Raw genomic sequence first — 140,890 nt, 5'->3', positions numbered from 1 at the left:
GTTTCCTTATGTTGAGTTTGGATACGGGATTTGTCAAGGGTATCAAGGGAAAGGAAAGGAAAAGTGAAAGAAAGGAAAACGAAAATCAAATGATTAAAGCTAATTTCTTGATTTTGTTTGGTTGGCTGAGAATAGGATGATAAAATGAATGGGCATCTATATAGATTATTGAATCATTTTTGTCCAATGAAAATAACACCTATTTAAGTAATTCCATTTCCCTGTTCTCTTTCTTGACATACCCAAGATCAAAATGTGACTTCCAAAACTTATGCCATTTTTTACATGTCATCCATTTTACTTTGTACTGGTAGAAATAGAAGTAGAGAGTTTGGAGACTTGGACGATTATTGTCTACATACTGCTGCTCATTGAATTTAATAAATTTGCATTTTTGCCTTTGGGCCACAATCTTGAAATTTATCCTGTTAACGGTTCAATTATGAGGATTTCTAGCCAAGTTACCATGATGTCGGATGCTTAATTTTTGAAATCACAGTTTTAATTGGGAAAATACTTAGTTCCACATTATACATTTGTCCTTAGGTCAACTTCCAGTCCGCCACCATTTGATTCGGAGGCGATGTACCTATTATCTTCTAGGAGTCTATAAACATGCCCTAATCCAAATTTTCTTCCGCGATTGCAGAAGCTGACTGATTGTCTTCTATTGGACATTCCTAAGTAATTCTCACCCTTGTTGGCCATTTCTTGGCGTCCTCCAAGAAATCTAGGGTAAGATAATTGCAAAACTGGAACGGTGGAGGGATTATTTGAGTAGGTCTAAATGCATGAAAGCTTGATGTGACCTAGATTTAGTATAGTCTGTGATATCTATTTTTTAGAGCTTGGAAAGGTCTCAATTTCTCTTTTCAGTTCTTTTCTTCAGAAATATATGTTATTGCTCTCCTTATCATCCGCTGGCATTACTTTTTGGTATTTTGTGTTATCAGTTGATAATCAGGTCTATGTAGACAGCACATCAAGGTCTGATAAAATTGAGGTATGTGATAAGGTGGGCAGAAATGCTGGTAGTTTTAAAATAGGTGTCCGCACATATGACCGCCTCTTTGACAGATTGACGTGTTAATTGGGGGGTTTCAGGAATGGGTATTTGATTAGTTCTTGACTTTTTTGAGTCACTTTAGTTGCGAATTTAGTGTTTGTTCTTGATAAGTTTGTGAATTTGCAGCTCTTTTCATTTCTGAGTACGCATTGTGTGTGTGTGTTTTGTCAGGCTTTATGATCCTTATGTGTGTGGGTGGTTTCTATGGGAGGAAAGAAATCATAGGCATTTTGAAGGCCTAGATAGTCATTCGTATAGGCTCAGAAGTTCTCGTGCTAGTAGAGCTGGGATTTCTTACTCTGATTATCTTTTTGACACTCATGGAAGTGTATGGGGCCTTTTTGTTTGTGGCTTTCTTTTATATTTGGGCTGCGTGCCTTAATGCCTTCTTTTATAAAATTGTTTGCTTATTTTTTTCATTACAAGCGGTAGAGGAATACAAGTATCAGAATTACATTTAACTAGAAACAAGACCACAATCACTATACGCTCAATCCAACTAATAGCCCCATTAAGGAGAGAAATAGTCCCAAAAAATACGAAGGGAATAACACCCACATGCAAGTGGGGAGATTCGAACTCTAGACCTCTTAGTGAGATGCAGGAGTCGTGGCCAACTGAGCTTGCCTTAGTTGGTTAATCACTTAATTGTTTGCTGATTAAAGTAGAAGAAATTAGAGTAATTTCAGATTTTGCATTTGAAATTGTGAAGAGTTGTAGTTTGGGAGGCTTTCCTTATGCTATATTTAGATCTTAGTTTTGTTGAGGCAAAGAAAGACTAAAGGGGAAGAAAGGAAATGTAAAATGAAATCATAGAAGCTAATTTTTTACTTGTAGTTGGTTGGTTGGACAATGACTATAAAATGAATACATTTATCCTGAAATCTATTTTATTGGTAACCTGCGAAAATTTTAGTAGTATAATAAGCAATTCCATTCCTCAACGAATGCAAGATCCAAATTGCAAACCTGGGTCATGGACTTTTGGTCATATCATCCATTCATCCTATGGTGATTTGAATGAAGTGTTGTGCTGTCGTAGACCATAATCGTTGACATACTGCTGATCATAAACTGTATATTTACTAGAAGCACGTCTTCAAATTTTTCTTGGGCCAGAAAACTATCCTGTTTAATGGTGCAATTAGTGGACATTTGCCAAGTTACATTGATATCGGAAGCTTAATTGGAAAGCTACTTGGTTCTACACTGTCCACCATTGTTCCCATGTCAACTGGCAACATTTGGGTGGGTGAGGTTATGGGGCTTTCATTTGCTCGAAGTCTACAAAAATGTTGTGTTAAGCTTGATTTTTGCAGACAAATGACTAACTTTTTTCTTTTAGACAGTTCTTAGTAGTCAGCCCTTGTTGGAGTTTTTTTGGCGTCCTCTGATAATACTGCGTAAGAAAATTGCCAAACTGAAATTGTTGAGGGATTATTTGACACAAAGGTGCTAAATGCTAGAAACATAGCTGTGATGCAGCTTTAGTTAAAACCATAATAGTGGTCAGCCTGAACTAATTTTTATAGCTTGGAGTCTCGATGTGTCTTTTCAGTTTCTCAGAGATTGGTGGCCAGCGCATTGGATAAAAATAGCAGCGGGAACTGGTATATTATGACAATACTTCAACCACTTTGGTTTAGGCAACAGAAATGTAGGTATGAAGAGTGGAAATGTCCATGGACATGACCTGTTTATGTTCATATTCGCATTGGAAGGTAACTGAATCATGTGCAGAAATTAGCTGTGGAAGGCTTAGAGTAGGAATGGAAAGCTTGGAAAATTGGAAGTGTTTATCAGAAATTAGAGAATTGGTGTAAGAAGATTTGTGCTTTCATAGTCCTGAACCAGTGAAAGACGAACATGAGCAATTTATTTCTTAATTCTTGTTGGGCAGCAATTCTAGAGTTGTTTTATTTGTTGTAAACTGTGAGAATTTCGTTTCCCCCTTGCATTTTCTTGAGGACGGGAATCGTTCTGCTTTGAATCTGTATTATGTGTTCTTATCCTCCAGTAATTAAGTGGTATAAATTAGAACCTCTGAAAGAAAGGCATCATCTTTCTCGAGTTTGATTCTCTTTGCCTTTATTCCAACTACAAAGAAAGGATATCCATAGTGAAATGGCACACGAAATGTGTGATCATACTTCTGTGGTTTTAATTCTTCCGCTACTTTTCTTTTTCCAGGTTCTGAAAGCACTAGAGTTACTACGGAGGAAAAAAAATGCAAAACCCAAAGAAGTACTTTCAATTGAGCAGTTGATTGCAGAGGCTTATTCTGCTATTGATAAGGCTGTGAGAAAAGGAGTCTTGCACAGGAACACCGGAAAAAGGAGGAAGTCTAGACTTGCTAGGAAAAAGACGGCGGTCGAAATTCACCACGGTTGGTATACTCCTGCGCCGCCTGCCACTGTCTAATTCGGCTTTTTTCCATGTTATGTGTAGAATCAAGGTACTTGTTTCGTTTTTCCTTTTCTTGATAGAGTACGCTTGCTATCATATTTTTGTCATAGCTGTTGTATATTTTCCTGCAGATGCAATGCAAATCCCATATTTTCGTTTAGATTCGTTATTAGATTGAAGTATCTCAGTGAGTCCTGAGAGCATGACAAGCTCAAAAGAAAACCCTTAATACACTTTACCTTTCTTTTTGATTATCAATATAGGAAATTATTCTTGCACTCTAAAATTTACTACCTGCACTCCAAAAGTGGAGTCCGAAAATCAATCCTTATATGCAGTTGATTTCCGCACTCTACCTTTGGAGTGCGAACTGTAAATCTTGGAGTGCGAAAAGCCGAAAAGCAATTTCCTTGTCAATATGCAATTTGTTAGATACCACGGAACACCCACTTGTTAGACTCATAGGAGTATAAGGTAAGAAAGTTGTACTAAACCATTAGGATACAGTCCAAATAGCCTACCGAAACGATTGAGGAAAACTAGCCTCATTATCTTTCGGGTTTTGCGGTCATCCAGTGTATGCATGATCTCATTCCTCCCCCTCAATACTCGGGTTAGTTCTTTCAGCTGATGAGGAAGGCAGCTTCTCTTCTTAAGTTTCATTCCGTTCTGTCGAGGCCAGTTCTTCTGGTGCCGTCCAACCCATCCTGCCTTGTATATCCCTGCAGTGTATATGCTAAAACGTTCCAAAGACCGCCAATCATAGAGTACTAATCTCAACGGTAGTTTTTTGTGGCGATTCTAGTTGGAGAGTGATCTTTACACTTCCTCTTCTTTCTTTCTTTTTTGGAAAATCACGTTCCCATTTTTGGTTCTCTTTATTTTACAGAATTACCAACTTACCCTTATCTTCCTTTAGCTCTTGATGCATCTTTACACAACTGAAGGGTACTATCAATCAGCATACACAGGCAAAAAAAACCTTAGGGGTTGACCTGGTGGTCAAGACTTGAGACCCAAGGATTTGTTTTTTTTAAGATCCTCGTAAGAGTTTGTTCCTTCTTAAGATCCTAGGTTGGAACCTCCCAGGTGCTGCTAACTCTTATGGGGCCAGTACGTACGGAGCAAAATTGGGCTCTCCGCAAGTGGACAGTGGAATCGGCCTCATGATTAGTCGAGGTGCGTATAAGCTGATCTGGATAGCTGAGTTATAAAAAAAAACATACACAGACTAAAAAACAGAGTGCAGTTTTTAACCAACAAAATAAAATAGAAAATAGGGGTATTAGATTCTGAAAATGAGCAGCAGATCAATTCTAATGTAAGAGACACAACAAATCAAAATGCATTCGAAGCAACCGCGAAACTAGCACAGAGTAGGGGTCCCAAATGTCATTTCTTGGCAAGCTTCTGTCATGATCACAAAATGTTGACAGTTAACGCACAATGCTTGCTGTTACTGATGCTGCTTCCAGAACTTAGAAAGTCAAAACTCTCAATTTCACATGCATTTTAAGTTCAAACACACCCGCACCAACTTATCTCATCTCATCTGTTTTCCCTATTGTTTCCTTTCATTTTCATTTCCATTTGATATCCTATAAAATAAATTCGGGATCCAGACATAGCTCTGGATTAGCATCGCATATCGGGTAACCGTTGCACATCGCAGTTGTTGGCAAATCTCACAACGCTGATAGGCTCATAGAATGCCAAATTTTAGTAGTAGTTAAAGATTTTCTTTTTCATAAGAAAACTAAAAGGGCCCCTTTTTTTAATCTAAATTTGAATCGTAGCGAGTTTCATTTCACGTTTTGATTTTGTTTTGTTTTGTTTTTGTCAAATTGTGCTTCACTTAGTGAATGACTCCGCATACAGCCGTATGCCCATTTCAGCGATTCCAATCATCCGAGACATTTATTTTCAAGAGCTTGTCAAAAACACCAAATTGCGTATAAAAAAAATAAAAATCTAAGTAGATCGAATATCCATCAACACATGATCGGAATAGATCGTCTCAAAATTAAAGAGATTTTGATTCTATGGGCGGTGTGCCAATTAATTTTTTTCCAAAATGAATGTCTTGCTATTTAATAATTTGATTTAAGTAGATCAGAATAAAGTTCGAATGTAATGGATTTTCTAGGCATTTTTGCATTTTTGTGGCACCGAGTGGTGTTGTGTTAGGGTTTCACATTAAATAGGTTGACTGATTGACGGACGCGGTAGTCTTGAAAATCCGTCTTATTTAGTTATTGCAGTCATCAATTAGTCACCTACCCATGTCTTATTCATGTCATAGAGATGTAACGAGGCTTTTATGTGTTAGTTGTCAGTTAGCTAACACATAATCCTCCTTTTTTACGGGACCTTTTTTTTCCGATTCCAATTAATTGGGACACAAGGCTCGATTTGGTCTCTATTCTTTTACGGGTTAATTATTCGATGAGAAAAATTTAAAAAGTAAACAATCGTTATCGAAATCTTTAAAAAGTTCGCTAGTAATTTTTTTTTAAACATAAACTTTTAAAAAAAAATTTAGGAAAAATTAATTTTAATCATCTTGGTCCAGTGTGATCATTTTTCGTATGGCATATGAGATCAACCAACACCTGAGGAAGGGTGGTATTAGCTAGTCCCTCTTTTATCAGATTATTTTCTTCCACATTTAATGGTGAAAAATTACTTCATCACATTTATCTCATTTTCACCAAACACAATACAAGTAATTCAAGTATTCATTCATATAATCCCTACTACTATCCCGGAGGCTAGCTTGTCTTCTCTATTTTAATTCTTAATCCCGACTATTATCTTGTTAATTTCACTTGTCCCCTCTCTCTCTATTCTTAATATTTCCTTCGTCCTTTTTTTAACCGTCCAGTTTTGTAATTCTAATTTATAAAGGAGACATCATCATTACATATTTTACATCAATTTTTACCTCTATTTTTCGTACTTACACTCTATAGAGACATTGTCATTATATTTTTACTCACTAATTTTTAAAAATAAAATATACTTTTATGGGTAAAATGACAAAAAAACACCGAATTTTACTCACTAATTTTACAAAATAGACGCTTATTAAGGGATAGTCCAAAATAAAATACGGAACTCTAAAAAAAGAATAGAGGGAATATTGAATGCAACAGAATTTACAAAAGACTAGTCAGCATACTAGTCCAAACGAGACAAAAATTTGAGTCCATGAGCAAACCTTGCGCACAAGGGAAAGAGAGAAACTCTGAATATTATTGATATAAAAGATGAATAACTCAATAACTTACGCCCTTGTTTCATTGCTAAGGGGATGTTTGGACAAATAAGCCAAAGTGGCTTATTTTTGTCCTTATTCAAATTTTTTTCATATCACTTGGCTTATCCTCATTTTTTTGAAGATTATTACATCCTCATGACAAGAGGAATCTAAAAAGTATAAAATTTTGATCGAAATCCAATATTTTTTAAATAAAGATGAAAAAAGTGGCTTATTGACTTATTTTTGTTTTTATGTAGGTTCATTTGGCTCATTTTTGGCGGGAAAGCCAATGGCTTTTTTAAAAGAACAACCCCTAATAGGAGTCCTAATAATAAGGTATCTACTTAGACCAGAGACCAAGCAAAACAATACTTGGAAACCAAATCTAACAAAATTAAAAGACCGATAGAAATATGCTAAGCAAGCGGCATTAAAAGAGGAATTCCTAAAACCATTAATTTCTAAAATAAAGTTTCCATATAATTGAAATGCCCTAAATTCTTGTCCTACATCAATGTATCATCTCATGCAATCTTTGTTAACAATAATACTCCATCCGTTTCAAATTGATCGTCCATTATTCTATTTTAAATTGTTCCAAAATGAAGTTCTTTTTCCAAAAAATGGAAAGAAAAATTTGATGATTTTCCAAAACTGTTCATCACAAGTGAATATAAGTATTATAAAGTAGGTAGAATATATAAGTAATGGTGGAAATGATAGACATTATATGTATAATCATTGAATATCTCCTTAAATAGTTGGGCTCACAATTTGGAACGGAACGAGTAATTCGACATTCAAACGTGCCCCAAAGATCACACGAAAAAAATAATAATAAAAATAAAAATCATGAATCTGCTGCACTCGTGAGCACTGGAATAACTTCTGGTAGTAGTAAACTCATCAGAGACACGAGACTTTTGTCCGTACGCAGACTCAAAACGACCAGTCTTATCCTGCCACCTCATCGGCGACGCGCCCGGGGTTAGATTTTCGCGTCGCGCCCACAGTTGTCGATTGGGGGGGCACGTGTCGAGATCCGGAGGGCGCTGTCGGTGCTAAAGCTAGCCGACACACGCGGCGAGGAGGCGGAGAAAAAAATGCCAAGTGTGCCGCCGTCAGCATCCTTCTTTCCTTCTTTTTTTTTTGCTGTTTATGGGAAAAATCGTGGGATGCTCTTGGAGGGATTTTCCACTGCTTTGGATGCCTTCCTGCTTTTTTAGGAAGAGCTACGGGTACACATAAGCATGTACATATCAAGCGCTGATGCACGTACGGATTATGTGAGGCCCGCCTCGGGTCTTACAAAAATGATTCGAACCATCCATCATTTTTTTAAATTTTTTTTATGGAACCCTGTGAAAAATCAGCTCAATCTGATATTGATAAGATTTTTTTTCCCCTGAATTTGTAGCCAAAATATCTTTATGGGTATCGGATTGAGCAGATTTTTTATAGAGCTCCATAATTTTTTTAAAATAGTAGATGATTCAAATCATCTTTATGAAATCAACGCAAGGTGAACACTACAAAATCTATATATACATGATATGTACATCTCATATGTATCCACAGCGGTGCTCCTACTTTTTCCCCACAATATAACATCATGTGGGCCGGTGGAGTCCATGAAAAGAAACCGGCTCCTCTCATGGTAACCTCTCTCCAATTACTATCAAGATGGAACTTTTGTGCCACAATAATAATCAAAACCGTTCATGTTGAAGATCTCTTTGAGAATCTCAATCTCGCCCAAAAATCATGTTGATCGGATACTGTTTGATACTCGATCGACATGCAATTACATATAAAAAATTGTATTGTTATCATGATTTCGAAGATATCAAATAATAACTTTAGCGAAATGGGGCCTTGGTTAAAAGCTAAGTTGCATAATTTGTGTGCAGAAATCTCACATAATTTTTTTTTTAAATAGCCTTCGTTCTCGCTCTCAATCTACTCAAGTACGAGTGTTAATTGTTACGTGAAATTTTGAAATACGCTTTCACGCTCCCGCACGACGTGACTCGACGTTGGAGCACCATCTCATCTGCATATAATGTGCTGCGCACATGTAATATTCCATTATGAAATGGTTAATTTTAGTGCGGTGACGGTGGGGGCGTAAAGAACAATTAACCCAGTCGATATTTATATTTATTTATACTCCTAGAGAGTAATAACTGCGGTCGTAGACGCCGCCGCCGTTGTCGTCCGCATGTGCTGACAGCCACCGCTTCGCCACGTGACCACCAGCCAGAGCAGAGTCCACTTCGGCGGTAAGTAGTTGTAATAATTACTGCTATTGCTGGTTTCGCCACCACTTCAGTCGTCCAGTGATGCTTTTCTTCCTTCCGAGAGATCCACGCAAGGACGGCGGCCCTAGTGGTGTACTCTAGTACAAGTCAAACTTCGTTGACCGTGCCGAATATTAATAACTATAAATATTTAATAACTCAACTCCCCGCACGATATGTGTTGTCTGTACGTAGCTCTTTCGATTGCCACGACACTTGTAACACTGCTCTCACGCTCCCTCCTCTATTTGTACTTCCTCTTTTTCCCGAATTGGGGATGGTGTTATCCAGTGGTGCGCGCAGCACGCAGCACCTTCGAGCCGTCGGATTGTACATTCGACAACTCAAACTTTGTCTCGACGATAAATGGTTCTCGATCGATGGTTGTCAATAAGAGATCCGAGCCGTCCGATGCACGATCCAAAGACTGCACCAACCCGAAGTCACTTTTTTCCTCTTATTAATGTGAATTTATGCATCGTCTTGTTAAGATTTTTATTTTTTACTCTCTCCATCAGTGTTTTGTTAGTCTATTTTTGAATTTTCAACTTTTTTAGGGAGCTTCGCGATTGCTTTGCATAATTCAATATTTGAATACAAGGGGTAAAAGAGTACAATTGACACAATTTACTCATTGGCTTTCAAAAATGAACATTGAACGACGAAAAATAGAGTGTTTGTGGATTAACAAACATAAATAAAGTGAGTAAGTACTTATTATGTTGTTATACGAGACAGATTATTCGCTCACAATATATCACTTTTTTAATTTTAAAAATAAGTATTTATTTTAATTAATGGAACACACTCTCAAAAGTTCAATGAGTATTACTCCCTCCATCCCATAATGTTTAGCACTTTCACTATTCTAGTCTTATGAAAAAATTAACTATATCTTTTAATCCATAATTTTTTTATAAGCAATATGGATCTTATTTGATAGAGTTTAATTTGTTCTATTAAACAAAGTTAAAAAAATCGCTTAAAACATTATGGATTGAAAGATATATGCAATTTAAAAATGGCACGCATTCCTGAAAATGCCAAACATTATGGGACGGAGAAAGTAACACATATCGTATATCTCCTCTAGCCAGAGAGAACCAAAATTTGGTTATGCTAGCAATTTGTGTTTTGTTGAATCCCGGGATCATTTTTTAAAGATCTTTCAAATAACCAACATTTTTAATGGAGAGATTGCAAAGATTAAGAGCGAGAAGTGCATAAAAGCATTAAATCTCTCCTAAATAAAAGAGAACGATTTATATAATTACTCGGACTAAAAATTAAGTACACCATTCCACGCGGGCCATTAATTGATACAAAGTTTCCAATTTGTAAAAGCAAAATATGTCCATAATCAAACTATGTAACAATCGCTTTAAATTACTACTACTAGCTTGGAAACATAATACTAGAAAATAGGGTCTGTTACGCAGCCCTTGTTTTATTTGCTTTTTCTTCTCTTTTTCACTTATTCCTTATCTTGAGGAGAAGTAAATAGACTAACATAACTAACCTCCAATCTTCCACTATTTTCATATCGAGGACCACAAGCCTTTAGATAATGAAGGTTTTTTTTTTTCCTTACAAACTTTCTTGTTTGTACAAAAATTAACCGCACTTCCAATCACATACTTCAACAAACTGAGGGGCCTTTCCGCTTAATTAAGTAGACTAAGATTTTTTTTTCCACAAATTTATATGCATTTCAAGTTAATGATAATAGTCAAGAAATTTTTTGCTACGTTTTATTTTAGTTGATATATGTAAGAAAATTGATTTCAATAATATAGCAGAAACTCACCTTGAACATATGAGATTTTTGAAAGTTGTCATCTCCAAAACCTTTTTATGGTTATTTTGGCCTTGAAAAATAGCTCAACATTAAAACGATTATAAACAAGCATAAACTATGTACAACGCTTAAGAAGCAACAAAATCTTTCGTAATTCCTCATAAAAATTCGAGTAACTTGATTCGTTTATACACCAATCCTTTTACGGTGGCTACGTGGTGAGTTATGAGTGGCCAATAAAACCTAATCCAATAGTACTAAATCCACCCCCCGCCCACGGGAGAGGGAGCCAACTTAACCATCTCATTAAAACCTCCCAGCGCTGCACGCTCCCTTAAATGGAGCGTGAACTTAGCGAAAATCTCCACCGTCCACCCTCTATATAATCCCTTGTTCCCCCACCCCTCTCCTCGCAACACCTAAAAGGATTGTTCCTTTTTTTTTATAAAATAATACCTTTCGAACGCATAAAGAACGTATGGCACCGAGAGACAAAACCGCCGCCGCCGCCGCCTCCAACGGCGGCGTTGCCGGTAACAAGGAGATCCGTTACAGGGGCGTGAGGAAGCGGCCGTGGGGCCGGTATGCCGCCGAGATCCGCGATCCCGGCAAGAAGAGCCGCGTCTGGCTCGGCACCTTCGACACCGCCGAGGAGGCGGCGCGCGCGTACGACGCGGCGGCGAGGGAGTTCCGCGGCAACAAGGCGAAGACCAACTTCCCCACCCCTTCCGAACTCGTCTCCGCCGTCGATCACAGCCACGCCGCTAATAACCACAACGTCGTTAACCAAAATTACCTCAAGGCGGCGAACCGGAGCCCTAGCCAGAGCAGCACCGTCGAGTCCTCCAGCTACGCGCCGCCGCCGCTGTACACGGCCGTCCCCCTCCCTCCGCCGTCGCTCGATCTCAACCTCGCCTATCTCGGCGGCGGCGGCGGTTGCGGTGGAGGTGTCGGATTCACCGGATTTATCCCGATGGCGCGTCCGCTGTTCCTCTTTGACAAGCTCTCGCGCTCCGAGGCCTTGCACAACCACCTCAACATGTACAGATTCGATCGGAAGGTGTCCGATTTGCGCTTCCCCGTTGCCGGTGGTGTCCACAGCGACTCCGATTCCTCATCCGTCGTAGATAACAACAATAACAACACTCACGACTCTTGCTCTCCGTTGAGCAAACTCGTCGATCTCGACCTTAACTATCCTCCCCCGCCCGAGACGGCCTGATGATCCGTCGATTTCCGCCTTTTTGTTCTTCGCCAATAACTTGATCCATTATCCGTTTTTGTTTTGTTTATTTTCCGAATTGTAACAAAAAAAAAAAAACGAAAAATAGTTTTAGAGAGAGAGAGAGAGAGAAGGCAGCCTGACAGTTGAATCGATGTGCTGATATAAATTTAGTGTATATATATGTAAAACCAGCATCTCGTGAATTTTCATCAGGTGCTGGCTATTTCTATCGGCGTAGCTTAGATCTACGTTTCTGTTTTGATAAAAAGACCGTGAAACAAAATCGGTTAATAGTTTCTGCTCGTATTATCAGTTCGATTCGACTTCTTTTGCAATCCTACGGTTCTGTTCTTGATAAAACTATTCCGTAAAACAGATTCGTTAATCTGTCCTGCTCGACTCCGTTTAATTTGCTACATCGGAATCGAGTTAGTGGCAGATCAGGCAAATTTGACATGATCGAGCTCGTCTCCATTTTGTTTTGTTTGCCTCTCGTGATCCATTTTGTTTTGTTTGCCTCTCGTGATCTAAACTCTGTCTCTGGAGTTCGTAGCAAACACAAACAGAGACGAGCTCGATCATGCAAGATTTGCCTATTCCGCTACGATCTGTATATAACGCCGGGGCAATTTTGTGGTTGTTGCAATTGTGGTTTAGGTTTTTAGTAAATTTCAATCGACTATGGGGAAAGGTGGGGGGGGACTGTATGAGGACGACAATGTTGAAGTCTGTCTGCTTTTTTGGGGGCTTGGTGTGCGCAGTGCGCGCATGGGTGGGTAGGCAGGGGGGCGTACGATAGCAGTGGTCCCTAGCACGTACGGACAGCGCAGAGTAAGGCCCGTAGTTGATGATGAGATGAGGGAAGCATGGGGGGCTCATGCATCGGTTAGCCATTACTGTCGGATCAAAGGACAGCCCTCGAGATTCGGGTAAAGCTTTGCTTGTGTTTGCTCTTAGTGACCCACGGATCTCGATGGCCGTCAGTCCTAATCTGACGGCTTCAATGCGTGTGGGTTTTAGAGTAACTTTTAAGACAGTCGTCGGTTTTGGTTAGATCATTTTTTCTAACTCCTTCCAGATAACCAAATACAACAACTAAATTAGCCAAATACAACAACTAAATTAGTAGTACGAGAAATAAATTCATTATAGAGTAGAAACAAAAAACGAAAGGAAAAGTCTTTTGAGAGAATAATGCCTATGCGTAAGTGAGGAGACTCGAACTCCTAACTTTCTAGTGAAATGCAAAAATCTTGACTAACCGAGTTAGTCAGAATTGATTCATCAGTTTTGGTTAGCGGAATGATTTTTTGTTGTTTATTGATGGAGACGGCACCGACGGCGAGCAGCTTTGGCTTTTAGTTTGTGTCAATTTTGCCCAGAAAATTGATTTACACGCTATTTTAGTTTGAGTTCAGTTTTGCCTAGAAAATTGATTTACGCACTATAAAGGGATATGCTCAGCAGTACTCCTATAAAATGTTGTCAAGCGGTCAATCTTGTCATTCATATAGGCACGGACGATCTGAATTTAATCTGAACGCATGTAAATTTAAATTGTCTATTGCTCAATTAAAACCTGAGTCGTTGATTGCTGAAATGAATGATTTGATCGGCCGTTTCGTAGAGTCCTGCGTGACAACATTCCCCATTATTTTCTCTCTTTTTTTATGCACATGCTTTTTTTTTGTTCTTTAGCACGTGAATTTACCATTTAGTCTCTGCAATCTAGGAATAGTGTATTATTTCACGAACTAATTGACAAATTCACATATTATTAAAGGACAAAAAAGAAAGTGTTTACATTTAAAAAGGCCTGCAAATCGGTCACTTTTGTTTATCCCTCTTAAAAAGTGGTGGTATTACCCACCATATTTCTGGTTCTATTTTGAAAAGGTAATTTTTTTAGAATTTGATATTTTAACTCTACCTACAAAAAATCATTTTCATTTGTTTGATAATTCGGACTAAACCTTCAGAGAAAATTTTCAGTTTGGTAAGTTTAGGAAGTTTGACAGGAATGTGAACCAAAACATTGTGTGTGATTTAGGCTCTGTTCCGGAAAGAAAAATAAGTACTTATTTTTTAAGAAGACAATTTCAAACTTAAAAATTATGTGTTTACGCAAATAATTTTCCTATCAATATAGATCTCATTTGATAGATCTCATTGAGATCTTTAATACGGTGAAAAAAAAATTAAAAATATATTTTTCATTTACATTATTTTTTAGTTTGACAATATGAAATAAGTATTTATTTTTTAAGAAGATGTTCTGGAACGGGGCCTTAGTAAAAAAGTAGGAGTAAATACCGGTGTTTGATTGCGAGTTTTAGCGTGATCAAAAGAGGAATGATTTTTTCATCCCTCTAAAATTATTAACGACACTTCTAAGGGTAGCGTCAAAATCAACTCATAGACCTTGTTCGTTTTGGCTTTTCGATTTTGAGGGGAGAGAGATATAAAAAGAAATGAAAGTAATAATTAAAATAAAATTTATTGGAGAGAGAATCCAAAAATCAAAATGAAAGTCATTGATTCTGCCACTTTTCAAGAGTTTATAATTTGAAGAGTGGCAAAATCACTCCTCCAATAAAATTTGTATATTCGGTTGTGGATGACGGCTAGGGGCCGGCATTTGTTTGGAAAAGTGGACCCAAGGAGTAATTTCGTGTTGACGTTGACGAGATACGCATCAGATTCTCTGCCTGGCCACGTGTACTATCTACCGTTGTCGTGCTATCGTGCCAATTACTGTACAATACACGCAACAAAAAGTTAGGAGAAGAATTGGGGATGGTGGTGTGTGCAGTATTGTGCTGCGCATCTCTGAGCTGTTAACATTCGACGGTTCAAATCTGGTCTCAGCAAAAAACGACTCTCGATTGTTGATTATCGAGATGAGATCCGAGTCGTTGAATATACGATCCAACGGTTCGAAAACACCAACTCGAAGTCCCTTGCTATGGGTACACCACTTTATGGTTTCGCACAAATAATTGGAATCGCTTAATTTTTTAAAACATTTTATCGAGGATACTTGTAAAAAATTAGCTTGGTCGAATATCGATAAAAGTTTGATCAATTTTTCTGTCAACAAATTCGGCATATAATTAATCACGCCTTTACTGATATTTAACTGAGCTGATTTTTTTTGGTTCAGTGGGCTTTAAAAAATTTGTTTAAACAAATGTAGCTGTTCTGATTATTTGTGAGAGACTCTGAAATTGGTCTCACAAAACGCGGTGTAAATTTGGTGTACACAAAATGGTGTACCATCTTTACTCCATCTGTTGCATAATTTCACTTATGAAAATATATTTGGACACAAATTCGAGCATCGATGGTTCACCTACAACAAGGTCTGGCAATGGACTGGATTCAATCTAATCCGAAAAAAATACAAATCCGATAACTCCAATCCACTAATTTGATAATAATACAAATATTAATAGAATCGAATTCGGATAAGATATCTGATGTTGAGCGATTTCGAATTTGGATTGGATTGGAATCCTATCGATCCGATCCATTAACATGCCTATCTAAAACTATTTGATGCTATGTTCCTCCCACGTGTCGGGGTTTCGTATGCCTCCAGGTTTTGAACTCTTGCGTTGGAAATATATTTATAGCATCTTTTAGTCCCTTTTTGGCATTGTGAAAATGTGTATGGAGCAGAACCCTTTAAAAAGAAAAAAAGAAGTTATTTAAAAAATAATAATTTTGGGTTCGAAAATAGAACAGAATCTATAAGACGGGGTGAGTAAAAAATAGTGGTAAATATTTTAACTGGAGGGAGGAAAAAAATAGCAAGGGAGGGATGGAGAAAGAGCCAGCCATTCGTATTTCAAAATGCTTCGAATATTCGGTAAATCTGTTAATTAATTATTGTAATCGTATTAAGAGTGTTAACTTAAATGTTAACTATTGTCTCAGGCCCTCTCTTTAGATTTTGAGTTCGAAACTTTCTATATGCGATATTGCGAAATCAATCCAACGATTAATCGAAATGTGAAGGTTAATCAGGGCACGTCTCGTCCTCAATTATTAGAAAAGAAAACTTGCAAAAGTTTGGGGGCACATCTCGTCCTCGTGCAAAACATTTTTGTTAGTTCTTTTTTTTTTTTTTCAAAAAGAGAAACTTCTTTACAGAGTAACCTGTAAACTTTGTTTGAGGCTCTCAATCCCGCGCGTCTAAACACTTTTTGGAGATTAAGGTTTTAATAAAATTATTCTCTAGAATATTTAAACTCTTCTGGCGAATAATTTTTTCTAAAATCCGAACATTCATTAATTGCAGAAACAGATGACTAAAATTGCGCTCTGCCGTGAGCAACTTGATCAGCTGTGATTCTGGCCGTGAATAAGTTTTTCTCTTAAATAATATTGGTCAATGTAAAAAAGGGGTCCCATTGTGTGAAAAGGGTTCTTTGTGGGTGGGAGAGCGGCGGCCGATTAGGGTGGGGCCACGGGAGGGAATCTAATGGACAAGATTTCACACCCTTTTCTCTCTCCCCTCTCCCTGCGGGCAGACGCCACTTCATGCAGCGACATCGACATGCAACGAATGGCGCGTTGCCACGCGTCAGGTTCACGTGGGAATCGTACGGAACAATTTTTCCCTGCGAGAAAATGACTTCCCCCCGGCAATTGATTTGACGCGATCGAAGTCGACACCACACACCGAAGCCGGCGCGTTTCAGCGTCGTATTTGGATAACGGGACCCACGGGGTATGAATGGTGGGGAAAAATTATTGAAGTTGATTTTGACACTTCACTTAGCTATTGACACTTTATTTTTTATTTTTTTATTTAAAAGAATTATAACAATATTCTTTTAAAGTAGATGAACACTAACAAAATAATAAATAGTTTGGCACTTTTACATATGATAAAGACAAAAAGTGGAGTGCTAATGTTTAAATATAAAGTGTCAAAATCACTTTCCAAAATTATTAATAGTACTAAATAGATCATTACGGAGACAAAGCTAAATCTCGGATATTCAAAAGTGTTTTGGATGATCTGAATTAAACAAGTCTGTTATCGGTAATAGATATCTATTACCGATACTGATCAAAGTTAGAAATAGATCTCAACCATAAATTATTAAAACAGATGAATATAATCGCGCAGCTCCGTAAATGACCTATTCACGGAACCTATGTGAATAAGTCATACTCCTTTCTATTTCATAGGGTCTCCATGCCATACGTTTTCATTGGGTTCTCTAATAAATACTCCTTGTAAATTATGGGTTTCAACACGCGCAAATAGATCCATTTCGGACCCATTTTTTACCTCACAAAATAATTTAAGTCACAATTTTTTTTTGGGCCATTGCAAAAAAAAAGAAGGGAAAATGACAGCCCATGACATGTTTTAATAATTAATATCTACCAAGGACAAGCTAAGAACATTTGTTAATACTGAAAATGTCCTTAGCTGGTATTAATTATCAAAATACGTCATTGGGCGTCATTTTCCCAAAAAAAATTGCTCAATCGGATAACAGTTAGCAGGTTTCCAAAATATCCAATTTTTGTCCCAGAATTCTTGCCTGAGATTGGAAGCAAAGTTATATCTCTCGAGAATGCCCCTACCGATGTTTCATTGAGATGGTTTTATAACAAGACTTTCAACAAAGCAGTTTTAAACAAAATGAACGGAGCTGATTATTTTGGTAAGATCTGAAATGGTACATAAATAGTAGATTTGTACCCATAGCAACACTCACCCCACGCGAATGAGCTGTGGTATATAGTCTCTTAGAGCATCACCCGGCGGTGCTCCATATAGGATGAGATTAATTTTTTGAGTATGTGAGATGTGGGACGAGTGTATATAGTCTCCTAAAACATTACGCAGCGGTGTCCAATAAAAGATTAGATTAATTTTAGAGTCTGGGGGACGTGGGACGCGTGTAGATTCTTGGAAAAGGAATTAGGAAAGAAAGCAACCGCCGAAAAAAGGATCAGATTAATTTTAGTTTGGTGGTGGGGCAGCGGGGGGGCTGCTGTGGTTGGAGGGGCGGCTGCCCTCTTGACCGCTTTTTAAAACACAAAAGGAAGTTTGTTGCTTTGTCTGGTGACCGACCCACCCTCTTTATTACTCCTATACTACCAAGTGCCGCTGGAGGTGTGTAACCGAGATGGACGTTTCTGCCCTTTTCAGGTCATGTGTGAACGTAAAGCCGGCCGTGAATCAACGGTCCTAATTTCTCGTGGGAATTCAATCGGGGCAGTTGACCACCGGCCGCGTAGCTGGGGTTGATAAACTAGCCAGGCACCGCGTAGAGATTCGCCACGGAGCTCCACACACAAATGATTCTAGCCGTTTGATTTATTTAAAATTTAATTTTAAGAATTTTTATAAATTATCTCATTCATTCAGATATCGGTAAAGGCTTAATCGGTTTTCTTCATTGAATTCGCAGGGACTAGGATTGAGAGAATCGATCACCCAATGAGTTTTTTTTTTTTTTTGCAGGATTTTGAAGAAATTAAATGGCTCTGATCATTAATATGGGATCACGAGATACGTCCTACGCAATCCTGGTGTATGTGCAATGTACACCAAATTAATACTGTACCCATAGTTGACCGAAATGATATTCGATGAAATTGATTGGGTTGGCGGTAGGGCAGGTTGATCTCCTGCTGCTGGTAAATGGATCCGATTGCGCAATTCAAATCTCAGGGGAAGCTAGTGTGGTCACACCAATCACGGCTCCCCACTTACTGCAATGTACTCACTCTACAGAAAATCGAACCTCAAACCTTAAGGAGTACTCCCGAAGCTTGGAAATCCGCCCGAACCACTGAGGCAACCCCTTATTTTGGCTCCATTTGAACTGTTTGACTCTTAGGTGCCGCATTCAAGAACATGTGTATGAAAACTTAACTTGATCGAATGTCGATCGTTGTGAGCTTAAAACTGTGTTCATCGTCTAGTTTCAACAATTATTTCATTACATATCAATGTTCGATCATGTTAATTTTTTACACGCGTATTCTTGAGGGCAAGACAATACGAAAATGTACGATTTGGATCTTTTTTATGGGCTCAAAATGGAGTAAAAAAATCCAGTTTGGTGAGGTATGGAGGGAAGCTTAACCCCGTGCGCCGTTGCCATTAATTGAAGTCCAATCGTAAGGATTTTTCCAAAAGGATTTTGGTTAGCTTGGATACAACATTTAAGTTCGTAAAATAACTTCTTTTAGAGAACTTTAAATTTTATGTCCAAAATCTTTCAAGCGTTAGCAACTCGTATGGATGTAATTGGGCCCAACCAGAGAATGGTAAGATTAGTCTCTCAAAATTACTCCATATGTGCGCAAGGTGACTTGGATATGTGAGTTATTAAAAAAAAAAAAAACGTAAATTGCAAAATGGCGAACCCATTTCTTTTTCTTGTCCTTGTCCCATTTGTTGATTTTCGTTTTCTTTCTCCTAATTTGCATAGAATTCTGTTTGAATTCCGAGAACGAATATTCCAATTCCCAGTCTTGAGTCAAGAAAGTTGGAGAAATTTTTCAGTGCGTACCACGTCACCCGGCTGGCTGACGTGGTGTCCCAGAGGGCACATCTGAGTCGAGCTGTCCAAAAGTGTATTGGACGACCCAGATTAAAACACTTTTTCTCCTCTCACCCCCACAATCTTTCTCTTATTTCTCTCTCCAAATCCAAACCATCCAAAACCGAAATGGACGGCCCGGATGCACCGAGTGGGCACCACGTGGTACCCGCTTGGCACTGGAAAATTTCTCAGAAAGTTGGGTTGAGTTAATTAGAATATTTTTTTTATGAAGAACCCATTTCTTTTCTATCTATAATATAATATAATAAAAGCAAAAGGGCATGGAACCAAGAGGGCTTTAGGAAGGCTGCAAGATCTGCTATGCATTTGGGTCATGAATTTGTCAAGGGAAAGAAAGATAGTTGAATCCATGACCCAAACACAACTTGATATTCTAGAGATACCCCCCAAAATTGGATAAGAATTTCTAACAATATTAACACTGACTAGGATTAGCAAAAGAAGAAAGAATGTCTTTTTTAGTATTTGTTTCTCTTGAGTTTTCACGTTATTTAGGTCACGATCGGCTAACCAGATACGTAATCGATAGAACAGATTGAAGAAGAAAGAACGTCTTTTGTAGCGATTGTTTCTCTTGAGTTTTCACGTTATTTAGGTCACGACCGGCTAACCAGATATGTGACCGGTAGAACAGATCAAAGAAGGAAGAATGTCTTTACTGATGTTACTCTTGAGTTTTGACATTGATCATTTGTTGCGGTATGCTATTTAGGTTAGTACCGGCTAACTGGATATGTGAACCGGGTTTTCATTTCACTATAACTTTTTCTCAAACATTTCTATTCAATTCCATGAAATTTCATATCTACTGTTTTCTTTCATTCCTCCAATATCATTAACAAAAGGGCAAAAAAGTACTACTCCAACAACCTGTTCACTGGGCCTGGGCCTGGACCCGGTGTTGGAGAGATCATACTGTATTTAACATGAACATTTTGGGTTGCTAATACCATTGTCAACTCCATATTAGCCCATTCTAGGTGGGCCTACTTGCTTCCCAATTTTTGATTGGCAGGCCCCATCTCCTAGTCTCATTGCACGAGATTCATTTATCAACCTGAGATTTTGTCCCCAAGCCCCCTCTCTCTGTAATCTCCTATAACCCCTTGAACACGATACCAGATTTAAAACCGGATGTGTGGGCCAACTTACATGCATCTCAAGTACTTCTCGGATCCTTAAGTTAACAACTGGGCAAAGCTCCAGTCAGTGGTGGAGCCAGGATTTTGATGCCGGAAGCGGGGGGGGGTGGGTGGGGTGCGGCCTAACAAACATATATTTTTTATCAGAACGTATACGTATTATATCATAAGATTTTTGTGTTTTAGTTCAGTACATTTGTTCATTGAAATGATTCTTTAGGCTATTTTAAGTGTCACGTGCTTATTTTTTATTTATGAAAACAATTGAGAAATGAGAACCTAAAATAACCAATTTTTTTAATCAAATCAAAGCAAAATTATTAAGATTATTAGTAACTATACACGAATAATTATCAATAATATTCAAAATTAGTTATATATAAAATAAAAAATTTAAAACTTGGACGCTCGGGGAGCCGGAGCCGGGCCCCTACATACCTCTGCCCTCGGCTCCAGTGACCCCAAGATTTGAAATTCAATACTAAAAATCTACTCCCTCCGTCCCTTATTTAGAGTCCAGTATTTCATTTTGGGCTGTCACTTAAAAAGTATCCATTTTGTAAATTAAGTGGGTAAAAATTGGTGTATTGTTTATTTTGTCCCTAAAAGTAGATTCCATTTTGAAAAGTTAGTGAGTAAAAGTGTAATGATGATGGATAAGTAAAGAAAGCTGAGGAAAAAGTTGATGTGAAATGTATAATAATGATGTTTTTTTAATAAGTTGGAATTACAAAGCAGGATACTTAAAAGGAGACGGAGGGAGTACTATTTAGACACAAAAATCTCATGGTTGTAATTTAGTCTATGGTGGTGGAAAATTATTTATTTTTGCTATCTGTAAGTTGGACATAGTTGGAGCAATAATCTATACGGGGGTGGACGAAGACCAAAGCCAATTGAGCAAGCCAATCGCACAATAGACGAAAGTGGCTATGCATGCCTAGCTACGATTTATTAGATGAGTAACACTCAGGCTCCGTTCCAGAACATTTTCTTAAAAAATAATTATTTATTTCACATTTTCAAACTCAAAAATAATATAAATGAAAATTGTTTTTTCAATTTTTTTTTCACCGTATAAATGATCTCAACGAGATCTATCAATCAAGATCCATATTGATAGAAAAATTATTTACGTAAATACTTAATTTTTGAGCTTGAAATTACCTTCTTAAAAAATAAGTAATTATTTCCATTTCCGGAACGGAATCTCAATTTTATTTTCGTCAAAGGATGTGCTGTGATCAGATATTGATCAGTATCGGCCGATTGACATAATTTTTGAAATTATTCTCTCGACGAGCAGCACGGCATGAACGACAAACGTGTCCGTTCAAGTGGACATAATTAAATGAAGTCATCTGCGATTCCTGAGAACTTGATTCAATGCAAACCTGGTAGTATTAATTACGGTGCTGCATGTACACCTCCGCGCTATCGAATTGATTGTCGAGATGAGATCCGAGCTGTCGGATGTACGATCCGATGGCTCGAAATTGCGCAGCACGGTAATTGGGCACACCACTGCACAGTATGTGAGATATTTGACCGAGAATTTTGTTTCCAAGCACTGGTAATTAAATTCATTGCTGGTCTATAATGGCAAAAATACTATTTTTGGTCAGCCAAAAATGAATAAAATTCTGGAGGGAAATCAATCTGCCTTAACTGCCGGATGCAAAGGCCACAAAATACCTGGGAATGTGTAGGGTAGCCGTGTCCCAAATTTAGCAATAACAGCAGAATAATTTGTTGACTATAAACTAGGAAATTGATTTTAACAATTCTGTTTTAGCCACTGACACTCCACTTTGTGTTTTGACAGTGTGAGATTACAGAACACAATGTGGAGTGCCACTGGCTAAAACTGAAATGCCGAAATCACATCCCGTAAACTATTGTGACTTTTGTAAACTTTGGAGTTCAAGATATTACACGCTCATAAAAATTTAAAATTAAGGTTCAAATTATCCCTGTTTTTTAGTATTCTGCAAGAACAATTTTAGAAAGAGAGGTAAATTAATTCATGTAATCTCTCTCTTCTTTAATGTATATATGGACATTATTATTATTATTTTTCAAAGTGAAAAGATATTATTATTCTGAGAGGTGAACACCTTAAACATCAGAAAACACGTACTTCTATCGTGAGGGGCAGAGTAGTAGTTCGCAAGTCGGACATCCCATTTATTACTTATTCAGGAAGGCAATGTTTTGATCCTGATGACTCTCTATACTAGAAAATTACCATGGGATTCTGTCATGGTGATTATGTATCATTGGTCAAGTGTTTTGAGGTTTTAAGGTTGATATGATGGAGAAGCATCAAGCATCGGCAAATCTTTATTTTAATTTAACAACTCTCTCGGTTTTATTAATCCTACCCATGATAAAGTAAGAAAGAATCAATGACCCTAAAATGGTTGGAGTTGGATTTAAGTTATGGGTTCCTTTTTTACTAAACCTAAGAATAATTGTGGGGGTTTAGTTTCAACCCTGTTATTTGGTACAGACCACCCCATACTGATGCCGTACTGAAGGACACGCGGGGCTCGCTATGGGTTCTGTATGAATGATTCGAGCCATTCAACAATCGTTTAAAAAATTGAGTAGGTCCGTAAACAAATCAGCTCATTTCGATATGTCTAGGTACTCGATTCAATCTGAATGAAAAAAAAATGGACGATTGAATCAAGCACCTACACATATCGGATTGAGCTGATTTTTTACGGACACAATCGATGTTTTTTTAAAAGATTATTAAACAGCTCGGATCATTCTTACGGGGCCCAGACTGGGTCTTGCGTGCCATTCGGTATCCCATCGGTATGCTTCTCATCGGTCCCTTTAGCTTTTTTCGGTGTGGACGTCAAACATTTCACCTGATCAGAGAAGAATTAGCCAATGTGCACGCGAACTAATCCGAACACTTCCACCAGAGTAAAAAAAAGAAAAAAAAAGGCAAGCGATTAGGAAATGGGGCCCAAAAAGATACGGTCGTGGGGTTTATACCCGATGCCTGAGCCGGTCAATGCGGAAGGATTAAAAGAGGGATAATAATTTTTCCCATTTTTCCCCACCGGACGGTAAATAGATTTCCCTTACGTAAATGCTAATCCTACGCGCCGTTTGTTCCACGCTCCGATCTAATTCCCGTTTTCCCGCACAGAGAGTGGAGCGTGAGAGATAAGGCCCGTGGTTTACTTCCAGAGGGGTGTCTGAACGAGAGGACGCAAGTGCCCCGCAATTCGTGCGTTTTTTTTTTTTATCCTTTTTTTATATTTATTCTTTCTTTCGTCAGAAACGATGCACCGACTCCCACTGCCCCTGGCACGTGCGCACGTGACTGAACACTAGAACCTCCGCGAGTGATTGTTCGGTGGTGCTCCGGGAGCACTGTCCCCGAGATGCTCCTGGATCCTCCATCGTCGTACGTTCGAGCGATGGTCGTGCGCTCAGTACTTCGTCTCGCGTGAAACCATTTGGCAGTGCTTCGAGAGTAACTAGTACGGAGTAATAATTTTTCCAAAACCTCAGTTGATAGATTCTTCCTTCCACCCCCTCCCGTCGGAGTAATTTTTAATCTACCCTTTCTTGGGCGTGAGCCACCCGGATCCAAAGACTCTGTAGTGCCCAATTGCACTGCATGGTATAGTGCATAGTTTGAGCAGTCCATTTTTACGGTTAATAGTATAGATTTCAAAAAGTGTCCTACAAGTAAAATGCTTAATTTTATTAAATCGGGACTTTTAAGAAGAGTTTCTTGCTAAATTGTACTCTATCCGTTCCTAATTGAGAGTCCCTTATTTCATTTTCAAATGTTCCAAAATAATTGTCCCTTTTCAAAAATAGAAGTAGAAATTCGATAAAATTTCAAAAGTGTCCCTCATATGTGAATACAAATGGTGCAAAAATAGGTAGAATATAAGGGTAATGGTGGAAAATAGGTGTAATGATTACATGTTGTCTAAAAAAGTTGGAATTCCTAAGAGGGACTCTCATTTAGAAACGGAGGGAGTAGTTACTTACAATATTTGCAATATTGTTAATGTTGGTAGGCCAAAGGTAATCTTATGAACTTTAACTTAAAACTTAACTTAAATTTATAAATTGTCTTTATTTGCATTTGTTAGTTTTGTGCAAAATTTTAGTGGATTATTATTCGTCAAAGGCGAGAGGAATTGGGATTTTTTTTTAAAACTTTTTTACCCACAAAAATTTGGTGCAAAACTAACAAATGCGAAAAAAATTTAAATAAAAACAAAAATTTCAAATTTAAATTAAGTTTATAAGAACGCAGCCTTAGTGGATGGTATAAAATTTAGAGCATCTCCAATGCCGAATGTCAACTCCAATGATAAGGCTCTCCAACAAACAAATTTGACATTAAGCCCATTTCCAACCTCGTTTGTCTTCTAATGTGAAATCAAATTTGCGCAGATTTTGGCAGTATCAACGCATGCCAAAAAAATCTCAACCTCTTGTCGACATACAGGAGTTGACACCATATCTCCATATGAGATGAGATCTCCTAATTCTTTGCATGTTTAGCGTGCGGTGGATCGCGCGGAGCTCACTCCGTGTGTTCCATTTTCTTCATCTTGATCAATAACGGTGAGGGCGGCGACAACAACGGTGTGTTCAAGCCGGGTTTTTTCAACATTACTTCTAGGAGGGAGGATGCATGGTTTCCCACGCTGGAAATTCTTTTTCGCCCTTTTATTTTTACTTGTTTCTTTGTTTAGATCTAGATCTTGTTTAAGTTTTTTTCTTTGGCTGAATAATTAATTTGTAGTATTAAAGTATTGCAACCTTTGTAAACTAGTCTTGTTTGGAGTTCAAAAATATAAAAAAACGTTCAAAATAGTACACGCTGATATAAATTTTACAGTACTCTGGTTGAAGAGAGAGTTTTGCGGAAGCCTTCAAAAAATTTGGCATCGTTAAATTTAAATGCAAGGTTGGAGATGATCTAAGCATATGGCATATTCTGTAAATTTAAAACAATCACATTAAGGTGCAAACTATTCATATTTTTAGTATTATGCAAGAATAGTTTTTGAATTCCTCTCATATTCAAGGATATGATGTTTTGATCGAGTAAAATTTTATCCAAAATTTCATATTCAAAGTTTATGATGCATTCATCAATGTTTCTTATACTATCACAAAGTCTACCTACACCGTGGAAATTTTATATCCATCTCAAAATCAATTAGTAATGAGTGGAGAGGTCCCAAATGTTATTAAGTGATCACCCATTCCATCCGCAAATAGTGTGGAACTCTATTTTCTTAACATCCCCCTTCACGTGCAGCCGCATTTGAGATCTGTCACGTGTAGCCACTTTTTAGGTCTTTTATCGTGCAGCCTTTTTCTTTGGTCTGTCATCACGGAATGTGAATGATTAGAATTGTATTTTAAAGTCGTGTACTAGCATTGCTCTTCTTTTTTGAGGAAACACAAACTTATATTCATGACAAAATAGTACTACAAAGAACATAAAAAGTCCGAACAATTACATCAACTTGAGTCTTGATCTAAATTCTCTATGCATGGTTATTTTTTGACCTTGTTCTCCATATAAATTATGCAGACTCAATCTTTTATCGTAGATCATGTTTGTAAGTGCAAGCAGTAAAAAATGCATTTGATGTCTCATTTATTTATACTCCTATGCCAACTAACAACTAACACTACTAGCGTAACTAGCCCGCTAACCATGAGCATGAGTCACATAAAAAAAATGATTGCAAGTGCCTACATGGTTTTGCTTTGGCGGTCGAGGAAAAATAGTGGCAAAAAATTTAAAAATTTTATTTTATACATATAAATAAATTTTTGTGTTGCGTAGACTGTGGTTTAGCCTTGTTATTTTTATCTTTGTTAGGGCAGTTTAAGGCCTTTCAATCTACCTTTGTGAAGGGAGGTTAGGCCATTGACAAAAGGAGTGCCCAAATCATTATTTATTTTCTTTTTTTAAATTTCTTTAACCATATAAACTGTACGATTATTATCATTAGCCCCTAGGTTAAGCTCTTACAACTGACATTAACAATGATTTAAATAATGCTTTTAATACTTGTACAAATCTGACACTCAGAATGGCTCCTATCTCTTTTGACCAGTAAAGATTCTGTGCGACCCAAAATGTCAATGTTACCCTTCAGCTCACTCAATGAGTTATTGCACTATTCGGTGTCTGGCAGAATTGGATAAGAATTCTATGAAACTTGACAATGTATTGAGCTGAAGTCAAGTGCCAGTTAACGTAACGTCGACGGTGTAATAGACCTCCAAGAATTCTATCAAAAAACGTAATATATGTTCTTCAAACAGTTGACGAAAGAAAGAGTTAGGCTCCGTTTTAGAAACCTTTTTAAAAAATAAGCAGTTTATTTCACATTTTTAAACTCAAAAATAAAGTAAATGAAAAATAAAATTTTAATTTTTTTTGCATCGTATAAAAGATCTCATCGAGATCTTTCAAAATAAATCCATATTGCATATTTTTAGATTTCAATAAACCCATAATATTTGAGCTTGAAATTGCCTTTTTAAAAAATAAAGGTTTTTTTGTGGTTCGGAAACGGAGCCTTAATACGTCCATTCAAGATCGACATTAGTTGGTAATTAATTTACTAAACCCAATCAAATGGAAAAAAAAAAAACATACTATGAAGAAGCAATACAATGTGATTCACAATATTACTTGTCATTATCCAAGGATATGTGAAAACATTAATTAGAGAGTAATGAAGTACTATAGCAAATAAACAAGCACCAAAATCCTATGAAAGGCTCATGCTTCGTTTTCAATCAAAAGAAAATATAGTTGTTAGCTACTTGTAGCTTTTCATTTAATTGCCAAAATTTGCTACCGCTTTTGGACAGGGCCCTGAGGATGCTGCCAAACAAATGCAGAGCGGTTGATTCGGCCGTTCATCTCGTCATAGACGACTTCAATCGAATATGAGCGCATACAAATGACATACAAATCTGAACCGTTTATTACTCGGTTAAGATTCGAGCCGTCGATTGCCGAGATAAGTGATTGAATCGCTACTCTGCACCGCTCTATAGGGATCTCCCATTCCCTTTGGACATGCATCGTCGTACACCTCAAAGTTGTTTAGGTAATATACCACGTCTTGTGTGTCCCCAAACAGGGTTAATCCAAATTGGTACAGAGAAGTTAGGTTGGAGCAAGCAAACCTAACCCTGCAACCAAACGGAAATTCCCAACAGAATACAAAAGGGTAAGAAAGTAATTAACCTTTCTGAGTCTCCCAAGGCCACCAGATCATCCTTTTTGCCTTACTCCCATCCCCTCACTGTGTGTGCTTTGTCCCCACTATTTTCATGGTAAAATTACTATACAATTCAATTACAGACATCTGTCTCTATACTTTTTACCATCCCTACTTTCGGATTGCGCACTCTGACCAGATTACTTGGGAGAAACAAAAGAGGTACAGTAAAGAAATCAAGAAAATATTGAGAGAGAGAGAGAGAGAGAGAGATTAACAGGGGGGGATGAAGAAAGGGTCTGCCTTCTGGTTGTTAAGCATTGTTGAGCTGCTAAAGAAGATAAAAAAAGCTCAGTTAGAGAAATAGAGAGAGAGAAAGGGGTTTAATTTGTGCAAGTGAAAGAGGGGAAAAAAAAGGAGGAGAGAGAGAGAAGAGAGAGAGATGGTGGGCTCAGGAGTGGGATCAGATAGGAGCAAAGAAGCAGTTGGGATGATGGCCCTTCATGAGGCCCTCAGAAGCGTCTGTCTCACCACTGACTGGACTTACTCAGTCTTCTGGACAATTCGTCCTCGCCCGTATGTCCTCTCTCTCTCTCTCTCTCTCTACAGTCTTGATATCACTTCAATAAATGATGTTTCCTTAAATGGGTATATATGCCATTATTGCAGGAGACTCAGAGGGGGTAATGGTTGCAAAGTTGGAGACGACAATGGTAGCTTGTGAGTATTCTTTACTCCATTTTCGTACTGAAATTGAGGGAAATATTGGTACATAATGCGGAAATGGGATAGATGGGGGATGGGTTCTACTAATTTTATTGATTTGTTACTCATACTTTGCTAAAACAAGGGGAAATGAAGGCAAAATAGGCATAAAATGGGGATGTCCTCCTACTGATTTTATCATTCTTTTGATTTGTTACTTAATATTCTTGCTAAAATAAAGGGAAATAGCGGTAAATAGGGGACAAATTTGAAAATTGAGAGATGGGTTTTACTAGATTTTGGTTTATTGACTTGTTACTCAAGATGGGTATCTTTTGTTTTTTGATTAGTCCTGTTTGGATGACCATTTTCTTGAAGTGGTTTTTTTTAATTTTTTTAAATTTTTTTTTTTGTGCAGGATGTTGATGTGGGAAGATGGGTTTTGCAGAGGAAGAGTTACAGATTGTTTGGAAGAGATTGATAGAGAGGATCCTGTCCGGAAAGCCTTCAGCAAAATGTCCATCCAGTTATATAATTATGGAGAAGGGTGGGTACTGGGTAGGTGTTTTTTTGGTATATCAATTTAGGAGAGCAAAAATAAGAAATAAAATGGAATTTCATTTCTTTGTTTTACTAATTGGGGGTTAATTGGTCTGATTCAGGTTAATGGGAAAGGTAGCTTCTGATAAGTGTCACAAATGGGTATTCAAAGAACCCACTGAATGTGAACCAAATATATCCAACTACTGGCAGAGCTCCTTTGATGCTGTATGTACAAGAAATTCACACATCTCTTTATTCCTTCTATAATTCTATAATTATAATTTTCAATTGAAATTCATTATATGAGGTGTACAAAATCATCTCAACCATATGAACACTGCATGAATAATGAGTCACATCCCTTTTGGTGGTATTCATTGCAGCTCCCTACTGAATGGACTGATCAGTTTGATTCAGGGATTCAGGTCAGTGTCAACAGTTGAATTTGGATTGCTACTGCTGTCTGTTTTCTTTTATCAGCAGTTTATTCCTGTTTTCTTTATTTTTTTGTTGAGTTTGTGTTTCCTTTTGTTTCCCTTACTTCAGACCATAGCTGTGATTCAAGCTGGCCATGGCCTTCTACAATTGGGCTCCTGCAAGATTGTGAGTTTCCATTTTTAACCCATTTGTGTTTTTTTTTTGGTCTTGTGGTCACTATGGTGGTTTCCTATTACGTAATCTTTACTCATTTAGACCCGTTGCATTAGTTTCTCTAGTGCATAAAAGGGCAGCGCAAGAAATGAAAGAAAAGTTGGCCTTTTGGGCTTGTTTTGAGATTTTTGAGCCAAAGTTTGGCGAAAAACCTTACATTCTTCATGACAAATGCTCAAGTGTGTGAATTCAAAATCCGAGAAATCTCAAGACAAGAATCACCGGACGGGGTCTGAGTTGCTTTGAAAAAATTAAAATCCTACTTGGTTTCACTTTCTTGCTTCTCAGGAGAACTTTTTTCACCGCTTTTTTTACAGCTAAATATTCTCAAATGAGCTGGAAATGTGATTGATTGAGATTTTTTAGCTGCCAAATACTTCGAAGTTTGATCAAACACCATACCTTCTCAAATAATGCTGCTGCTTATGCATGATTTCAAAAGCTCAAAACAAGTTTACCAAGCTCGTCTAGTAATCAGCTGTCTAATCTTTAAGCACTCTGAGATGTCATGACGAAAATATATTCATCATCCACAGATACCTGAAGACCTCCATTTTGTGCTGAGAATGAGACACACTTTTGAGTCCCTTGGCTACCAATCTGGCTTCTACTTATCCCAGCTGTTCTCGTCCAACCGAAACACCAACTCTTCTTCCCCTATTCCAGCAAAGCAACCCCCCATTTTAACCCGACCTCCACAGCCCATCTTCAACTGGGCCTCAAGGCCTCTTGCCTCGTCAACTTCACTCCTTTCCTCTCCCAGTTTCCAAAATACCGCCAGAATGGGATTTCCACAAACCAGAGACGAAACCCACATGTTTCTACTTCCCCATTCGTCCGAAAACCGCATTGAAGAAATGATGGGGGATCAGGAAACCGACATCAAATGGCCCAACGGGCTGAGTTTCTTCAATGCACTCACCGGAAGAGCTGATGATGCCAAGCTTTTGTTCAATCCAGAGGGGATGGGAAACAACCCGGATCATCATCATCATCATCCAAGTCACCACCACCCGAGTTCAAATATCTCGGATGGGTCGAATCCGAATGAGTTCTTAAGCTTGGATAGCCATCAAGATAGTGTAAGGAAGATGGAAAACAAGTTCAAGAGGAGCTTCACTTTACCTGCTAGAATGTCCTCATCGTCCTCTTCGACTTCACTCGATCACCATTCAGTGCACAATGCCATGGAGTACAAGAATTCCGAGGGGGGTATGTACTCTGATGTCATGGAGACATTCTTAGAGTGATTCCCCATGGTGCGAATGGTTGAGAAGTTGTAACTAGGAAAAACTTTTCTGATCTTTTGCTGCTTAGCCTTGTGTTCGTGTTGATGCTAGCTGGAGTATTAATCTCGTGCTTTTCTGTTTCATGTAGCTCACATTTTCCATCCTTTGTTGTAGACTTGACAGTTCTAGAAAATATGAAAAAATTTCCCCTCAATTCTCTCTGAATTCTTGGATTCCTTTCCTAGGTTCACGTCATATTATTGCACAGCTGATTTTCCTTAGAATTCTTGATCAGTTAATTTTTCTGGTGGAGCAAAGAGGGACTCCCGGACTAGCCTTTTTGCTTGGACCATGGAAAAGGTTTTTCTTAGAGGCATTTTCTTTTCTGGGCGACTCCGTTGTTCTATGCTTTTCTCTCATTGATATCATCATTTTCCTCGTTTTATTGCTATTATCATTTTGGATGGCTGTCGTGTTTCGCGATGGTCTCTGTTATTTGTTCATTTAGGATAAATGAAGATCGATTATAGAATTCCTCCTCTGTAGTGAGTCCGTGATAATTAAATCGAGCTCAACACACAATTGTCAGCAAACCTTCAGTAATATTTACACCCAATTTGGAACTCGAAAAAAAGAGAGAAAATAATTAAGAAGGAAAGTTTGAGAATTACGACAACTCCATACTTCCTTACAACTACGCATCCTCTATTCTGGCTGGTTCTATCGCGTGACACGCAAACCACGACACGGCTGACCGGAAAAATCTCTGGCTGCAGCCAGACGTTTCACCACTCTGCTCCCCATTGCCTTTCTTTTCTCTCAACACTTCGTTCAAGTCTTTTCGCTCATCTTTCTTCCGTCTTGAAACCTGGCGGATCAATTCTGGCACAACCGTAATCAACCGCCACCTCCCGGAATTCCCATACTGTTGAATCAAAACAGATTGGTACTTGTCTCTCTTAACAGACTCTTTCACTCCACTTTTGGAAGAATGACTCGATGGGCTTTTGTCAGGGCTCATTGTTGCAATCCAACTGATTGTGTTACTGCCCACAGATGCAAGTAACGAATCCGTGCTGCTACTGTCGCTCGAGCGAGCAGCTGTGGTGTTTTTGAGTTGAGATTGATGAAATGGGTTAGCCAAGATTTCGCGATTGAACAACAAATGATCAGGTGAGTCGGAGTTTTGTGCAAGGCACTCGAACTCGACTCTGAATCTCGATTTCGTGGGCACGTAGTTGCCGAGGGAAGCTTGTTTCCGGAGCTGTTTTTGCTTCTGCCGCGGGACTCCATGGTATTTTGTGGTGGAGAATTGCTAACTCAGGAATGAGAATATAACCTAGGAAATGGAGGACAGAGGTTTATGCTATGGTTTTCTGCTATCCTTTATATATGATCTTACGACTGGAATTCTGTGGGAGAAACATTTGGATAGCCTTCGTTTGTAACGCTCCTCTTATATGGGTGGGACCTAGCACATAAAAAAAATGATAAAAACCGTCCCAATACATACATAAAAACCGCCCAATGTAAGAAGGCGTTACATATATAGCTGTTGTACTCCTTTATTTGGTTAGTTTTCATTCTGCGGATTATGGCCGGGTCAAGTCTTCGTCTACTTTGTCAATTGTTTCTTTTGGTGGATTCGGCTAAAAATCACTTTTCAAGTAGCTAAGAGGATATCCTTATAGCAGTACGTAGCTTTCATCCAACTCTTTAAAAGATTTTACTATCAAGGATGTGCTAGCTATATGACCAAAAAATAAAAGAAGATTAAAAGTGTACGTAATTCGAAGCTACGCGTTAAGAGCTTACTAGCAATAACCCGCGTTACACACGCAATGAATATTCAAAGTAAACTAAGTGAATGCAGATCAAATAAATCCAAAAAACACCATATTTCAAAATTTTGATGATTATCTAGGAATTAATGTCAGAGTTTGTAGGTGCGGTCAAAATTATTAATCCTCGATCAAGAGAGACTGTTTGACCTGCCAACTAGTAATGGACACGTGGTAGCGGGTGCCGCGCGGAAAGGAGACCTTGGTCAAACCTTGATCTGAAGAAAGAAGTTTGACAATCAAATTGGGAAGGAACACGCGTATAAAGGTGGAAGGAAGCACCCGCGGAAGGTGTCTGCGGAAGGGATAGTCCCTGCGGAAGTCCGCTTGCTCCATGGAAAGGGGAAAGTGGGCCCCAAGACAACGTCAGCAGCGCAGGACCGTGGGCGAAGTCCCGCGAGTCACTGGAATTTAACAATTATGAGAAGAAATCTAATTAAAGAGTCTCTAGAGTTTCATCCGGGCCGCAAGGCAGGATCCGGGAGGAGCTCCGCGATGAGAACGCGATCGCCGCAGGTCGCGACCTTGCTCCGGCGGGAATAGGGGAGTTCCTTTTGGCTTGGTGGCTTGGGACGGAGGTTGCGTCGTGGGGATTAGAGCTCTCCCGCGGAAAAGAGTCCGCGGGAGGACGAGTTTCCCCAAGACGCAGAGGTACAGGAGGGACTTGGGGTTTCATAGGAGCGTTGTCCTGGGCCTGATCTAGGCTCATGTGCCCTGTAAATACTCCTGACATTCCCCTTGATTTGATAGAGTTGACCTTTTCTAGAGAGAGTGTGTGAGCACTGAATTTGAGGAAGAAGAACATTCTTCTCCAGAGAAAAGGTGACCTCACCCGCTCAATCTAGGAAAAGCCGGACGTCACCCCCACGGAAAGAAACAAGGGACGTGCCGCCTTTGTCTCTTTTGTACCTCTTGCTCCTTCCCTCATCCCACAAAGTTTTTCCTCCTTACCCTTCCCTAATCATCGACCAATCGCACATCTCCAACTCACACGTAATAGAAAATCGATAACTTCTATGCACTTGCCATTTGGTGGGTTGACAATCAGATCGACTGTTCAATCACTTCTTGAGCTATGGCATGCAACTGGCTCTATTTCATTTTCTTCTAGACTCTTTTTCTTTGAATCATAGTCCAGACATAATCCAAACTAAAGTAGTTTAAGCAATTGTGGGTTCTGGGAAGTTATCCAGATGGAAGGAGAAGAATAAAAAGCAAAGTTAAAGCGAATAAAAGCTGGGCTTGTGAAGGCCTGATTCGATTTGGATCGCATTTCACTTTAGGGCTTTCAGGGTTCAAATAATTCGGATGGGTCGAATCGGAATGAGTTCTTAAGCTTTGGATAGCCATCAAAGATTAACTTCTGTCCTCTGCAACTTCACTCGATCACCATTCCGTGCACGATGCAATGGAGTATAAGAATTCCGAACCGGGTATTTTCACGGATCTCATGGGGACATTCTTAGAGTGAACTCACAAGTTGAAAATTGTTGAGATCAAGTTGTATCTGGAAGAACTTCTGATCTTTTGCTGCTTAGCCCTGTGTTTGTGTTGATGCTAACTATCTGGACAGATTTGTTGGAAATTGTTGACAAGTTGTACTAGGAAAAATCATAAATAGAGCCCCTGGTCTAGTAAGAGTCCGTAATAACTAAATCGAGCCCAACGCAAAATTATTAGCGAACAACACGTAATGCAAGAAAACTAGATTCACTGCGACAAATTATATACATATGTGAAGAAATTACTATGTTATTGCCATTAGCAAATCGCCGCTAAACTAAAACTTTGGAGTCGTCGCTCAATATTTACACCCAATTTTTAAAACATAAAAGGAGAGAAAATGCTTATGAAGAAACCTGCGAGAACTACTACACCATATTTTCTCGCAACAACTCATCCTCCCTCGTCGACGGTTCCATCGCGTGGCACGCCTTGCACGCCGACACGGCCGCCCGGAAAAGCCCGCATCCGAACCGCCCCGACGTTCCACCGCTCTGGCCTTCCCTCTTCCCTCTCAACCCTTCGTTCAAGTCCTTCCTGGCCTCGTCCTTCTTCCGCCGCGAAGAAACCTGGTGGTTCAGCTCCGGCACGGCCGTGATCAACCGCCACCTCCCGGAATTCCCGTACTGCGCAATCAAAACAGACTGGTTCCTGTCTCTCTTAACCGACTCTTTGACTCCGCCACCGCCCTTGGAAACAGCATGGTGCAGCGGGCTGTCGCAGTTGAAGACCAGATGATCGCGCGGGACGTCGGGGTCTTGTGCGAAGCAGTCCTCCTTCGGGTCTTCCAGTAAGGGCGGCATGACCTCGACCCTGACTCTCGATTTCGTGCGCACCAGAGTGTTGAGGACGACTTGTCGCCGGAGCTGTTTTTGCTTCCGCCGGCGGGAGTCCATGGAGTTTTGTGGTGAAGAAGAGTTGTTTACACTGGAGTGTGTGTGTGTGTGTGAGAGAGAGAGTGAGAGAGAGAGAGAGAGACTGATGCTATGCTATGCAGCTATGGTCTTATACTAATGCGATTTTTGTATGGAATTATGTGGACTATAGGCTCAAGTTTAGGTCTTGCCTAAGTTTTTTTTTAAAACTTTTTGTCAACTGTTTGCGACAATTTACACGTGTCTCTAATATTCACTCCGCTTGGTTTCCAACTTTGAGAGTAACTTTCAACTCTCGGCACAGTTTTCAATAAATTCTCTCTCAATCTCTCTCCACTCATTACAATTCAACTCTCAAAAATAACTTTTTAAAACTTAAACCAAACAAAGCCTATCATCTTGTTTACTTTGTTTATTGTTTTTTCTACGATTTGGCGTGAAAATCAATGAAGATCCTTGTGGCATCTTTCATTCAACTCTCTAAAAGAGTTTATCAAGTGTGCATTATCCGACAAAAAAAACTGTATTTAGAAGTGTTTGTTTAGATCTTTTTCAATAGAGAATGGGAAAATGCTTGGTTATTTCAGTACATTGGGTAATAATATAAATGGATAAAAGAACACTTCGTTGGATGTAGTTGTCGCTCCCTCTTTCTCTTTCTCTTTTTCTTATAATGCCGTTTTCGTAAAATAAGGAGTTGTCTAAGTCGTATAACGTGTGTCGAGTCGATGACCAAGAGTGTTACATGAGTATATGAACAAGTCTTTTTGAAAACATTCAAGATTATTAAAATTCACGAGAACGAGGACTTAAAGTGATACAGTAAAGCGAGTATTGCGAGCGGAAACAAATAAGGAGTAATTTTTTTCACTATGTCTTGAAAAATGAAAAGAAAAAGCAAATGGTTTTACGGTAGGATTATGTGGCCTAGGTCACCGCTGCACTTCTTCCTCACTATGTCTCTTCTTCTTCCCTTTATTATAACACACTTATGAAGGGTTCTAAAATGGAGATTAGTTTATTCTATCTTAATTTGAGATGAAAGGCACCAGTGAAGCAAAGAAATCCTTTAGTGCAGCCACTATATATACGAGCTATAGGGCAGCCGATTCGACCGTAGCAAAAAAGGGAGCATCATATCTGATCCTAAAATTTCCAAACAATATTGTGAACGAAGATGCTAGCAGGTGAGGAAAATATTATTTAGTGTTCCCAAGGAGGCCTCTTGAGTCTTGCCCTAGGACGACTGAATAATCTGTGACCTTCAAAATAAAAAAAAAGTGCACTAATAATTCGTATTTCCTGATTTTTAACTATACTTAATAATTAATCACAAAAACTTTGACAAAAAATTTTAAAAAGTTCAATAAACACCAAAAGTACCAGCTGTCTTTAAGAAAAGTTTATTTAGGGCAAATACTTCTTACCAAGTCTAAATGTGCACTAAACCTTGATGGATTGTGTAGAAAGTCGTGGGTTCAACTCTTACCAATAGAAAGTTGATATTGATGAGTTATATTAAGTTAAAGCATAAATAATTTGACACGTGGCAAAAAAAATTTGCCCTAAAAATGAAAAACCTTTATGTGGTAAGTATTGATATCCTTATCGATGTGTTATATTAAGTGTAACTATAAATTATTTGACACCTGGCAAAAAAAATGTGCACTAAAAATGAAAAACATTTCTCATGTGGTAATTGTTGATGAGAATGAAAATAAAAATAAAAATAAAAATAGTTCTTGGGTCAAGCCTTTAAAACAGGTGGATCAGATTAGTGAGTCGAGCGAATGATTGGTGCTCACGGATAAAGTAAACTTACGATATCTCAACAACTTGTTACAAAATCTTTCCACATCTCAATCGGTCATGTAAAATGAGATCTATTACGATTTGGTTTGTCGATTTGAACTGTTTTAGTTTATAATTTGTCTTGATGTGTTTATCATCATGTATAAAGTCAACTTGATCGATTATCGGTATCCACGTAAACGAAATATATGAGTCACAAGAGATAAGAACGGTTAGAGTTTGACTATTCATTTCTGACTTGTCGAGGCTTAAAGTGTGAATGACTCCATACATCAAATTAGACCATAGAAGGACTCAATTTTTTTTTTTTGGGTACTTTAGAAATATATGGAAGGACTCATTTTCCTTCACAAGAACATCTTAATTAAGCTTGGAAATCAAACAAAATATAAATTGGACCAAATAAGAGACTGTTACGTTGGGCTGAAACAATGAAGTCTTGGGCCAACCTTTTATCTCTGATTTGGTCTGGCTGAATCGTGTTGGAGACTTGTGAGTTGTGATTGCCAACATCAGGATGGGCCGCGCAGCAGCAGTTGCGGCCCTAATGTCCTTTTATTAGTATTATTTATAACTCAAGTGTTCGGGCCAGCTTACACATATTTCGACTAATTCTGGAGATCAAGAAACTAATGTCATTTTGATCATAACTTACATGGGTTTTTTGTTAAAACAGATTCCGTCACGCTTGTGCAGCTTCTCAAGGATAGAGAGCTCGGAAATCAAGAACCGAGCAACATTCTACTCTCAGATTGCAAGTCTCTCTTTCTTGGATCACCTCGAGTCGGAAGTGCACCACGTCCTCCGTGAAGCCAATCGTTTTACCCGTGCTGGTGCTCTAACTGGTTTAGCTTGTTCTAGTAATCGGGAAGTTGTTCTTCATAACTTACCTTACTGCCTAGAGCAAATGTTGTTGGATGATGCTAGGAGAGGTAAATTGTCCAGGACTTCATATTTTTCTTTATGTTCCAGTTAAATCAAATGAAAAATGCCTAAGAGCCCATTAAAAAAAATTCCATTTTTGTATTTTTCCCTCCATTTCTCGCATAATAAGCACTCAATCCAAATAAGTGATTTGACTAGAAGCCATGAGTCTTCCATTTCTTTTTTGAAATCCGGCTGTTAGCTCACAGAGTTTTCACATTATCTAAAGGGCAAAGTCCACTTTGACCCCCTGTAGTTATCGCCATGTGCGGATACCCCATCATGTTTCAAAACTGACCACATAACCTACCTGTGGTTTTGAAAATGTGCGGATAGACCCCCTACCGTCATGTTTTCCATCCATATTAACGGACACAACATTAAAAGACCGATATACCCTCATCATGTCTCTTAATTCTTCTTTTTTTTAAATATAACCACATCATTACCTATACAAAAAATTGAATCCAAACCGTTGATATTGTAAATTTTGACGAGTACTACATCTATGCCAAAATTCAAGTCAATCAAAAAAAGAAAAACTCATGGTCGAATCAATTTTGTTATGAAATTAAAATTTCAAATATGAATTTATTAAAAATTAGATCACTAGGTTATTGATGCCTGATCGAGATGATTTTCTTACAGAGATACTCTATTCTTTATTTAATACATTATGAATGACTCAGATTACATTTTAGAGGTGTGTGAGATACACCTCTGTTAATATGGATGAAAAACATGACGGTAGGAGATTTATCCGCACGTTTTCAAAACCACAGATAGGTTATGAGGTCAATTTTAAATCATGAGAGGGATATCCGCACATGACGATAACTATAGGAGATAAAAGTGGACTTTGCCCTTATCTAAACCCATAGTAATGTAGAATTCTTTCCCCTTCAATTGCATGACAGCCTAGAAACCTCTCATGTGAGACAGGAAAAACAAAAGCAGCACCCCTCTTTTTCAATAAAAGTGGCCAAACAGGACCCACAGGGCACATGGTCTTTAGAGAGAACAGTTATTTGTGATCATGTCCAACCCCACCACACATCAAACTCGCTGGTTCGACTCCTACCGTGGGCAAAAAGCCCTTGGAATTAACTGGAGGTTTGGCTGGTTCTTAACTTCAAGGTCCCGACATTACTTAAGGTGAGGCATAAGCTGGCATGGACATTCGGTTATAATGTCCACTCCGTCACTTGATCCCCGCAAAAAAAATCACCCCACCACCAATCCCCACACCCTTGTGTTGCCAATATAGCCAAGCCTCTTTAAAAAGTGAGTTTGATTGAAATGGAATCCAATGACAGGAAAAGTTGAAAAGGAGACAGAAAGAGGGATTTAAGGTGAACTTTTGCCATAGCCATTACAGTGGTTAGAGCAGGTGCGGGGGGGAGGGAGAAGCAATAGGAAAGTAGCAATGAAGTTCTTGTTCCAGTGCCCATGCTGCTCCTGTTTCTGCTTCCTGAAGCCCAAAAAGGGGAAACCAAAGGAGAAGGAAGCTAAGGGAGAGGAGAAAGCAGAGAAGAAAGAGTGAAATTGATGCTATCTGAATGAATAGCTTCCTATTTGTATGTGCTAATTAAGCCAATGTATGTACTTTTCTCCCTCTAAATTCAACTGAAATAATATGGTGAAATGCCATCTTGAGCTAGTTTTAGAGTTGTCTATTGCCTTTTACTTTGAGATTCTTCTCATGGAACTAAATGGACTTCCAATCGGGTCACATCCCGTTTGTCTTCCCGTACCTCTGTTCTAATGCACTTTTAGTCACCCGATCATTTGCAACAATCGGGTCACATTCCGTTTGTCTCCCTGTACCTCTGTTCTAATGCAGTTTTAGTCGCGGAATCATATGAAAGTTCAGTTAGACGGAAGGAATATAATTGAAAACTTGATTCAATGACTTTGAGTACGTACATACAGAGGTGCAGGAGATACAAGTGATCTTATGCGCATGTCCTTGTGGCAGTAAACATGACAATTATAGGACTTGAAATCCACCAACTGGTCCGGTTGGTCTACGGAAGCAACGATCATAAAAACACTCGTAACTGCCGGATTTATGCTCCGAATCCCTCACCGCTGAGAGTTTTATTTGAAGGGGACTTGAGTTCCTCGATAGAACATTGTGAGCTAGCTATCTTATATTTTAACGGCACCGTCAGAATTATGGCGTAAGCGTGTTATAAAAACCGGGAGGTAACAAATAATGCCAGAAATTGGCAAAATGTTGCAAGCTATAACCAGCTGGATAAAAATGAATCAAAAGAAAATATTGGATTCCTGTGGGATATAGCCGGCTGGAGTCGCGCACTAACCGGAACGACTTTTGTTATATCTATGAATTGGGAGACCTGTAAGCCGTTGCTGTACTTGTTTTGCGGAGGAAGGTTTATGAGTTCATAACTATGACACTAGACCGGTAACAATTGTTGAAGAATGTGAGCAAGGTTTTTTTTTTTGGGTAGAATATAGTGAGTTTGGCCAAAGCCGACTTACAGGGGAAGCGGAAGAAGCGACCGCTTCTGGCCCCCAAATTTTGGCCCAAAATTGAGGCCGCACTGTAATGTAACTTACATATAAATATTAGAAAGTTTCCAAATAAAAATGCAAACTAGACACTTGGTTCAGTGATCACGTAAATGCTGTCATGTTATTGGGAGTGCGTGGTTTGACTTCCATGCACCTTCATGTTCATTTTTTCACTTCTCAGGCCCTTCCTCTCTCATTTATTGCTTTATTTTTAGTTATTTTTGTAATATTATGAAAATCACATTACTCAATTACTTTGTTGAAAATTTCAGCTAACATATACAACAAAACTATAGAAGAGATATGCTCATATATTTGATTAAAAAAAACTCATCCAAAGGTTAAAAATTAAAAATTTTGAGCGAGCTGTTACTGTTTGTTAAATTTTTTTTTTTCACAAAATCATATTTATGTTTAAATATGAAGCAAACTATCTTATTTTTTTCAAAAACTCTTGCAATCATATCTTTTTACTTTTATAATAATATAATTGTATCCTTTTAGTTTGATTCTTTTGTTGTTTTTTTGTACTTTTATCACTTTTTTTTAAAGAAATTCTTGAATATGTAGGAGGCCCAATATTGAAAATTCGCTTCGGGCCTAAGTTTGGCATATGCTTTCTCTTCTCAATTGAACGAGTATCAACCAATCCCGATTTAACAAGCCCATCCCGATTTGGGCCTGAGTCTGAGTTTGAGTTTGATGCCCAATGAATGCCTCCCATACCCGATTTAACAAGCCCAGCCCGAGCCCGATTTAGCAGGCCCAGAAGAATTCCGGCCTTAATAGGCCACAAAAGAATTCGAGCTTCGCACACTTATACTTCAGGACCGACCCCTTTCGTTACTTGCGTGGTGCAATAAATCAAAGGGGGATTTTTAGGCCGGCCCAAAAAATTAGGCTCGGACCTAATTCAGCCCAGCACAAAATATTCTATACCCCCTTTAGTCCCGGCGCTACATTGTGGACAAAAATACCCCTCGCGGGTCAAAACAAGCATCCCGGATCCTCTTGCGGGTCACGTTCCCGAACCCTCTCCATACGGCTAAACAAAACCCTCTCTCCCCCCAACCACTACAGAACCACCCTAACTCTACCGCTACAGAACCCTAACTCTTCCGCTCAACAGCGCTTTCTCTCTCGCTCGCTCTCTCTCTCGCTCGCTCTCTCTCTCTCTCGCTCGATCTCTCTCTCTCTCTCGTGCAATCGATCAGGCAACAACATTTCAATATGGCAAAAAAAGGTATGTACATTAAAGAATGTCGAACGTTTATGCGAAATTTCTATGCGAACTGTAAAATATGTATATGAGAACCCTAACTCTCATAAACGTGTTGCGTCTATGTGAAGTATGTGTTTTCGAGTTATGTGAACTGTGTGTAGGGTTCTATGTGAAATGTTCTCGATCAGCTCCTTCAAGGAGGAGACTGGCCAGTTATCCAGCAGCGAAGAGGTCAGGATAATAAGCACATTTGATGGTTTCGCTTTAGGTTTTTCATTTTTTAGTTTTTAATATGAGAATTGTGTATTATACATGACATCTGTCTATAAGAACTGTGTATTTTTCTACTAGAACATTGTATTTTCCTATGAGAACTGTTTATTTTTCTATGAGAACTGTGTACTATACCTATGATGAGACAACGTAAACACTCTATCTAACTTTTGTTCATATATTTAACGGGACACAAGAAGACTTACAAAATTTGAACTGTGTATTCTGTTCCGAAAGAATACATTTTTAAAGTTACACATCATCATACTTATCCATGAGAACTGTGTATTTTCTGCGAGAACTGTTTATCAGAACAGTGTATTTTTCTATGAGAACTGTGTATTATACATGAGATTTTTCTATGAGAATTGTGTATTTTCTACTGGAACATTGTATTTTTCTATGAGAACTGTTTTTTTTTCTATGAGAACTGTGTATTATACATGAGATTTGTCTATGAGAATTGTGAATTCTCTACTGGAACATTGTATTTTTCTATGAGAACTGTGTATTTTTCTATGAGAATTGTGTATTATACATGACATCTGTCTATAAGAACTGTGTATTTTTTCTACAGGAACATTGTATTTTTCTATGAGAACTGTTTATTTTTCTATGAGAACTGTGTACTATACCTATGATGAGCCAATGTAAAAACTCTATCTCAATTTTGTTCATATATTTAACAGGGCATGAGAAGACTTACACACAAGATTTGAAAACTTCTTACGAGATCAGACCAAGAACACTAACAATGGAGGAGGCAGGAGTCATTACAAGATCGAAAACTCAACCTGACAGGCCAGCAACCTCCTTAGTTAGCCAATCATCACAGAACCCTTCGCAAACTCAGGGAAAGAAACGACAAAGACCAAAACAGGAAAAGGTCGCCAAAAAACGCCAAAGGCTTACCCAACAATCTGAATCTGAACCAGACTCCCCAATCCAGACCCAAAAGCAAACCCAACAAAAGAAACATCAGAGCCCAAAACAGAAAAAGAAGGCCATGAAACAAGAATCAGAATCAGAATCAGAATCACAACCAGACTCCCCAACCCAGACCCAAAAGCAATGCACATTCAGGTCCAATGTAATAGGAACAGTGGGGCTATTGTCAAAACTGAACTTGAACAATGCCCACTTAGAGCTCTTGAAACAAACACCTTTTTGGATGCTGATTGATGCCATTAGGAAAGGTAAGTTAGCGGAAAAAGCTTGCATGAAGCACGATAAAACCATCCTGAGTATCATTCAGAACTATGATACCAATGACAGCAAGTTCCTCATTGGTGGTAAGAAGGTTGCCATAACAAGGAATGACATCAAGCTAATCTTTGGAATAGCTTGTGGGAACAAACAAATAGGAGATTTGAACAAGAAGAAAAGTGATGTTGCATTTGCAAAAAGAAGGGGGATACAGGAGGCAAGGATTGGTAGTAAAAAGATGAAAGATATGATCAATGAAATACTTTCAAAAAAAGAGGAATCCATAACTGAAGAAGACATCCAAGATGTAGTCCGCCTTGTATGCATGTTCATTTGCCTGACGCTGTTCTTCTCCACATCAGGAGTCACCATTGCATGGACATATGTGCATTGCATGGAGAAAATAGAAGAAATAAAAGACTACGACTGGGCACAATCCATTGCAGAAACATTGAATACATCAATGCACAAGTTCCATGACAAACCAAGAGATGCAACAGGATGTGTGGTGGCATTGATGGTAACTTAAATCTATTTTGCTATGAGAAGTATTTTTGGGTATTCTAATAATTTTCTTTTATTCTAATAATTTCCTTTTACCTGTTTTGCAGTACTGGATTTGTGAACACACGGATTTGATTGCACGACCAAAAAATGAAGCAATTCCAAGACTACTAAACTGGAACACCTCAGACCTGAAAAAAAGAATTGATGATTTTAAAGATTTGAGCAATCTCAACATTACGGTATATACACTAATCAAATTGCTTAACTTGGACACGAAAATACACACTTCTCATAGAAAAGTGCACACTTCTCATAGAAAATTACACACTTCTCATAGAAAATTACACACTTCTCATAGATAAATACACACTTCTCATACTTCTCATAGAAAAGTGCACACTTCTCATAGAAAATTACACACTTCTCATAGAAAATTACACACTTCTCATAGAAAAGTACACACTTCTCATAGAAAATTACACACTTCTCATAGAAAATTACACACTTCTCATAGATAAATACACACTTCTCATACTTCTCATAGAAAAGTGCACACTTCTCATAGAAAATTACACACTTCTCATAGAAAAGTACACACTTCTCATAGAAAATTACACAGTTCTCATAGATAAATACACACTTCTTATAGCAAAAACACAGTTCTCATACAAAAAAACACACTTCTCATACACAGTGCTCATAGGAAAATACATGGTTATCATATGAAAAACACAATTCTGATTGTGAGTTCACATCTTTCAGGTATATGAGGAAGAACTTCAAGAAACATGCCAAGAGGCTCAAGTCTACAGCATGCCACACCCAGAAGTTGTAGATGACAATGACAGGGGAACTATATCACAGATGATGCAGCATACACAATCTCCTCAAAGTCCGGCACTACGACTTGATGAGATACACTTAACTGAAAAACAGCAACCATCTCCTCTTGTGTCAACATCATCTACTGAGAAACAACAAGCAATGTTCTCACAATCACAATCAGGCGAGACTATGGTTCCAAGTACCTACCAACCTCTGGACTCCATTAATTTCAGTCAGGGCCTAATTAAAGAGCACAACCAGATGGGTAAATTCTGTGACAGCTTACTGGAGAACAATGATCAAGTTATCATCAAGGATCTCCAGCAACAAGTCCAATATATTCAGAATCAAAAACAAATACTTGAACAACAAAACCACGGACTGCAAAACGACAAGGATGCAATGAAAAATGAGCTGGAGGAAATGCAAAAAGAACGGGATGCAATGAAAGAAAAGCTGCAGAAGATCGTAACTATGTCCAACACAATGTTGCAGGCCCAAGAACAACACAAGTTCCTGATAGAGAAGACTGCAGTCTTGGAAAAGGACAGCGATACAATGAAAAATCAGCTGTTGGAAATGGAAAAAGAAAGGGACTCACTGGAACAAAAGCTGCAGAAGATGGATACAATCTCAAACGTTTTGAAAAAAGACAGGGATGAAATGGAAAAGCAGCTGCTGGAAATGGGAAAAGAAATGGATGAATTTGAAAAACAGAAACATATGATGCTGGAACAATTTGAAATTGAGAAGAACAAAATCAAAAAGGCCCTTACAATGCAAGTTGAATCCCTAATGACCGAGAAGGGCCAGCTGCAAAAGTATCTGAGCACAACTGAACAAAGGCAAAAGGCTATAATTGTTCAAAAAGATGCAGAAATACGCAGCCTAACCAACAAGCTTTCCCTCACCAGCAAGCTTTCCATCCAACCGCAACATACCAAAGAACCTCAAAAGCATTTACCGGTTCTCGAGACTGATTCCTCTTTGCTCACACAAAGAAGTGAGGAAGCAATACATAACATCACACAAACGTACACTGATCAGAAGATTGAGCAAGTGGTCCATGAAGTTACACAACTATATGCTCATGCAGGGAAAGATTCTGAAGAGGACAACAAAGATGATAATGCAAAACAAAGACCACGAAGGCAAAAAATGGATGACAAGTATTACTATGGTTCAATCACAAAGGATGGTCGCAAAAAAGAACAAATTGTCCTTGTCGAAAGTGACAAGCCACAAGCAGAAATCAAGAAACTTGATGACAAGATTCCTCCCCTAGGAAAAAAGGCAGACATTGTCCTTGCATTGCTACCTGACGAATGCCAAGAAACAATCAGAAAATTTTGGAAACTCGAGGAGGGATGGTAAAAATGCTAAACCCAACAATTTACTGTCTTTAAATCATTTCAGATTGGCTAATGTTATGTATATCATGCAGTATGCACATATGGGATTGTGAATTAGATGACCTGCGCATATATCAAGAAGATGTGAGGTTTCTGCTATGTGATTGAGAATTAACAGGCCAGGTAACACAATAAAAAAAGAAGCAACTCTCTTTCTATATTTTAAGAGAAATGTATATGAGATCTGTGCTTTTGTATGAGAACTGTATTTTTTCTATCAGAACTCTGTTTTTTATATCAGAACTGTACGTGATAAACAAATACTTTTTACATTCTGATACAGCCAATAGATGCCTACGTCCACTTGCTGACTACAACACTACAACCACCAACATCTGGACCATCCTTTTCATTGGGAATAGAAGATTCCCAACAAGATATGCCGTTTGTCTTCAACAGCTTTTCATCAGTAAGAAAAGGAAGCACTCTCTCACAATTCATGTAGCATACACTCACAGTTAAGAGGTTGCCTAATTATCTTCTTTCGAAACAGACCTTCCTTGGAGGTGATCAAAACTCAGCTAACAGAGCACTTGATGTCGTCCGCTCAAAGATTTTGAACACCAGAACAATCCTTATCCCAATATATGGTTCAAGCCATTATACTTTGCTTGAGCTAGACACCATTGACCAAGAATGGAGGTTCTACAACTCCATCCACAGACAAGGGAGAAGAGATAAATACTGTGAAGCAACTGCCAATCTGGTAACATAATCCCTCCTTATTCTAAGAAAAATATATGAACTCTTTCAACTGTGTATTGTAGTCTATGTGAACAAACTATGTGAAATGTGTATCGTTAATGTATCCATGATCATATTCTGTAACAGAGAAAGAATGTCACGAACTACATCAACCAACAATGCAAGAAGAAGATTAAAACCTCTGCAAAGCTCGTGGACAATGCACCACAACAAGAACCAGGCTCGTAAGTATCTTTCAACTACCAAAACTCGTCACTGCATCTTATATAAGCCCCTAACATTAGTCTTGTATTCACAGGGTTGATTGTGCAGTTGTTGTTGCCTACATCATTCGCCAAAAGCTAATGAAAAAACCAATTAAAAGCGACCTTACAAAGCAACAATGCCTTCAAATGAGAGCTGATATTGTGCAAGCATTTGTCAGTGACCCCAAGAGATCATGGACTCCAGAAATCTATCATAATAGGATGGAAAATCTCAGACTGCAAAAATATTATGACGACCAGGAGCTTCTTGAAGAGAAGAAAAAAAAGGCATAGATTCAACTTACTCATCAAAGTTGGTAGTGGTGTTGTTCATCAGTTGTATAGTGGTTAATGAGTTGTTTAGTTTACTGGTAAATGAAGATATACAATCTCAGACTGCAAAAATAGTTTTGGAAGTGAAAGTAGTGCAGATGGGTAATGAAATGGTGGAGGTGATGTTCATGACTTGTATAGTGGTTAATGCGTACTGTTCAGTTTAGTGGTTAATGAAAATATACAATCATCTTCCTCTGAACTCTATTTTTCATTGTTCAAAGTTTGCAGTTTGCATTGGAGGAAAAAAACACTTCTCATACACACTTCTCATACAAAAATTTGCAGTTCGCATAGAAAAAATACAGTTCTCATACACACTTCTCATAGGAAAATTCACAATTCTCATAGAAACCTAACATAGCAGAAACCTCATTAACCACTGCAAAAATATTAGTTTTGGATGTGGAAGTAGTGCACATGGGTAATGACGTGGTGGAGGTGTTGTTCATGACATGTATATTGGTTAATGAGTTGTTTAGTTTACTGGTTAATCAACATATACAATCATCTTTCTCTAAACTCCATTTTTCATTGTTCACAGTTTACATTTCGCATAGAGGAAAAACACAGTTCTCATAGAAAAATTTGCAGTTCGCATAGAAAATTTCACAATTCTCATACACAGTTCTCATAGGAAATTTCACAATTCTCATAGAAAATAACCAATTCTAATAATACAATCATCTTTCTCTAAACTCCATTTTTCATTGTTCAAAGTTTACATTTCGCATAGAGGAAAAACACAGTTCTCATAGAAAAATTTGCAGTTCGCATAGAAAAAACACAGTTCTCATAGGAAATTTCACAATTCTCATAGAAAATAACCAATTCTCATAAAAAATGTAAAGGGTATTTTTGTAAATTACATCTTCAACGTGAAACCCTATTTTATATGGCCTATAAATACCCCTCTTCCTCTTCCCGTTTCTTCATTTCCCACCCTCAACACAACTACAACAAAAAAATCCTAAAAAATGGCAGAAGACTTGGCAAGACTCATCAAAGATGCCGTAGATGCATCAGTCAAAGAGACCAGTGAAAAACTTGATGAAACCCAACTCCGATTCTTCGAAAACCAGGACAACATCAACCTTCTCAAGAAAAAAGTGCAGATCTTCAAAGATTGGAAACTTGCCAAAAATTTGGCAAAGGAAGCGGAAGCGGAAGAAGCCACTACTAGCAGAAACGTGCGACCAAGAAGACAACCACCAACTAACTAGGGATCTAATTTTTCAGTTTGGCTGTTCTATGTTTTTTTTTTTTTTTTTTCTTTCTTTCTTAGTAGATCTCTTGTTTAAATCTGGTACTTTCTTTTTCTCCTTGTATTTGGATCTATCAATTTCATCTAGGATGTTTGAAATGTTTACTTTCTTCGATCGTCAGGTGTATCCAACGATGCATGTCTTATAAATCTGGATGTTTTTCCTTGTTTATTATATTTCTAATTGCCAAAAATACTTAAACCAAAAAAAAAAAAACAGTCACAATTAATTAGTAATCTCGAATATATTCTATTTTTTGTTTTATTTATTATATTTATTATTTATTATTTTTCAAACAAAGATCTCTATATTTTTGTTTTTCTTGTTTTTGTTTTGTTTTTTATACCAAAAATCGTTGCACTTTAAACTGTTCACCACGTGTATCACTACCACCTTAAATACCTGAAAGGTTAAACACCGCACACGGCTTTTCATTTCCAGAGAGAGAGAGAGAGAGAGAAGAAATCTCAACCAGAACGCTCCGGACGACACTCCACCAAATGGCAGCCCCAAATCAGAACGCTCCGGACGACACTCCACCAAACAACGCTCCGAAAATCTCAACCATGGAGGATGCTGTGAAGAAGATCATTGAGGAGCATGTGGCTCCTCTCAAAGCTGAAGTGGAACGCCTGCATCGCCAGCACAGGATACAGAGCATCGATCTTCTCCGCCTCAGGTTAGAAATCCAGGCATTGATGGACGCTCACAGAGCAGAAGGGAATAAGGAGGACGAGGAAGAGGAAGATGCACAGTAGAAGTTAGGGTTTCGTGCCTCAACTACTTTTTGGAAAATTAGGGTTTCTAGTTGGGGTTCATCAACATTTTGGGGATTTTTTGCGACTTTTTGGCTCCTTCCTCAAATGATTAAGGAATCTAACTCCAATGAAAATTAGGGTTTGTAGTTGTGTTAAACCACTGATGCTGTAATTAGTGCTATCTGACTCTGATGATAATTAGGGTCTTCTGAATGTTAAGCTGGATTTCATCTATGTTAACAATCGTTTGCTATTTGTTAGTATGGTTTGGTGTATGTCAATTTGATGCATGTTCTGTTAGAATTTAACTTATCATCGAAAATACACACTTCTCATAGCGGGGAAAAACACTTCTCATGGAAAAATACACACTTCTCATAGGGGAGAAAAACACTTCTCATGGAAAAATACACACTTCTCATAGGGGGGAAAAACACTTCTCATGGAAAAATACACACTTCTCATAGAAAAAAAACACTTCTCATAGAAAAAAACACACTTCTCATAGAAAAAACACACTTCTCATAGGAAAAAACACACTTCTCATAGGAAAAAACACAATTCTCATAGAAAAAAACACACTTCTCATAGAAAAAAACACACTTCTCATACAAAGTTCTCATATACTAAAAACACAGTTTTGATACACATTTCACATAGAAAATACACACTTCTCATAGAAAATACAAAATTCTCATAGAGCTATACACACAGGTTGCTTAGATACTTCACATAATTCAAAGTGCTAGAACAAAACACAGAATTAGTAACAAAAACACAAAAAAAAATCTTATTCTCAACAATTATTTCATGAATCAAATCCAATAACATTGTTTTTTGTACAACTCAATTATTAAAAACTAAAAACCAGGCCTCAAATCCTCCTTACAAGTAAGTTTATTATGATTCCCCATCTTCCCACACCTACCACACTTCATTTCTCTAACCTTCTCCCCATTCGAACGAATCCTCTTCTTCTTAGGCCGCCCTGGAGGCTTTTTTGACAATGGTGGCAGAATACTAGTACCACAATCAACCACATCACCTTTCAACAATGACGCAACTGGGTAAATTGGTTTTGAATACACCTGACGATAACTCTCAACATGAAAAAAACGCTCTACATACAAGTTCAAATCCTTACCACTATATTTGATAGCACAGACAGCGTGGCAACAAGGGAATCCATTCAACTGCCACCAACAACAACTGCATGTACGCCTCCCAATATCAACACATACAGACGGATCCGTGTCAACTTCAAATATATCAGCACTTGAAGGAATCACTTTCCATGTTTTAACTAAATCATATAACTTCTCCAACCGAGACTCCCCATAAGGACAAATCACCTGATCCCATTTACTTGCCCTTTCTCTCCTCAAACACATTGATTTCATCATCTTCTTCCTTATACGATCAACCATATCCACCACGGGCAATTCACGCTCTTTCAATATCCATGAGTTAAAGCACTCAGCTAGACTAGAGGACATTGCTCCATAACGTTTCCCCGGGAAAAAAACATTTGCCCAGCGCTCATTAGGCAACTCCGACAGAAAATGAACAACAGCTGCACCACCGTGTTTCAGCAAATTACCCATATGCTGATTAAACTTTGCCACAGTGGGAGCATAAGCACATTTTGAAAACACTCTGATCAAACTCTCTTTATACTTGACATTTGTGGACGCCAAAGCAGTACGCAAGTTACCCTTCAAATGATAGAGACAGTAAGCATGAAAGCTTGAAGGAAACACCTTAGCAATACCCTCTTTTATTCCTCTGTGACGGTCAGATATAAAAACAAAAACCCTTCTGTCTTCATCCAAAATACCATGCAACTTCTCCATAAACCAAAGCCAATTATCATTATTCTCAGAATCAACCACACCAAAGCACAATGGAAATAGACCTGAGAAGGAAAAAATAATTCAGTTACCAGTTCATACATATGACAAAATCAGTTCTCACAATTCAGGAACCAGTTCTCATAATTTTGAAAACAGTTCTCATATTTCTCATAGTGCATTATAGCCTATGTGAACTGTATGTTATATTCATATGAGAATTGTATATGTAATCTATTTCATACCTGCATTACCATCTCTAGCTCAATCACACATCAAGCATCCTATATGACTATAAGAAACCAGTTCTCATAGTTCAGACACCAGTTCTCATAGTTCTGAAAACAGTTCTCATATTTCTCATACTGCATTGTACCCTATGTGAAATGTGTGTAAGTACTCATATGAGAATTGTATATGTGATCTATTTCATACCTGCATTACCATCTTTAGCTGAAGCAGACATCAAGCATCCCATATGCCTTGCCTTCAAGAACGTTGCGTCAACGGATAAAACAGGCCTGCAGTGCTTAAATCCTTGTACACATGCATCAAATGCTACAAACAACCTCAAAAAACGATTTGTGGTTTGATCCCACTCAACATCAAAAACACTTGTAGGATCCGAATTCAGAACAACATTACGATACCATTGCAGTTGATTAAAAGAATCTGAATAATCTCCAAATGCACTTGACTTGGCTTTCTGGACAGCTAACCAAGCACGATTATATGACACATCCACCCCATAATACTCCTTCAAATCATCAACAACATCAACAGGACGTTTCTTTGACTTGTCTCGAACATCATCCTTTATCAATTGACTAATCAGAGATGAATTAGCATGACAGTTCTTTGTCGTACGCCCAGCAACACCACAACAATGAACATTATAATACCTTTTGATGTAAAAGCAACCACTGACCTTGTCAAGTCTAGCATGGATATTCCACTTGCAAGATTTTACCTTACAAACTGCAGTCACTCTCTCTGTTTCATTCTTTACAAAGTCAAACTCAAAAGAATGAACAATTGAATATTTCCGCAATGCATCACGAAAACCTTCCGAACCCCCGACAAACAACTGACCAACACTTTTAATAAGCTCTTTCCACGCGTCCGACAACCTTGGCCGATGCTGATGCGGGCAAAACATAGCTCCCAAATCATCCTCTTTACCTACATATTCCATTGATTCCAACCGACAACCGACTAACCCTTGCCCACTGAAACAAATGCCCTTACTAGTGCTAGCACCACCACTATCGAAAACCCCACTACTATTAGCACCAACATCAACACCACACCCACTAATACCACTATCCAAAACCACGACTATCTACTACTGTAACTTCAATGCAATTCAATCCAATACTATCAGCTACAGCAAACATCACCTCCAAATCTTCATCATTATATAACATGGTACTAGGATGATCACGTATAGCATAAAAGAGTTGCAATGAGTGTCTTCTCAACTCACTAAACTTGCCACACAATATCTTCATAAAATCTCCAATTCTCGACGACCGAGACAACTTTATTCCAGCACACAATCCATTGTATTTACAAAACAAAATCAACGAATTCTCCGTTTCCCTAACAAAAAAACAAACAATTCACACAAAGGAAAACGACACAATTCTCATAAACCAACACAGTTCTCCTATTAAAAACACAGTTCTCATATAAATAAACACAGTTCTCATTTTAAAAACACAATTCTCATAAACACTTCTCATGCAAAAAACACAAAAAGACACTTCACATCAAAATCTAACAAACAAACACAATGATAGTTCAAGCTAGGCCTCAATCTAACAACAAAAACAACATTTAAATAATACACAAAACAACAAATCACATCAAATTCATATGAGAACTATAGTTCAGAAACCAGTTCTCATAGTTCAGAAATCAGTTCTCATAGTTCAGAAACCAGTTCTCATAGTTCAGAGACCAGTTCTCATAGTTCAGACACCAGCTCTCGTAATTCAGAAACCAGTTCTCCTAGTTCAGAAACCAGTTCTCATAGTTCAGAAACCAGTTCTCATAGTTCAGAGACCAGTTCTCATAGTTCAGACACCAGCTCTCGTAATTCAGAAACCAGATCTCATAGTTCAGAAACCAGTTCTCATAGTTCAGAAAACAGTTCTCATAGTTCAGAAACCAGTTCTCATAGTTCAGAAAACAGTTCTCATAGTTCAGAAACCAGTTCTCATAGTTCAGACACCAGCTCTCGTAATTCAGAAACCAGTTCTCATAGATCTAAAAACAGTTCTCATACATCAAAACAATCACATAAACACTGAAAATAAACAAATCTACCAACAAAAACGACATTAAATACCTCATCTGCTCGACTCCATCAACCTGCATCTCCTCACGCACCACAAAGCTACAACGAATCACAAAGCAACATACATCACTACTAAATGAAAAGTACATCAACTGAATAACTAATCAAATCTAACAACATACTCAAAAATACCTCAACAGATCGATTGAATCTCAATCCAACGCAATTCCTCCTCTCAATCGAACATCAATCGCTCAAGCTAGACATCAATCGTTCTCTCTATCGCAATCTCTCCCTAGATCTCGATATCTCTCTCTCGAAATCGCTCTCACGATCGCGATCGCGATCGCGCTCTCTCTCTCTCTCTATCTGTCTTCTCTCTCCGTCAATATTCTTTTGAAAACAAGCCTATATATAGTAAACCCGAAAAAGGGCAAAAACGTCCATCACCCAACATACCCGAGCCATTCAGCTTCGGGAAAATATTTCAGGGTTGGGATCATTCCGAGGCTAGAAAGGAGGACCGGCCTCTAATTATATGTTTTCAATTTTGCACACTAAAATGGGAACCTAGCTTATTTTTGGTATTGTCCAACATAAAGGCCTGTACCAAACTGTACCGACCGGTGCACTAATATCAGGGTCGGGTTTTCACCAAAATTTGGAGTCCATATGTTAATTTGCTTATAGAATTAATGATGAACTATGTTGAGGAGTTAGAACTTGTTATATTTGCCAACTTCAAGTTTTATAATTACACACAAGTACATGGATCCGGAGGACATATAATCATATTTGCTATAGTAAACCTGAAACTATACAAAGATATCCATTGGTACATGATACATACCATCCAATTATAGAAACGATATGCTCGCCAGTATGAAACCGACAACTTTGCTCTAAATGGGCAAGAATGGAACTCCAATGCAACAGCTATGAAGCCATGAGGGTAGAAGTGTTATGGCTTTTAGCCATATGCAGATTCCTTGCATAGAGCTATGAGGCAGCAAGAATTCTTGCAGTCATATCTACTGTAACATAAGGGTCATCATCGGGCCGAGCCGGGCCGGCCTAGCCCGCAAAGGCACTACCCAAGTCCGCCCACGGGCCTGGCCGATCGGGCTTTTTCTTTTTTCCGGGCGGGGCGGGCGGGCTACCTACTATAAATTGAAGCCCAAGCCCGGCCCACGGGCTAACCCAATTGCCGGGCTAGCGGGCCAAAAAACGGGCGGGCTTAAATTTTCTTGGGCAAGGGAAAAAAGAAAGGATTTTGTGGGATTTGGGGCTACTGGGCGGGCTTTTCGACAGGTACCACGGGCGGGCTCACGGGCCGGGCCTACGGGCGGGCTCACGGACCGGGCCTACGGGCGGGCCGAGTAAAAATTCATAGGCCCGAGCCCGCCCATGACAAACTATGGGCCGGGTAAAAGCCCGATGGGCCGGGTGGGCTTAGGGCGGGCCGCGGGCCTTCGGGCCAAATGATGACCCTTACTGTAACAGTAAGTTTATCCGAATTTCACCTGAAAAGGAAACCATGCAAAATGTGCAACACTCGCTTCAAATATTGTGTTTAAGTCATTCAATCTGTGCCTTTTGGCTTTTACCCTGTCCCAATGAATTTCCATGTCGAGAATTTTCTTTGACTCTCTGAGACCCTTCATGTCAAACTCCTTGCTGAGCTGAGTGCCAATCTCCACCTTGGGAGAGCACAATTGTAAAGTGCCAATTTAGTATGATACAAGTTTAGTATCCAAAACAGAGGAGAAAGACAAGGCTAAAATTGTTGTCGTCCATCAAAATAGTCCTACCTTTGAAAATCTTGTTGAAATTCAGTTGATCTAGTGAAATTGTCCATTCATGGATCTTCCTTTTTTCCCTCTCTCGAGATAATCTTTTAACTCATTCTAAAACCCTCTACATCCCTCATCTTTCTCCTCATTTTCCTCTTCACCACAAACCCATCAAAGACCTTGACCAAGAAAACAAAAAACCCAGCTTGCAAAAGCTAAAATTAAACATAAAACCCAAAACACCAATCCCCAACCCCCTATAAAAACCCCTAACCTCATTTTCTATGCCATTCCCATTTGCATTTTCTACATCTCATACAAACCTCTGATTACCACAAATTCCCAATTTCCAATGGCTTCCAACAAGGTCGCGGCGGTTCTCCTCATTGTGATGGTGATCATGTTTGCTTCGTCCGAGGTCGCTCGGGCGGACTCGTGCATGGACCAGTGCATAGAGGAGATGTTGAGCAGCGGTGCAGCCGCGGATCGTGCCAATGCCGAAGAGACTTGCTACCGGTCCGTCTGCAGCCAGAGCTATACGGCCTTAGACGACAAAAACTAGCTAATGTAATCGGCACGAAAGAAGCAGTTTTCTACTATGTATTAAGCATTCAATGAATAAAAGTTGCTTCTTTTCTTATTATATACGTTGTTCTATGTCTGTATTATTTTGTTGTGATGGGTTAATTACCTTGACACCCACATGCGTGCCCTGTCTGGAAATCTTGTGCCCCTTTATCACAGGCCTTTGCGCGGGTTTCTCCGTTTGAAAATCGTCCGTCTGTTTATCTCAGATCGTACGAAAATATCGTGCGACTAAGAGAGAGAGGACAGAGTTTACGATAGAGAGGATACCAACTCTAACGAAACGGATATTGTAGAAGCAACAAATCTTGTACAAACAATTAATGTTTTGAAGATGGCCCGTGGTAAATGGGCTCTAGCTGAGATGACACTTCTTTGACCCTCTCAGTTGGGAAGTTTCGAGTTCAAATCTCGCTACAGGCAAAATAGTGTTGCAGTGGTGGTTTATTCCCCACGTTCCCTTTCCCTTTTCACTAAATATATGTAAAAGAAGAAGATGGCCTGTGTTAAATTGTAGGAGGATAGGAATGTTTTGATTCCATTAAGATTTAGGTTAGAACTAGCCACATTATCATATAGATGCGAAATTGGGTCAAATTGACTCCATGGACATGAAAAGACACCCCCCCCCCCCCCATATATATAGGTTGGGCGTTACCCTTTTTGGGCTTAATTATCTAAATGAACTTGTTGAAAGTCCAAAAAATATGTGCCTAAAACTTGTCTCAAAAGGGATATAATTGCAGTTCACACCTGGTTTTCTTTATGTCAAAACTTAATAAAGGTCCTGTTTCACTAAGGTTTTTATTTTTTAAGTACTTATTTTCTGTTTTACGAAACATGTCATTCTCTTATAATACATCACTTTTTAAAGAATATATATTTATTTGAAAAAGAAATATTTATTTTAATCAGTGAAACACATCCTAAACCTACAGGATTCCTTTATTTTTGTTTTGAACGGATACAAGAGAACATCATGTAATATATATCGAATACAGGTTAGTTGAGGTCAAGGGAGAGTTAGAACTCTGAGTATGAATCAAGTAAGTGGGCATTTTCACATATTTTTAGACAGGTCATTTTTCTCAGATGCATCAATTAAAATACTACTACCATTTAACAGAAACAATTTTACTATTGTCATTAGCATGTGTTCCAACAATACAACGGAAACTGACCCTATTCAATACCCTCAAATCACCACTTGAAATAAACCCAACTTCTTACCTCCTTTGTCGACATCCAATTTTTTTTTTTTTGTAATCAGATGTCTGGATCAGCTTGTGAGTACCTCAAGTTCTCGACTAATTTCGAAGCCCTGAAAGTAACGATCGGGCATAACCCTCAGTGGCTCCAAAACTTAGAACGTTTGGCTTCTGTGGGAATGAAACCTGTGATCTCGTGGAAGAGAATTTATTACGTTCTCACAACCACTTAGCCAAACTTCTTGGGGTTTCGTCGACATCCATTTTACATGCATATCTGACATAATTTCGACAATTTGTCATACGCGCCCCAAGTGATTAATTATTGAGAAAATACACTCAGGAAATTAATGGCCTAAAGACTATCCTTTTTCTCGTTTCAAAAAAAGAAAGAAAAAGACTATATCCTTTTTCTTGTCGGTCCCTTAAAGTAGGAATTAAAATATGCCCTAAAAACGTCTTGCTCAAAATATCAAGAGGAATTCAGAGCTAATTAAACCATGGCAAGCTCTGAAGAGGCTAGCTAGACCCCGAGGCCCTATAGTGCAGAGGTGCACTACAGTGATAACGGTATGAAACTCGAGGTGCCATATCAACAATCAAATAATTAAGATGAGTAATTCTACAAGTAATTCAAGTATACTTTCACCAAATCTGAAATACTATTAATATTTTTGAACGACTCGAATCACGTACTATATCCCTGCAGTGCACCCCTCCCTTGTAGAATCCTCGTCTTCGAGCTATCAAGCCTCCAACTCATCAAGCTCCATTGTCCACTGCATTAAACATTTTCATAGCCGTTGGCTCAATATGGTCTAGCCACGTGCAAAGTGACAAATATAGGCAGATACTAAATGTAAACGGAGCTAAAAGTGTCTTTATTGCACACCGGCCTTTTATTTTGCTTTGAATTGAAATACAAATTGCTTCCCCATCCAACGGCATTAGTACTGCGACCTATACACCAATTCTCTCCCCGCCCCCCCCCCCCCCCCCATCCAACGGCATTAGTACTGCGACCTATACACCAATTCTCTACCCCCTCCCCGTCCCTATATATACACACACCCAATCCCTCTCTTCCCCCTACCCTTCTCTCTCTCTCTCTCTCTCTCTCTCTCTCATTCATAAGCATAGACAGCAGATCGAGATGGGTTCTAGCACATGGCTTTGGATGTTATTGGTGTTATTCAGTACTGGTTTAATGGGTTCATTGGAGGCTTATGAGTTTAAGGTGGGTGGAAATCAAGGGTGGGTACTAAACCCTTCAGAGAACTACAACCAATGGTCTGCGAGGATGAGGTTTCAAGTCAATGACACCGTCTGTAAGTCACCACATACATATATATACACTTACCTAACTAAAGAAAATCACCAAAGTGTTACTTTTTGTTTTTGTTTTCCATAGATAGCGTTACTGCGTTAGTGGTCAGTAGTTAGATTACAACGCATATAGATCGTACCTCCATCGACTCGAACCCGATATCTCTCATCCGGGCAGTTAGACTCCCTCCCATGCTGCTAGGACAAATCCTTGTTGGCCACTGCCAAAGTGTTATTACTACAAATAGCAGCACTGCATATTTTGAATGAACTGATGATTTACATCGTGTATAAATTAATAAAGTATAAATCACGAGACAATACATTTGTGAGAGTATACGAGATAATCAAGTCAGACAATTCAATCAACGGGATAAATAAATCGTCTAAGACCAAGAAACAAAGAAATAAAAAGCCTCCCCAAGCGGAGAAATTATTGATTTTTACCCATTTATTTGGATTTTTATTAGTATAGAGATAGAGAGAGTTTTCTTCTCATCAATGGTTTCTATTTGGTTTTTTTTTTCTCTTTTAGTTTTCAAGTATAACAAGGGAACGGATTCTGTGTTCGTCGTGAACAAACAAGATTACGACACCTGCAATACTCAGAACCCCATCATGAAGATGGACGGTGGTGATTCGGTGTTCAAGTTTGATCGATCTGGTCCCTTCTACTTCATCAGTGGAAACAAAGATAACTGCGATAAGGGTCAGAAGCTACCCGTCGTCGTTATGGCCGTTAGGAATTCGAAGAAGCCCACTCCTCCCTCAACCCCGCCGCCGGTGGCTCAAACTCCGGCGACGTCCCCGACACAAGCCTCGCCGCCGACAAAATCCCCGGCGACTGCCCCATCCCCGGCGGGGATTACTCCGGCGACGTCTCCGACACCAGGATCGTCGACAGGATCGCCATCTCCGGCACCGATGAAGTCACCAACTCCGGCGACCTCGCCGGTATCACCATCTCCGGCAACGGTGGAGTCACCAACTCCGGCCACGTCTCCGGCAACCTCGCCGGTATCACCATCTCCGGCAACGGTGGAGTCACCAACTCCGGCCAAGTCTCCGGCGACCTCGCCGGTATCACCGTCTCCGGCAACGTTGGAGTCACCAACTCCGGCTAAGTCTCCGGCGACCTCGCCGGTATCACCATCTCCGGCGACGGTGGAGTCACCAACTCCGGCAACGGTGGAGTCACCAACTCCGGCAACGGTGGAGTCACCCCCGCCGGCGAGTACGACATTGTCGCCGGGAATGACGCCGGCGGAGAGTGATACGGCTCCGAATCCCAGCAGCGATACTGCGACGCCGCCGCCTTCATCTACACCGGCTTTCACCCCTCCAGTTTTGTTGGTTTTGTTAGTAACACTGCTGTCTAGTGTGGCTCTGGGTAGTTTTGTTGCTTCACCATCTGAAAATATGGATATTTTCTAGGGTTTTTCTATTGGGTTTGGATTCTCTATTTCTCTCTATTAGATTCTTTATCAGTCGGAATTTTTTATGGGATTTCTTGTGAGATAGCTCTAGCAATTCTATTTGCGTGACAGACACCGGATATGATCTATTTTCATTCTATTTCATTTTGCGGATTTTCAGTTTTTTATGGACATTGTAATTGAAGGTTTTTTTTTAAATGTCTTGATGGGTTGATATTTGAGGTTAATATCATTTTCGGCCGTGTGATTAATTACTCAGCCTCAAAGAATTTTCTCTTTAGATGATGCAAAACTAGAAATATTATAGGGTCATCACCTTCTTTGAGTGTCACTTGTCATCGTTGGTGAATGATGTCTTTTTAAGAAGATGAGTAGTTAAAAATGATGTCCCTCTCTCGGTGGCATAGCGATAAATCTATGTAAGCGGGGGTACTTTTTAAACGCATTTCAACCAAAAAATTTCGCACTAAGGAAAGTTAAAACATTTGTGCTTAGAATTGAAAAACCTAACATATTTATTAGTATAGTAAATTACGTAGAATATAAAAGCAATCGAATTGCTTGAATTTTCTCAACGGATAAAGTCTAAGAGTAATTCACTATACAATATTTACCAAGATTGCTCCCATTGTTAATAATTGCTAAAAGTATAAAACGTAGTCCATGGTTTAGGCATTTTTGAATTTTGGATATTATGTATTAGAGAGTTTCAAATAGTAAGTGGCCTCTATTTTTCACGTTAGACATCTCATTTTGCAAGTGTAATAACCAAAGACAATGTTCAAATATGGGAAACAAAAAATTGAAAATGAAATAATATTCGACATGTCTTAGAAAGATTAAAAGTAAATTTATAAAATATAAATAACTAGATAAAATATAAAATATACATTTTAAAATTAAAAAAAAAATTGAGTGGAAGCATGTGCCCCCGCTCGTCCCATGCTTCTTCCGCCATGACTCAGGGGAGGTGCTAGCCCAACTGGGTTATCCTCCGTGCTATGCCCCAAAACGACGTTTTGGGGCTGTACATTTTGGATACACTATTTAAATGGCCAAGGGTCTTGTTTGCTTGCACACTTAATTCACATTTTAGATTTTTCACAGAAAAAGCCCCAACATCTCTCCCTAATCCCTCATTTCTCCCGCCAAAACTGTTCCTCCTCCTCCCTCATGGACTCCTATTGTTGCTTCTCCACCGTTGAAAGCTGATTCTCCTTCTCTCTCATTAAAAATGTATGCCAAAACAGCACCATTGATTGATAATAACTTTTGTTCCTTTTATTCTGATTTTTAATTTGGGTTAATTTAATAAAATCCAATGAAAGAAGTCTACCAAAAATCCTTGTTGTCCGATAAAAATCGAAAAATGGGTGAAATGGGTTCCGAACGGTTAATGGAAAAATAGAAATATGAGTAATGGAAAAATAGGTTCGGAAAATGTGAGGATTTGTGGATGATGTCGTCATTATTTTTTTTGCCGCCCACTAATCGATCAACTCCATTTTGTTGCCCGTTGATTTGTTTTGGCAAGTTGTTCAAGGTTTGATAAATTTTCTTGCAAGCAAACAGGGTCCTCAGCCGTTTAATGTATCCAAAACAATTTCGAAACGACATCGTTTTGGGGCAAAATACGAAATATATATATATATATATATCCAAAACAATTCCAAAACGACATCGTTTTGGGGCACAGCAAAAAAGATATATAGCACAGTTAGATTAGCACTTCCCCGTGTCCCGTCCGCCACTGCTCCCTCTTGATTGATCTACGCCTTTTCTGTGCTTTTATCTTGTATTCAAAAAGTGACTGGAAAATGTCGCTTCCTTGCATACTAAGGCATTCCAGCTTTTTACCTCCTTTTTACGTGTATGTCTTTCCCTTTGTATGAATATGACTTCCACTTTAGAGGTCCGAAAATGAAAGCTGACAGTCAAAGTGGGGAATGTAGCGCAGGAACGTGGAGGTTTCCTTCTTGTTATCTACTACTAGTATATAATTTTCCAACTTTATTTGTTGCTCAGCATAATATTTGGATCAATAATATATTTTCCAACTAATATTTTTTGTACCATAATAATATTTGGATCCGACAACGTACAATCCATTCATAAATTCCATCTTTAATTGAGTGGACCAATAATATATGAGTGTCTCTTTTTCCTTGGTCGACATAGCTCTGCCCCACGTACGTACTAGCATCCTGTTTTCACGCTCAAAAGCAACACAGCGTACGTTGAACAGAATCCAGTAAAGATACGGGTACCGACGGTTTCCGTACAGAAATCGCACCGACTGTCACGCCGGGCTGTTTTTGGCCGCTGGACTGCTGATCCGAGCCGTCCAAAAAATTTTAAAAAAAAAACAGAGGGGCTCTCCGCGCGAATCAATGGCATCCGATGTGTGTAGGGTGCTTGATCCGTCCACCCTACACACATCGGATGCCGTTGATTCTCGCGTAGGGCCCCTCGGGATTTTTTTAGAATTTTTGGACGGCTCGGAGTGGCCGTCCGGTGGCTGAAGACGGCCTGGCGAGACCGTCGATACGGTTTCCCTACTGAAACCGTCGGAACTCATAGCAATACTCTGAACAGAATATGCAAACTTTTAGTGAAAGATCATAGCTAAATATTTACCAAACTTTACACTAAAAATCCTCTAGTTTATGTGTATGAAACTCTAAATTGGTAGTACTGATTAAGAACACGAAACCATTTCCGATTCGAGTCGTACCAATTTGTAAAACGTGTGTTTTGTTCAATCACACATTTCACGAGATCAAATCGAGCTTGATTTTTTTTTTTTACAAAGAAATATAAAAAAAAAGAAAGAAAAGAAGCACTTTTACAAAATGAGCGAACAGAAGTTATCATCGATGAAGATAAGTTGTCGTGTGAAATGTAACAAGATGATTAATGTTTAGCCGGCTTATTAATTTTTTTGGTTCCTAAAGTAACATAAAAATTTCATTTTGGTCCCCAATAAACACATTGGAGAAATTGGGTCCCCAACGTTATTAAATGTGTACCAATGTAGTCCCCCACCCGTCACGCCGTTACCCCAAACGTCAAAACCTGGGGCACGTTTGTCATTTGCCCTCCTAACCATTTTATCCTCTACAGCCCATCCTCTTCCCCTTCCCCCAAAACCCACCGCTCCATGGGCCACTCCATGCGCACCATTCGCTACCACACCCGCTCCTTCCCTGGCAACCACCTCTCCGAAAACCTAACCGACTCCACCGTCGACTTCCGCCTTGACCAACTCGCCGCCACCAAGAACCGGTCCGACAACTGGGTTTTAATCGCTAAGTTGGGCGCTGTGCCGGCTCTAATCCCTCTAATGAGGTGCGCTGATTCGTGGGCCCAGGAGCATGCCATCACGGCCCTACTGAGGGGTTGTTCGGCTAAATAAGCCAAGTGATTTTTTTTTTGTCTTTATTCAAATTTTTTTCACATTTGTTAGTTTTTTGTCAATTTTTTGGGAATTATTGTTTTGTCATGACGAGAGAAATCTAAAAAGTAAAAAATTATAATCGAAACCTAATTTTTTAAAATAAAGACAAAAATAAGCTAATTTTTTTTATCTTTACTAAAAAACAATTGGATTTCGATCGTAATTTTTTACTTTTTAGATTTCTCTCGTCATGACGAAACAATAATCTCCAAAAAATTGACAAAAAACTAGCAAATGCGAAAAAATTTGAATAAGGAAAAAAAAAAAGCTACTTGACTTATTTAGCCGAACAACTCCTCAGTAGGGCTGTGACGGCGTGCTCCTGGGCCCACGGATTGGCGCACCTCATTAGAGGGATTAGGGCTGGCACAACGCCTGACTCGGCTATTTTTGTCTTTATTCAAAAAAAATAGATTTCAATCGTAATTTTTTACTTTTTAGATTCCTCTTGTCATGAAGAAGCAATAATCCCAAAAAAATTGACAAAAAACTAACAAATGCGAAAAAAAATTTGAATAAGAACAAAAAAAATAAGTCATTTGGCTGATTTAGCCGAACAACCCCTCAGTAGGGTTGTGACGGCGTGTTCTTTGGCCCACGGATCGGCGCACCTCGTTAGAGGGATTAGGGCCGGTAAAGCGTCCGACTCAGCTATTTTTGTCTTTATTCAAAAAAAATTAGATTTCAGTCATAATTTTTTACTTTTTAGATTCCTCTTGTCATAAAGAAACAATAATTCCCAAAAAATTGACGAAAATTAAGAATGTGAAAAAAATTGAATAAAAAAGAAAAGAAAAGCCAAGTGGCTTATTTAGCTGAACAACCCCTGAATCTCTCCCTCCACGAGGAGCAAGCAAGTGATTTTCCCAACCCTTATAGGTGTTGTGGAGGATAAAGACGTTGGGAGAGGGAAAATGACAAACATGCCCCTGGTTTTGACATCTGGGGTAACGGCGTGAGGGGTGGGAGACTACATTGGTACACATTTAATAACGTTGGGAACTCAATTTCTCCAATGTGCTTATTGGGGACCAAAATGAGATTTTTGTGATACTTTGGGACCAAAAAGATTAATAAGCCATGTTTAGCCACTAAAAAATGGTTAACTGAAATAGAACATCTCCGTAAATATTTTTGAACATCTATGTGTAATAGAGAAGAGTTTGGAGCACTACCGCGTGGTACCCAAGAACCCGTAACTACTCCTGGATTAATATCCATCGTATAATTGTACTGATCGGATAGTAAACGAGACCCGAGAAGTGAAGTCTTCCTGATCCTCTCGTTCGGTACACGTAAGTGGCTACACGGCTACACCTGTAAGACAGAGACGACAGAGACATTTGCTCGACTTTTCCATGCTCGTGACTACGTGAGGGTCAAGGTCTCCTTCTCGGTGTCGGGCCTGTCGGCAAAGGGATGAGAGCTGTTTGGGGAAATCATCCAATGCCTAAAAGTGCTGTTTTATTTGATTTTTTTAATATCGGTTCATATTTTTATGCTTTTTCGATTCATCTTATCGAGACAAATGATTAATTTCAAAAATTATGACGAATAGTTAAACAAAAAATTACGAAAAATAATAAATTTCAGACTTATAAATTTACAAGAACGCAATTAGATCTCATTTATGATTTCCATTCGACGATCCAAAGACACCATAATGTCAGGCCCAACAAATGTATGTCTCTCACATCAAAGAAAGTAATTTTGTTCACCCACGCTTTGTTCACATTCGGTGAGAGTACGTTCATTCTGTGTCTCAATTTGCTTATCAAAACCGTTCAATTTTTCCAAATTGATTTGTTAGGGAGAAATTTCCCAGGCCGAGTGGGTATCATGTGGTGCCCGCTCAGCGCATTCGGACCATTCATTTCGGTTTGGAGAGAGAAAGAGGAGAGAGAGAGTGGTGGGGTGAGAGAAGAAAGAGGGTTTCAATCTGGGCTGTCCAACACACTTTAAGACGGTTCGGATGGGCTGCTCGGACGCCACGTGGTACCCATTCGGCACCCAAAAATTTCTCTTGGTAAGGAGATCATGATGTATTTCAACTCAATCAAATATCGGTAAGTGATTCACCTAGGAGTTCATTTATTTTTTCCTTAAAATTCTTGACTGAAGAATTGAATTGTTAGATCAAGCACTTGTCAATGTCCGATTAAGCTGAATTTTTGTTTAATCTCCAAACAAATGAATCCAAATAAAATGAGCGGCTCCGATTATCATAGTAAAACATAGAATGAGCATACTTTTCGCGAGGGTGAACAAAATTGCTCTCTTCAAGAAGAGCTTACCCACAAACTCCGCTAACTTCATTCACCGCCGGCACTCAGTTAAAGCTCGAGGTATTATCGTTTTAGACCTCAAAAATTATGAGTTGTAGGGGCCTCTCGAACTTTCATACCCCTTAGAGTAGTTCAATGAAAAAAGAGTTTCACCTTTAATCTTCGCTTTAAGTCTTCGAATAGTCGAGGCCGACCTTAACTCCTTACCCAATTCCCAACTTAGAGCAGGATAGGTTGCTTGCATTTTAGAAAAAAAAACAGAAAAAAAAGACCTTACTCCCAAAGGGCATAAAATCTACCAACGTTGGGTGAATGTGCGCGCACGTGCGAATATGCATGTGAGAGAGAGAGAGGATGCTAGTACTTGTTTTTTTTTTTTTCATTCGTTAATCCTAATATACTCTATTCTAGAAGAGGAAGAGAGAGAGGGGGAGGGGGATGAGTGTTTATAGGAATCAAATCCATCCATGTACATGAGAATAATATAAGGGAGACACCAACTGCACTTGCAGATGCTGCTAGTACTAGTTGCAATAGGTTTCTTGCATTGTTGGGAAAACAAGACCCTATTCCCAAAGGGTACAAAATCTATGCACTCTGAACAAAATAACCTCGTACTTAGCAGTCGCTTGTTGGTGTCAATTTGTGCGCACTATCACGTCTGTGCATGTCCGTGTGTGCATGCGAGCGAGCAAGAGAGAGAGAATTTAATCTGGTTGCAATGTCAGGATTTCCAAGTACCAAAGACGGGGAAAGAAATGGAGAGAATTGAACCAAGACAAAAGAAAAGAAAGAAGAAGTGGGAAATATTGAACTACAAAAGGCAGCTGAATAAAGAAACCAGAAATGAAACAACAAAGGTCTTGGAAAGATAGAAGACCAGCACTTGGTTACAAAAGGCCCATGTCGAGAGAGTGCTTCAAAAGCACGCCGCTGAAACCATCAAAAGAACCACCATATCCATTGCCGAGGATTTTTTTTTTCCCTGGTCTCTGATGCAGCACATGAAACCACGAGGCGCAATACCTGCTGCATTTCAATAACATAAAACTGAACAAGGGTTTCCCATTCTGCCATTAGCAGAAAGCATTTTAAAATTTAGCGGGGAATGTCATGCGTTCAAAGTAGAAGCATCGTATCTCTCATCGAAAACGCAATTCCCTAGAGCCGATCGCCCCGGAATTGGTTTCGAACTTCTCAATAATGCAAGAAAACTCAGAAAACAAATAGTACTAGTGAGTTTGATAAGAGCACGAGATACTTAACAAGGTCACTTGCGCTTAGTAGAAAAATGCTACCACCATAATTAAACAATTCTAGCATTTTGAGTGGGATGTCAGTTACTTTGCTCTCCAGGTACAACAGTGTAGTGGGTCACATCCAACCAGGCCGGACAGACATAGCCGCTCGGCCCAATCGTCCCCTGAGGCCCATGTAGCCCACCGACTAGGCGGTAAGATTGATGACTGGCCTACGCGAAGATGACTCAGCGGCCAAATGGACTCTAGGTGGCATCTTGGTGTCACTTACCGGACATGTGTGTTTGGCCACCATCATGTCGCCTACCAGAAACGGTTATGGGTGACGTCACAAGACTCGTGACTGGCACGGACTTACGTGGGGAGTAAGCATACACATTCAAAAGACCTATTGGGGTAAACCTAAGAGAAGTATGCCATTTCTCGACCAGTGTCTAGCTTAGGCATTGAGTGCCCTCCGGCTGACTATGGCCGAATGGCACTAACCAGTTCCTTATTTTGTAGATTAACTTATATAGGGAAGGATGAGGCTACTTCAAGGAGGAGATCCGACCCGTTCAGCAGCACCGAGTGAATCACCCCACCACAATCAGTAATGTGGAGTCTTTGAATTCATATTTATTGGTCCACTTTTCTCGGCTGCTAATGAGAAACATTCATCAAAAAGGTGAAAAAGTTGTTGAGGATCAATTTAAAGAGCATAAAATAAAGCCCTGGTCCGGAAATAGCAAATGCATGGTCAGTACTGAGGTTTCTATTCATTCATAACACAACAACATTGCAAAATGAAGATGGAACTAAGGTTTAGGGCAAAACTTTATTTTCCTGATTCTTTGTCGGTGGCATTGTGATGGCCATGCTAAGGAAGAACACCATAGTCCATGTTCTGAATCTATGGCCGCATCTTCTCTTCCAACATCGCGTTTCATCTGTAAACCAAAATGAATCACAGAATTGTGCACACAAGCTTAACTCATGACACTCGATTAATCAACTGTCTAAAAAATAAGCAATATTCACAAAACACATTTCACAGAAATTCACGAAAGAACATGGTCCAGTTAAGATTGTTTCAATCTTTTTTCATTGATAAGTAACCTCTTGTTCCAATAGGCACATCAAGAGAAGGTTCCTTCTCTTTCAACACAAACCTTTTTTTCCTTGTCTTTTGAGATCAATTTTTTACCCCAATACTTGACCGTTACACACTTTCTTATTTATCTCGATGGAGTCACATGACCATTTTTGCCCAAAACTTAAATACTCCTAGTATATGTTCACATTTTCTTTTACTGTATGTCGGGAACAGGTACCTATATCTGAACAACTTTTCAATTCAAAAGAGATTGCACTCGCCATAAATTAAGAGCTTTAATGCTTGGGAGAGTTTCGGCCATGATCAGAATGACAATGTGGGAATCAATTTGTTTTGTTCCGGAATAGCTCTCACTGATCCAACGCAATTTGGACAGTCTTTGGATGTCAGTCGCACATGAGGATCTAAGGAGGAAGGAAAGTGCACCAACTCTGCTCGATTGCCAACAATGGTTTCTGCAACGGTCTCGGCCTTTGGCCTCTCTCCACTAGAAAAGAGTTGAATTGGATGAACAGACGTTGAGTGAATAAACCTGTGGATTCCATGATCCAGAAAATCAAGACACTTAAGGAAACTCCAGCCCACAATGAAATGGACAGGGGTAAGCCAAGTGATGGCAATGAGAATGGCAATTAATAACTGTGATGCCCGTCGCGTCAAGGAGTAACCGGTAGGGGTCTTGAAACAGCCAAGTAAGTAGAATTGACAACCATCTAGGGGATAATTCAAGCCTTAACTAACAAATAACCAATTGTAATTTGAAGTTTCCGCAAGCATGCTAACCAGTTTTCTGAAATTGTTCTTCAATTTAGTCCTTTGATAAAGCTACATTTTCAGCCTGCTATTGCTCCTTCAAGATGAGAACTAATTATAGAGATCTTCAAACATATTCAAGGGTGTCATTTCAGTCAACACAAAATGAGAATTCTACCTCCATGACTGGAGCTCTGTGAACCAAATATGGGAAGTAACTACGATGCCAAAGAAGCAAAATATACAAGACTAAAATGGTAAATTGCTCATCAGTAAATATGAAAGGAGGAGAGAACTTCATAAAGCATTCATAAAGCTCCCAGTCATCCTAATTACATGCGTAACAAACATCTGAAAGTTATCTGAGTTTCCAAGAAAAACGGTCCTTTGAGCGATCCCTGATGTATTTCCAGATAGCACCTCTTTCTGTGTTCCGGTTATTTCAAATTTCTCACATACTAATTTATATGGGGTAAGCATCTAGAGGTCCTTTCATGGGCAACAAGATTTTCCCTTTGCCACCCCATGCTATTTTGGATATAATAATGAAATAGGAGCATAGAAGTTTCCTATCACATTCGTTGAATTGATTGAACTTGCTCTGACTGTTTCTAATTTTATGGAATGGTGTATAAGCACAGCACAAGACCAACACCCGGGGAGGCACCATGTCCCGTATTAATAGATTCACTTTAGTATTGGTCAGAAGCGTATAGCCTACAAGAAACTTCATAAGAATACGCAAGGTCACCACAAAGAATAACAAAAAATTCTGCAACTCAACATGTCTTCGAGCGCAAAATGTTCCCGGATCGTTGTAGACCTTTCTGATCTATATGTACTGTCAAACAAAAATGCTGCAGAAGAATCTACCTTTTCAATGTGTAACTTCCACTTTGTAATGCACCTTCCCCAAGCCTTTGCGTATGGTATACTGCAATCCATTGCATGTCCCACAATCTTTTCAGTTACAAAATGCTAACTTGTTCGAAGCAAGTAACTTAAAAAACCAATTTTGTTACTCCAACTAAAACCAGAACAAACTTGAACAACAAAAGATTTCAGGTTATGATAAAAATACGTCAGTTAAAGCATAAATCAATGTTTCCATAGACTAGAGTCTAGATAGAACGCGGTACAAGCAAAAAAATCAACATTTCCATGAGTGCGATAACAAGCATAAATCCAAGGTATCAGAGCAGCACCGCAAGAATAGGGTTGAATTCCAGTCCTGAAAACAACTTTTCTTCCAGTGAACATGATCTTAAGTCTCAAACCCCACTGTCTACGCACTTGGAGACACTATCTGCTCGGGCCAAAATTCATTGTCTGAATGGATAACATAGACGCAAATGAACTTTCTAACTTTAAAATGACAGTCTGCCTATGACAATTTAAGAAACTGTCCCGCATAAAGTGAGCATGAAAGAGAAAAATATTGAACTTGAACCTACTGAGAAATGATGTCCCAGTTGACATCATTGAATGGAGCCAAAAAAAAAAAGAAAAAGAACTGAATCGACGTTGCACAAACGCTTATCAAAACCTTAAGTTCATCTTTTACATTGCATAATTACCAGATAATTACAGCGATTTCCACCAGAATAGCAATTTCAAAGAACTATAAGAATTAATCATGAAACTCAAAAGAAAAGAAGAGGTGAGTAACACCATCAACTACCGGAAGCACCTAACAAGATAGAAATTGACTACTGATGTCAAAGCATCATCCATTTTACTACTTATACTAAAACCTTCTATGCGTGACATGGAAAAAATCTACTCCGTATTATGCTTGTGGAGACTGTCCAAGGCTCCTAGCTTTGAGCTCCGCAGGACAATGTGAACAATTTGAAATATAATTACCCCGAACAACAGATACAAAGTACAGTCACAAGTTGTAAAATGCATCTCTAAGCCACAGAAGCACAGCAGCACCTATGGTTCTAGTGAACCTAGCACTCCAAATATTCTTAAACTCTAAGTTTTTCCATCACACCCAAGCATTATTACCAAGCAAGTTTGAATTAACATCTACAACTCTCTCCGTTCTTAGTGAGAATGACCAACTGTGTAGTGAAAATTCTTTAAACATCGCTCCATGAAAAGTGACACTGCTGAGATAGCTTCTTATTGGTTTAGTTATCAAGTATCAACTAACAAGTCGCCAAGCAATGTCCACTGTAGAGTTACAGTGATGCAATGCAATGGGTAAGAAAAAAGAGAAAGGAAACAGCTAAGGCAATTGAATTAGACTCAGAAAAAACAATAAAGAAACACATATACAAACTATGAATTAGGAAACCCCTAAATTTGCAAAATACCAAATTCAAACCATAGTGAGCATTGAGAAGGCTTGTCAAGTTAAAAACAGGATATGGTTATTCACTCATTCTAACATACCTTTATAGTTTATACACATCTCTACTTCCACAGTTTTCATAACCAAATTGGACAAGTCCACTGTTTTCCAAGTTGAGATTTATCGCTTCCGAAACAATAACAATCTCAGGTTCAAGTACATCGAAACTTAAAACAGTGTCTAATTTTTGATAAACTAGCACCAAGACTCATACCTTCCCCTTTATGGGATTCTCCATTGATAACTTGAGCAACCTTCATTTTAGAAGAAATTGGTTCTTTCATTGTCTCATCAACATTATTTACCCCACTATTGTTGTAGTTTCAGATTATAACAAATCTGCACGGAGCACAAAAATACATTTAGTACTTAGGGTAGCACTTAGATTGCTGAGATCATCTTAGGATAATAAAAAAAAGTTTACCTTGTCTAACGATGGACGTGGCATTGGCTACCTTTTCTTTCATGTGATGATCATGTGTCAATGGGCAAATTTCAGAACCAATTACGTCCACTGAAGTGTTGACATCAGAATTTCTTGATTGACAAATTGTACGAGCAGGTGCTGCCAAGATGAGGAAGCAAAAATTTGATGTCAATGCTACGTGATGCCATGGCTTCACCATTGAGAAATTTATGCACTCGAAAATAGTCTTTTACGGTAACAAATGGAAACCAGTCTAATCTCTCAGTTTTGGCAACCTCACCATCTGAACTCAGGGACATATAGTGGAGGAAGCACATCTGATTCTTTGTTGGATTCCTCATTGTCGCCAAGCAAAGGAAATGGCCAACAAATTTTTCGATCTTTTCTATGGACCTCACCAACAAAAGCACTACATTGACAGTACATGGGACTTCTTAGGAAAACCTATCATTGAAAGCTTTAGCATTCTTTAATGTACTTACAAAAAGGAAGAAAAAAACAAGTTCATGGCCGAACCTTGTACTTATATTTAAGTTCTCCACATTAATTTCACAATGCACTAGTGATGTTGCAGCTTACATTTCTGTCATATGTGGTTTGTTAATCAAAAAACAAGAAAACAGTGATTGAAGCAAAGATTTACTACATCACAAGGTGGTTATTGGAAAGAAACATCTGTTATGCTAAAGGGTATCCAGCACTGCACTGCCCTCACAAGAGTCGAACTTCCCACAGAAGTTGAGCATTCAATTGACTTCATTCTCGATGTAAAAGAGACTTACAATGCACAAGTAAGTCGACTTATTCACCATATCATTGAAGAGAAACAATCTACTCGCATAAGAACCACTGGAGGTGATTCAGAAACTCAATTCGAGAGAAAAACCCACGCTTTTATAGAATCAAACTCACAATTACAAGAATTGAAAAACTCTCAAATTCGCACACTCTCTCACGCTTTATTTCACTCTTTGTTTCCATAGTTTTACAACGTACAAACACACACCTATTTCAGGACCTAAAAGGCCAATACGAACTGGCAATGACAAACTGCATTTTGGATGCAAGGGGTAAAAAATAGCGGCACAGAAAATGAATACCCAATAAAAAAATGTGGAGTTGAATTGCTTGAAAATTGAAATGCTCTATTGAAATTCCAACAACCCGACTATACCCAACTTGGAAATTCACCAAAACTAAAACCTGAAACACTCAATTAACAACAAAATTCGGGTCACAGAGAGAGAGAGAGAGAGAGAGAGAGAGAGAGAGAGAGAGAGAGAGAGAGAGATTTACGTTTGGCCGAGTGAAGTGATTGGGTATACAGTGGAGAACCTTGAACGATTTGCAATGGATTTCTCCGGGGAAATGCTTGGAAATGGAGAACTAAGAATCCAAGAAGGAGATGATTGGCGGTGAGTGCCATGGATCTCCCCTTCGCCGGCGAGGTGCAGTGTGTGGTGATGGGAAGCCTTAAAGTCGCCTTTAAAAAGCGCGAGTTTAAGTTAATTAAGACTTCTCAGACTGAACGTGCGAAGTCTTTTTAACACAGTCATGCTACATTAGTAATCAAATATTAACTTATTTCAAATTTATTCCAAAAATCTAAATCATTCATCTTATAGAAATCATCAAGAACACTAACCCTTGAAAGATTCATAATCATCGGATGCAAAGAACCATATTATCGAGAAGTTGAATGAAATTTTTGCGTTTATAATAATGGACTTGGCTGCATTGAATCAATGTAATATTAGCTTTGGCTGCTTAGTAATCAAATATGAACTTATTTCAGACTTATTTCAAAGATCTAATCCGTTCATGTTGTAGAAATCATCAAGAAAACTAACTCTAGTAAAATTCATCATAATCGGATGCAAATAAACATATTATCGAACTGTTAAATGAAGTTTTTGCATTTATAATAATGGGTTTGGCTGCGTTGAATCAAATCCAATAAAACTGGCTTTTGGAAGGGAACCTCGCGGCTCCGCGGGTTCAACCGTTCAAGACAAGAGGCCCAATTAAGGCTAAACTGCACTATCACCCCTAAACTTCACTCAAATCACATTGCATTCTCCTTAATTTTCTAAATCTTGTCAAATTGTTTAACACTTGGACCCACATTTTCAACAAAAAAATATTCAAGATACCAAATTTGCCCTCATTTCCTCTTCTTCTTCTTTTTTAAAATTGCCAAACACGTTTTCTCTACCCATAGATATTTCCAAACATAATAAGAGCAAACCTGAAAGTCAAAATCTATCTTTGTCCATCCAAACAAACAAAGATGATATCGGCATATTAACAACTTTTATACCCTTAAAAATCAAGCACATAATTAAACACCAAATCATATCCATCAATCAAAATGACTGAAAAAACCAAGCTAAACAACAATTGAATTAAGTAGGTCAATTATGAAAATTCAACTACATAGGTGGATCAATCCGAATTTGTGTGATCAAACCAAGAATCCCAAATTGGATTAAAATTAGTCTAATCACGACATAACCAATAAATCCATTTGTTATAGCTATGTGGTGATACGATGATTGATCTTCTTTTTTTTTTGTGTTCTTTAAACTTTTTAAAAATTTTAGCCCCTACTTTTATAGTGCTTTTGACTTCTTTTTTTTTCATTCCTCTCATCAATATATCTACTTACTCCTAAATTGACGCAGCGGAATTCACGAGAGACTAGTTAGCGTACTAGTCCAAACGAGATAAACAACTCGTCGCAACGAGCAAATCTTGCGCACAAGAAAGAAAGAGAGAATCTCTGAATATTATTGATCAAAAAGCTGCATAAACTCTAGGTTACAAACCCTTAAATAGGCTGAAACTCTAGAAACCCTAAAAATAAACTTGGAAAATAAAAAGTCCCAGAATTTGGGGCTTTTCCTAAAATTGAAAACGGGAAAAAAAAAAAAGACTTTCCCAAAAAGAATCAACTTAAAAGGAATTACGGTCTAAGATTTATTAACGAAACAAATCTTTTCTAAAACGGCAAAATAACGCAATTGAAGGCCTAAACGCAAGAATTAGGCCGAAAAGCACCATCGATCATCAACTTAGGGTTATGAGTATTGATCGGAGCGCGAAAATAAGTCAGCCCACCAAGTTCGGGCCTATTCCGAGCTCGTCCGAATTTAGCCAATTTGGGTAATCTGAAATTAAACACCGTTTGGACTTTCGGAGCTTGGCTCGGTCCAGCTGATCATGGAATTGGGCCTCCATGTGTTCTACATCATAAATACTTTAAATCGGTCATTCTATAGTTAGCCCATTGGGCTGATAATAAGCACACAAAAAGATAATAAAAATACGTATTTTTTGTATATTTTTTACGCCTTTTAATACATACTCATACACTTTTAGTTGTTGCCGTCAACCCATTGGGCTGATTTTAGAAATTTCCTTTTTCCTATAAACCTGCCTTACGTTAAAACATAAGCGCATTCTTGTAGTTCAATCTTAATCTAATACATATGCAAGAGTAGTAGGGGCTGTTTAGTGCATTCTTGCTTAAATCTGTTGAGTGTTTTGGGCTGAGCTTTATTTGTAATATCTGAATTTATTAAATTTTTTTTTTGGCTTCTTGATTTTTAGGGCTTTGTCCCTGTTAGGGTGCTTGGACTTAATTGTATATTTTGAGCTTTTAGGCCTTTAGGTGTTATGAGTATTGGTCCCATTTGCCTGTATTTCCAATTTTTGGCTGGATATTTTTTTTTGGTCATATAATAGATATTAGTGGGGGTTAGCAGAATGTTAGTATGTTAGTCAACAGAGGGTTCAAACAGCCTCTGAACCCCATACCTGCTCCCCATGAGACTTGAACTCAGGTTACCACTAGAGAGAGGAATGAGACAACCAACTTGACAAACTTGATGTCTCTTTTTTGTTGGATTTCTCCTTCCCTTCCCTTAATAAAATGTTACCACTATTGCTCATAAAGAGAGAGAGAGAGAGAGAGAGAGAGAGAGAGTAGTAGGGGCTGATTTACTCCCCTAAATCTATTTGTCTATTCTCTCTCTAGTCTCTTCTCTTCTTCTACTCTTCTCATCTCAATCCTAGCTCCATAATAAGTAAGAAGTAAAAAGAGTTTATTATTCATATGATACCCGTTTCCGATGCTACACACTAACAAGTAAGATGAATTTCATATTAATATGCAGCCAGCAGAAAAAAATCCATCGAGGGAACTGTTTCAATTGTAGTATCAGAAGATGCAAACAACAGTAGCAATAGTTATTGTTTCACTTGCGATTCTCTTTAATATTCGGCGCATTTGCAGCCCTGCTCATTTACGGTCCTACTCTTTACGAAACGGATCATTCTTTCATAATATACATCATATTTAATTCAAAAAATATATTTATTTGCAAAATAGATATTTATTTTAGTCAGTAGAACAAGGTTTTTTTTATGTAGGTAGTACTCCTTTGTTTTTTTATAATAACTATTTATAACATGAAATGAAAATAATTTAGGGAATGGAAAATTGCACCTCCCAACCCAAAGGGCAAAATAACACCTGAACCTAGCCAACCCTCTAGTCTTGGTTAAAGAACAAGATTCCCAACATTCTCACTAAAATATAGTAATTAAAAGCTGCACCTAGTCGAGGAGTATTATACTGCATAATTTAGACGCCAATTGCATCACCGTGTCCCTGTCCCTGCAAAACGCCGCAGCCCCTCCCTCCCTCCCCACCTCACTTCTTCTCTCTCCGAACCAGAAATCAATCAGAGAGTGACAGATAGGCTGCAAAAAATGGCGTCAGCTATCATAGGAGCGCCGACGGCGGCTACTTCACAGGCGTATCTGGAGAGCAACCCAGTGAGAGAAACAAAGGCCTTGATCACCGAGCTCTGCCGTCAGTTCTACCATCTCGGGTGGGTCTCCGGCACAGGTGGCAGCGTCACAATCAAGGTCCACGACGAAGCTATCCCTAGACCCAATCAGCTCATCATCATGTCCCCTTCTGGTAACCAACCACCCCCCCCCCCCCCCCCCCCCCCCCCCACTTACTTATTCTTCTGTCTGCTTGTGGGTATGTGTGATTAAGTGTTTCGATTTTGGTTCCTGATCATATTGTTGGTCCTTGTCAATTTTCGGTATCTGGGTTTTGGTCGTTATTCTCGTGTTGCATAAATTTAGTTACTTCTGTTAGTGAAATTACCAATAATAATTAGATGACATGACAATTTAGTCAGGAACCATCAACCATAATAAGAAATCGAATTTCCGAGGTAAAACTTCCAGTATGATTATAGAGCCGTCTGTTTGAAGGGATTAAATGTTTTTTTGATAGCTTATGAGAGTTTGGGTCAGCTCATGTGCACCCACCGTCCATTAGATGGGACCCAATTAAAGCAGAAGCAAAACTTTGTACAGACTGGCGTAACTACCGGCATATCAAGTGGAAGGCCAGAGGAGTAGGTATGGCCGTGGATGATGGTCAAGTGCTACGGATAAACCGGAACGATATGGTCTTTGACATACTCTTACTCCGTTTGCAGATGTCGGAGGTGTAGGACGAGATGCGCAGTGCAATTCAAGTGAGCTAAAGCATATTCACAGGTGAATAGGCGAGTTTTGTCCCTTGTCTAGTCGAGTGTCCAAATGTTGTGTACAAATGGTATGGACCAGTAGATTGATTGCACCAAGGAGGTTCCGATCCTGTAACCTAGGAGTGAGCAAAGCCTAAGTCCCATGCCCCATGGAATTGTATATACCACAGTTCGTGGAAATGTCTGGTTCATGAAAGTTTTAATCTAACATTGGATGTGTAGTCACCATAGATATATATATTGTCCAGTCGGATGCTCATATCCGGTCAAACAGATGGGCCATGAGGGATTTACACACCTTTTACTTTCATCTACTAAAGATACTCCTTAGATATACAGTTCTCCAGGAAAAAAATGATACATGGCGTAGAAAAAGTTTGGAATAGAGACAGTAGTAGAAATTTGTGAACTCTCCCGTGATCACCCAGTGCTTTCGGCAGCTCTGCTACATTGCTGTATATTAGAAGACTAGTGCACATAGGCAAGGCTTTACATTGACTCTATGTGCCTTCCACCTGCCACCATTCATTCTCTCCATTTTTCCCTAATTAAGCATGTTGTAAAATGCACCCACTAACATATTTGTCCTACTGTGTTTCTAGTTCAATCAGTTGGGCTGCAGAATGATCCTAAGGGAATATCCTTTGTCTCTACTGTTCACTTCGTCCCCAACCTATTTAATGTTTGGTGTATTAGTTTAATACTGAAAATACAAAGGAAAAATCCACAAGTTTGTTTTGGGTGTGTGGGCAGGTGTGCAAAAGGAGAGAATGGTTCCAGAGGACATGTATGTGCTCTCTTCAAGTGGGTCTATATTGTCTTCACCCTTGCCGAAGCCATTTCCGTATAAGCCTCCTAAATGTTCCGATTGTGCTGCTCTTTTCTTGAAGGTATCCTCTCATCAGTGTTTTGTACATTTTAGAGGCATTTTGCATTATCTCTTTTAGTTTTCTTTGTTTTGCTGTAATTGTTGGAGGGGATAAAGAGGATAATTTTTCTGATTGCAGCACCGATCTGGTTAGACCTTAGTAGTTGGTTTTTGTTGTTTTTTTTTTTTGTAATTGTTGATATCTCCATCGTGGTATAAAATTCAATTGCCCTCTGAATTAGTAAAACCAGTTTGCGAAAATATGAGTTCTTTTGAGTGGTAGCTAAAGCTTTAAGGGATTACTTGCTGATATTTCTATTTAATGATGGAGCCTGTTTATTTTGTTGTTGTGGTGATTTGACCAGCCTATTGTGTGTTGGGTATAATACGTCGCAGTGATATTTTCTTTTCTTGTTTGGAAATATGGTTCTGAACTACCTTAGAGTATTATGGTAGTTCTACCTTGGAATTTTTGGAGAAAAAGGTCTTGGCCATCGAAGAAATCAAAATTGAAAGGAGGTCACGATATAATATTTAAAAGATCTGATTATGCTGGGTTTTTTTAATTGGCTCTGATTGTGCTGGTTAGAGGGGTAGAAATTCCACTTATACTTTGTGTTCCTTGCTCTGACTAGTTGTTGGAGAAGAGAAAAACAGGATTCATTACTTGTTACGTTTTCTACTGTCTGGCCATCCAATACTTGTATACTTGTTATAGGTCAGGATTTACGTTTTCGTGAGCACAGTACTGAAGGTTATGAACTGTGTAGAGTATTTGCTGTTTAACAAAACAACCAGAGTTGTAGAATTTTTGTGTTAACGACTATTGGATCTATGTTGAGATATATCATATATATAAGGTAGTTGGTTTGCTATCTTAATATATGTTATTTTCTATGTGGACTTTTCGTTTGTGTGAGTTGTAAGTATATGAATATAGTTACTAGTTAGCAAGCTCTTCATTATTGTTTGGAAGATTTCACCATCCTTGAGTTTTTTCAATTGTAAATTTGGTCTCGTTGGTTTTGTGGTGAAGTGGAAATCCAACCCCTTCTTTTAGTTTAGCATAAAAAGCAGCCATCCAGTAAGGCAGTAATATATACGAACATAAATGTCTGTGGATGTATGAATATATGCACATCTGTGTGAATGTATATATGTATGTACGTATGTCTGAACATTAAGCAACGACGTTCAAGATTCTCATGTTGTGATAACTGCAGAGTAAGCGACTTCTACCCCCCCCCCCCCCCCCCCCCCCCGACCATTTGAGTGATCTCAGAATGTGTTTGAGTGGTTGGCTGCCATTCTTGAACTTTTAATTTCTTTATTTTCCATGCGTAATTGTGTTTGTGCCATCTCAACTACATTTGAGGACCGCTATTGGTGCATGGGAATGCACTGATGCACTCTGCATCATTCTCTCTAGTATTACAACCTTGGAGTTGACAGGCCCTTAAATTTAAATTACAGGATTGGAATGTCTCTTTGTCCCAAAAGCCGAAGGCATGGGAACATAATTTTGATATTTCAGGAGGTGTTGGCATTCATTAAATCTAGGATTGTTTCATTTTGTTTGCTTTTATGTTTTCTTTTTCCTAATATAATATTATTCTTTGCTTTGTTTGACCAGGCATATGAGATGCGTAATGCTGGTGCTGTTATCCACAGTCATGGAATGGAATCTTGTCTAGTGACGATGATCGATCCATTAGCAAAGGAATTTCGAGTAAATTCTTGAACTTAGCTGTTGGAATAGAATACAAACATTTCAACTCTTGATAAATATGTGCTGTGCTTATACTGTCCCTTTTCCTGATGTAGATTAGATTATGCTTACTGTTGAGATTTTATCTGAGTATATGGATTTGTATCGGAATTCGGAACCTTTCTAATTTTTCCTCTTTTTGTGATATATTGATTGACTTTCACTAGAATAGTTCAGATATTGGACCTTTATTTTCTTTCCCATTTCCTTGTACCATAAGTCGGGATGGGCATCACTAAATTATCTGTTTGCTACACTGCTATAAAATTTCCAACCTTGCTCATACATTTATGGAGGCAGCAAAACGTGTCTAGTTTACATACCGCTGATCTTTACATTTTCCATTTCTTGAGGATATTTGGTGGTTTATGTTTGTGTGATCATTGGTGTATGGCTTCAGGTTGACATTTTTAGGGGCTTTACATTTGGGTTCGAGTTAGAGGTTAAAAGCTACTTATCAAAGGATGAGTAAATAAGGATTAAATAGTGGAAAATCAGTAACAAAATGTGCTACTTAGCCACACATACACACACACAAAAAAGAAAGGAACAGAATATGCTAAAATAGGAACCTGATAGAAGTAATGACTTGATGTTTTGGGGTCTAGGATGAGATAGAGAAATTCGTTAAGAAACGGATGGTTATGGAATTTATGTTATTCAAAAATAAAGAAAATTTACTTTATTGATCTCCAGGAACATTTCCCCTTAGAGATTGAGCTGAGGAAAATGGAAATGAATGGTTGTTTTCCCTGTAAATGGATATTCAGTCTCTAGTGTTAAAGATGGACTGTTACTGTACTTTTCAGTAAAAGAAAATGAAGAAGAATAAGTAAGATGTAGCTTTTCTTTATTTGCAAGAGAATGGTGGTTGGGTTGTTTCCTCATTATCAGATATTAATCAATTTCCGTGGCAGCGTTAACAAATAGATCCATTTATTGTTGAAACTCTTTATTCATGATTGAATCTTGAATCTCAGGGATTTTTTGTTTGATTACAGATCACTCATATGGAAATGATAAAAGGAATTCAAGGGCATGGCTACTACGATGAGCTTGTGATCCCAATAATAGAGAACACTGCTCATGAGCGGGAGCTGACAGATTCTCTTGCTGAAGCTGTAAGTTCTGTTTACTTGGGCTATTTTCAAGTGTGTAACTTGGAGTTGAATTGTGGGTTTAGCATGATTCTGACAAAGTCGAAGAGAAAAAGGAAAAAGAAATCTACATGGAACTTATCAAATGAGTGACATTTGATTGACTTAGATCTGAATTACGTGACATATTATCTGCATGAGTTTAGATCTCGGTATACTGTCAGCTTGTATAAAAGCGGGACTTGGTTGCGTACTTTTTTGGGCTTGGGTTTGCATGTGTACCCAATTGTATGAGCTTCTTTTCAAGTTTTGGTTTGCACATAGAAGTCTTTAGAATTTTTTTCTTCAGGAATTTATCATGAACTAGACAGTTCTGCACAGTGCACACTGAAGGTTGAAGTGTGAACAGTTTCCGACCAGAATATTTGTTGATATCTGTATGACTCCACGGAATGGTCGCCAATGCACCATCTTTAATTCGTCGGAGAATGTGGAGCAAGTTTGAGGGAGTCATCAAGTGTTATATAACAAACCTACTTGGATCATCTACACAAAAGAGCATTTTGATCTAGCCTGACTGAGTGTTGTATTAAGGTAGAGAAGGTCTACAGCGTTTGGTCTTCTGCTAAGATCTTTTAGGTTGATTGCTTCTATGGTGTGCCTAGTGAGCTGAGTGCTGACCAAATATCGCTTCAAACTAATTGAACTTCTCCCATGTGTTATAGATTGAAGCTTATCCAAAAACAACAGCTGTGCTTGTTCGGAACCATGGCATTTACATATGGGGGGATTCTTGGATCAGTGCTAAAACTCAGGTTTGTGTTATCTACAAGAAAAACATGAACCTTTTTTATTTTCATGTACATTTGCCCCCCCCCGCCCGCCCCTTTTTTTTTTTGAAATTTGTATATTTGCCCATTTAGAAGGTCCTGATTTTATATACATTTTGTACAATCCGACTGATTTGGTCTTCTTACAACATTTCTATCTTTGTGACCTTCGAAAATCATCTGATATGGTTTCAAACAGCGCCTCTTCTTTACACCTTTTTTGGATGCTTTTTTCTGAGTGTTAAGAAGAAGAAAGTAACAATAATTTAGGCTGATATACCGTGGGGTTAATCTTTTATCAATGACTTTCAGCATTTCAAGTTGTGCTGAAGTTAACTTCGCTTTCCAAACTCAAATCATGAAACCTTAATGCAACAATGGAGACATTGATAATCTGAAACATCTTGTCTAACATGTATACCATGTGGAGTCTGGATACAATAATTAGGAAAATAATGCAGATAGGGGGATCCGCAAAGGCGCTATCTTCTCCCATTTGCAGTTGTAACCAAAGCCCCAAGATTCTAAAAATTGTGTGGGACAGAAGAAAGGCATCATCATTGAATGCCATACATATTGAACACCAAGTCCCGAAGCTCATCAGCCACCTCACAATGAAGTAGCAAGTGATCTACCTTCTTGTCTGCTCTGCAACACATACTTCATCGACTAGCTAATTCTTACTTCGTTTTCATTAAATTGTGAAAAGTGAGAATAGCATCCAATGCAAAACAAAAAACCTGACCTTAATGATCTTATACCGAAAAGAATTACCCGTCCCTCCAACAATAATGGAAGGTAGGATCTGAAAGAGAATGGTCCATTTGTTTTGGGAACTATTTTATGAAAACTAAACTTATCACGGGGAAAGTAACAGAATTATTTCTTGATTACCTAGCTGACTATTCGACAAGCTAGGGGACATTTTGTTTATTTATTTTCTCCAAATCTTATGCTTGCAGCCTTCATCTTTTCTTCTTGAAGTCTTTTTCACTTCTAGTCTTCTGCGGCTCTGCCTTTCAAGTTCCAGGAATAGGGTTACCAGTGAGAGATAATTGTATTGAGTGTTTCAGTTTTACAAATTTACACTCATTTTTTTCTCTCTTTTGTATCTGTATGTACATACTTTGTCGTTGGAGGAATATTCATTTTTTATGACGATGGAGACACTTCTAATGGTTTTGGTGTTTATTCTATACCCTTTATCTCAATTGATAACTTAGTTTGCAGGCTGAATGTTACCACTATCTCTTTGATGCCGCTATTAAACTCCATCAACTGGGCCTGGACTGGTCTACCCCGAATCATGGCCCAATTACTGAATCCAGAGGAGTTTTAGCTGGTCACCTAAATGGAAACATATCTCGGAAGGCAGGGCCTCTTATATCAAACGATGGTGTGGAGCCATCACGAGTAAGTTCTTGAAGTACTCTCAGCCTTCTCCCTTTTGCTAGATAGGCCATAGAAACTTAATTCGATTTCGGATTCAGATTTATATTTGGATTTACTAAATTTTGCTGCAGAGTTGCATTGTTCTGGACATTGAAGGGACCACCACTCCTATATCATTTGTTACTGATGTTCTCTTTCCATATGCCCGTCACAACGTGGGGAGGCATTTAGATGCAACATATTACACAGCAGAAACTCAAGATGACATCAAATTGTTGCGCTCTCAAGTGAGGTTCTTTTACAGTTTTTTGGGTGATGCTAATAAAGGAGTTCGCTTTCAATTAATTCGCAGAACATTCAAACAGAAATATTGACAAGCTTTTCATGGAACATCTTATTCTTTGTTTTACTCTAAATGATAAATCCCCATTTCCAATCCATGGATAGAAGTTTGGACTATGTTACATCCAAGTGTCAAACCTTTCTAATCTTAAATTTTTCGATATTGGGAATTGGGATCCGTCCAAAAGGTGGGGATAGTTAAGAAGAGCGTTCTGATTATTTTCTTAACGCTTAGTTTTATAGTGTATTTTTTATTTTTTCTTTGATAGCCTGTTGTTAATTATTTAATTAAGTGTTTTAAATCAATGGGGTCTAAGAAAAATGTAGATTTTGTATTTTCTATCCATGTGGTTAGAAATGTTTCATTTCTAGCTAGTGTGAGCTTTTTCTTCGAATATCATCAAGTTATTGGATCAAACTGTCTAAATTGATACTGGTGTTGCCTGTCAGTACATATTGCTCAATGCTCACTCTTACCCTTCGTCGTGTGTCTGACACAGATAGTAATAATAGTTGCATGCATATCTAAGAATTCAGGTAACATCGCTCAGACATTAGGTTCAGGTCGTTCACAAATATGCGTATAGCTTTGTTCAGTATTCTTTTTGGTTTTACTCATGAAATCATCTCTCACACGTTTGGCTTGAGTCCAAATTTACTTCAAACAATATTTTATGTTATTCTTGCAGGTAGAGAATGATTTAAGACAAGGAATAGCTGGTGCTGTACCCATCCCATCTGATGATGCAGGTAAAGAGGAGGTTGTTGCAGCTTTGGTTGCTAATGTGGAAGCAATGATAAAAGCTGATAGGAAGATTACTGCCTTAAAACAATTGCAGGTAAGCAAAATGGTACTTAGCGTAAAAAGCTTTCTCGGGGTTTTATCCTCACGGTGTGGCTAATATAATAAAATTTTCAGGGTCATATATGGAGAACTGGATTCCAGAACAATGAACTGAAGGGTATAGTTTTTGATGATGTACCTGGAGCTCTTGAGAACTGGCATACTTTGGGCATTAAGGTCATTATTACATTCTTCCTTTCCATTATTCCAAGTTCACTTATTTTCCTCTTGGATAGTTTTATATCATGTAGTTTATGATGTCGTTCTGGCCCTTATTCATCATGGCAAATCTAGAACGGTTTGCAATCATTTCATTTGCTAAGATGAAGAATGCTACTTGAAATGCTTTTCACAAGCTAGTTTTGGAAAACATGAACAAGAACAAATCCATCGTCTTCATATGGTAAGGTTTTTCTAACAAAACTAGTTTTTTGAGAATCCAATTACATTTTTCTGGTTTTTGCCCCCCCTGAAGAATGGGTTGTCTTCAAAAGAATTTCTGGCAAACAAGTACTTAAAGCTGGTTGGTAAAAGAGCTTTAGGTGTTTTGGTAGCAATCCAAGAACACAATGCCAGCAAACGCACACACACCAAACACAGACACAGACGATTTACATGGTCTGGCGATTCGCTTACTCCATGGTCAGCAAATTTCATTATTATGGAGGAGATTACAAACACTCATCCAACCCCTAGATTATGCCCAAACCCTTGTGTTACTTCTCTCTGAACACATCAACTTTCTTTCTCTCTGAACACATCAACTTTCTTAGAAAGGTCTTTCATGAACTGAAAGAGGTGGGAGTTGGGAGGTTGCAAGGTATGCAAGAGATAATCAGCACTGAACAAAACACGACAAAACGAAAAATGATCCCGAAGGCATTCTATTTTGTGCAAGATTTGATCACTAGTGTAAGTTTTAGGCCAACTTGTTTCCATTTTCTCAGGTCTACATCTATTCCAGCGGTAGCAGACTAGCACAGAGGCTCTTATTTGGCAACACTAGTTATGGGGATTTGAGAAAATACTTGAGTGGATTTTTCGATACAGTCGTGGGGTAAATATTGTACAACCTATGATTGCAAATGCTCTGGTTTAGGATGCTTTTCTATTGCCATGCTTGTAGACAAACCATCATTCAATCCTATTATTGCAGGAACAAGAAAGAAACAAGCAGCTACATTGAAATCTCAGAATATTTAGGAGTAGATAACCCATCAAAGATCTTATTTGTAACAGATATCTATCAAGAAGCTGTAGCGGCTCAGGCAGCAGGTAATGTGCAGCATGTGGTTTCGGTTTTTACACTTTGCAGAAAGTATAAAACTCTAGCCAGCCAAACAGTGGTTAGGTAGAACTAGAACAGCTGAAAACAAAAGGTTAGACAAATAGAATTTGTGTACAGATTTTCCATCCAGAATCATGTAGCCTTTCGTGATCTTTTATTTTCAAACCAAAATACCCACCATTGTGGCTTAAACTTGAATTTTGCTTCTTCCACATCATTTTGGAGGGTTTTTTTTTTTGTATCCTAGCCAATCTTTGTACATAATGGAGAGCTCGGGTTCAATGATTCCTGGTTGCATCCAATGATGCCCGCGAGGGTGGGGGACACTAAGGGGACGAGCTCACTATATAAATCAGTTCATCCGTGTTGTCTCAATGAGAAGAAAAAAAATGCTTACACTCATATTATTTTAACCAGTGAAATTTGAAATTTGATATATATTTCAGGTTTTGAGGTGATCATTTCTGTGCGGCCTGGAAATGCACCTGTACCGAAGAATCATGGGATCAAGACAATAACTTCTTTTTCTGAAATATGAAGTGGGACATTTCAGTGCGATTATTCCGAAATAGATGTACTTGTATCAATTAAAATATAGTAGATCAGTAATCAAATTCTCTTCAAGATTCTCGTCACATTGAACTTTTTTTTTTTTTTGGTAATTCTCTTCACATTGAACTTGTGGTTAGTTGCTAACTTTTTTCCTTGATTTCCCTGACGTTTGATGACTTGTTTGCAATTATTTATCTTGGCTATTGCTCGTTTTATCCTAATCATGCATATTCTGTTATCGATACTGGTTGAGTAAAATGTCAGGCCCAAATACGTAGGCAAATGAATACTTGCGCTCAAATCAAATGCAAGATCCAATTTTCGATTCAGTTGTGGGATCCGGGTGGTCCAGGGGACACCGCCGCAGCCCGTTTTATAATCAGCCACTGACATAAGGAATCCCACATTTTGTAAAGTTGTTCACTTTTATTGACAATGTCGTAGGAAACATGCTTTTACTTGCAATTTTTTACACTTGGAGAAGTAACCACTCAATCTCTCTCTCTCTCTGGTTTGAGGTTCACAAAAACTAGCGACGGTTGTGCTGCCAGCTTGTAGGGTTAGGAATTTGGATGAATGAGATCATAAAAAAGTTGAGTGCAATCGCTGAAGAATCGAATGGAGTTGATTCATGTGAGGCGGTTGTGGAGAATTGAGATGAATTTGCTAAAATGCGCGAAACCATCTCATTTTGAACTTTCAATAATGCTAGAAAGAAACACAAAATCTTACAAAAACACACACACACACACTTACACTTCTAAACACTCACCAAGGCTAAGAGCTCTGCAAAACAGTTAGTCTTAAAGGGGCTGCAACGACGTGTGGAACTCCACTATTCAGGTCGACCCGACTGGCTTCTCGTCTCGGATCCAGAAGAGCATCAAGACCACGGACAACTTGGTTAAAAAGTACCCGACTTGGGACCCAGAAAACGAGACCGTGGATGAGGTTATGAATTATTTGAGGTTGAAGTTTAGGTCTGTTTGTGCTAGTTTGAACGTGAAGTTGGAGTATAAGGGGTATCCTAGGGGTTCAGATGCCAATATGGAGTTTTGAAGGAGGCTGAATCTTAGTCACATAACGCGTGCGCGGGAGCGTGAAAGCGTTTCTCGAAAACATAGTAAAATTGGCGGGACCGAGGATTGAATGTCCAAGTGTAGGAGCCAGGATTGAGAGTGCAAGCAGAGCATCCTATGTGACTAATAAGGGCTGCAATTAAAACCTAACTTCATGAATAGATACAAAAGCCACTCATTTTGACACTCTTGGTTTGTTTCGGTCCGTCCGGGTCACAATTAGGAAGTTTCGAATTATCTGTTCCCGCGTTTTCCATTCCTGCTATGAGCTTGTATGGTTGGGGCAATCTATGATTTCGCCCAATAGCTGTTTGGGAAAATAATATGCAGAATTTTCTACAAGTAAATCACGAAGGAAATAAATAAATGCCGTGAATATAATCCGAAATGCGCAAACCACAAACCAAACGAACACAAGGAAGAATTTTACGTGGTTCCTCCAAAGTCGAGGTACGTCCACGGGACAGGAGTCCGATTCCACTATCAACAAAGGCTCTTACAAATGAGTTTACAAGAGATTCAAGATCTCACAAACACCTTAAGATGTATCCAACAAATTTCAATAACAAACTTCAACAATAAAAAGGAAAGACCTCACCAAATTGATGAACCAAAACCCTCCCAAAACAGCCAGAATGGAGAGTCCAAATTGGAACAAATCTGCCCCAAAAGCAGCGCACAAAACAGCCCCATATATTGCACAAGCTGTCGCCGAAATAATGCTTCAATAGCTCCAAGAGAGATTGAGAAAATGGCAGCCCCAATGAATTCTCTTACCCACCGAAGAAACCCTCACTCACAGTGCACTATCTCGGTTTTTCTTTTGGGAAAATGACGGCCAATAACGTGTTTTGATAATTAAGGTGCCGTCATTTTCCCTTTTCTTTTTCTAGATAACTAAGGCAAGTCATGTGCTATTGTGTAGAATGTGCCACAAAAACTAACCCACAAAAATATAACTCTTTTGGGCCAAACAAAATATTATTGGGCTAACAAAATATTGGGCTTCCACAAAAACCAACGCAAGGAGGGAACCCAACAATAGCTGCATTGCTGATGGGAAATCTTATTGCACAAGGGCGACCTATTTGATTGTTTAGAGAGATGTATGCTACACATTTACAAGGAACCTCTTAATAATAAAAAGCTAAATAGAAGGACAAGTGGTGCTTCGCTTTTAGTTGGTCATTTTTACAGTGATTTCAATAATGTAGCACTTGGATTGACCTATTAGGTAAGTTACAACTTAGCTTTCTGAAAGACAATTACTTACCTAATTGGATTGGCTATTTGAAGTTCTCTATCTTGGTAACGATTGCAGCTTAACCTTCAATAGTTTTGGGGTTGTTCAATTGCATGCAGATTTCAGCTAATGCTACTATGCTAGTTAAGTATGGTGAATTTGCTATGCCATGTAACCTTAACCTAAATCTATTTGGCCCTGGAATCTATTGGTTTTTGTGTAGGTTTTAGTAGAAGCCTCGTAAATGAGGCTTTCCTTGTTTTATGAGGAATGAACTAAAATTTGGAAAGTAGAGTTAGTTTCTCCAATGGTAGATGGTGAGTGACTTTTCAATTTTAGGTTAATGGGATGGTGGTTTTTATGGAGCATCAGCTTAATTTACTGCCTCACTCCCTTCTAAATTGTAGACGTAGAACTGAGTTTTTACATGGACTAAATTTAACTGCTTATCGTTATTCGTCTCCGCAACATAAATGGGTATCTTTTATTTCCGACAGATCAAATGGAAACTACGTAAGGTTTAGCTTGTGCCTTCGTAGGCGGAAATGGAATTTTACCCAGAACATATGTTTCTTCCCCATCTCCGGGCTGATACATTTCCTTGCCCCTCTTTTCCAAAAATTCTTCCAACTTGGATTTAGGTAGTTTCAATCATTTGTTGGAACTATAAATCACAAGATCTAGTAATGGTAAACTATACTAGTACGTATGAGCAAGAATGCAAGGCAAAGTACATGCCTCCCTTTTCTTTTGCTATGACAGGCATGGATTTTCTAGGGGACGAAACCGGTTAAACTGTTCGAGGAAATGGCAGTTGAGCTTACAAGGGATTTTCAACGCGAAAGCTTCCCATAGATGATAGATCATATCTCATCCACTGTTTTTTTCTGTTAATTGTCTTAATTGGGTAGTTTGTTGGCGTACTGTCATGCTGTTGTCAGCCTATAGAAAACTGCGTCTACCCGTCCCAATTTGTGTTACCAGCTTTCAAAGAATTACAAATCAGTTTTGACTGATATCTCAATCATATGGCAATATTTATTCGTGAGGTATTTTTCTCTTAAACATGGGAGAAGTTAAAACGTCAATGAAATACAGTAATCAAATACATATAATTTGTAATCCGCACAGCGGAAGGGTTATGGCATGCAAGTGTAATTTGGGAGTGGGCATTCGTGTGAGCGAGATCGAGCAAGATGAACTCTGAGTAAACAATTTTGTTTTAATAACTCGCGGTTAAGCGTACACACAGTATAACATAGACTAAAGGGTTTTACAACTCTAATTGCAACAATACTCTTTTTGACCTTGCAATAGCCTACGAGATGCGAAATCAAACTGAATTAGGCTTCACAAACTCAGCGTTTACTTCGTTGATCCCTGTGGCCATTGCTACCGTCTATCTTCTCTTATAATTTGTGAAGTGGTGGCGCTCTCTCTCTCTCTCTCTCTCTCTCTCTCTCTCTCTCACAGCAAATTTAAATGGATTGAAAAACAGTGGCTAAGCCTGAATTCTTTGCACTTTTGGTAGGCCTCACTAACCGAAAAAACAGAACCGTCGAGGACTGGGCCACAGGCCCACAGAGAAGTCTGCCCCTACTTTTTGGTTCAAATTGGTACGCATTGGTGGGCTCTAGATAGGAAGTAACGTTTTCTTGTGCTAATTTCTCTTTTCACATGAGCAGTGGTTGGCTCAGTGGTTAAAAACTTAAAATTTAGGTGAACAAGACCTATGTTAAAGTCTTCATACTATTTTATTGGGGTTAAACATATTCCTAGCACCACTCATTGGTGGCGGCATCTTTGTTTCGATTCCAAATATAGGTGTTGTAGGGTTTCTTAAAGATAGTTGTGTAGTGTGACGACGCAATATTCCCTAGCAGAGGTGACAAAGTATCATACCCGCACCCGGCACCACCAATATTAAAGCACCCCCCAAAAAAATCTCTTTTCAAAAGAAGAGAGCACTTGGTTTGTGATGCATTAAAACAGAGAAAGTATCCATAGCATATAAGACGGGAGAAAGGGGGAAAAAAAAGAAGTTATCCCCAATTCCCTGCTTTATGGTGAATTTGATCATTCCCTCTTTTACTTCTTTTTCAATCGTCATTATAGCATTTTCCACTCTCTCTCTCTCTCTCTCTCTCTCTCTCGTCATTATAGCATTTTCCACACACTCTCTCTCTCTCTCTCTCTCTCTCTCTCTCTCTCTCTCTCTCTCTCTCTCTTAGGGGCATTTCTTTTTCTCTTTTATGAACACCCATTATTGCGGAGATTGTCTTCTTTCAAGTCACTAATACCCAACCTTACAACCTCCACATAGGAGAAACATTATCGAATCAATCAAGTGAAATTTTATCGTTGAAGGTAAACTAATAATTGATTCAAAAGTCAAACTTAAGTTTATCAACCGTGTAGTTGTTTAAGAGAAGTAAGACAATTTAAGGTATGGACACGGACCATTTCGAGAGTAACTAGCCGGGATATTTAAGGGAGTTACAAGTGTGAGTCCTACAAAAATATTTGAATCGATAAAATATCGTGTACTGTGAGAAAATTTAGGCTATGCGAAATAATTACCAGAGAGGAGCCCAGCCCTTAAGTTATTATTTCGTTTGACATCAGAATTGTTTTGGGTGATTGGCTGTGTGTTTCGACAGAAAAAAAAGAAGAAAAAGAATCTAAGCATAGTTCCTAGCCAACAATGCTTTTGAATAGACATAAAGAATCCAAGCATTATTGGATAATTCCACCGAGAAAAGTGAGATTATCTACCCAAAAAAAAAAGAAAAGATATGAGACTTGCTAGTGAACCATGAGATTAGGCTCTAGAAATTGATCGAGATAAGCGTAAATTGATCCAAATACCCTGAATCATCAAAACAAAATAGTAGCATATGGTATACGGTACTCTTCTTCCTTAATTGCCATGAGCTAAGACAACGGGTTAAGCGATTCTAAGTGAGAATTATCTCAACTATTTTAATCAATCACAAGTAAAGCTAACGCTCATTCTTTTCTATAATTGTGAATAACCTCGAATTTGGCTGTATGTAGCATGACGGAAAATGGCTTCTACTTAATGGAGCCGTTCAACACTAGTAGAAGGTGGATTTTAGGTGCTCATAAATTAGTTGAAATAGGCGTAAGTTGATGTAGATAACGCGAGTTATCCAAAACGGAAAAATTGAGGCCGTTCATCCTTTTCAGCCAACAGTAAGAGGATAGAACGTCCTCCTCGCGCAGTAGGACAAGCTTAGACTTCTGTCAATCCTCCCACGAAGTTCCGTTTCTTCTTCTTTCTTGTCTCTCCCCCTCTGAGACACAGAGATATCCTCACTTCCCATTTGTGTAGTTTGTTTAAAAAAAGAAGCGGGATGGGACGACCAGCGCAATTGACCTTCCCGGGCATTACCATAGGGGAATCCATCCGTCCTGGAATGTCCAGATTTGAGTCATCACTAACCAAACGGAGAATGGAGATAAAATATTTTTCCATCACCACGTCCTTTCTATTGGTTGAAATAGTGTATATCTCACCACAAAGTGATGTCATGCTTACCAAAAAGTATATTGCACGAGTGAGACCTACATCATTTCATCCAATAAAAATAAAGATAATGTTCACATTCTTTTAAAAAGGATGAATAAAATTGCACTTGACCTCACAAGGGCCGCAACCCAACTATCTGATCCTAAGTCGACTCGAACTCAAAATTGATGGGCGGGGGATGGTTTTAACCTAATTGCCCCAGCCACTTGAACTACCACCCCGGTGGTCCTATTTGTGTAGTGAAATATGAATTTGGTTCCCGCATTATCTTATCAAATCCCATTTGGTGCATAAATGCGAATCGAGAAAAAGAATTTGATTCCATGCCATTACTCTTTTTCTGCTCTTTTAGTATTTAATTTAGAAGAGTGTATGAATATATGCAGGGAATATTAATGCATTAATTCCTCACTAATGCATTTATTCCGCACCCATTAGAGAGAGAGTTATGATACAAATCATACAAGCGTGACTTTTTTTTTTCCTTTCGTCATACGGTGGGATGTTAGGGGTCAGTCGAGCACCTCTGCAGGCGAGAATTTAATGGCCCTTTTTCCTTTCGATGTTGAAAACAAAAAGACAGAAAAAAAAACAAGGGAAAAGGAAAAGAAATAGAAGGATAAATAGCTTTCCCCTAGAAGTCTAAAGACTGAAAAAGATGTTCGGGCCGATATTTTGAAAAAGCATGCGTTTGAAGTTGTTCGATGCATACAGGAGCCACGTGATGCAAACATTACCTACACGCAATTGACCGTTTCAAGTGTCGGGTTCTTTAACATATGTGTCTATGTCCGAAGTCCGAACGTTTTTGTGCAAAGTATGTTTGGACGTTTACATTGCAAAATTGTTCATATGATGTCAAGAGAGGACGGATTATTACTACTTTTATTCACAAGTCACACACAAAGCACACGCTCACATGCTGTTTTTGCAAATAAAAAATAATAATTTAAATAAAAAATCGCTATAGAACTTTTGCAAAAATCAGTTATTTTGAAGCTGCAGATCCATCTCTGTCAAAATAATTTTGCAGCAAAAAGTCTGAAAACCGAAAATGAAAATTCATATTCCCCTAAATTGGACCCATAAAAAGATCGAGACCAAAAAAATCAACGGCAAAAAATCCATTTTCTTGTTTTCCTTCCGACATAGAGTAAAATGGAAGAGATATCCTTATCTCAAACTCCAAAGTCCAAACCCTCCACCACCCCATAAATGCCCTTCCTAATCACGTACAGTTACAACAACATCACAAAGAGAAAATCGTTGTTTACCGAGCTGTAAGCAAGTATTTATGGAGCACAATCTCGACTGTCTAAAAGTGTTTCGGACGATCTGGATTAAAGACAAATTATTAACGGTAAAAAATATTTATTATCGGTCTACGATTAAAAACATATCTCAACCGTTGATTGCCGAAACGAATAGTTGAAATCGCTCAGCTCCGTAAAGACTAAAGAGCCGCTCCGTAAATAAGTTTCTCTCCATCATGAAATTCCAGATAGAATAAGATAAAGAGGGTATGCCAATGCGATAAAATCTAATTATATTAAAAATGAAGAATCAAAATTCCATATAGAATTTTCGTAAAAATCAGTTCTTTGAAATTGCTTTTGCCTAATCAAAAAACAGAACTTACCAATACAGAAAGAAAATAAAAAGTTGAAGCGTTGTTTCCCACAAAGTCAGTCACCTATGTCATACTCTGGCGTAATTTTTCAGCTAAAGAGGTCGAAAACCAGGAAAAAGTTTCAAAGCTACGGTTATTTGTAATTAGTAATGCCTAACTAATTTTCAATGTAATGGCCGCATGCGAGATAAGCGTAAAAAACAACCGTTGTATTGAATTTTTTTTCGAAAACCAGAAATGAAAATTCACATTTGACATTTTAACATCTAATGTGGTACTGCACAGAAGGGAAAAAACAAGAGCCAAAAATCAAAAACGAAAAAGCCATTTTCTTGTTATCTTTCTGGCACAATAAAATGGAAGAGAGATCAAATTGTACAATTTGAAGCAAAGATCCTTACCTCTCTCTCCAAACCCGCCACCACCCATAAATCCCCTCCCTTTATCTCAATTACAACATCACAAAACTATCAAATTCCTAGCCGAACCCAATTGATCCGGACTCAAGGCTCTGTTTGGTTAGAAACCCTCGGCGACGTCACCAGAAACAGCGGCAGAAGCTGGGGTTCCGACCCAATTGATCGGGACTCAAGGCTCCGTCTGGTTAGAAACCCTCGGCGACGTCACCGGGAACAGCGGCAGGAGCCGAGGCTCTGACCCGCCCGCCGAAGCCCTCGGCGACGGGTGCAAATAAAACCCCTTCTCGGCAATGGCCTTGTCTTCCTCCACCGACGGCGAAGAAGAATCGCTGGACGGGTACTCCACCAGCGGGGTCACCGGACTGAGGACCAGACCCGGAAAATTCAGTATGCTGGGGGACAGGATCTCCTTGCTCCGGGGCGAGAACCCGGAGTTGTGACCCGATCCGGAGACCAGCGGGCTTATAACCAGCCCGTTCCTGAGGTTGTGGCTGTTCCTCCTCTCGTAGAGCTTGAACCCCTGTTTCTTGATGGGGGGTATGTGGTTTCTCGACTGGGGCGGATCTGGGTGTTTGGACGCGAGGTTAGCGGTGTCTGGGGATCCGGTCAGCATCTGGACCACTTGCTTGAATGTGTTCGGGTCGGCTTGGACGAAGGTAGTCGGGTACGGATTGTTGTTGTTGTTGGGTTGTTCGGATCTGGAGATGGGTTGTTTGGGCGTTAATGGAGGGGTGGTTGTTTGGGTTTGACTAGTAGTGTGGAATAATAATAATCCATTGTTGTTGTTGCTGCTGCTGCTTGTGTTTGTTATGTTGCTGGTTGGGGAGGTTGTGGGAGATGGGTTTTCTCTCTCTTGAGGTCTGGAGGTGATCTCCATCCTCTTCTCACTGTCTAGAGAGAGAGAGAGAGAGAGAGAGAGAGAGGAGTGAGAAGAGGTTTGTTTTGGGTAGAGGAAGAATGAGTGAAAAACAAGGGTTGATGAGGAGAGCAGTGGGAGAGTCGGGGACTCCTCTTCTTTTATTTTTATTCTCACTCTTTCCGCGTTTGTCTCCCGGTTTTTTGGGCTTTTTCTGTGGGGGCGGTGGTCGTTTTTTGTTGGGCGTGTTCCGGCCAGCCTACGAGTATCTTGACTAATTCTCTTCTCAGTTTGGTCAGAGGCAAAACAACCACGTCGGGACTAGGAAATTCATAAAATTTTTTTTTCTTACGGTTTGATTTCAAAATCTAACTATGATCAATCGTGACAGAAGTAAATCCACCAATCAATCGGACTAAGCATTGGGTTGATTGTTAATTAAGAAAATTCAGCCAAAATGGTATGTGGGATGGAAAAGAGAGAGGACCACTGGTTCTGGTTGTGTTGGGAATTTGGGGCATCAGCATCAGGCAGGAGGGAAACTGGAAATTTCTTTTTCTATACACATTTGGGCATTGACTTCAGAACCATGACTGCAGCAATTCTGCTGTGATTCCAGTGATTGGGATGGGAGAAAAAAAATTACAATTCACTGGTATGGGACCCGAGCTCTAACAGTCACAAGTTTAACTCGAGGGTGTATTGCAACATTCCAGTCTTTCATCTCAGCAATCTATAGTCTAGATCTAATATAAACGTGTGGCTGTGAGAGTTTCGTCGTGCTTAATAATCCCAAACCGCTTGTTAAGTTGTTCAACCTCTTAAGGTATTCCCTTGTTCGATGGAACTTATTAGTAGTAGTTTTATTAGTAGTAGTTTCACTTGCCAGTACCATGCACTTGATACGGGCCATACGGCTAAGTTGTACAATTATTGAACTCAAACGACACCGTTCATTCTTCATAAATTATACCATGTATTTGATACAGTTAAGTCGTACAATCGTTTAACTCGAGCGAGTCTCATTCTGAGCTTCAAAGATTTTGTTCAAAATCACATAATGTGCTCATAGAGCACTATGACAAGTTTTTATCTCCAAGTGCTAAAGAATCCCATGCCTAGTTGGGCCTGCCTCCCCAGTGTTCACTTCAATCTGCAGTATTGTGTGAATCTGTCTGCATTTTCCCCCCTCCTTCAAACTGTTTTTAGGTAATACAGGTTATGCTTGGATTGGTCATAATAAGGAATTGATTTTGTTTGGTTATGAGTTAAAGTGGAGTTATTCTTCATGCTTATATGACTTAAAGTGGTGTTATTTTGACTTGAATTAGGGTCTGGGCGAAATTAATGTCAAGTGAAACTAGTGTGTGCAGAATAAGTTTCAAATCAACCTTTTATTTTCTTTTGATAGCCGGATATCCGGACCAGTTTTGCACACCTCAACTAATTTTGTGGCATTGAAGTTGACGACCGAGCAGACCCTCCAGTAACCCCAAGGTTTAGAATGTTTGGCCTCCGTTGATTTGAACATACAATCTTATAGGAGACAAGCACTTGTTAGCTTTTTCATGCCCATTTAGCCAAACCCCTCAAGGTTATTCAGATCCACTTATTGAGAGGATGCCTAGGCAACATTTCAAATTGGAGAGCATAAAGTGAGACATAGAATCAAATTCTCATTCATAATGCTAAGGAAAAATATAGGGAAAGTATGGGGCTGGGGACCAAATGTCCTCTAAGCACTTAAACAACATATTCCCTTAGCAATTTCGAAAAAAAAAAAAAACGAAATCATTACTTTTACATTCCTCAATAAGTAAAGTCTTTTGCATTGGATATGTTTATTAGTAATGTGATGTCAATCATATGAATTTTTAGCAAACTCTCGTCTAGCTGGTAAAATAAGTTCTTATTTTTTAAATAAGTACTTATTTTTAAATTAAAGAAAATGTATTGTGAAAGAATAACCTGTCTTGGCCCTTGTGAAGCGAAAAATAAATACTTAAAAAATAAAAATCTTAGCGGAACGGTGTCTGATTGAACAAAATAACCAACTCATAACAAGAGGATGTTTTCATGACAAATTGAGTAAATTTCAGTGCTTGTGAGTCCATCAAGTGAATAGTTTAAAGAGACTTCAAAGTAAGATAGTAGAACTCTTACCTAACATGAAGAAAGAGGATTGACTCACACAAGATTGTTTACCAAACAAAGAGCCTCATAAACCTAGGCTCATTCATAAGAATCATAGTAACACACACATATATATATATATAGTAAAATGCACTACTTGTTTACTGTAATGTTCATTGTTCGTGTACGCGCGCCTGGTGTCTATTCGTCATATATTGCTAAAATATTCAATCAGATATTTTCAGAAGACATTATAAACGTGATAATATTAAGGAATTTATAATTAAAACATGTAACCATAATATTTCACATCATCATCGTCAGTTTATACTATTATTCTTACGTGTCAAAATTGGCAATCTTATGAACCACTATTGTTGGTCGTCTCCATCATAATTTGAACTTTTGAACTGTTATTCTCTCGGCCTGCTGACTATCACATTTGTTATTGCATTATTTATGTTGAATATTAGCATTGTCAATACTCTTCCATCAGTATCAATGATTTCTATAATAACTGTCATATTATTTTTTCTAATAACCTGTAAAATGTTTAATTCATTAGCTACAATTCGCTCGATCTTAATATGTTAAGCCTTTGAATCGATTTGAAAATTTACCAGTGTCTTTTTAAAGCTTTTAAATTGGCTCAAAAGTTTGACATAAAATTTAATACATGATGGCATGATGATGATGCTACTGGCTCTTTTATGTAGAAAAAAAAAAAAAGATTACCGTAATACATTTTCACTAGGCCGGCTTGACTTAATAAGTCTCTCGATCGACAAAAACAATTTTTGTATTAGGTTGAAATTTGATATTAGTACTTAGGCTTAAATAAGTAGTCACAACGTGAGGGGGAATCATACTTCGATATTGCTGACCTAATGTATTAGATCTGATCCTATTCTAACCAATCACTCTACCATAGGAATAAGACAGTTTACAAAACCTTTTTTTTTTCTCGATCGATAAGAGAAATCATTACACACTCAGGGGTTGCTCCAATGATAAAGACGAGTGCCAGACTTAGGGAGTAATCCCCTGGGTGTGGGGTTCGATTCCCCACCAAGTGAGTACCCTGGTATTTAAATGGGGGGTCGCGGTTGGTGGTATTTAAGTGGGGGGCCACGGCTGGTGTGCTGTAGCTAGCTCTCCCTGAGGTTTGGATTGTAGGCGTTCCTCGGTTACCAAAAAAAAAGAAAGAAAAATTATTACATCATGTATGAAGCACAAATACAAATTACAGGACACTACATCAATCATGTGAGAGTCTACGAGATCAGTAAGCCCAACAACTCAACTACTATAAATCCAACCCAACTACAAGCTCCCATTAGGCACCCACACACAAGTAGGAAGTCCCGAACTATTGACCTTTTAGTGAGATGCAAGAGTCATTAGTCAACTGAGCTAGCCTCATGTTGGTTCAATTAACAAAACATTGACCCTATTAGTTATGGGTGAAAATCTTGTGAATTACATAAGCTTCTATAGTGTGTCAACACGATACGGATAAGATAATTGGCAAATACTAGTGAGATATAGGGTTTTACTCCTTCATAAGATCTTATATATTCATTTCTCTTAACCAGCAACGTTTGGGGTCATCTGATTCTTTGTGTAAACGTGTGAAAAAGAGTCAATAGATTTAAACACCATGTCAATGGTCATTATTTTTATCAAGGGCGGCCCACGGCTTTTTGAGGCCTCTGGCAAAATATTTAGAACTTTATTTTCAATTTAACTATTGAAACGTTTTTTTTTTGCTTTTTTTTTTATAAGTACAAAACTCCTTTTTTTTAAAAAGCAAGTTTTTTTAAAATTTTCTTTTCAAACAATAATGTGGCCAATCCATTTGAATCTCTGACAAAATGCATTAATATTCAATGTGACTTAGTCTTATTATAGACGGCTATATAGTGCCTTTTGTTTGACTTAAGATTTTAAAAGGGTTAATTTGCGAGCCTTTTGGATTCACATAGACAATTATTAGAAAATAACCGACCATATATATTATTAAACAAAAATAAAATAGTATCAAAAGAGCAATTAATAATCTGTCAAGGTAAAATTCATTGTTCTCTTGACTCTCCCCATTTTTAGCTAATTAAAGAAAGTGAAAAAAAAGATTGACATATACACTTGTATATATATGCACTAGAAAATGAGGCCTACACAATCAATTTGGAAGTCTTAGCCATTGCTTGGGCCGCCCCGGCCCTGCTAAGCATAGCTTCGTTTCGGTAAGATACTAGTACCAAAAATTTAGTGGTTACAATGTGGTATTAGGACTGATGTGCCCTGCCTTCCTTAACAGACAAAAAAAAAAAAAAAGATTTTTGTAAATGGTGATTGCGATGTTCAAAAAGGGTGTCAAGGAGGACCTTGACTTTGTGTTGGGAAATTTTTTCAAATGCTTTATAATTTTTTTCTGGAAATGCATATTCTTTAAAATAGCACACACAGACCATTTTTCGTTTCATTTTGATTCATCTTGTAGTCATACCAGGAGAATTGCTCTCAAATAGATGAAGAAACAATACATTACGAAGCAACATATCACAAGAAAATATGTAAAATTTTGACGTGAAGGTTATGGACAATTTGGACAAGGCAAATAAAATTAATACTCCATCCGTCCCATTTTCATTGTCTATTTTTGAATTGCGTGTCATTTTTTAATTATTTATATCTTTTAATCTATAATGTTTTTCATAATTTTCATAATTTTGTATTATAAAACTAATCGAGATCTATCAAACAAGATCCACATTGCATATTTTTCAAGATCTACACTAAAAGATATAGGCAAAAGACATAAAAAAGATAAACATAATAATGGACAATGAAAATGGGACAGAGGGAGTAGTTCGGATCATATTAGTGGACCCGAACGAAAGATGACAACACCCTATTGTGCTCTCAACTTACAGCAAAACCCCAACTCCGTCATTGGTGTGGGGATTCAATAGTTTACAGGCTATGCTTCTTCTACAGCTATCTGTGTTTGCTATATACTCCACTTCTTTGTTTTCTCTTCACAACCTAAAGTACAATACTTGTCAGTAACATCTCAGAAAGATGCCACTCCTTTTAGAACCGCCTAAGCCGGCTATGCTAAACTTGGATGCACAAAGAGCAAGCAGAGAGAAGGAATCGAAATCTTCTCGTGTGGTGATCGTTCGTGTGATGCAAAATAGGACTCATCACGATCTTTTACAAGCAAAAATTAGAAGTTTAAGTTTAAATGAGGGTCATTTCTTATCTAACAAGAGAAGGATTCATTTTTCCGCAAGATAACAAGGCTTGCCCCAAACAGCGCTATCATATCCATGCATACGTAGTCATTTTAATAAAACATCAAGCCGAAGGATAAAAGTGCATACCCAGGAAAAGAATAGACAAGATGGATTAAATTCCACAACACTCTGGCCAAAATAAGCATGTTTCAATCATTGTTATACAGCCGAAAGCAGAGACTAAGAAACTATGACACATCCAAAATAAGCAAGTTTCAATCATCTGCAGTGCCAGAAGGCTTTTCATGAATGCAGCCATTTGTTTCTGTTAAGAAAAAACTCATTGTTATACAGCACAAACAATGATTACACCTCACCTAAATCTGATCCGAAACAATACAATCACAACTAGCAATATGAGCATGGTCTGCACTGAGCCAAATGGACATAACTCTACTTGGGAAGACATTAGAAAATCCTGGCATGAAAACTTAGAGGAAAAATCTTCAATCACTTCTTTGTGGTTTGTTAGCAGTTTGTACGAACATTATCTGCACACACAGCAATCAAAATCACTTTCTTATCCAATCAGATACGATTAGAGGAAAAAATGGTTGAAGGAACCAAATGGAAGCAACTAACTCACCCTGAGAAAGGATGCTGTGAAACCCTATTTGCAGAGTTAATGTGAATGCTCACAAGATGGTGAACCAATGAACTATTTCTCAGTGGCGTCAATGCAGTTTTGTGTGAGAGACAGAGAGAGGTTTCATCAAAGTGTACGTGCCACAGTTTTGAACTCGGTCAAGCAAGAGTGCAATATTTTCTGACGCTTCTGAAGAGACTGCCGTTCATTTTGTAGGATGTCAATTGCTCCAGGTGCAACAAACATGTCCATGAATTTCTCATCATTGACAGCAAACAAATCCAGCCCAAGTGCTACCACAAGACGATCCCGGCTGTGTAAATTAAAAGAGAGCAAAATGAAATAAGTTGCTAAATCAACGCAGATGTGGAACCTGTTAATCCACAGAGTTTAGTCATGGGCCCATTGATAATCCTATTGTGTTTGAATCAAGTTCATTGGGAAAATTAAAAAGTACCCAAGGCTTGCTATGCAGATTAATGTACTCGTTCCTATGCAGCATTCATGGCCTAATGTATACAGTTAAATCTTTTGCCCAATCAATGACACAGAAGAACTTAACATTCTGCAGATGAGACATGAAGGTTGGTAATGAATTTAAAACAAGATTAAGCATGCTCCCAAAGAATGAGAATGGAGCATCGTTACTTTATTTCTATAGATCTATTGAATGCTATCTACACAGTGTTTATAATTTGAACAAATAGTGCTTGCTCCCTATGGGATTCTTGTTATTTTTCATTTGCTATAGGCAATGCATTCCTCTGTTTGTTTGCTGTGTTTGGTTGTAATCAGCCCTATCTTTCTCATGTTTATTTTTGCTCGACCCTAACTTTCTCATAGTTTGGACTGTTTTATAGTTTCTTAACTAGTCACGCCACAAGTGAACAAAAGTTGAGGGTTCTATTCAGCCTAAAATAGATGAAACCATATAAAGATCATGAGACACTGGTTCATCATAAGCACCTTGGTTTGTGAATTGTGAAGGAGACAAACAATGCCCCAGCAGGTACCCAACAGTGACATTGTTGAACAATCACCTTAGGCAACCAAGTAAATACCTATTTCCTAGAAAACATATTTTGATTTCAGGTGTCTCAATGGATATGAATGCCCATTGAACACAAGTACTATGTCCTACTAAGGATTAGTAACTTACCAAGGAGTTAAGAAACTAGAGTTCAAAGTTGATGTCACACTCCGCTCAACCAAAACTTCACGTATCCGTGCAAAATGCTGTGCAGCCAAAGAACAAATCTCTGAGTAAGCTGACCCTGATCGTGAACTGCTATCCCCACCCCTGAATAAAAGACCACCACCATTCTGGACTCTCAAATGATCCGAATTTCTGCTATTGCCGACTATTCTAGGATGCCGTTTTCTTGCTCCTACCTCAATGCAGTTTCCAAGTTCCTTCTTAATGCCAACATTATTTCCATCACTTGGCTGATCTGGCGAAGGAGTCTCAGGTACAGTCATTTGGCTTTCCCTAAGAACTTCTCTGGCTTCTGTAACTTTTCCTGGCGTTGTTTGGTGGGCATTTTTTTCTGGAGGTATATTCTCTTGGTCTTTCATGGGTTCATCTTCCAATGTGGGCCCTCCGTCCGATAGCTCAAGACAAAATGATGTAGCTGAAGCTTGGTTGGATTTGGAAGTGTAGCTTGCACCTGAACCATAAGTCCCCATAAAGTCATTCTCATAACAGACTTGAGAATACGGGCTAGTAATTGAGTCAAGGTGATGCCGAACTAATTGCTTGCACTGTTTTGTGATATCCCTCAAAAAGCGGCTGTAAGAGTGCCTTAAAGCAGCATGAAAACCAACATAGCCATCCATATCTCCAGTTTTCCTGCCATCTGAATCACATATTTTATAACTGATGTGAGAAGCAAATATGGAAACTGTCAAACACCAACCAAAAAGGGAAAAGAGGTGATCATTTCAGGGAAACTGATTTTCACAATTTATTTCCTTTTTATAACTTGGACAGTGGACACATTTTATTGCATACTTACACAACGAAGAAACTTGACGAGTAGATGTGACCATAAGGAAGTGCAAGAGGATTATACTGGAAATGCTAGGGAAAGGGAAGACCAAAGTGACATGGGAATTGGGATGCTGGTGTAACAAAATATACGAATTTATTTCACGTAACTGTATAAATACCCTACGAAAGAGCAAAATGGTGGAAAAGAATTCATCTAGTCAACCCCTATAGATGAGAGACTAGGAGATAAGGCTTGGTTCTGTTGGTTATTTGTACAGAAGATATTAACCTTAATGTTTAGATCAGCAGCTAATATCCTCTCTCCACACACTGAGCAAAGTGAAAGAGATTAAGAAATTTAAACGGTCAAATAGATTTAAGTTATTTCTCTATGGAAACTGTGAAATGCAAAAACAAGATAACTTCTTACAGCCTGAGTCTCGGCAATGGTTTCTCTCCACAGCAAGATCGAAGAGGTTCCCCAAAACAAAGGCAAGCCGATCACATGCCGTGTCGAGAAGAGGAGCTAACCATGACTGGGCAGCAGCACGTGCAATCTCTGCAGCTGCCTCTGTGACTCCTCTACCCCCACCACGGCCCGCATGCGCAAGTAATATATTCGCCACCTGTATTAAGGAGATCAGATCTAGCATTCTAATTTCCATCCCAAGAAAGATTGATTTGGGAGTAAACTTACTTTTTCCCTTGATACGGGGGGGCATTCGACGGAATATGTAGCACAACGAAATTCATGCATAACCCTTTCAAAAGCGGCCCCACCATACAGACGTAGGGTGGCATTGGGAGGTTTTATATCTGCTCTAATGCCAGGCCAGCTCCCAATACCACTCTCTGACTGTTCCTCATTTGTTGTTTTCCCCCATTGCTCTGGGGCAGGGTCAGCTGCTCCATCAATCAGTGCTCCCTTCACCAATCATACAAGAGCAACCATGCAAGCTATGTTACTAAATTGACTCTTTCAAACTCAATGGGAATTAACAGGTCATTGTACAATCTTACAGATTCTCCAATAACACGCTATATGAGTTGCTATAACTACTATTAAGACATTGAGCATGGATTTTTGGATTTTCTCTTCCAAGGGTGAGATAAAACACATGCTATGTCTTCTCATAAGAAGAAATTTCGGCACAAGGTATAGCCATTGATAAAATTTAGCATGCTCATTAGGGGACCCAAATATCACAAAGTCAATATGGCATTTGTGGAAAAAAAAATTGAATAGAAGAAATAGCATTTGCTCCGTTGGGGAAAACATTGCTATATTGTAGCAATTTGATAATATTATTCCTTCCTAAAGTACAGCAATGCTAGCCATTTAGCTATTGAACCATGGAGATGCAAAGGTAAAAGGTCAAATACAACGCACCACATGATTGCAGATCGAAGCAGCATGCAACATTGCAGATTTCCGAAGATGAGAGACATCAGAAGTAGCCTGTATTTTGGTTTCCATTCTGGACAATTCAGCAGTGACTTCGCTGCAGCGCTGTTCAAGCAAAGCTAAAGTAGTGGGTGTGGCTTCTTTGTAGCGCTTTTGAAGCTCAGATTCCAAAAAATCTCTGAGACAGGAAAACCCAATATAGGAACTGAACTTTTCTTCATCAAATCCCCCCTTAACACCCTCACGCAGATGGTGTATTACATCGAGGTCCACCTGAGATATTTGCCTGCGGAATTCATCATTTGAAACTGTGTTCCTATCCTTCGGCAAAGCCACAAAAAATGGTTTAATATTCTCTCCCAGGTAACCACTGGCACTCAAATAACGATCCACTTCCCACCGGTCAGTAAATTCCTGAAGTTAATTATTCCAAATCAGGAACAAATCGTAAATCATAAAAAAAAGAGAGAGGAAGAAACCAAATTGTCTGACGGCAAAGGTCTCATCATTCCATTAACCATGAATTTCTCCCGGTTATGAAGTACCAAAGTAAACTCCAAAGCTGGGGGCACGGTGGTGCATTGCTAGTCACAAAACATTGGTCTTTACATTAAGTTAACTACTAAATAATGCAAGCCTTTTTAGGAATGTGACGAAGAAAATTGTTTGCTATTGCAATAAAATTCATTTATGTCAACCAAACAACAAAAAAGTACCGATAATTGATGAAATTTTCTGCATTTCCTTGCATATCACTACACAAAAATGTAGTGGATTCGTACCTTGAGCCGATTGTCAAATTTCGAGACGACAACTACTATCCGCCTAAATGTTGGATCAATTTCGCGAACAGCATCCAACCACAGTGACGAGCACCATTCCACACTACTTTGCTGAAGGAACAAGACAATGCGATTGGGTGGACTAGCCAACGACTTCACCATTGACAGAATTTCTTCAGGTGTATTCTCTGGTTCACCCTTCTTTGCCTGCCAAATTATTCACATTATTATGTTGACTAAAACATAAATAATATATTAACACGAATTTCGAACTTTCTTTTTCATATCAACATTTTGTGTCCACTTACCTTGAGAACAAAGCCTGGCGTATCAATGATGGTGAGGTTAGGACAATGGGCATATTCTGCTCTCATCACAATTGGCTTTGAAGACACTGCACTTCTGGTCTTCTTCAGAAGTGATTCAGTCCGTGACTTTATGATATCTGCAATTGTAGATGCTAAAACAATAGGACTTCCATATTCCTCAGACTCTTCTTCCTGTTTATGCATCATATTTCAGTATCTTACGAACATAGATGAAGAAAAGCTACTCTTTTAACAGTGAGAGCCTGCAAATCTGTGAGCATGTCTAGACCCTGAAATAGAACTTTAAACTAGAGCATAAAGTAGAAAATGTATTAGTTCCTAACAAATTTTTGCTGAAAATACTCTTCGAAGTTCCTACCCACACTGTCAAAAGCACAGGTCCTAAATTCTCTCAAGCCCATTACATCAATAATATGCACAACAGATGATTGATTTGGCCATTCGAAACTACAACAGCAGCAGACTAAGCTTCAACTGACATTTCCACTCCATCTACTTTCAGGGCAACCAAACGAATTGCTGAAAGTCTAAACCATATCACTTATGTATACATATTATGTGACTTATGTCCCAAAGGTAGTAGAAAAAACCTGACATTCGAATGTCCACAACCAAACCCTAAATCTACCGCATTCAAACACTAGTTCAAAAACCCACAACATCAAATGAAGTAAAAATCCTGACTATTGAATTTCCAAAACCAAGCCCCAAACTCCAATAAGAGTAGAAATTCCTAATTGATAGTTCAAAAACCCATGCACAGAAAAGGAAGTAGAAACGCTGACTTTCGAATTTCCACAACCAAGCCCTAAATTCAATGAAAGTTGAAACCCTAGATTGATAGACGCACAGAAATTCAAACCCCATGAACTACTTTCCACAACCAAGCCCCAAATTCCACTAAGAATTGAAACCCCAGATTGATAGCCGCATAGAAATTCAAAAACTCATAGACTCTGCTAAGGTAAGTAGTTCAAAGAAAACAACCGAAGTTATGATGGAGGGATAATATTCTTGGGTGCTAAATAATCCAGGTCAAGAATTAAACGTAATGGTGGGTTGTTACGTTCATCTTTGGCAAATGATTTCAAATCCCATACACCTTGCCAAAACTGTGCGAAGAGTGCTTTTTTTTGTTTGAAGCATGCTATCTTTGTAGCAATTGCAAAAAAATTTGGACGGTTGATGGCTAACTAATGCAGTCATAAAATGTAGTAAGAACCCTGACTTTCGATATTCAAAAACGATAAACCTAAAATCTAGTAAAAAAACCCTGACTTTTTAATTTCCAAAACCAAGCCCCAAATTCAGTGAGAATTCAAACCCCAGATTAGCAAAAGCACGGGAATTGAAAAACCCATAAACACTTGAACAACCGTAAAATCAATAGAGTAGATAAGAAAGAACCTGAAACCGACACCGGGGCTCTAATGCGGTGGGGTCGTGGACCATTTGGAGGATGAGAGGCCGTCGGGTGCCCATCTCGACTTCTCGGACGTTGAACCGGAACCCGAGGAGGGCTTCGAGGAGAGAGCTCTTGCCGTCGGACTGGCCGCCCACGGCGACTATCTCCGGTATGGGGAGGTTCTCGCCGAATGCGACCGCGGCCGCCTGGAGGCGGTTGTAGGCGTCGAACCGGGTCTTGAAATCGGAAGCGGGTCGGGCCGGCATCGATTTGGTTTTGGTGGAAGGGGTTTTGCTGCTGGGTGTGGCCATGGCGTTTTTGGGTGGGTACTGGAGAGAGTGGAGAGGAGAATTGATGCAGAAGAGAAGAGAGAGAGGGGGAGGAGGTTTTTGAATTTGAATTCTTTCTTTGTGTAATGATGAAAGACCGTTAAGTATTAAATTACACTGACCTGCCCTCGAACAATTTTGAAAGTGCATATGGAACCCTAAACATTTATTCGAAAAAGCAATGCTACGCATACAGATTTATGCAAACAAATTCAAACACTTTGACAAAAAAATACATATTCAAACACATAGTCATCCGATGCATGTTAGTCCCTCAATATTTACTTAGTAGGATTTGTGAAGGTTTTCAAACGCATTTGTATTTAAATTTGTGCACATTGCATACACAAACTTTTCTTTTTCGGAAGAGCACAAAATTCATAAGCAATTTCATGAGCAAATGCTTCGTGCATGTTAGTGTGCCCTTTGGCTCAAATGAGGCTTGAAGTGGAAGACTGTGTTCATTTGCTAGTTCTAGGCCTACTATCTAGTAAAGAGCCTTTGAGACCGTTCTCAAAAACCCTATTTCAGTTTTTCCCCATTCTTTTTTTATTTGATGAAATTCGTCAAATATCAACCGCCTTGAGCCGCATGGAATCGTAAAGGAGAGACAGAGACGTTTGACTACTTAGATTTTTAAGGGACACATAGAAGTTAATCATGTGGTCCGGGCCATTTTTAACCCATCAAGTTTGATGCAATCTTGGTTTTCCTCATTTGCAATTTAGGATGAAGCACTGTTTTCACCATTTCAACGGAACTTCCATCTCATATGTTTCTTTCTTTTTTTCAAAAGGTCACAGGTTAAGCGTTCAAAATCGTGAAAAATTACACCAGCATGCTGCTAAAAGTTTTGGACTAACAAAGTTCATATAAGGAAACAATCTTTAATTAGATGAACGACAACAGGCGAGCCGCTCTCTCTTACTTTTCCATTGATTGGGCTCCGCTCCCAAACCTATTAGGAAAAGACGGAAGTAACAGGTTAAAGCTAAGCTCATGCAACATAGAACTTGCAGTGCATTCTTATTCCTACCTTCTGTTCTCCTTTGTGAGGCAAGAGTGTGCGTGCACGCACACGAGAGAGAGAGAGAGAGAGAGAGAGAGAGAGAGAGAGAGAGAGTAATACACCGTGATTTGCACTAAGAATGTGACATTTTCTATTTTCTCCTTAGTGGTAGAACTTGACTATGCTTTAGCCAACCTCTAGGATTAGGCTCGACAAAATCTAGACTCTGCTTTAGCCAATATGTGATGGATTAGGCTTGCTATGAACAACAAAAGCAATTTCTAGGAAAATGACACATAATACATCGAAAGACCAACAGTTGAGACAAACGAATACAATCTTTCTGTGTCGCCCTTGCTGAGTCCTTCATAAATATCGGATAAGCTCTACTGCAAACTTTCCCTTCTTTGTTGGGTTTATTTCTCCAATCTGAACCCAAACAATAGAGAAGTCAAGATGGTTGGCTCAATGGAACTGCCCTCAAGTAAGTTAACCGGACAGCAGTGTTACACCAATTATAATGAGTAATGACTCACCTTCAGTCTTCCTTTTCCACTAACTGAGACAATGTCCCCAGTCTTCATTGTGGTGGTACCTTTTGTCACGGTTGTCCAGTTAACACGCACATCCCCACTTCTGAAAGGAGGAAATTTTTTGGTTACTTTGGTTATCCCTTGCTCTTTACGGGACTTTGTGAATATGTATTTGCACGAGAGATTGTCACATGTACTAAACCATGTGAATCGTTAATTGACATCTCCTCTTTTCAGGCATTTGATTTGGAATGGGACAGGTCAGCACTTAATAATTGGAACATCACAGATATTGTAGTGAAAACTAAGCTCCGAAGGTCCCATTCAGAATCCCAAAAAAGAGGAGACAAGAATAGGGTTTTAAGTTGCCAAATTAATTACCAATTTACCGTCTAAAACCCAAAATAAAGGACAACCTAACTGTTTCATTCTACCCTTTGATTTAAAGGCTTATAGGTTTGTCTCCAAATAAACTGAGGTCTTCATAAACTTATAAAGACACCAAAATACAATAGGCACATGTAGTGAAGTTAAGGAATAAGAACTTCATCCAAATAATTACAAAGGAATCCAATCCAAAAATAACAGGTTATACCTGATTAAATCGACTAGCTTTGTTCGTGAGATTTTGAATCCAGCACTAGCAATTGCATCGACCCTCAATGATGGTTCCACGGTTTTGAAAGTCTGAGTTCTGTAAAGTGTCAGGATTATATGTAGCCTATATGATTCGGCTGATGGCAAATGGAAAGTGTCAACATAGGGTCAACAAGATAACAATTTGCTACCTTGGTGGCTTATATTCAAGGGCAAGCAATGGAATCTTTTCACAAGTGACCGGAACGTTGCCAACCTGCAAAAGGAACGTATCAAATGTGATTGAACTTTTGCCCCTGAGTTGTACTTCAGCCACATCCTATACTTACTTCTTGAACTTCAAAACATAAACTTGGGCATATCTCCTTTCCCAGGCCAATCTTCTAGGACCATAGTACTAGCAAAATTATGCAAAGAACAAGAATGTCGTACACATGAAAGGATTAGTACCTTGTCCAAGGTTGATGTGATAAAGTCAGCTAGTTCTGGAACAATAAGAATCTGAGCTCCTTCTCCCTGCACAACAGACGACAGTTAACAAACTGACAATAGGTGGGTAAACATTAAGCGTCAACATAAAAAGTAGCCTAAAACTCACCATATAAATAGAGAATAAGAAAGTTAGGGAAGATGAAGTGATCATTAGTTTAAATGCAAGGTAAAAAATGGAATCCTAAAGGAGGCACTGGTCTGAAATGTAGCCATATATAATATGTGCAAGTCTGCAACTAATTGACACATGCCACACATCATTAACTATTGACCGCCAAAAGGTAAGGAAAGTAGATGACCACAAAAAGCCTCTACCAACTTAGTTTCAAGCAAGGATCCTGTCACCTAGCATCCATCCTCCATTTTAGGTGTTGGTGACCAGTTTTAAATAAACTCAAATATTTGCCAAAGAAATTAGGTCCCACAAAAAAACTACTTCCAAATCAAGAGGTAAAAGTTCACACAACAAATGTATTTTCCAAGTTTCTTTGCTTAAAAACCAACCTTTGAGTCTCTGCAGTTTTAGAAGGAAATCAGGGGTAGGATACTGTACATATAGGTACTGTGTTAAATAATCCTATCCTTCCTAAACTACTTATCTACATGTCATATTGTGAGCTATTCATACAACTCTTGTGTGAATGGTCTCTTCTAATCTTTGTACTATGCCCATCTACACACTCAACATTCAGAAACCCTTCATTACAGGCCCGAGGCAATCAATTAAGCACATTTTGTATATCACTCCTCTGGTTGGTCCTCATTGGTCTAAGCATTTCACCCATTCTATGCATTCAACAGTAAAAAAATGTTATCCACGTCCCGGACCAGCACAAGCAATTGTGATCCAATATCCAACTACAGGCAGAGTGATCACTTTTCCGAAGACCTTCCATTTGGTGTGTTTATCGAAATAAAAGGATGCTGCTTGTATTTTTTTCCAGTTACCTTACTTGGTAATAATTCTCAGTGGCAAACTTTTCCAGCAAGGCCTTATAGTGGTTTTGATCATCATAACTCATGAGAGACGAGTATATAGAGAAGTTATAAAGGTATCAAGAAACCATCTTCGTTTTCCTCTTTTCCTTACTAAATGATCTGAGGTTAAAAAAGAAATAAGAAAATAAACATCAAAGATTTAATATTCTAATATTGCCATTCTTATGCTGCCAATGTCGAACTCTGATAACAAACATGATACCTGCACCAAAATATCCCCCAGCTTCTCCCTAGCAATCCCTGTCCCAAGAATTGAGCCAAGGAAGTCACCATGAGAACAAGGTTGAAACCCAAAGTTGCCTGTGATACTGGAAAAGAGTAAACATTTAACAAATAAAGCTTTTTTCTCCCTCATTTTTTAAAATGAAACTTTATTATGGTACACCCACAGGACAATGGACATCCAATGACTTGCCTTAACGCCACAACTATATCTGGATCACTTGTCAATTCTTGTGGATGTCCAACTGAAAGCCGACAACGCTCGGCCTGGAGGACATGCTACATATGTTACATGTAAGAGAAATTAACAGAAACAACATTCCGACAGAAATATTTTCTTCAAGTTAACCTCTGGATATCCACCCTGAGCCACTGTTTTGATGTCAGTGAACTTTTCCAGTACTAACATAGATTCCTTTAGGATGAGTGGTGTGAGAAAATCTGTATGAAGAACTTCTCCCCTAGACGATGCTCGTTTTGCCTGAGAAGGGCAGAGGTTGATTGAAAAATCAGAATAATCTTTCATAACTAGTTGAAGAGAGAAAATATAATCACTTCAAACTTCTAAGGACCGCAGATTGTTAAACTTCTTCCTCCTCCTACATTCGAAGGTGTTTTTTCAAAAGGAAGTAAGGAAAATACCAATTCTACAATATGCTTCACAGCTTCATTGGTATTCTTGTCTCCCACTCCTCTGAGTAAACCATTTACATTGCCGTTAATAGCTTGTGACACTGCCAACTGACATATACCTGCAGCTGTATCACCAGAAGTATCAACAAGGGTGCAAGTTATCAAGTATAATAACTGAATTTTGCCTCCAAAGCTTGCAAGCCCAGTCAGCAAATGAATCTTAGGCATTTACGATTTCTTTAATTGGTATTTCCCTAAGGTTGCATCCTACGCTACATAGACTCTTTTTGATGTATAAAAGTATCAGTGTTTGACACTGAGTAGTGGCGGTAAGGGTGTGGCTATGGGCAGCGGGCAAGCATACTCTATTTGAGTTTACCATGAAAGTGTGCTTAAAACTCCCACATTATGCATGACACCTGGCACGAATATTTGCAATTTGAGTTTACCATGGAACTATGTGTAACCTCTCATATTATGCATGAAATACTCTATGATACCTTAATCTACCCAAGAAAATAGAAACAAATGATAAGTATATGGACATTTTGTCCAGTTGCCATGTTCTTGGATTGGTAACAATATCAATCTCACACTAAGACATGTGACCGCGCCCGATGTAACAACTAATAAGTGGCAGCAATTGTTAATGGTGACATAAAGGTGTCGCTATCACCAGACATAGACAACATCAATTGGCATCAGGAATTTCATGCTATTTGGAACACAAGATTAGGAAGAACCTATCCCCCACAAGTGGGCAGTGGGATTGGTCCCAAGGAATAGTCGAGGTGCGCGTAAGCTGGCCCCGACACCCGAGTTGTCAAAAAAAGATTAAGAAGAACCTATCCTAATCTTTACCAAAAAGAACATATTTGCTGATAGTGTGGTTCAAATAGGGGTGGTGAGAACAGGCGAAATTCATCAATTGTATGCCCCATAAGAAGCCAATGCTCATTGTCTACATCCAAAAGAGTAGCTTCTGTAAGTGACCTAAACATCCTCATCAACTACATAGTTCAACATAACGTAATTCACGAAAAAATTCCCAATTCATCACATGGGTATTCAAAAATCACAACTTTAAGATGAAAAATAACAGTTTCGGACGGAAGAAAAGTTGTAAAAGTCCCAAATAGAGGAAAGACGAGAACCTGAATTGCCGAGAGAAGTAGTGAGAGGAAGAGAGAGAAGGGTTCTGTAGTGAGAGAATTTCTTGCTGATTCCAACGGGAAGAGGGGATGCAAGTGCCCGGAATAGGGCTCTTCCTAGAACAGAATGAGACGCGAAGCTGGTGGCTGCCATGGTTGTGTATGCGTACTGCGCACTGGTGGTTGATAGTACTCCTGCTTGTTTGAATACTTCGGCCTAACGAGATGAGCTGAATTTTAATCCAAGTTGAATACAAACGGTAGTGGGCCGGATCCGACACCTCATGGGCCCGCCCGAGTGGGCAGCGGCCAGCCAAGCTGGGCCTAGTTGGGCTGATGGCTCGCCCGTTCCGCATAAGCCCAGCGCATTGGCCCAGAGGGTTTGGACCTGGTGTAGTTGGGTTGGGTTGGGCCGAAGGGTGCCCGACTCATGGTAAGAGCCCACATAAGCCCAGCACATTGGCCCAGGGTTTGGACCTGGTGGAGTTGGGTCGAGCCAAAGGGTGCCCGACCCATGGTACGAGCCCGAAGTCAGTTGGGATATTTTCACTAGTACATCATGTTCTGCAAGCATGGGGCTCGGCTACGTGTTTGTCGAGCATCACCATCACTGGCGTCGCTGACTAACCGTTACGCATGACGTTACAAACTTGAGTCGGGCACGAGATACTTGGAGAGCAAGGGACCAACCGGTCATAAAACCCAGGGACAAACACTAGGGGAGCAAGCCATTTTCTAGATCTCAGATTTGCTGTTCTCTCAATCCTTCTTCTCCAAGCACAAATTTAGGCAACGGAGTGCCCTCCGGCTCGCTTCATCCAGGTGGCGCTAACCGTTGCTCCTTTTGCAAGTTAGCTTGGGAAGAAGAGAAGATGCTCGGACTATATATCCATCTAGCTACCTAAAATTACCACCCGGGCAAACCGATCTCAAGTAGTATGAATTTTTTTTTATATTATTAATAATTATTATAAGTCAAACGAGCCTAGTAGTGGCTTATTCGAGCTCAAGCTTGAAACCTTGACTAGCTTGAAAAATGTTCAAGTTTGATTTATATTTATAACAAATTGATTTTGAACAAGCCTTCAACGAGCAAATTGTCCTCCCTTTTCTCTTCCCATTACAAAATCAATACAAGAAAATTAACGTATAGGGTAACTTATATTTTGTTGTTGAAGTGTTATTCAATGGAGTATATCAGGAAAAACATTAAATACTTTCGAAGCCGCAATTACCACAAATACAACTCAAGTAATAGTCCTCATAATCCTCGTAATTTTCGATTGAAGTTTGAGTAACACGATTGTAACAGGAGTGTACCGAATTGAACCGAGCTTTATAATGTTCAGGTTCATTTGTTAAGTTTTTAAGCAAACTCGAGTCGAACTCGAACTCAATAAAAGTTTGACGAGTTAAGCTTTCCTAGGTTTGAATCAAACTTGAACTTATCCACCAGCCTTAACAAGTCTAAAGTATTAAATATTTATATTCTCATACAGATCTAGCACTACAAATGAAATTTCCATTTTGTACATTAATAAGTTCATGCACATATATATATATATATATATAATTATGGAACATATTAAAATTTAAGTTTATACGAGTTATGAAATTTTCATTATGTACATGTAAAATTTTATACAAATTCAAGATTACATGGGAAATTCTTGAGATATATAAATACTCTGGGTTTGCGAGCCTAATCGAGCCGAACATTGTCAAGTTTAAGTTCGGCTCATTTATTAAACGAGCTTAAAATTGATACTCAGGTTCAATTCGTTTGCCGCTCTAAGCACAAGATTGGAAGAATCCACTTCCCTGCCATACTTGCTGACTGAGTAAGCTTCCATCACTGCCATTTTATCTTCGTGATCTACAGGTCAATTCGTTAAGCGGACTCACAAAACTGCACTACAAGACCCCTAGTCCCTTGGGCTCACGGAAATGAACTGCACTGCATTGTGTGCTCCACAGCACTTTCATGTTGGACAGAACCCGAGCCCTCTCCAAAACGATCAATGCTAGAACAACAAACACGTATACGTATGCCAACACTTGCAAGTGTGTGTACGCCCCACACATCATCCCGAGCGTGTGTTTGAACAAGTTTTTGTGTGTGTTTGTGATTCTAGAACTTTTACTCCCCAACCTTGGCGAAGGAATCAAAATGTTTTCCAAACCACTCAATCTGAAATAATCTTTGCCTGTAGAGATACGAACTTCCTGTAAAAGCAAATGCCTTAAAAAAACATTCCTTCCAGTCTAAAAGTTAAAATTCAAAAGTACACCAAGTAAAAGGTATATAGGTGATTCGCCTGCAAGTATCTCATACTCCCTGATCTACCGATAACCTAATGAGTTCTGCCAAGTCCATACTCGACATGTTATAAAAAAAACAAAAGAACATGAACATAAACAAGTTACGTCCATAGTACATACCTAAACCACACGGATCACCAAGAAACAAAAATTTGGTCCGTAAATTGTTCCACCAAATACGACCCTTTTTTCTAAACTTCAGAGGAAATACTTGTATCCAACCACTAAAAGCATAGCAACAGACAAAACAGCAGCAGGAGCAGCAGCCCATAACCAGTAGTTAGTTGATTTCTTTCGCTTGAGTATGACTCTGGGAAGTGAATCTGCACCTTTTGCTCTTTTGCTGTACCTAATTGTGGTTTCCTTTCGGTCCTTTTTCTTTGATGGAACTAGAGCTTCAACATTTTCCTCCGCCTTTTCCGGTTCGGTAACATCAGGACCCACTTCAGCTGGTTGATCCTCCGGTTCGGAAGCAGGTCCAGATGCCGCAGCCTTCTTCTTTGCTTTCTTTTCACGATCCTGCAGTTCAAAAAATTCATTCACCAATTTTCAGCGATCACTAGGGCTACTTCATCTGAAAAATGGAGGATAGAAATGAAGAATTGCCTTAAGCTTCTTTTCAGCTTCTTTCTGAGCCTTTATGGCTGCTTTTGCAGCCGCTTTCTCCGCCAGTTTCTTCTTCCTTTCCAAGGCAAGCTTGGCTTTTGCAATCTCCTCTTCTCTTTTCATCTCCTTCAGCTTAGCTTCATCCACAACTTCATTAGCCTTTGGTGGCAAATCTTTTTGCACCTTTTCAGACACGTAGAATTCCCCTTTGTCTTCCAACTCAATCGGCTCCATAGGTTTTCCAGAACTTATTGGCTTGTTATTCTTTGCTTCTTTCTGTGGTTTACTTTTTGCTTCTTTCGTCACTTCCTCAACAACAGGGACAGCAACTGGAGAGGAGATGGAATCTTCTTTTGTTGGTCGTTTTATATTGGTTTTAGTTACTGTCACATTTTCATACGAATTTCGTGCCTCTTGCACCAACAATGGCTTCTCATCTGGGTTCCTAATGCGTCCATCTCTGCTCAACTGGCGCATGTCCAATGACGGCAAAATTCTTCTCTCATAATCATCCCTAAAATCCTTGCTACCGTTCCACCGGGACATAAATTCCTCAACCTAATAAGGATAGAAAAAAAAAGGTTAACGAAAACTACAATATGCTTGTCACATAAGTAAAGTAGTATCTTCTTCAAAAAGGACCAGATAAAGGGACAACAAACCTCCTTTTTTTCTTTTTCCATGAGGGTTCCAATATCCTTCTTTGCAGCAAGTCCTTTGACCTCGTACAAGAATTCACGATTTTGAAAATAGCAAGAATTCTGAAAAACATCAAAACACCAAGTAAAAATGCGATTGTATACAATCCAAGTTTTGAGTAATGATCATTGTATCGTACCAATATTGAAATATAATAAGCTGATGCTTTCCCTGTTTTGAATTATCAACAATCATATCAAAAAATCATAAATCTATAGAAACATTGGCTGGACCATTACTATTAAAGAGGATCATACCTTCCTCTTTACAATGTCAGAGAACTATCAAGCAAGTTTACAGTGCAAGCTGTTAGAGACTTCAACAAATTCACAAATGCATGTATTCTTGAGAGAGATGGTGGGATGTCATGGCCAAACCCGAAAGGGGGATTTGACACCACAAGGGTGTCACCACTTGGGAACTCAAGTTTGGTGTCGATGCACAAAGTTATTTAAATTATGAATTTACTCTCAAAAAACAACTTACGTCAATACAAACTCAGAATTTTGAATGAAGGAAGCAAGATAATGAGCATGGAATTGAATGAGGTCTCTAGGCCTGCCCTCTCGATGCTCTCTAGGCCTGAGTTCCTCGAATTTTGGAGGAACGGGGGTGTTATTTCTGTGGTAAAAACTTCTGAGACCAGCCACAATGTGCATATATTGCCCAAGGTTAGCATTGTTTCCGGTCTCCCCCAACCCAAACCCCCATCAAGTAGAAAAAACATGGGTATTGCTATTGATGCATTCATTATATAGTCTAGTTGTTTTCTAGCATTTTATTGTGTTACTGCAACTTGGCCATTGGCATGAACTATGTGGGAGTTAAATGGTCTTACACAAAAAAAATGTCTCAACAAGTCCTTTACTCAACTTGAAATCAAAATTTATCTCATAATTTAGTTCCCCATTTTCAAAGCAATATCTTTGTTGGACGTTACAACTGAATACATAGCATAACGCACTAATTACATCCCCATTGGTCAACTCAAAGGGAACTAACAGAAAATGCTTATGTAAGCAACTAAATCCATAGGAATACGGTTCTTACCCCTGCCTTTCCATTTCCCACTCTCCCTCTACAGTCTCTAAAAACAACCCAGCAATATCCTGATATTCCATGCCCCTAGTGCCGTCAGCAAATACCAAAAATTTAACATTGCTATTGTTGGGATTTCTGCAGGCAAAAACACAGCTCAATTTCATTGGGATAGAGTCAGTGGCCCCGGAGTGGCCTGGTGGTCGAACATTGAAGAAAACACTACATGTGTGTGTGGTGGTTTGGGGGGGGGGGGGGGGGGGTGGTTGGTGTGTTGGATGGATCAATTGAATAGGTTGGAGAAAACAGGGAGAGATGGACTGGGAGAGGGAAATACAGAAAGGGGAAGGTAGTTGCTTGCCCAAGGAGAGTGGGAGGACCAAGATAGGCAGCAGCGAAGACGTTCAGCTGTTTACTTAAGGAGTGTAAAAATGCAATTACAGGGTTTCCATTCCATTGTTTCCTTATCCGGAACATGAGAGGGAATCGACACATAAGCTTTCGAAAAAAATTGACACACCAATTTTTTAAGTGGATGACTCAATGTTGGAGATGCTCTAAGGGCATTAAGTAACCCGAATGTGGATATAAAAAACACAAAAGCCACCAACAATTCACGTGTATTCCAAATACGGCCATCTACGCTACCATAAATTACAATCAGCCCCAAGAATTCAATCTGAACCCTAACTATTCTGACAAAACAATTTTCAATCCACACAAGAAGTCGTTTACCATTCACACAAGTATTAGTTTACCATCCACACAAGTATTAGTTTACTATCCCCCATACAGCTAGAAAAATGTAAATGTAAATCCGTCGATAAAAAATTGAAGATAAAAATCAATAGAAAACAAACCATCATCAATTCTAACTTCTAACAATCTACAAGAAAAAATGCACACACAGCCGGCTTTCTGTTGCATTTTCTATTGATAGTGACACAATCAATAGAAAACAAACCATCATCAATTCTAACAATCTACAGGAAAAAAAAGAAGTCAAAGATACATGATTATGATTGGAATGGAAACTAAACGAACATACCCCCTTGTCACGTTGATTCCTCAATTCCCAGAGTTTTTTATATGCTGCATCCCGGCTTTCTGTTGCAGCCGTCACTTCAGCATCCAGCTTAGTAATTTCATTTTTTATGATAACCCGTTCTTCGACAAGTGCCTTAATCTTGTCCTTCACTGCCTGCATATCCTTTCTGACTCCATCCAAATTGACTCCCATAAGCTGCATTAACACACAGGAAAAAAAAAAATCATAAAATAACAAACATGTATGCATTACAGTCAAGAAAAGCAAAACAACAAAGGATATGAATTTAGCAAGTTCTGTGGATCATATGGCTCTTGGCAGAGCAGAGTGGCGAAAAAGAATTCATGAAACCAACAAAGGTTTATTGGTTTGGTTTGGTAACAGCACATGTTACATTCAATAGAGTAGAAGGGAATAAGGAGGATTATCTTACTTTAACCTGGTCCTGAATGACATCTTTTTCACCCAGCGAATCCTGAATCTTCACTCTCATAGCATCATTAGCAATTACTTTTTCCCTTGTCCCTTCAAGCTGTTTAATGTCTCTTAGGAGTTGCTTCTCCTCAGAAAGCGGGATACTTTCATGTTGAATACGGTAATGCAAGCTTTTGATCTGGATTTCACAATTACCACACACACACACACAAAAGTTAGACGCCAAAGCTCCAAGTAATGGCAATTTTTCAACTGAAAATTTTGAAATAAAGACAGACATGGTTTGATCATTGATTTCAGAATCATTTGGCAAAACATTTCTCAGATATTTGTTTAGATGACAGTCGACGGTCTTCAAAACTTTGTTTTGCAAACTTATCAGAAAACAACAAATTTTTAGAAAACCCCACAAAGACTGTTTCAAATGCTCGGAAAACGGCCCCAAAAATTTAAAAAAGGTAGGAAAACAATGAGTGTATGTATTTTCTTAAACAGTTTCCATGATTGTGTTTCGTGAAACAGCAACCAAGCAATGAGGGGTCCTTGGATTAAAAAACTTTGGATATGAACTCAAACAACTCTGACAGCAGAATAGTTGAAGCTTACAACATAATTAAGCTCATCTTCAGATGAACACAGACCAACACCCTTCTCTCGGTTAACACTGTTTGGGTTACGCAACTTGCCAAGTGCATGCTGCAGAGGTTCCATCTCTTTTCTCTTCTCACCCATGATCGTCCAGTACTGATCGTTCTCAGTTCTCAGAGGCCTTATTTGTTCATCCAGCTCAAATTTAGCGGACTACAGTGACAGAAAACAAATGCAGAGAAACAATACATTTAGGTAATGAGTAATTGTCAGACCAAGGCTTCATAGGATTCATCCTTCACTAGCTTTATACAATCAACAATTCTTCTTCATTTAATGCACCGTGTAACTTTGATCGATTGAACAGTGTATTAAAAAGGAATGATTTCAAAAAAAAAAAAAAAACAGAGAAATCATAGTTAACTACCAACAAAAAAGAGCACCGCCAGAGTTGAAAAACTGAATACATTTGACCACATGACTCCAAATCCCCAAAAATTCATCAATTATATTATGAATTGGGAAAAATAAATCTCTTTTTCTTCATTGTATCAGAAAAATTAATCAAGAAAACTCTCAAAGCTGACTTGGCATCACAAAAGGCAAATGTTCACGAAATTTGAATTATCACCTTGATCAATAGTTTTTAAAGACAAAGTTCAGCTTACCTTTTTTGCCCTCATTTTTTCGATGAGCTGAGAGCGTGCTTGATCTTTCTTTCGAAGGTCACTATCGGCATACTCCATTTGGGCCTTGAGTTTAGGATCCTCGTACGATCGATACTTGACGAAAAAAAAGGAATGTATCTTCTGAGCTTCTGGCCACTCGTCCTCAACATCCTTCGGGACATCGGGAACTGAAGCACTAATTCCTTTGATATTAACTGGCTCATCAACATCGTGTGAACCGAATATAATGGGTTCACTTGGACAAATTCCCTGATGCATTTTTCCATTTTTGTCACACACAGATTCCATTGAAACTTGGGCCAAGTCAGATTTCACCACCTCCAAATCCATGTTTTCAACCACAACTGACAGACAACACCCTTAACGATCCCGAATTCTGATGCAAAAGGCCAAAAGAAAAAGGACATCTCATTAGAAGAAACAAAAAGAAATCCAATGCCATTGAGACATGCGACTACTCAGAAGAGGTCTTTCTCTATTGATTGAAGAACGGTACCTACAATCCTATGTTTGGAACTTTAGATCATGGATTTTCGGAGGGATTTACTCAATGACCGAAAAATGCTAGGTAACCAAGTAAACAAATTTAGCTTCCTCACTTTGTCATCGTTCTATCTTTCAGTCACTTCCTCCTTTACTTTATCCTTTGCCTCCATGAATCCTTGTGAATCCATGATCCAAAAACAGCCAAGGTCCTCCAAATAATTTCATGTATACCACAGCAAAGTTGTAGCAATGTCATCACTAAAAAAACAAACCAAATTGGAGGATCTACAAAATGTTAGGGCTCTGTTTGGATCAAGGATTTGTGGGCGTTTTAGCAAGAGAGAGACAGGAAAATGAAATCTAAAAAGTTAGCTTCTTCAATCCGTTGTCTCCTTAATCTTTTCCTTTTACCCTAATACCTTATCCTTTCCCCTCATAAGTCCATCTACAAATTCATGACTCAAACACAGCCAATGCCAAAACAGAAACACACAACAGCTATCCAGACGACCAAACCAATGCTAGATTCAACCAATATATCATCAAAATTCACAACAGCTAGGGGGAAATAAAGATCAACCAAACACCACTAACCTTCTAATAAAACATGCATCAATGTATAGATTTGTCCAAATCCAAACGCATTGCATATATTTACGACTATTAACAACGAAATCTAAAACCAATATAGCTGAATCCAAGAAAATCCACCAAAAAAAACAAACCTTCTCTACAAAACAAACCAAAATTTCAAAGACCAAATACGCATGACTCATAAACACTAAATAACAAGGATTTACCTGTTTCAAACGAAAAAAGAGATCACTCGTATAGATGCATCAATGTACAGTTATTTACAAATCAAAATGTATTGCATATATCTGGTAATTACAAGTTCACAACTATGAACAACGAAATCTGTAACTTAAATATATAAACCAAACCCATCAAAAAGATCCATCCTTTCTACGAAATAGACCAAAATTTAAAAGACCCAATACGCATGAGTTGTAAATAATTACAATTTACCAGTTTATTTATTTTTCTTTGAAAAAATCACGCGTATATACACATCAACGTACATAAATTTCGAAGTCAAAACGCATACAGCTATAAACATCGAAATCTAAAACCCATAGAGCTGTATCCAAGCAACCCACCAAACAAATCAAAGCTTTCTACAAAATAGATCAGAATTTCAAAGACCCAATACGCATGACTCGCAAACAATAGATTTACTCCAAATAAAAAAAATACGGCTCGTATACATCAATATACAGATTTTACAAAGTCAAAACGTATTGCACGTATCTGCCAATTACAACTATGAACAAGCAAACCCACAAAAAGATCACACCTTCTTCACAAAATAGAGCAAAAATTCAAAGACCCAATACGCATGAGGCGCAAACAATTAGGATTTACCTGAAAAAGAATCGAGATCGGGATAGATCGAGGGATAACGCACGGAGCAGAGGGCAAAAAGGGAAAATTTCGAGACAGAGAGGAGAGGGAAAAAAAAAAAAAGGGAAAGAATTTGTGGATAAACAAGGGGAGACGAAGATAGCGGGGGGGTGGCCTGTGATGGGAAACAAACAGGACAGAGGCAGGGATTCTTAGGAGGAGAAGAGTCACAAGAGACCCCCTTTTGACAACGCCTACCGAGAAGAGCAAAAATAAGGTCAGATCTTGGGAAAAAGGTTTTTCCTATTTTTAGAGAGAGGGGGAGGGGGAGGGAGTATTTAGGGAGAGAGGAATTGTACAGATCAGTAAATTGGGAGGGAGTGATACCGGTATTGTTTGACGCGGTTATCAATTCCAAAGATGCTACATGCACAACGGTTGTGCAAAACATCAAACACAACCGATCTCCATCCGTCCATTGTTGAAATAAATGGTGAAGATTCATTCAAACTTTTCCTTGGAAGAGTTAAACTTTTCATTAACAGAGTTTTTTTAAAATCTAGAGCGTCTAAACACATCTGAACGGTTAGAATTAATTACACAACACACACAACGGTTGTGTGAGTATCATTTCCTGTTATCAATTTTGGGGGATGTTGGCTCCATTCTCGTAACAAAGGTTAAATGTGTGTATAAAATAAATATTTTTTTGTATTTTTTTTGATTCTTTTTATTAAGCTTATCATCATAATCTTTAGAGTTAATCTATCGTCTCGACAAGATCAATAAAAAATATAGAAATGTGATCCGATATTAAAAAAGTTCACATAAGACGACACTTTAAACAAAAAGACTGATGTTTGATAATTTTTTCGCCTTTAGCGATTTTTTTTTCTTGTCAGTCATAATGTTAAATTTTTTAAATTGATCTCGTCGAGATGAATGGTTTGTCCAAAAATATGACGCAAATCAAATAGAAATTCAGAAAAAAACGAACAAAACACATCAAAGAAATCGACAAAAAATAATGAAAATGGAGATCATTCGATATTTTTGTATTTCTTGTTTTAATATTTTGTCGTATTTTTGTTGATTTATGTTTTATTTTTTTGGATAATCACCCTATGAAATGATTCTAAAAAGTAGTAAAAAGTTCTGACCAAAAGAAAGAAAAAATTGCAAACCACTCCTTTTTTTTTTTGGTCCAAAAGTCCTTTTATATAATTTTTTTTCAATATCAGTCCTTGCAACTTTAACCAACTCCCCTCTTATACCATAATTTATCGTGGGATCGGATCAAACAGCCCAAATCTGAACGATGCATTAAAAAAATCAATAGTATTTTTTTTGTGAAAGGGTCTCTCAGCAGATCTGAACCTCTGATTGCAGCGTTGAACGATCCAAATTTTAATGTCTCCTCCAGTCCAATACTTGAATCGGAGAGGATCCACATCTGTAGTAGAAAGGACCCAATAGTTATTGCTTATGAATATCGTAAGTTGAAATCCTGTTAGGATCAGATTTCCACTCAATCTGGTAATTTAATTTATGGTCGGATGTGTCGTCAGGAATCACATGAAAATCCTGAAAAGTATGACATCACATTCCTATTCATGTGTCCTTCCAAACGTTGGAATCATGGAAGCATGGTTTCCCATTCTCATTTCTCTTCAAGATTTTTGTTATCCAAACTGAGCCTTAGCGTCATTGTCATGCATGCCATTTCCTCTAAGGATATGTGCAAGGGCGGACCGAGTAAGGGGCACGTGGGGATCACGTGCCCCCCCCGCCCCCCCCCCCTTGTTTTTAATTTATAGTTTATTTTTTATGCAAAAATAAGTGTTTTTTTTTTTTTTTTGCAAAAATGAGTGGGAAAACAAAATTCACACAGAAAACTAGACGGGGAGAACTTGCTCGACGCTTGACTTACTTTATCATTGCCGGTCGCTCGTCTTTGTGGTCGGCGCCTATCACCTCACCGTTTTCCTCATCAATCATCAATTAAATTTGAGGCTACACGGCAACAGTAACATTTTATTGAAAGGACTTTTAATTTGGAGCTACATAATTTAGGACTTTTTATTCTTTTCTTTTAAGGTTCGTAATATATACTCTATCTTGATTGTTTTGGAAAAATTAGGCCTTTATTTCTTTACTTGGTTTTTACCCAATAATGAAATTTTCAATTTAATTTTTCATAGTTTTTGCCTTTGCGCTTAATTTCGATTTTTGCTTAAAATTATTAGTATAATGTGTCCCCACGTGAGACAAATCATGAATCTGCCACTAGATATGTGTTGTCTTGTTGGACTTATTAGAACTTCTAGAATCCTTCCTTGCTGAATTGAGATGAGTCTCAAACCAGCCTTACGACCGTCAAAGGCGGTAGACCAAGTTGACTCCCTCGTTGTTCTCGTCCTCACTCCTCACCCTCTCTTGTGGCCAAAATGGTGTTGCTGTAAACGAGTCGAGCTGAGTTGAACTTTGTCAAATTTGAATTCAGTTGGTTTACTAAATGAGCTAAAAATTCGAGCTCAAACTCGGCTCGAGCCTTAACAAGCCGAGCTCTTATCGAGCCAAACTGAGTTATTTACTAAACAAGCCTATTTAATTGAGTCAAACCACCCTTAACGAGCCGAGTATTTGTCGAACGAACCGAGCTCACTTACTGAACAAGCCGAAAACTCGAGCTCGATGCCCGAGAGACAAGCTAATGTACTTGGAGGATAGAGTCGGGGGACCCACCTACTATGTCATAGGGCACCCAATAATCACTCCAAAATCAGTAGTTAAATTTGATGACTTTTGATTTTTTGCCAAAGGCTGTTTTAGAAAAGGAGGACGTAGGTACGGTGGCGTCTTTTTTGGAACATCTATTTCCGCTGTTTGGCGTTAAGGGGTTGTTTGGGAACACGTGTTAGAGATGATTCTGTTTTTTAGGGCTTTGGATCTGGCACGTCACTGCCGATGATTACGAGGATTAATTAACGTGTGTACTGTTACCATAACTTAAGTATACATTAATTAATACGCTCACCTGCTAATTAAGGTCTTGTTCTAAGCTTTAGGAGCTTTTTGGTTTTATTCAACAAATTTTTTTTTATAAAATTATTGATTTATCTCAACGGGAGAAATTCGAAAACCCAATTTTTTTTGATGCTTTTACCCAAATACTTTTAGAAATATCCAAAATAAAGCCCCAAAAGCTGGTTTAATATACACCAAATATATTTGGATAAAAGTAAAAATAAATTACTTTTTTGATTCCACAAATCAATAATCCACAAAAATTTTACTCAAAACTAACAAATACGATTTTTTTTTTGAATAAAGACAAAACACAAAAACCAAAAAAAAACACCCCTAAAACTAAGGAGAACAAGGCCTAATTTTATTTTTGGATCAAGGGAAGGGAAGATCCATTCATAAACAGCCCAAAAGTGCCAAGGGATCCGTTTAATTCATCTAGACACGAGCATGTTGCTTTTTACTAACACATACAGCGAAACGGATCGAAGCCTCAACAATAGTGTGAGTCAAAGACAAAGAGAATTTTGGTGATTTGAATATGTGAATTGAATTGCTGAATTGGAAAGTATTCTCACTTATCAAATAGAATCAATTTGAATATGTCAACACCAATTGATTTGGTACGTCGGTTGATACCAATGTTTGTCCCTCTTCAAAAGAAAAAATATGGGGCTAACTCAGTTGGCTAGGATTCATGCATGCATGGTTGCATCTCATTAGGAGGTCAGGAGGTTGAGTCTTCCCTCTGCGTTTGGGTGTTCTTTACTTTGTATTTGTTGGGGTTATTTCTTCCCTTAATGGGGTTTGTAGTTGAGTTGGGCTTGGGCTTTGATTTAGTTGTTGGGTTTGGTTCTCGTGGACTCTCACACAATGGATATAGTGTTCCGTTATTTGTACTTTGCACTTCATATATGATGTAATAATCTCTCATACCGATTGGCAAAAAAAGGAAAAAAAGAAAAAATATGGACCATATTAATAACCATAAGTAATTTCAGTATGGTAAAAAAAATCCTAGCTAGCCCACCAATTAGTTACTCTAATTAATTTCTGTATCACTGGGTTGCAAAAGGAAAGGGTAAAGCAGTAGTAATTAGTTACACTCGCTCGCTCCCCCGGTTTGCAAATCAATTTAAACACCACTAAAGATAGGTACACTACCTTTTTACACTACATAATTATACTACATTTTATGTAGAACTTATTTTGAGTCTCAAAAAAATCTAAAAAAATACCGATAAATTTTAAAATATTGTTTTATGAGGTCTTATAAAAAATTAGCTCCAATGAATGTCGGTAAGTACTATTTTTGGATTCATAGGGGTGAAATTGTTTAATTGTGCAATTTTGGCACTATGAATCCAGAAATAATACTTACCAATATCTGTTGAAGCTAATTTTTTACAAAGCCCTATAAAATAATATTTTAGAATTTATGAATATTTTTCTGGATTTTTTTGAAACTTGAAATGACCTTCACATAAAATGTAGTGTAACTATGTAGTGTATGTAGCATCTCACACAGAGAGATGCAACACCCAACACACACACACACACACAGAGAGAGAGAGAGAGAGAGAGAGAGAGAGTAAACTCTAAAAATTAATCTCAACAACTTGGAAAATATGCTTCTTATGGAGATAGCGGAATTGCAAAATTTTCAAGCAGATTGGAATAAATTCGAATTCTTTGGCGAATAAGAGATCGTGGAGGAGGTTCGAGCATGTGTATGCTCTTGGAGAAATGTCCCTGGAACTACGGAAAATGTGGCTTTGGGAATGGAATGGGGTATATATCCTTTGAGTGTTTTTCTCACTTTTCTACATTTCCTCATCTTTGTAAAGTCTTCTTGTTGTTCGTTCTTTCTGGGTTCTGTTGTTCTTCAGTTGTTCGTATCTTGTTTGGTTCAGTAGGCAGTGTAGCGTCGGTTTTGTACTGGTTTGATTATGTTCAAAGGCCATCCTCTTGTGCGTTTGTTTGGTCGATAATATAATCTGTTCCAAAAGAAAACGTGGAAAACATACCCAATGCAATCCAGAACTTGGGCAAACTCTACAGTGGAGATCAATGGAGGAGAAACGAAAACAAAACTATATCCATAAAGCAAATATACAAAACTGCGGTTCATAACTAAAATTGAGGAGACGTCGTGAGAAGCGTGCATTCACGCTAAAACCGAACTATATCCTGAAGGCAATCAAAGAAATGAGAAATTCTGATCTTCTCACTACCCGAGTAAACCGCTGCTGCTCCGCCGCCTTGTTCTCCTTGTGCAGCCATTTCAATCACCATGTATAGCTTCTTAATTGGCATCTATATATAGCACCGACGTCAAACAATCAAGAGTAAGTAAGAATTCAAATCATCAGTCCCCTTGTTTACCAAACCTAGTCGCAGATATGTAGGCAGGGTCCTACTGAGAGAGAGAGAGAGAGAGAGACCTTCGGGGGTGGGGAGGTCCGGGCCACTCGGCCCACTCCTACTTTGCTAAAATGTACATCTAAATAAATAGTAATAATGTGCAAAATATAAATTAGACACCATTTATGAAAGTAAATAATTTTGCACCGTAAGCAAAGCTTATTTGTATTTTCATTATTTTACACTCTTCATTTGAGACTCAAACATATAATTTTGAAACTTATGAAAAGTTTGAAGGAGACTGATGGTTTTACACAAAATAGTTTCAACCGTGAGAAAGAAATCGGCAATGCATATTCATTTCCTACCATTCTGCTTTCGCCAGGTGAGTGATTTTAATTTGAAAGTTTTAATTTAAATTTCATGCTTGAATTTCAAAATATGTAACAAAAACCCAAAAAAGTCATGTAATCATGTCAACACATGGGATTTAAGGTTTTAAATTTCAGCCTCCCTTCCGACCGAGTAAATCCTGACTCTGTCCACACAGAGAGAGAGAGAGAGAGAGAGAGAGAGAGAGAGAAGCTTACATCATTCAATGCCTCAGCAGCAGCATCCATATCGTCCTCAGAGAAGACATTAAGCTGTTGTAGCACCTGTTGGTGAAGAACACAAATATAATTATGCTGAAATAAAATGAGTACAAGTTGTCCATACAATGTTCAAAAAAATTCATCAGATTGACATATTTAAGTCATATCACACCAACAAGAGAACAAATAATACGAAAAAAGGTATGCAGAATTTGAATGTATCCCCTGATCCCAGAGAAGCTGCCCAACAATACTAGATTACCATTGTTTTCCTCCTACAGAAAACATAATTATCTACTCTATCATGACTACCTCTAAGCACACATTGCTGAAAAAAGCTCTTTAACATGCAGACATATGCAGGACACTTAAAAAAGGCACCCTTCTCCTAGAGGCACAGCGAAAGGAAAGCTAGAGAAGATCTTGTAATATGAAGAAGTCTTCTACTTCAAGCACCTCAAGAAGTGGTCAATGATACTTAAGAGAGCCAGGGAAGTTGAGATAAAGATCATATGCCATCAAGAGGGCAATTTTATCAGCCATTATTGTGTTTCTTCTTGAAGGTTTTTGTATGTTGAGAATGAAGTTATTATTACCTTTCTAGAATCTTCTGCCTGTAGTTTCGGAACATGGTAGGTGATGGAAAATGCATCGCAAATGCCAACTGAATCCAAGAAAGCCACCTCACTGGTAGTACCAATCACAAGAACATTTTTCCCCTGGAAATTTTACTGAGAGATATTAGATTAGACACGATATGGTAACTTTACCACCGAAAACAAAAATGAATACATGAAATGCGGATACTGCTTGAATGACCTTAAGGCATACTAACGGTAACCCAACTTACTGGTTCAGCACAAAAATGTGACCCTGTGAGTGATTGAACTATTATTTATCAACAGGAGGAAATAGTCTTCAATAAACGAAGATTTTTTGTTGGAGTAGATTAAGAGATCATAAGAAGTCAGATTTAACGTGAACAGAGAGATATAGGCATGAGACTTCAATGGTTGTTTGGGAAAGCTGTATGGTATATTTAGTTGCCTTTTAGAACTGCAATGAAACTGGTCCATCTCTAGGCTGTACTTTCAAAGAATGAGGAAAATCCTCCTTTTCTAATAGTGTTTGCACTTAGGTTTCATCAACTTATGGTTTTGCATCACCTACTGATTCTTTGAATAAATTATCTTGGTAAATGAAAATGTCAACACAAATCTCTCATACTGAGCGTAATATCTCTAAACCTGCCCCATATCTCGGTACCAAACTGCCCAGCATATCCATTTCAGCTTCCAGTCGTCAAAAAGCATGTTGAGGGAAGAAAAGAACATCCCTATTCAAATGATAGATCTACCACATCACATGATGGTAATGAATCAAGCAACCAAAGGTAAGTTCAACAAGCACTCAGAAACCAAAGGTAAGCCAACTTCACTATGATGAAATTTCAAGCACTCAGAAGGAGTTGATATCTATCATGTTACGATCATGGTAGTGAATCAAGCAACCAAACACATTCAACAAGGAAAAAAATTGCAACTAAACAACTCAGCCTATAGGCCCCATACAGAAGCTGCATCAAAGCAAACCTTGGGAGGAAGCCTTTTGAGTAGGACCAACAATGTTTGAGAGATCAAATTAGAAAACCGAGGTCCAATTGCAACATACTCCAGTAGCCTGCACTAGGTAATGAAGAATAAACTAATTACGACGAAATGAAAGGGTGGACATATGATCGAGTTATCGAAGTATGAACTGGGGACAAGCATGAGCTACCTCTCAATATCATCGAGGATGATAATGCTTAATGGTGACCTATAAGCATCCTCAAATACCTTGACAATCTGAGCACATTTGGTGCTTTCACTAAGCCCAATCATTGTTTCAGCAGATATCTATGACCAATAGAAAAGAATTTAGAGAGAGAGAGAGAGAGAGAGAGAGAGAGAGAGAGAGAGAGAGAGAGAGAGAGAGAGTTATGGGGATTACGTACTATCTTGACGTAGGGAAAATCACTATCAATGCCGACAGTAGCTGCTGTTGCAGTCTTGCCACTGTCCAAAACAAATCAGTTTAAGAAAAATGATCATTATTTGCTGATGAAAGGAAGAAATTACCAAGGCACTCACCAGCCACTTGGACCTTCTAGAAGACAAGTAACAAGGGGGCTTCCTTTGCTCACTCTTACTTGCTCAGCCAGTAGCATAGTTCTTTTGTATATGTGCTCGTGTCGCGCTCCACAGTCCACCATGCCATTAAGTCTGCAAAACTTGTTCAGTGGTGAAAGGTGAAAAACGTAGTCTCAGAACAAGAAAATTAAGTAGCTTCAAAAATGAAAACTTGCTTCAGCTATCTATTAGGAAATCCAAATTACGCATAGGCATAATCAAAGCATTTACTAGACCCATGTTTTCCATGAAATGCATTCCGCTCGTATACCACTCTAATGGGGAAAAAACCTCTACAAATTGGTAACAAAATAGCACGGGCATCTGAGTAAGTTGCGCCCAAGCTCTGCAAGCCACTTAACAAATCAAGGACAATGCTACTGACAAAAAAGTTGACATAATAACCTTGTCCTACCTGCATCGTTCTAGGTCATTCGTCGAAGCTCCAAATGCAGGTCTAACTTCATTGATGGCATTTAGAAAGTCCTCCATTGTGACTTTGATACTCTCCTCATCCACTGGTTTAGTTAGATCATCCATGCTTAATTGGCGGTTTAAAGCAAATGATACCGCACTCTTTGCAACACCTTCAAGCTCTGCCCCACTGTAATTTTTTGTCTGAGCAGCTGCATTTACGAAAATTTAATTGTCAGCAATTGTTTTTCAAATGGTGAAAACCTAAGTCAATACTCCATCTCTGCATTTAGCAAAAAACATGCAGAACCACACTTGATGAATGCACAAAACAAAGGGTAAATGATTTAATAAATTCCAAGGGAATACAAAACTGTACTCCAATAAATTTTCACGATGTTAATACCGCATTAAATCCGTACTCTGAAACTCATTTAAACTAGACTTCTTGTAGTGGTTGCGTTCACATAGTCCCAAGAGAACAAGAAACACTAACATAAATCACTTAGCTCTCTAAAGTTTTCCATTACGCCACCACTACACAAGATTCCAGCTAAATCAGTTACTTCTCTAAAATCTTCCATGACTCCACTACCAATAGAATGTATCCAATGCAAACTTCCAACCACAGAAACTTGTAAATAGGTCTTCAAAGAAGTAACATCATACCCAACAATACTTGGATATGGCATTATGCTAGTCGAAGAAAAGACTGGCACAAGTAGAAAAGAAAATGCATAACTCACATACCCAGCTCTTGCAAGTTCACATCTGGAGCAAGAAAAGAATTCTCTTTCATTTTATTTGTATGAATTTGAAGAATTTGTACACGGCCATTCTCATCAGGCAGACTGATCTCCACTTGGACTTCCAAACGTCCAGGCCTAAATAACGAACCTCAAACAATTAGCAATCTTATACAGGCAAATTGTATACAGATTTATTCATCACAAGCCAGGAGAGGCATGGGGTGTAGAAGTAACCTCAAAAGTGCTTCATCTAGTAAATCTTTCCTGTTGGTCATCCCAATCAGCAAAACATTGTTCAGCGACTCAACACCATCAATCTAAATGGCAAGCGGTTTTCAATCATTTCCTGGGAAATCCAACCATGGTGCACTATACCAGAGTGTGAAACATTCCTACTTATTCTACAAACAAGTTGAAAACTGTTAAACCAACCTTTGTTAGGAGTTGGTTAACAATGCTATCATGAACTCCAGTACCGTCTCTAGTTGAACCTCTTGACTGCAAGAGCAAACCAAATGGTAAATTTCACAAACACACACAAAAAAGGGGGCCATTACTAGTAATAACGAAATGCCAAAACAAATTGGCTAACAACAAAGGATTAATGTCAACATTGATAACAACAACAGATTGACAAGTAAAAGACCAGGCTTTCCAAAGCATTAATCAATTATATACAATAAACTCTGCCCCAAATCAAAAAGCCTTTGGACAAAAAAACTGTAGGGATCTAATTTGCAGATTGAGCAATGAAAAGATAAAAAACCAGGTTCTTTTGTGTGTGTGTGTGCGAGTGCGCGCCCAAGGCTACAAAGTAGGTTGACTAAATTGTGAATAGTATGAATGGCAGTTCTCAATATTGTAGCTTCCCGGACTACATAATTATAGCTTGAGAAGCATATTTGTGAATGTAAATTGCCCCTTAAAGTACTCAATCTGATGCTCAACCCTTCAAATCACTAATCAACATTTATTATCATGATAAAGCAATAGTCTAACATGCCCCATAACAAGTATCTCTGCCTCAACCCAAAGGCAAAAGAAGAAATAACAAAACAACGGGTTCATTCATCATAGAACCACATGTATATAACTAGCAACACAGCTTATTATAATAGCTTATGCTCCCCCATCCCCAAGTTCCAGAAGTCGTTAGGAATTTCAAGTTTTAGCAGCAACAGTTCCTACCTTACAAATTGCATCAATTTCATCAAATATGATAACATGTAAGTCACTTTGATCCCCTGAAAAGCAGAATTATGAAAGCATTAGACACCAGAGGGAATGCTTGGAGTAACTTTTGCATAAGCCTTTTACCTTGAGTTCTCTGGTCTTGTTCAGCATCAGCAAATAAATCTCTAACATTCTTCTCAGTTTCACCAACAAATTTGCTCAGTACTTCAGGCCCATTGACAACCTAGAGTACACAATCATGTTAATTAGAATACAGAAAAGATAAGTGATCTAGTATTGTACTAGAAACCACAGCATAGTGGTAGCAAGTTGATTATGAACCTACTTCAAGAATGTTTAATCAACCTTGGAAACAAGAACAACACATATCTAGCATCCACAAGCAGGGATGCGTCAGACATTCTCCCATGCACAGGGTGCAAATTAGAGGATTTTCACAATCCTAATTAAAGAATATTAACAGGAGATCATACATATAACAGTTAAGTGCCAAACCGTGTTCAATCTTATGCCTTAAATGATTTTTAACACAATACAAGTCACAAATACCAAAACGCTAGTGTTGGCTGATTCCTAGACATTCTGTTTATTTAGATAGAGAGTGTGCAGTCCTGCTTAGGTATTGGGGCTGCACATTTAAACAATTTGTAGTATCAAAATCAAACACAAAAAGTTTAAAAGATGACAAAGGATCCATGCTCCTAAGGCTAAAACTATCAAACTGTACCGGAAAAAAGCTCCACAATTCATGTCATATTTAAAGTGCAAGCAGTTGAACAAGGCCTTTTAAAGTTCAACATTTTGGCTAAAATGCGCCGAAACAGTAAGATGCAGACTTGTATTCTCAACAAGTTTCCAAATAACAAGAAGACTACTCAACAGATCAAAGTTCAAATAAAGCTCACAGTGATAACTCTTGATGAACATGGATTAAAACCCCGATGAAAGCCTCATCATTTGTATACCTTTGGTTCCTTGCCATTTAGAATTTTTCCAATCTGCCGAGCCATTAGAGTCTTCCCAGTACCAGGGGGTCCGTAAAGCAGCATTCCCTTGACATGCTTGATGCCCAATCTGAAACATATTTTTTTCCCGCATCAGAGTCAATAACAAAACCAATACAATAGATTCCAAAACCAGACAGGACAAAGGTGAACGTACGCATGAAAAGAAAATTACTTATTGGTCACATGTGGAGGAAAAACCCTAGAGGCAAAAGCTCTTCGAAATATATCTGCAAACTCTGCACTTAAACCACCAATACCAAGTGACTGAAGATTAAACTCTTTCTGCCTGAAGATGTTGCTGCTAGCAGCTTCGCGCTGGTTGACAATCTGCAAAAGAGTCAGTTGAATATAGTGAGCCAACACATCAGTCTAACTAAGATAAATGGAGAGAATGTAGCCAAGCATACAAGCTTCACCATGTACATACTTCCCATAAAGCATGGAATTAAAAACTAAACCCAACCATTAAATGGGAATCAAAACATAGCGCAACGATGATGAACATATTATTACCTTTATTCCACTGGATTTTGATACTTCAAATACAATGTATGTCTCTGTTGTAATAATCCCTCTTTCAATACTGTCTGGTTTTTCTTGGCCCTCCACAACAGCTTGATTAACAGTGAAAATATAACCATTGCCATGATACTCAAATGTTACCCTCTGTCCTGCTGTCATAACCTGCATGTTATGAAACTTCAAATCCAATTTCCAAAACTTTACTAAGCCAGCGTACCACTTAAACAGACTACGCACATTGACCAATCATAGTAGCCAACTTCATCTACATTGAAATTTTCGGCCAAATCATGCTGTTTACCAAAATTAAGCATACCACGTAAGAATATAAATGACACTAGTAAGTGGTTGTATTTCAAGTTCCCATGGAAGATAAAGAACTAACAAGAACCAAAATAAACTTGTTGGTCCTCTGTTCTAAGAGCAGACAAGACACCAACTTCCAGAAAAGCATGAAAAGAAGGTGGAATTACCTTAACCATACCAACTCACACCAACAATAACAGCAAGACTGTTGATACGTCGGGGAAAATGAGCAAGGAAAAGAACGTGCAGCTCTTACCTGGTTGATAAATCTCTTTCGAATCTGCTGCGCTAAAAGAACTGCATCAACCTGCCAAACAGACGTAATAATTTACTTCTCAAAGGCAATTGCACAAAAATCATGACACGAGGCAGCCGTGAATCCCCAAGTATAACCCAAGCAGCCAAAGGCAAAATGATTTCAACTATCAAAGCAACATACAGCAATATGTTCTGCTAACTGCTAGCCTATGAGACAGCAACTAAAAAATGCAAGGGATACTGTGTCAATATTAAACCCAAGAACGGAAAACCATGTACCTGCTCATCTTTTGTGCCTTTCTTTACAAACTCCAATTCAAGGGTAAGCAATGCTAGGTCGAATTCATCAGGCGGAATAAACCTTGCAAACATTATCACCATAAACCACAAGAAAAATTGCTGAAGACAAAGTATAAGCAATCAGGAAGTCTTTGTGAATATAGATAACAAACCTGCTCACAAATATTGTGTCCCCAGTAGAAACTTTTGCATGGCGACGTTGGATGGCATTGAGGGCTATCTGGTCATTAGGTATGCTTTCATGGGCGGTAAGTTCCAGTCAAGGCAACAAGGGACTACAATACATTCAATGAGCATGCTAACAAGAACGTCGAAAAGCTCTCACATTCCAAACATCTTACGATTACATTTGCACAATGCTAGGAAGCACAGACACACCTACCAGAGTGTCATGCTGGGAGCCCTAAACAAATGTCAGAGCCCATCAATTCCTTGAAAACAATGTACATGAATCAAGGGTCATGATATCAACAACAATGCCGAAAAAGCTAGAACTTCATTACAATTCTTAGACATTTCAAGAAACCAAACACTAACAAACTAACAACTAATTGGCGGCCACCACTAGTGGATGTCCTCCATGATTAGCCAAGGTGAACGTAAGCTGACACAAAAACTAACTAATTGGCCCCCACTAGTGGATGTCCTCCACGATTAGTTGAGGAGCGTGTAAGCTGGCACACGAAAACTAACAACTAATTGGCCAGAATTTTTCGAATTTAAATTTTAAACTGGCCTTCTTTTTGTCTCCTCGATGTTCCAAACAACCAAACACGAACTAACAGCCAGCTAATTGACCCCGCCAGTGGACGGTCGGTCCTCCTGGATTAAACGAGGTGCGCGTAAGATTGCGTGAACACTAACAACAAAATGGCCAATAGAACAACATGACATTCCAACAATGCATTCGAAAAAGCTAAAAAAAAGCATCAAAATTGGCAATGCTGGTTTATACCAAACTACAAAAGTTTAAAAATTTATGCGTAGATAAACAACGAAACGCGTAAGTAATCAACAAATACAAAAAGGATATGATAAAGACAAGACAAAGGCGTCGATTTGAGCGAAGGCGAGGTGGGATCCAGCGACTAAGAAGGAGCGGAGATCCGAGTGGGAACAATAGGCCAAGTTCGTGTAAGCGAGATCTTTACCGGGGGTGTTGGTGACGATCATCGTTGTTGCAGCGCCAAACCCCATTGTTGCTGAACTTGCTGTGTATCGCGGAGAGAGAGAGAGAGAGAGAGAGAGAGAGAGAGAGGGTTGGTTGTTTTCGTTTGCTTTGGTTCGAAGGAATGAAGAGAGAGAAGGCTTTGGGGTTCATTTAACGGTTTAGGGTCCCACATAACATTATGCATCATCAGCTGATTGTGGACTATGAACATATCCATAAAAGAAACGAACAGTTCAGATTTACAGAGAATCACGACCGTTTATTTTTTTTATGGATATTTTCATGCTTTGAGTGTCATGTATTGTACTTCTCAAACCATACAATAATGCCTTAAGAGTGTCGTAGAAAAATCACGTAGTGTAAATAATACGGAACTCTTGTAAAACCTGTGGAAGAGTTATTAGATGCTATGTCGTAGCTTATGACTTTTTCGGTTGCGAAAGTTGGGCAAGGTAGCTTGAGGAATTTTTTTATTTTTTTTGTCATTTGTTAATCATAATCTATTCTATCCTACTCTATCCTAGGGAGCTTGGGGGGAGAGATGAGTGCTTACATGAATCGAACCTTATCCATAGGCAGCACTTTTTTTGGGGCAAAAATAACAAAAGAAACTGACTAAGAAATTCCATTTAGAATTTTTGATAATATTACTACTAATGAGTTTTATCTGCAATAAGCACTCACGGTTTAGACATATGTGATGGAGATAGAATATAATGGCGTCAACGAAGACTTGGAAATTTCCCACTTGGACTTGGGAAATTTCCCACTAGAGTCTAGACTACAGAGTCTCAAGGTTTACTGTCAGAGAGTATCAATGCGCGAACGAACTGCTGTGTTTGGATAAGTTTTTTGAGAAATTTTTAAATTTTTTTTTGTGATGAGAGTAATGATTAGAAGTAAGATTAATGAGTGGAGAAATACAGAGAGAAAAAATGAGAATAATGATTAGAGATATAGGTAATGAGTGGAGAGTGATGATTGAAAGTAGGGATAATGAGTGTTTTTTTGAGTTGAATTTTTTTTTTTCCAAATCTTGATCCAAACAAGGCTGAAGACTTGGAAATTTTCCGCTAGGACTTGGAATAGCACGCATCTAACACGAAGAAAAGAACGCGTACCGTTCTCCCAAAAAATTGCCTTCATCGATAATATTTGAGGCATGGAAACAAAAAATACTCGACTATTTCATTTTACGAATTGCGTACACAAGCAGAGATAGAAAAATAAATGAGAGATTGTGATTAATATTTTACAAGGTAAAAATGTAATATCTTAACATAGTAGAACTTTATATTCGTCTATGTTAATTAAGTGGGAGAAATATTTTTTGCACCTTGCACGTCACAAAGGAGACAAATTTTAGGATATGAGTATAAGAAAGTAGTGTATAAAAATGGTTTATCTTAATTTATTAACAGGCACATGCAAACTTAAACTTAACAGGAGAAGGTAAGTTTTTGGGAGAACGGTACGCATTCTTTTCTTCGTGTTAAATGCGTGCTATTTCAAGTCCTAGTGGGAAATTTGATGAAGGCAACTTCATTGAACTGAATTCAATCAAATTACCTTTTCGTTTGCATTTCCATTTACTTTCTTGGCCGTTTCTTGAGACTTATTAGTCTCGATGTAAATTTTTCCAAGTCCTAGTGGAAAATTTCCAAGTCTTCGTTGGCGCCATTACATCCTATGACAGTAGACCTTGAGACTGTGCAGTTTAGAGGGAAACTTCCCAATTCTAGTGGGAAATTTCCAAGTCTTCGTTGACGCCATAGCATCTATAACTCGTCCACAGTTTTTACAAGAGTTTCCGTATTATTCACGCTACGTGATTTTTCTTAGACACTCTTGAGACGATATTGTATGGTTGGTGAACCTTGGATCATCCGTAAGCGTACGTTTGGTTTCCTTTCGGCTATATGTCTCGATGAAGGATTTGTAAAGAAACTTGATAAAAGAAAAGAGCACCATATCCAACTAACAAAACAAATTTATCCTCCATTAATTCCATATTTACGGTTGCCTCCTTGAATTTGCTTATGAATTGTTGATCCAGTTTTCGTGAGGGATCTTTTAGAAAGTCTAGATAGCTATATAATACGGAGTACTTGAGAGAAACTTTACGATTCCGCGCAATCTCAGTCATCCGTTCGTAAAATATAATCACGGATCCACCGTAAAAAAGTTTTTCTCATATACAAGTTGATATATGTACATCATGATGCCGACATTTATATTCGTATCGTCACCAAGTCAAGTCTCCACACACACAACCCCCCCCCCCCCACAATAAGCAAGCACTCATATTTCTTTCTTCCTCCTCCTCCTTGTTGTGGAGCAAAATTGTGATCATGGCAATGAATCCTTCTTCTCTCTCCTTTATGTTTCTCTCTCTTTGCACTCTCTTCTCTGCAACTTCAGTCTCTTCTTCGACCTCCATCTCTTACTCCCACCACTGCGCTTCGATGGTCCCCGAGTCAACCCCAACCACTCCCTCCACCACCACATTCCCATATCTCATGCCAGTCCTCGTTAAATACACCGGCGGCGACAGAATCCTTAACAACATCAACAACTCCTCCGAATCCCAATCCAAAATATACTTCAGGTTTCTTCCTACCGAGAACATCTTCGAAACCAAAACGTCCGGTGTTTACAAGATCGAAGCGTCCTTAATCTTCCGATCATCGGGCTTTTATTACCATGGCAATCATACAAGGAGAAACTCATTAGAATTTGCGTTTGATGGGTTTTGGTCACAGTACTCTGGGAAGCTATGTATGGTAGGCTCGGCTTCTTGGTACTCGAACGGAGGTAATTTGATCAATCTTGATGCAGTCCTTAAGCTTAACTATCCTATGAATTTGACTATCTTCAATAGTTTAATAACTGGGAAATTGGAGAGTTTGGCTTCTCTGAATGATCCGAATTATTTCGATCCTGTTTTACTTTTGGAGTTTGGTTCATCGAGTTACTATCCGTATTCATCGAGTAACTATCAGTATTCATTGGTTTCTGGGAAATTTGATAGCGATTGTCGCGGTGGGATTGATATTCCCAAAAATCAATCACTTGGTTTACAACCAGGATTTTTATGTTACACAATGAACAGTGGGCAAAACGATGTTTTTAACTTGGAGTATTTGAATGAGTGCAGTTCTTTAAAAAATTGTACTCCTCTTGGTAAGGATGATAACGATAAGTTGCCCAGTCAAATGACGTTGAATGCCTTTCAGTGTTCTGAGGAGGAACACAAGGTGCAATATGTGATCAAATTTGGATCAGGTTACCAATACCTAGCTCCTGATCCCAATACAGCGCTCGTTGGAGAGGGATCGTGGGATGAAAAGAAGAATCAACTATGCGTAGTTGCTTGCCGGTTTTTGAACTCTACCGACTCGTTGGACAGTGCCCGGGTTGGTGATTGTTCGATTAGGTTGAGCTTGTGGTACCCTGCTTTCTGGACAATCAGGAACAGAACAAGTGTTTTGGGCCAGATTTGGACTAACAAAACTGTTAACGAGTCTGGATACTTCAATAGAATTACGTTTAGAAGTCACGACAATAGCATGGCTGTGGTTCCTGGTTTGAGATATGAGTACACGGTAACCGAAAAAGTAAGAAAGTTGTGTCCTTTCAACGAGCCGGTTATTAAGAAAAGCAACAGATATCCAAAGTGGAATTCTGACGACTTGGCATTTGACATGTTGGTTGAAGATTCTACGGGGAATCATTCTTGGTCTTGGAGTAAAGCAACGCCTAGCTTTTTCGGTGATCAAAATTACGTGCTGAAGGTGAACCCATTTTCTACCCGTATGTCAATGAATGGCACGATTGCGGTTGAGGAAACGAGTACACATCACGGCCCATTGAATATTACCTATGCGATTTTGCCATATCAGACTTCTTCAGCTACATCGGTAATTTTCAATAGTACACTTGGCATTTCTGCTGAAGGGTTGTATGATGAGGAAACAGGAAGGGTATGTATGGTAGGCTGTAGAAAGCTATCAACAGGTGAATCAATGGACTGTGAGCTTCTTTTGAAATTCCAATTCCCGCTGGTAAATGCAAAAGAAGAAGGGAAAATTAGGGGAAGCATCGAAAGCACGAGGGAGGAAACTGACCATCTTTATTTCAAGCACTTGGAAATGACTGGATGGGTTTTCTACAGAGAGGAAGCCAAAAGATCTGTTCAGCGGTTGGATTTGGAGATCGTGATGGTTTTGATCTCCTACACGCTCGCTTGTGTGTTTGTGGGGCTGCAAATTTTTTACGTGAAAAGGAACCCTCAAGTGCTTCCTTTTGCGTCCCTTTTCATGCTTGTGATCCTCACTTTAGGGCATATGGTTACTCTTGTGCTAAACTTTGAAGCTTTGTTTCTAGGAAATCGCAAGCGAAATAATGTATCGCTTGGGAGTCAAAGGTGGCTCGAAGTGAACGAGGTGGTTGTGAGAGCAGTTACAATGGTGGCTTTCTTGTTGCATCTCCGGCTTCTCCAACTGGCGTTTTCAGCACGTTTGGGCGACGAAAACCAGAAGGGCATATGGGTTGCTGAAAAGAAGGCAATGCTGGTTTCTTCAACAATTTACATATTGGGGTTACTTTTTGCTTTGTTTCTAAATACGAGGAATTTAATATCTTATGGTGGTTTGGTCCTCGACGGTTTCCTTCTCCCTCAAATCCTCCTCAACATTT

At 38.6% G+C, this 140,890-nt stretch overlaps 16 protein-coding genes across 26 annotated transcripts in view; 8 read left to right on the top strand and 8 right to left on the bottom strand.

Moving 5' to 3' along the window:
* The window catches only part of LOC131323361 (small ribosomal subunit protein bS20c), a 5,278-nt gene extending 1,646 nt beyond the window's left edge, over positions 1-3,632 (top strand). The window contains exon 3 of the mRNA XM_058355118.1: positions 3,257-3,632. Coding sequence (XP_058211101.1) covers positions 3,257-3,487 — 231 coding nt within the window. The 3' untranslated portion in view covers positions 3,488-3,632. The remainder of the gene's footprint in view (positions 1-3,256) is intronic.
* A 7,603-nt stretch (positions 3,633-11,235) lies between these two features.
* Positions 11,236-12,363, top strand: LOC131323360 (ethylene-responsive transcription factor 4). The gene has a single exon (XM_058355117.1). The coding sequence runs from the start codon at positions 11,311-11,313 to the stop codon at positions 12,052-12,054; it is 744 nt and encodes a 247-aa protein (XP_058211100.1). The 5' UTR covers positions 11,236-11,310; the 3' UTR covers positions 12,055-12,363.
* A 15,768-nt stretch (positions 12,364-28,131) lies between these two features.
* LOC131323359 (protein RICE SALT SENSITIVE 3) lies at positions 28,132-31,395 on the top strand. Of its 2 annotated transcripts, XM_058355115.1 has the most exons (7): positions 28,132-28,629; positions 28,723-28,773; positions 29,177-29,305; positions 29,421-29,526; positions 29,685-29,726; positions 29,848-29,904; positions 30,489-31,395. In XM_058355115.1, exons 1-7 carry the CDS (start codon positions 28,496-28,498, stop codon positions 31,200-31,202), a joined length of 1,233 nt encoding a protein of 410 aa, XP_058211098.1. In that variant the 5' UTR covers positions 28,132-28,495; the 3' UTR covers positions 31,203-31,395. The 2 variants fall into 2 exon arrangements, with proteins under 2 accessions (XP_058211098.1, XP_058211099.1); XM_058355116.1 differs by lacking the exons at positions 28,132-28,629; positions 28,723-28,773 and adding an exon at positions 28,858-29,009.
* An 11,312-nt stretch (positions 31,396-42,707) lies between these two features.
* Positions 42,708-46,230, top strand: LOC131322683 (intracellular protein transport protein USO1-like). Its single transcript, XM_058354095.1, has 4 exons — positions 42,708-43,898; positions 43,990-44,124; positions 44,648-46,080; positions 46,155-46,230. Exons 1-4 carry the CDS (start codon positions 42,810-42,812, stop codon positions 46,228-46,230), a joined length of 2,733 nt encoding a protein of 910 aa, XP_058210078.1. The 5' UTR covers positions 42,708-42,809.
* A 142-nt stretch (positions 46,231-46,372) lies between these two features.
* On the top strand, positions 46,373-47,542 carry LOC131323358 (uncharacterized). Its single transcript, XM_058355114.1, has 4 exons — positions 46,373-46,531; positions 46,616-46,828; positions 46,954-47,051; positions 47,126-47,542. Exons 1-4 carry the CDS (start codon positions 46,502-46,504, stop codon positions 47,364-47,366), a joined length of 582 nt encoding a protein of 193 aa, XP_058211097.1. The 5' UTR covers positions 46,373-46,501; the 3' UTR covers positions 47,367-47,542.
* A 2,746-nt stretch (positions 47,543-50,288) lies between these two features.
* On the bottom strand, positions 50,289-52,592 carry LOC131322681 (uncharacterized). Its single transcript, XM_058354094.1, has 2 exons — positions 51,714-52,592; positions 50,289-51,343 (listed from the first exon to the last, which is right to left on the bottom strand). Exons 1-2 carry the CDS (start codon positions 52,471-52,473, stop codon positions 50,289-50,291), a joined length of 1,815 nt encoding a protein of 604 aa, XP_058210077.1. The 5' UTR covers positions 52,474-52,592.
* Positions 52,593-52,600: 8 nt separating this feature from the next.
* LOC131322679 (uncharacterized) lies at positions 52,601-53,969 on the bottom strand. The gene is made up of 2 exons (XM_058354093.1): positions 53,632-53,969; positions 52,601-52,880 (listed from the first exon to the last, which is right to left on the bottom strand). Exons 1-2 carry the CDS (start codon positions 53,727-53,729, stop codon positions 52,601-52,603), a joined length of 378 nt encoding a protein of 125 aa, XP_058210076.1. The 5' UTR covers positions 53,730-53,969.
* A 3,845-nt stretch (positions 53,970-57,814) lies between these two features.
* On the top strand, positions 57,815-60,095 carry LOC131323357 (early nodulin-like protein 1). 3 transcript variants are annotated; one of them, XM_058355113.1, is made up of 3 exons: positions 58,263-58,494; positions 59,028-59,553; positions 59,728-60,095. In XM_058355113.1, exons 1-3 carry the CDS (start codon positions 58,320-58,322, stop codon positions 59,924-59,926), a joined length of 900 nt encoding a protein of 299 aa, XP_058211096.1. In that variant the 5' UTR covers positions 58,263-58,319; the 3' UTR covers positions 59,927-60,095. The 3 variants fall into 3 exon arrangements, with proteins under 3 accessions (XP_058211094.1, XP_058211096.1, XP_058211095.1); XM_058355112.1 differs by having other exon boundaries at positions 59,028-59,616; XM_058355111.1 differs by having other exon boundaries at positions 57,815-58,494; positions 59,028-60,095.
* Positions 60,096-66,438: 6,343 nt separating this feature from the next.
* LOC131323356 (uncharacterized) lies at positions 66,439-73,065 on the bottom strand. 5 transcript variants are annotated; one of them, XM_058355110.1, is made up of 7 exons: positions 72,864-73,060; positions 71,565-71,976; positions 71,182-71,479; positions 69,652-69,712; positions 68,380-68,557; positions 67,746-67,858; positions 66,439-66,696 (listed from the first exon to the last, which is right to left on the bottom strand). In XM_058355110.1, the coding sequence occupies exons 3-7, from the start codon at positions 71,219-71,221 to the stop codon at positions 66,561-66,563; spliced, it is 528 nt and encodes a 175-aa protein (XP_058211093.1). In that variant the 5' UTR covers positions 71,222-71,479; positions 71,565-71,976; positions 72,864-73,060; the 3' UTR covers positions 66,439-66,560. The 5 variants fall into 5 exon arrangements, 2 of the variants coding, with proteins under 2 accessions (XP_058211093.1, XP_058211092.1); XM_058355109.1 differs by having other exon boundaries at positions 66,439-66,699; positions 71,565-71,705; positions 72,864-73,057; XR_009199161.1 differs by lacking the exon at positions 68,380-68,557 and having other exon boundaries at positions 66,439-66,699; positions 72,864-73,057.
* Positions 73,066-76,162: 3,097 nt separating this feature from the next.
* LOC131323355 (probable bifunctional methylthioribulose-1-phosphate dehydratase/enolase-phosphatase E1 1) lies at positions 76,163-86,362 on the top strand. The gene is made up of 12 exons (XM_058355108.1): positions 76,163-76,557; positions 77,897-78,033; positions 79,645-79,740; positions 80,781-80,900; positions 81,602-81,691; positions 82,937-83,119; positions 83,230-83,385; positions 84,130-84,279; positions 84,360-84,461; positions 85,232-85,341; positions 85,441-85,559; positions 86,019-86,362. The coding sequence occupies exons 1-12, from the start codon at positions 76,344-76,346 to the stop codon at positions 86,108-86,110; spliced, it is 1,569 nt and encodes a 522-aa protein (XP_058211091.1). The 5' UTR covers positions 76,163-76,343; the 3' UTR covers positions 86,111-86,362.
* Positions 86,363-93,938: 7,576 nt separating this feature from the next.
* LOC131323354 (VQ motif-containing protein 4-like) lies at positions 93,939-95,122 on the bottom strand. Its single transcript, XM_058355107.1, has one exon. The coding sequence runs from the start codon at positions 94,923-94,925 to the stop codon at positions 94,218-94,220; it is 708 nt and encodes a 235-aa protein (XP_058211090.1). The 5' UTR covers positions 94,926-95,122; the 3' UTR covers positions 93,939-94,217.
* Positions 95,123-100,438: 5,316 nt separating this feature from the next.
* LOC131323353 (dynamin-related protein 5A) lies at positions 100,439-107,251 on the bottom strand. The gene is made up of 9 exons (XM_058355106.1): positions 106,839-107,251; positions 105,411-105,602; positions 105,103-105,309; positions 104,306-104,734; positions 103,613-103,840; positions 103,346-103,541; positions 102,085-102,781; positions 100,926-101,238; positions 100,439-100,830 (listed from the first exon to the last, which is right to left on the bottom strand). Exons 1-8 carry the CDS (start codon positions 107,145-107,147, stop codon positions 101,052-101,054), a joined length of 2,445 nt encoding a protein of 814 aa, XP_058211089.1. The 5' UTR covers positions 107,148-107,251; the 3' UTR covers positions 100,439-100,830; positions 100,926-101,051.
* Positions 107,252-108,283: 1,032 nt separating this feature from the next.
* Positions 108,284-113,028, bottom strand: LOC131323352 (uncharacterized). 2 transcript variants are annotated; one of them, XM_058355104.1, is made up of 10 exons: positions 112,805-113,028; positions 111,660-111,775; positions 111,367-111,498; positions 111,211-111,284; positions 110,998-111,103; positions 109,755-109,820; positions 109,496-109,560; positions 109,303-109,401; positions 108,711-108,810; positions 108,284-108,603 (listed from the first exon to the last, which is right to left on the bottom strand). In XM_058355104.1, exons 1-10 carry the CDS (start codon positions 112,953-112,955, stop codon positions 108,541-108,543), a joined length of 972 nt encoding a protein of 323 aa, XP_058211087.1. In that variant the 5' UTR covers positions 112,956-113,028; the 3' UTR covers positions 108,284-108,540. The 2 variants fall into 2 exon arrangements, with proteins under 2 accessions (XP_058211087.1, XP_058211088.1); XM_058355105.1 differs by having other exon boundaries at positions 111,660-111,769.
* Positions 113,029-115,024: 1,996 nt separating this feature from the next.
* Positions 115,025-122,493, bottom strand: LOC131323351 (proton pump-interactor 1-like). Of its 3 annotated transcripts, none has more exons than XM_058355101.1 (9): positions 122,138-122,467; positions 120,826-120,970; positions 120,206-120,602; positions 119,556-119,750; positions 118,948-119,127; positions 118,515-118,709; positions 116,392-116,490; positions 115,730-116,287; positions 115,025-115,642 (listed from the first exon to the last, which is right to left on the bottom strand). In XM_058355101.1, the coding sequence occupies exons 3-9, from the start codon at positions 120,554-120,556 to the stop codon at positions 115,322-115,324; spliced, it is 1,899 nt and encodes a 632-aa protein (XP_058211084.1). In that variant the 5' UTR covers positions 120,557-120,602; positions 120,826-120,970; positions 122,138-122,467; the 3' UTR covers positions 115,025-115,321. The 3 variants fall into 3 exon arrangements, with proteins under 3 accessions (XP_058211084.1, XP_058211085.1, XP_058211083.1); XM_058355102.1 differs by lacking the exon at positions 120,826-120,970 and having other exon boundaries at positions 122,138-122,203; positions 122,246-122,445; XM_058355100.1 differs by lacking the exon at positions 120,826-120,970 and having other exon boundaries at positions 122,138-122,493.
* A 4,637-nt stretch (positions 122,494-127,130) lies between these two features.
* LOC131323350 (vesicle-fusing ATPase-like) lies at positions 127,131-136,320 on the bottom strand. The gene is made up of 20 exons (XM_058355099.1): positions 136,056-136,320; positions 135,174-135,270; positions 135,001-135,082; positions 134,720-134,770; positions 134,149-134,319; positions 133,808-133,962; positions 133,594-133,702; positions 132,752-132,851; positions 132,623-132,678; positions 131,867-131,932; positions 131,669-131,751; positions 131,436-131,569; positions 130,687-130,897; positions 130,233-130,364; positions 130,097-130,157; positions 129,880-129,998; positions 129,693-129,780; positions 128,697-128,819; positions 128,098-128,163; positions 127,131-127,459 (listed from the first exon to the last, which is right to left on the bottom strand). Exons 1-20 carry the CDS (start codon positions 136,216-136,218, stop codon positions 127,316-127,318), a joined length of 2,211 nt encoding a protein of 736 aa, XP_058211082.1. The 5' UTR covers positions 136,219-136,320; the 3' UTR covers positions 127,131-127,315.
* Positions 136,321-138,543: 2,223 nt separating this feature from the next.
* Positions 138,544-140,890, top strand: part of LOC131322678 (uncharacterized) — a 2,664-nt gene continuing 317 nt past the window's right edge. Inside the window, exon 1 of the mRNA XM_058354092.1 lies at positions 138,544-140,890. This exon is cut by the window's right edge and continues 317 nt beyond it. Within this exon, the coding sequence (XP_058210075.1) occupies positions 138,544-140,890 (2,347 nt within the window).

The sequence above is a fragment of the Rhododendron vialii genome, chromosome 4a, assembly GCF_030253575.1.
Source record: "Rhododendron vialii isolate Sample 1 chromosome 4a, ASM3025357v1".
Classification (NCBI taxonomy): Eukaryota; Viridiplantae; Streptophyta; class Magnoliopsida; order Ericales; family Ericaceae; genus Rhododendron; species Rhododendron vialii.
This window is presented reverse-complemented; position numbering and strand designations above follow the sequence as displayed.

Coding starts and splice junctions, on each gene's coding strand:
- LOC131323353 (XM_058355106.1), bottom strand. CDS start 107,147: ATGGCCACACCCAGCAGCAAAACCCCTTCCACCAAAACCAAATCGATG. Junction 105,310..105,410: donor CGCCAGGCTTTGTTCTCAAG/GTAAGTGGACAC, acceptor ATAATTTGGCAG/GCAAAGAAGGGTGAACCAGA. Junction 103,542..103,612: donor CCCCCGTATCAAGGGAAAAA/GTAAGTTTACTC, acceptor TCCTTAATACAG/GTGGCGAATATATTACTTGC.
- LOC131323355 (XM_058355108.1), top strand. CDS start 76,344: ATGGCGTCAGCTATCATAGGAGCGCCGACGGCGGCTACTTCACAGGCG. Junction 83,386..84,129: donor TCAAATTGTTGCGCTCTCAA/GTGAGGTTCTTT, acceptor TTATTCTTGCAG/GTAGAGAATGATTTAAGACA. Junction 85,560..86,018: donor TGTAGCGGCTCAGGCAGCAG/GTAATGTGCAGC, acceptor TATATATTTCAG/GTTTTGAGGTGATCATTTCT.
- LOC131323352 (XM_058355104.1), bottom strand. CDS start 112,955: ATGGCAGCCACCAGCTTCGCGTCTCATTCTGTTCTAGGAAGAGCCCTA. Junction 111,776..112,804: donor TACTTCTCTCGGCAATTCAG/GTTCTCGTCTTT, acceptor CTGGTGATACAG/CTGCAGGTATATGTCAGTTG. Junction 109,402..109,495: donor CTTGAATATAAGCCACCAAG/GTAGCAAATTGT, acceptor GACACTTTACAG/AACTCAGACTTTCAAAACCG.
- LOC131323357 (XM_058355111.1), top strand. CDS start 58,320: ATGGGTTCTAGCACATGGCTTTGGATGTTATTGGTGTTATTCAGTACT. Junction 58,495..59,027: donor TCAAGTCAATGACACCGTCT/GTAAGTCACCAC, acceptor TTTCTCTTTTAG/TTTTCAAGTATAACAAGGGA.
- LOC131323359 (XM_058355115.1), top strand. CDS start 28,496: ATGGTGGGCTCAGGAGTGGGATCAGATAGGAGCAAAGAAGCAGTTGGG. Junction 29,527..29,684: donor GGCAGAGCTCCTTTGATGCT/GTATGTACAAGA, acceptor TATTCATTGCAG/CTCCCTACTGAATGGACTGA. Junction 29,905..30,488: donor AATTGGGCTCCTGCAAGATT/GTGAGTTTCCAT, acceptor CATCATCCACAG/ATACCTGAAGACCTCCATTT.
- LOC131322681 (XM_058354094.1), bottom strand. CDS start 52,473: ATGGAATATGTAGGTAAAGAGGATGATTTGGGAGCTATGTTTTGCCCG. Junction 51,344..51,713: donor AGCTAAAGATGGTAATGCAG/GTATGAAATAGA, acceptor TTTCCTTCTCAG/GTCTATTTCCATTGTGCTTT.
- LOC131323358 (XM_058355114.1), top strand. CDS start 46,502: ATGCCGTTTGTCTTCAACAGCTTTTCATCA. Junction 46,532..46,615: donor TCTTCAACAGCTTTTCATCA/GTAAGAAAAGGA, acceptor CTTTCGAAACAG/ACCTTCCTTGGAGGTGATCA. Junction 46,829..46,953: donor GTGAAGCAACTGCCAATCTG/GTAACATAATCC, acceptor ATTCTGTAACAG/AGAAAGAATGTCACGAACTA.
- LOC131322679 (XM_058354093.1), bottom strand. CDS start 53,729: ATGTACTTTTCATTTAGTAGTGATGTATGTTGCTTTGTGATTCGTTGT. Junction 52,881..53,631: donor GATGGAGTCGAGCAGATGAG/GTATTTAATGTC, acceptor TTTTTTTGTTAG/GGAAACGGAGAATTCGTTGA.
- LOC131323351 (XM_058355100.1), bottom strand. CDS start 120,556: ATGGATTTGGAGGTGGTGAAATCTGACTTGGCCCAAGTTTCAATGGAA. Junction 116,491..118,514: donor GGAATCAACGTGACAAGGGG/GTATGTTCGTTT, acceptor GATGTTTTTCAG/AATTCTTGCTATTTTCAAAA. Junction 115,643..115,729: donor AAGCTGAAAAGAAGCTTAAG/GCAATTCTTCAT, acceptor TTTGAACTGCAG/GATCGTGAAAAGAAAGCAAA.
- LOC131322683 (XM_058354095.1), top strand. CDS start 42,810: ATGATGAGCCAATGTAAAAACTCTATCTCAATTTTGTTCATATATTTA. Junction 43,899..43,989: donor GATGTGTGGTGGCATTGATG/GTAACTTAAATC, acceptor CCTGTTTTGCAG/TACTGGATTTGTGAACACAC. Junction 46,081..46,154: donor TGGAAACTCGAGGAGGGATG/GTAAAAATGCTA, acceptor TATATCATGCAG/TATGCACATATGGGATTGTG.
- LOC131323354 (XM_058355107.1), bottom strand. CDS start 94,925: ATGGAGATCACCTCCAGACCTCAAGAGAGAGAAAACCCATCTCCCACA.
- LOC131323356 (XM_058355109.1), bottom strand. CDS start 71,221: ATGAAAACTGTGGAAGTAGAGATGTGTATAAACTATAAAG. Junction 68,558..69,651: donor GGAAGTTACACATTGAAAAG/GTAGATTCTTCT, acceptor TGGAATCCACAG/GTTTATTCACTCAACGTCTG. Junction 66,700..67,745: donor CAAAGAATCAGGAAAATAAA/GTTTTGCCCTAA, acceptor ATTGAAATGCAG/CAGGTATTGCGCCTCGTGGT.
- LOC131323350 (XM_058355099.1), bottom strand. CDS start 136,218: ATGGGGTTTGGCGCTGCAACAACGATGATCGTCACCAACACCCCCGGT. Junction 134,771..135,000: donor AAGGCACAAAAGATGAGCAG/GTACATGGTTTT, acceptor TCTGTTTGGCAG/GTTGATGCAGTTCTTTTAGC. Junction 130,158..130,232: donor CTAGAAGGTCCAAGTGGCTG/GTGAGTGCCTTG, acceptor TGTTTTGGACAG/TGGCAAGACTGCAACAGCAG.
- LOC131323360 (XM_058355117.1), top strand. CDS start 11,311: ATGGCACCGAGAGACAAAACCGCCGCCGCCGCCGCCTCCAACGGCGGC.